Genomic DNA, 144,179 nt, shown 5'->3' with positions numbered 1-144,179 from the left:
TATTAGTGTCTGAAAAGACATACTAATGCTGACATAAGATAGAATGTCAGCAAGTTTATAAAAATAATGAATGGCATGAAATTGTTCCAAATAATTATTTAATAATTATTCTTAAATAATTATTTTTTGGCTCATTTTTTTTTGCTAAATTTCTATCATCTTTTAATATTATTTTAAATAGCATTCACATAGAAGTCATGTAATTTTATAATCTCAAGTGTTAATTTCATGTGCTTTTAGGATACTAATGTTAGTTCATGATTCATTTCTTCAGTATAGCCACTATCAAGGATCTTTGTAGGAGTAAGAATCATTACTTGCTTTTTTGAAAGTCTTTTTTTTTGTCACATCCTGTTGCCTTCGTTGGGGGGAAATGAAGGCAAGTGGTGACCTGGTTAGAGCAGGCCACGGCGAACACACACACACACACTTACTATCCCAGTCGCCGGACAAATCACTCGCTACACTGATGCAGTCGACGGTGAAATGCATTTATTGCTCGGCAAACACGGGCTTAAGTAACTTCGATACAGCTGTGATTGGCCAACGGCATGGAGAGGGCGGGGCCTAACTCCTCGTGCATAACGATGTCTTCTGAGCGAACTTTCTAGCTCACCACACATCCTTTTATAGTTCTTGCTGTAATCCATGAATGCCTTTAATTAGTCAATTCTGTGTATGACACAGTGAAAATAAAACTATGCTGCAAAGGAAAAAAGCAAAAAAGAAACAATGTGTATCTATGTAAGACAGATGAAATAAGGTTATGTTTTAAATTTATATTTCACAACTGATCTACACTAAAGTTTAGAGTATATTTAAGTCTTGAATTTGGTATGTAATTCATTTTGCTTACTTTTTTCTCCACAGTCCTTTGCCTTATAAAATATTCTTACTATAATACCATTTAGTATTTAAGGAATTGGTCTTGCAGCTAAATTTGAACCCAGAGTGCTTCTTACTCTGCAAAGCATTTATGCCTGAATTTGAATATGATAGGTTTGAATCTGTTTTCTAGTTTAGACCAGCTCCATTACATCCAGATTACTTCATATTTCTGCTGTGACATTAAATTCTTTGCTGTAATGGTGCTCATTACTTGAAACAATTTATATAAGTATCTTTTCAGCCACACTGTTTTTAATTTCAGTAATGTATTTTTTTCCTAAAGATGAATGCCAAAGTCTTTATTTCTGTTTGTTTTATTGTCCCTGTGAAGGAAATGAAAGCATTTAGAAAATCATTACAAGTGGCCAGACATTTGTCGTAATAGTGTGAACAGTAAGATTTCCATCGTTTTTTATCTTTCTTAAATATTTAGAAGAGTTTTGGGGAGATAGTAATATTTTTAGCCTAGTGTAGGACATAAATTATATAGGGCTAGTTAGGAAACACAAAATTGAGGTTATAGATCAGTGTGGATGACACTAATAAGATTCATAAAAGTTATTTATTTTCCTACTTTGAGTAAATAAATGGGGGAAAAAAGGTACTATTTTTAGAGGCATAAGCCTATTTCCACATTTTGTAGGTGCTGGAACATGAATACTTCGTACTTCAATTTGGTATGGGTTTTTTATATGTTTTTCCCTGAAAAGTTTGCTTAAAAGGATGTTTCAAATGAGTTACAGTCATTATCACAACTGTTCCTATTGGGAAATTACAGTGGAACCAATTTCATGCAGATCTTGTTTCAATTAAACTTGATTTTTTTTCAGGAATAACTCTGAAGATAAGAAACAGGTGGAAATATCAAAATGGATGGAAATCCATGGACTGATTTAGTTCTGAGAGTCTTATTGCTTGATATACTGAATTATGATTAACAATACCAAAGTTCTGTAGGAACCTGTGATACTTCTTGTTGCCTTCTTGATGGGGAAGGAAATTCCTGTAGTTAGGTGTAATTCAAATTGAGTGAACCCTCCCACCAAACAAGCCACAAGGTCAACAGCTCTCTTAATAAAAATAACTTCATGGGTCTGTTTGATATTTTACTTAGGAAAGCACAATTATTATTTTAAAATAATATAAGGTAGAAGAATGGTCTTTGTGAAATATTCTCTGAAAGATAAGCAGAGCAACTGGAATCCAGAAAATGGATATTTAAAACTCAGAAGTTATTGAACTTATTTGTTCTAAGTTCAGTTTAGAATGGTTTCAAATTAGCTTTTGGTGGGAGATGGCTGTTATCAGAATTTTTTAATGACTTTCTAAAGCAACAAGAATTAAGAGAACAGTGTCATCCTTCTACCTTTCACTTCCCATTATAGCTTTTGAACCCATGAACACTTAGAACCCAAATTCTCAAAGATGTAAAAGTCATAGAATTAACTTCATACAAGTTAGAAAATGAGAAGACAAAAAGGAGAGAGCTTCTGTGACCTCCAGAACAAGACCTGGCTTGTTACTTTGTGTCTGTTGATCGGGAAAAAAAATATGGATATTTTGATAAGAAATGAGTGGAAGAGGTTTTGGAAGAAATATAGAAAAATATAAGTAGGAGGGACAAGGTACCTGCAAAAATGAAGAAGAGAACTAAGAGTAAATTTGTCATCTGTAGGAAATTAATTATTATTAATTATTAATAATTATTATAAATATAATCAATAATTATTAATTATTTAATTATTTCATACGTCCTTGCAACAGCTTCTTTATTGTTAGGAAAAAATGTACTGGAGCTGGTCTGAAAAGTGAAGTCAGTTACAAGAAAGATTTAATAAGACAGGTACCTTCCATTTCATGCGAACCATTTTATGACCCTGGGCATCCGACTATGATTTTCAGCATTGATTACTAATGTTATGATCTTTATTCTAGCCAATACAGGATGTAAAGGACCTAATAGTCAGCAATTACTAAGCAACACAGCCTTTGAAATGTAGGATTTTTTTTATATTTTTTTTTTTATATTTTTTTTACTGAGAGATGATAGGTAGAATGCCTCTTCCTTTCAGGCATTGTTATGAGAAAATTAAAAAGGCTGGTTACTGTCAGATGAACCATGTTGTGCTTTTATGTTCTTTCTACAACTGTCTTGTTTAGTAATAAGGATTCTTTAATTGGCAAAATATTCCCTGGAGACATAGTTATACAGTATACTACCAACATATCTACTTAACAGTTATCTTCCCTATGTTTTCTTATTTGTTTTTAATTTCTATAATAAATAACTTAGTAGTGCTCAGATTGCCAGTGCAAGGACTTAACAGTATAAGCTAGAAGATATAAATTTGAAATGCTGTTTGTAATATTAATGGGATGAGAAAATAAATTACCTGGGATTTCAAGACGAAAATTAACAAAGACTGAAAACCTTACTAGTGTCTTCATATCTAGTCAATTATCTATCAGTCTATAAAGCTGCATCATAACTTTTGTAAATCCCATGAAGGAAAAACACAACAGTCATATCAAAAGTAATACAATATTAAATGAAACGCAGTGCTGTCCTTGTTTCAGCCAGAACAGGGTCAATTTTTTCAGGAAGAAAGCATGACCAGACCCAAACATTATTTAATGCTATCTCATGGGAGGAGATGCAAGGGGCAGGAGATGTAAGGGACTCACTCCAGGTGGGAGAAAGCAGGGTGTGGTGGGAAAGAGACAGTGAGTATTTTGTCACTGTTTTTCTGTGCAAATGGTTTCTTAGTCTTATACTTGTTGTTATTAATACTGTTGCTGTTACTGTTTTTTATCTTCTCTCATTACTGTTTCCAGTAAATTGTTCCTATCTCAATGCCTAATTTTAACATTTTAGAGCCTCCAGTTGTCAACACCGTTTGTAGAGTGGGAAGGTGAAGGAGAATGGGTGGGGAATGTGCAAGAAGCATGTCACTTTTCTTCTTTGAGTGTCAGAAAAAGTTCTCACAAAATTTCAATATTTCTGTAGCCTGAGTTTTGTGTATTATTTTGTATAATATTTCATATGTTATATATGTATATTTTATTTCTGCAAACTTACAGGTTAATGCAGAGAAAATTAAAATACTGTATAAATGGTTATAAAGTGAAATAATTTTTTTAAAAATCATTAACTCTTAGACTGATTGTACTTTTATTAGTTACATAGATTTGATCATATCTATGATGAAGCCAAACTATTCCATATATGTTGTTGAAAAAGGTATACTCATAAGATACTTCAGGATGTTAAGAATGTTTTACTCCTAATCTGGTGATTGTGATTTAAATTTCAAGTAATTTAATTCCAGCATGTCATTGTAGAATACTTGTTGAATGTGTGTAATGGAAAGAAATGTATTTCTAGCAACAATCTGGTTTTGGAAACAATTACAGTAATTTCACGACTATGAGGCGCACCCTTTTGACTAAAATTTTGGCTCAAACCTGGAAGTGCACCTTATAGTCCAGTGCGCCTTATATAATGGACAAAGTTGCGAAATTTGCCAACCCGGAAGTTTGAACCACAATGCGGGGGGCGGTGCTGCAGGAGCGCTGAATTGCGAGGTGGGGCATGAGCGGGCAGCCATGGCCGGCAGGAGCTGCATGGGGAGGGAGGGAGCTGGCACCACCAGCCCAGTGTGAGCCACGTGGGGAAGGAGGGAGCCGCCACTGCCGGTCAGGCGCGAGCTGCGCGGGGAAGGAGGGAGGGAGCTGCTGCCGCTGGCCCAGCACGAGCCACAGGGGGAAGGAGGGAGGGAGCTCCCACCACCAACTTCGGCCTGGCACTGACTGTGCGGGGAAGAAGGGAGCCGCCAGCTCCAGCCCAGTGCAAGCTGCGCGGGGAGGGAGGGAGGCGCTGCCGCTGGTTCCGGCCCGGCGCGAGCTGTACAGGGAAAGAGGAAGGAAGTTACTGGCCCAGTGCGAGCCGCATGGGGAAGGACGGAGGGAGTCGCTGGCCTGGCACGAGCTGCGGCCACCCTGAGCCAACCCAGACCGCGGGCAACCCCGAGCCAACCCGGACCACAGGCAGCCCTGAACCGCCCCGAACCGCCGCGAGCTGCGGCTGCCCTGAGCTGCACCTCTCCAGCCAGCACTGCGGGCAGGCGAGAGTGCCGAGGTCCCCGGCATGGGGAGGGCGCCTGGGACTGCGTTTAAAGGCTATGCCAATCTGTGAAAAATGTTTTCAATTTGAGCACCTGCCAGTAAACCCTTTGATTGCGCAATCCTGTTACTAATTTTTTACTTTGTTGCGCACGGCACAGCTCCTCGCTGCAAAAAAAAAAGTGTGCCTTATAGTCTGGTGCACCTTATATAATGTACAAAGTTGCAAAATTTTCCGGCTCCCAGAGGTGTGCCTTATAATCCGGTGCACCTCATGGTCATGAAATTACTGTACTGGAAAAAAGAGTTATTTTGAAGTATAGATTTTAACAGAAGTTTATCCCCTGAATATAGATCAAGTAAGTGTTTTGCCCAAACTGAGTGAAGAATATGTGCTATTCTTAGGGGATTCCCTCTGTTCCCACCTCTATAAAAGGAATCTTAGAAAGAAACACACGTAGGATGTGTGATGTGGAAATCTGTTTAACAACAAGTCTTGTAATTGTGTACTCACTATTCAGTCATCCATTTTGCCTCTAGAGGTGCTGGAAATGAGTTCCTACACATCCATTCAAGGAAGGATAAGGTTGTCAGGAAGACTCCTGCACTATATGATACTGTATTACCATTTTATACAAAGAAATATTGCAAAATATTTACTTAATTATTAGAAACCTGGAATTGAAATGCTTCTAATCTGTGATAAAATAATAGGCTTTATATAACTGTGAAATGTTTCTCAACATTTTATTTTTGAATTACTCACACTTTATAGCAAGATTTTGTGCAATTGCAATTTTTGTTGCTCTTATTTTCTTCTAATTCATTGCTCTCCATGAGTCTTGTTTTTAAAAGCCGGCTTTCCTTCTTGTGGATTTTTTGTTTTTCCTTTTACAGTAATTTCATGACCATAAGGCGCACCGGACTATAAGGCGCACCCCCCGGGAGTCGGTAAAATTCGCAACTTTGTAGACCATATGAGGCGCACCGGACTATAGGGCACACTTTTATTTTGCAGCAAGGCTCCGCCCCCAACTCCCTCCGCGCGGTTGCTGGCCGAGGCACCGCCTCAACCTGGCAGCCATGGGCCTCCGGGACCACCTGGACCTGGGAGGGGCGGTACTGTGGGCCCCCGGGCCCGCTTTCACCTGGCAGCCATGGGTGCCCTGACCCACCTCCACCCGGCAGGGGCGGTGCTGTGGGACCCTGGGCCTGCCTCCACCCGGCTGCCATGACACTGCTGGTTCCCCCCACGGCTCACAGCTCACACTTCCAGTTTGGCAAATTTCGCAACTTTGTACATCATATAAGGCACACCGGACTATAAGGCGCACTTTCGGGTTTGAGGGAAAATTTTAGTCAAAAAGATGCACCTTATAGTCATGAAATTACTGTAATTTTTATTATTAAAAACCTGGGGTTTTGTGTTTTTGGGGGTTTTTTTTTGTTGTTTTTTTGGTTTTTTTTTAAATTAAAGGCATATTCTATCATACTGCTTTTTTCACAGACAAGAAGTTAGAAGTGTATTTGAGACTGGAGAAAATGTTACATTATTTTCTTATTATTATAAACAAAACATGCATGAAGGAAATTATTTAAAAATTAATAACCTAAACCATCTTGTAGTACAAATATTCAACAACTATACGGATGCTGTATGGCTTTCCTTTATTACACATAATCGCTAACATCTCTACACTGTGCTATATAGTGTTCATTGTAACAGCCTAATATGTAGTCAGAAAAGTTCATACTACCTTTCCATCATTTAAACATCTTCTATATATCTTGTTTAAATGCAGTAACCATTAAAGAAATGTTGTATTTATGTTATTAGTGTTGTGATTATCATTAATATTATTTTTTCTATTAAAGATATACAATTAATATCTTAATAATGAAATATTTAATAAAATATTAATGAAAATATAATAATGAAAATATTTTAATATTTATGAAAAGTGCACAAAGATGCCATTGTAAAATACAGTCCTAGCATCAATTCCTTGCATACATATAATATCTACATATCTTATACACATATTGTATAATTACTGCAATGTAAAAATAAAAATAAAATTTTGGTCCATAAATACACATATTTTTATGTAAAGTGAAGAACAGTTTTAAAGCATTCCTACTATCTAACAAAATCTAAGAGCTCCACATATAAAGATCCATGCTATCCATGCTATATTTAGGTACATATGCTTCACATCTGGATTTTTTCATCAGTGAGAAAATTTCCTGGATTAATAGATTTGTTTAGGTTGGAAAAGATCTTTAAAATCATAATGTTCAACAGTTAAGCCAGTACTGATGTGTCCATCACTAAACCATGTCCCTGAGTGTCACATCTATATATCTTTTAAATGCCTTAGCATCTCCAGTCCCTGCCTTGATGTCCATCTATTCAAGTGGTATGGAAAGAGAGGATGCCAATAATGAGGCAAAAATATTGCTGAGTACCTCAGCCTTCTCCTTGTCCATCGTCTTTGACCTTCATTTTCTGGCTGACATACCTGTAGAATCCATTATTACTATTACTATTACTATTACTATTACTATTATTATTACTATGACTATTGCTATTGCTATTGCTATTGCTATTACTATTACTATTGCTATTGCTATTGCTATTACTATTAGTGTCCTTTCCTGAGCTCTAGCTGTGCCTTGGATTTCCTGGCTTTACTCAGCCATGCCAGTGTCTTGCCTTACTTTTCTGATTTCCTGCACCTGGGCATCAAGACCTCTTGCACATTATGGAAAGGATCCTTAAATATCTGCCATCTCCTGTTGTTCTCCCTAGTCTCTCAGGGCAGTTTCCATGGGAGTACCACTGACTAACTCTTTGAACAGCTATAAGTTTGCTTTGCTAAAATTCAGAGTCCTGACTTTATCCTTTGCCCACCCTGTAACTCACAAGTCTGTGAACTTCACCAGCGCATGATCAATGTAACTCAAGCTCCCTCAAATCTTGATTTCATTGATCAACTCACTCGCATTGGTGACCATCAGCTCCAGTATTGCATCCACTCTTTTAGGGTTGTCTACTACCTGGCATAAGAAATTATCTTCAATTCCCTTCAGGGATCTCTTGGATTGCCTACAACTTTTTGCGCTATTTTCCCAGCAGATGCCAGGATTATTGAAGTTCCTCACCAGGACAAGAGGCTGTGAATGTGATGCCTCCTACAGCTGGAGAAAGCAGACCTCGTTAATAGGCTTTTCTTGACCAGGCAGCCTTTAGAAGTCACAAACAACAATGTTCCCTTTCTTACCTCTGTCTCTAGTTCTTCCTCATAAGCTTTCAACCTGCTAAGGCTGTTCTTCAGAGACAGCTTTTTGTATTTCTGTTTGTTTCTTGATGTAGAGGACAACCCTCCACCTTTCCTTCCTCTCCTGTCTCTTCTGAATAGCCTGTAGCCACTGATACATTCATATCATCAAGTTCCAATTATGGAAACTAGGTTGTAGCTTTCTAGCAGCATGATGGCTTCCAATTCCTGTTTACTGACGAGGTACTTCAGCTGTCACCTTAGAGGAATGCACCTTAATTCCTTCAAGGTATTTCACCAGTATTTCCCTGTTGGTCCCTATTACTCCATGAGCCCCACACTCATCTATGTAAGATGTTAAGTGTGCTCCAGTGTACCCAGCATGACTCAGAGCAGTAGGCTGAGGGCCCTCAGTAGCAACATGTCCCTCTACCCTTTGAGGAAGGTGATTCCCATAATTGGACATGTAATACCCAAAAAATATTTCACAGACATGAAGGAACTGGTAATATCCTGACATTATATAGCATAAAGACCTATTTTTAAATCCTTTCAAGATTTTAAAAATAAAAAGAAACATGAAAGGAAATACGGAATGTGAAAACTGGAATACTGGAATAGAATACATTATTCTATTTGGAAGGAACCTACAATGATCATCTAGTAAAACTACCTGACCACTTCAGGGCTGACCATAAGCTAAAGCATGTTATTGAGAGCAATGTCCGCACGCTTCTTAAGCATTGACAGGCTTGGTGCATCAACCACATCTCTATAAAGTGTTTAAGTGTTTGACTACCCTGATGGTAAAGAAATGCTTTCTAATATCCACTCTCAGTGTCCCCCGGTGCATTTTTTTCTCCTGTTCACCGTATCACTGAATTAGGGTGAAGAGATCAGTACCTTCCTTCCTCTCCACTTTCCCTCATCAGGAAACTGTGAAGAGTGTTGATGTCAGCTTTCATCCTCCTTTTCTCCAAGCTAGGTAAGCCTAAAATATCCAGCAGAGAGAAAACTAGCCAAAATTTTGTTGACTAGTGGCAATTTTTATGGATAAAGTGTCATATTTTGCCAGTTTGGATAGATTTCCAGTGATGCTTAACCAGAAGCCAACGTAACAGGTAACCATCCTGAAACAGCTCCTTTGGCCATGGACAATCCTTCCCCTAGAAGATGGCTGCTAAGAAGACTTTGGCACCTGTTCAGGTGTCATGTAATTTACAAGCATTACTTTAGTAGCTGTTACACATCCGGTACCTTCTGTACAGACAATTTTGCACACGGACTGTCAATTCAAAGAATTTCCTTGATGTAAAGTTTTTCAACATGCACTGAAAGAGGTGGTAAGTGGAAACCTATATTCCATGCAAAGGAAGAAGTAATATTTTGTCCTGTCTTCACACTTTGTACTTCCACAGGTTGATAGAATATAAAGGTGTATTGAAAAGTGCTTACAGGTAATTGAGAACTACATGACAGTACTGGGGAGATTAAGTCAGTGAATATTTGATTTTTAATCTAAAATACCAATTTTTGTAATAATACTAAGGAAACTGTAATCTTCCCACTCATATATACTAATATTCTGATACTGGCAAACTGTGTGAAATATATTTTTGTCAGACAAGGGATAGTGGAGATTCTATGAATGGATAGTTGCAGAAACTGCCTTAGAAGATAATAAATGAATCTAATTTTAAAGAGATCCTGAGATGATCCTAAGTAAGGTACAAGCTTAGCCTACTTTTTCTCTCACATTTTACTTAGAATGCTTTGTGCTAGCTAATCAACTGATATTAATCATTCAGGTACCATGAAATACGTACAAGCCCTAGGGGCAGTACTGCTACATTTATCTTATTGTGACAGAACTGGTGCAGAACTGCCTTAAGATATCTGTATTCCTGCAGTGTGTGTAATGTCACCTGGAGCTACCCCATGAACATGTGGCAGACTAATCAATTCTGTGAGCTTGCTCCTTCTCACTGGTGTAGGCAGTGTAGAACGGAAGCAAAAAAAAGAGGAAAAATTATGACTTTAAAGTAAATGTCTCTGGAAGGATGGAAAAACATGGAGAACTCTCATTTGAGCAAGAACTGTCATATTTCTACCCTATGTCATAGATGAAAAGCTAGGGGCCTGCCTTTCTTTCTTTCTTTCTTTCTTTCTTTCTTTCTTTCTTTCTTTCTTTCTTTCTTTCTTTCTTTCTTTCTTTCTTTCTTTCTTTCTTTCTTTCTTTCTTTCTTTCTTTCTTTCTTTCTTTCTTTCTTTCTTTCTTTCTTTTCTCTCTCTCTCTTGTTCTCTCCTTTTCTCCCTTTCTCTGTTCTGTTGATCATTAAGCAGTTCCTATAAATATTTGCTTCTTTTCATTTTTCCACTTGATGTCTTTTTGTGAACAACAGTCATGAGAGGGGTTATATTTACTCAGTAAGGTTGACAACAAAAGTTTTTCACTACTTGGATAATGCATTTAGTATTTTAATGCATTTTGTTTTTACAGTCTCTTCCTCCCAATATACTGAATGAGTCAAAGTTCATGAACACCATTCCTTAACTACAGTGTATTAAAATGAAAAACCTAGCATGAAATAATACACATGAAAACTCAAATTTTAGTGTTGTTTTGATATTTGGCTTGTTTGGCTGTTTACTCCATTTAATTTTTATTAACAATAAAAAAAGTAAGTATGTGGTATTCCCCAGGCTTTTGCCAGATGGCCTTGTTCATACTAATTCTAGGTCGATATTATTCTGTTTAGAGCCTGACAAAATATTATTTGGTGTGATGTGATCTTCATGGGTTAGAACAGTGTTCTTGTGACTGTCGTGTATTTATTCTGTTCTTCTAGTACAATTTCTTGTTTCTAAATGTGTTTGTTCATAGTCATACAACTTAAAAAACTTGCTGTCTTCTTCAATTCTCGGTAACATTGGGAAACTGAATATGGATTAATCTGGAGTCTGATTTTAACATTCTTTTTCCTTTAAATGGGACTTGAAAACCAAATGACTTGCACCTTCTCTTATTTATTAGTTTGTTGGTCAGAATAATGTGCACTTATTGCAGAAAATTAGAAGTCAAGAGAAATCTTCAGTCTTGTAGTTGTGGAAATTGCTTTGTACAGTGATAGAAAAATCTTGGTGAAGAAGAAAATTCAGGACATAGTTCACAAGAAGGAACCAAGTAGGAAAAACTGAAAGAAACAAGAAACTGATTTCCCTCGCAATAGGTTCATATGACTATTTTGATGCATTTTTTTTTTTCCTATACTCTGGAACTCATAGCTTCAAGCAAGTAAAGATTTGGAAACTAAAGATTCAAATTCTTTTAAAAATTACATAGATTTAATAGGGAAATTGAAATTCCTTCTTATTAAAATAATGTCTAAAAATTACATAGATTTAATATGGAAATTGAAATTCCTTCTTATTAAAATAATGTCTATCAATCACATGAAAATTCAAAACTCTTTAGACTGTTCTAATTACATATACAGTAATTTCACGACCATAAGGTGCACCAGACTATAAGGCACACCCCCTGGGATTCGGCAAATTTCACAACTTTGTAGATCATATAAGGCGCACTGAACTATAAGGCGCACTTTTTTTTTGCCGTGAAGATCCGCACTACGCGCAACAAAGTATCAAATTAGTAACGGAATTCCACGATTGTGGAGTTTACTGGCATGTGCTCAAATTGGAAACATTTTAACAGATTGGTGTAGCCTTTAAACGCAGCCCAAGCACCCTCCCTGTGCGCGGGGCCTGTCACTCCTGCCTGCCCCCAGCTGGTGAGGCGGGGCTCGCGGCTGCCACGGTTCAGGGCGACCACAGCTCACATCTCAGGGTTGCTGCAGTTCAGGGCAGCTCGGGACTGTCCGCGACTCAGGGCGGCATGGCACTGCCCGCTCCCTCTCTCCCTGTGTGGCTCCTGCTGGCTGGGGCTGCCCGCTCCCTCTTTCCTTGTGCGGCTGCCGCTGGCCGGGGGCTGGGCAGTGCCTCTCACCCCGCGCAGCCAGTGGGGGCTGAAACCGGGGGCTGGGCGGTGCCCCTCAGCCTACACAGCCGCCGCTGGTCAGGGGCTGGCCGCTCCTGCCCCCCTCGCGGCTGGGCTCACGGCTCACACTTTTTTTTGCAGAGAGGAGCTGAGTCGCATACAACAAAGTAGTGAATTACTGGCAGCAGATGGCACTTTTTACTTTTTTTTTGCAGCAAGGAGCTGAGCTGCGTGCAACAAAGTAACAAATTACTGGCAGTTTGCAAACATTTTTCACAGACTGGCGTAGCCTTTAAACTCAGCCCCAGGTGCCGTCCCCATGCCAGAGCCGGGGTCGGGGCAGGTCCCTCCCTCCCCGTGCAGCTCCTACCGGCTGCGGCTGCCCGCTGTTGCCTCCGCTCGCGACTTGGCACTCCCGCGGCACCGCCCCCCCATTGTGGCTCACAATTCCGGGTTTGTGAATTTCACAACTTTGTCCATTATATAAGTGCATGGGACTATAAGGTGCACTTCCGGGTTCGGGGAAAAATTTTAGTTAAAAGAGTGTGCCTTATAGTCATAAAATTACTGTACTGTTCCTATTCAGATTAATGCTTCAAGGAAATATTTAGATACTTCTAATTTTAAACTACTGGATTTAAGTGAAAAACGAAAAGTCCTTTTCCATATAATAATCTCATTGCTATTCTTGGATCTACACAGCTTAGGAAGGAGTGGTATGGTTTAACAACGACCTGCAATCAGTGGAGAGGAAAAGAAAGTGCATTAGACCAGAAATAGTAGCCTCTAAAGGCATTTTTCCATCAACACAAAAAGTATAAGTGTTACATACAGTAGAATATTTGAATCCCTCTTGTACATACAAGCATACAAAACCAAAAATATTGTGAATGCACATGTATAAAAACAGTTTAAAAACAGAATATAGCTGTTCATTAGGTGATGCTTAACATAAATTTAATCCAAATTGCTAGCATGTGCTACTTTTCTACATAGCAAAACAAGAGTTGTCCCTGACAGACTTACAATGGGTAATGACTTGTTTTCTAATAGTTTCATGGTTGATGCAGAGGTAGTAACCACTCAAAAATTTCTCTTAATTCTTCTGATGGACCTTGGTCTAAGCCAGAGTATCCTAATCCTGTCTACCACCTTTTCTGTTGTAATTTCAATTTACTTAGTTGCTTCATGCTAAAATATTTTTGCAAAGTTTTGCTTTATCTACATGTGGAAGGAAAAATTAAATTCTCAAAAACATTCATCAAGCTCAAGACTCATTTTGAGATTCTTCTTGAAAAGCCAGCTTCTCCTCCAAATAAGTCTCATTCTATTGCACATTTCAAACATTAACTGGGTATTTTTGCATTGCGTTATAACTTGTGTGAGCTACCAGATCAGGTCCCGAGTTCATGTTAATCTTCATATAACCGTTCTCAGATACAAGCTTACAGCCATTAAAGTTGTCTTCCAAGAAAAGCAAAGCATATTTGCTTCTGATTGTTATGTTGATACTATGATTTTTTTCTGATCCAAATAGAAGAAAAAAAATAAAAAAGGTTTTGCTGGGCTCCTGTGGTTAATTCACTCTCTGTTCCATTCCTCAAGAGCCAGGTTTAAGCGTCAGAGCTAGCATGTAGGAGGTGTCAGAATGTTGCAGAATTTCAGGAAATGCACAAGAGAAGAAAAAAACCTTTGGTTTTGCTGTTAGGAAGCTACTAAATGGACTCACCTGTATTTTTTAGCCATGTTCCATGGCCCTGTTTGCTAGGATCATTTCAATAGTCTTGCATAAATAAACATTTGTGGAGTAGTTCAGACTTCTTGTTTTTATACCTGTGAGTTTAAAAGGGTCTCATAAATACATCTTTGATTTCATCAGACAGAAGAAAACCACACACCAAACAATTCAGTACCTTGCTTGTCTTGATAACACAATGAAAATACTTATATTGACATCTTCCCTTATGTTCATTATCACCGTCATTCTCCTGAAAGGTAAACATCTTCACAAACTCATTAGGACTCATTTAACACACACAAAAAAGCATTTTTCTCTTCCATCTGTGCAATGAAATTAAATCATAATGTACTTCCAATTATGAGGTCTGTGTTAAAAAAAAAAAACCAACAAAACGAAACTCAAAAAAAAAACCCAAAAAAAATGAAACACATTTCCATTGTTTTTCAGAGTTCTGATTTCCATTTGTGTCAGTGAGTCTAAAAACAGTCATGTTACGAGAGTAGGCAGTAGTGAAGGAGAAGGAGGAGTTGAAGTTATCCTGCCCAAAATGCAAACAAGAATATGCTCACAGAGTTCCAGATCATAAGTAAATTTGGGTAGAAGTATTGTTTAAATAAAAGTTGTGTCAAAGGGTTTAAGATAATGTTCTGATTGTGGTAACTGAAGCTGTATGCTTTAATTCACCATCTTAAGGACCTTCTGGTCCAGTTATTCATTTGTTAAAGAGATACACAGAGAATGTACAAAAAAAAAAGTGCTCATCACCTATCATGTACAGCTACCCAATGTAGTTGTTGTCTAGGGTAAAAATAATGTATATATAAATATATATATATATATATACATATACATATAGGAAGTGGAAAAGTAGCCAACAAAATTTTAGGCAGCCCCAGTAGACAAGGTAATAATGCCCGTCATCCACAAGGCTTTGGATTGACATATTATTTCCAAGTTTAAAACATCTATTAATGCTTTATTTCACATTTTTAAGGGTGTTAAGTTGGAATTTGGACAATTTTGAGGATATTTCTTGTATGCCTCTCATTAAGAAGGTAGGTACTTTCCAAGAGTAAACATGTAAAATGATAAAGTTTACAATAGAAGCAATGTATAATAGGCTAAGAAAATTCATAGGGAATGTCGGGATTGTCTCTAGGACCCTTAAGTAAGATTTTGTCAGCTAAAAATGAGCTAAGACAATTCTTCTAATTGCTGAAGAGATACTTCAGAGAGTTGCAAGCTATCGCCATAATTTCTTTTTCAATCTATGCAAAATGCATGCATGAAGTGGCACATGCACATCAACTTGCTATATCTGATGGGAATACCATCACCATATGGCAGTTTTCCATTACTTCTAGCCTTAAATAGGTAAGTACAATTCTGGCAAAAATAAGTTTGGAGGAAACATTTTGTAGTAGCATTTTATTTTTTTCTCCAGGCTAGCATTGTATGTTAGTAGATTCCAGTTGACCACAACTGTCCAACTCTTAACCAAAATCTCTGAAATTACTTGGGGGAAAAGAAAACAGCATGCAGGCAGTCAAGCCCTGCATGACAGCATGCACAGCAGTAGGTGTCTCAGAGAGTCAGAATTCAGGTTTTGACTTTGATGGAGAAGTCCTACCTCACAAGATTATGTCATTCATTTTATAGTGCAAACCCTCTCACAGTCCCTGGCAAATAAAGACCTGTGAAAAATCTGTGAAATAACTAATTATCATGAAAGTAAGGAGCAGTTCAGAAGATATAATCTGCAGAAATAAGGTGTGAAACACTTTTTCTGAAGGGCTAAATGAAATAACAATCTGTGGTTTTCAAACAAAATTACTGGCTATTTCCCCCCTACACTGAGTTTTGCCAACAAAGGATATTAAAAAAAAAAAAAAAAACCACAACAAAACCACTCGATGTTTATCTGAAAAAAAATAAAAACTCGAAGAAATTAATTGAAATGTGCTTTCTTTCCTTCAAAATTTGCATGGAAGCAAATGAGATCAATTTCACTGCTGTAAATGTTATGAAGATAGAAGCTGTGCTGGCTAAATCAGGTGTTTTATTGCCATGTTTTAGAAAGTATTTTAGAAAAGATAAGATACTATAAAAATTATATTTTTTCTCAGCCTGAAAAATGTGTTCCATAGCCTGCAACAGCTGATGTAGCTTCCTTAGAGAAATAATATATCCACCTTTAATACTGCAAGTGCCATAGTAAAGAATGCCTTGCATTTAATGAGAAAGGGATAAGACTTCAGAAAAACTTTGAACACCTTTGCATCTTCATACTTTGTTGTTTTTAAAAAAACAGTACTAATCCTTTACACATTAAGTGAGTATTCTCAAAGGTTTTTCATTAAAAGAATGAATAGGCATAGCCTCTGGCATCAGACATTGGATCTGACTCACCAAGAATGAGAAGCCAAGTCTTGAGCAGGATAACATAACTGGCTGAAAAAGAGCTACAATTGTTCTGAGACTTCAACCCAGAAGAGATGCTAGAGACCCACAATTTTATGGGCATATTTACAATTTACATAAAATATATTGAGAAGTCCCTAATAGACTGTCTCTCAAAGTTGCAGTATGGGGCTGGGACATTTCTATGAAGATAGCGTTATGTAATATGAACAACAACAACAAAAAAACCCCCAAATTAATAGCATTCTAACAGATATTTCTTTAGTATGTAAAATCACTAAACGAACACCTGGATTTGGTTCTTATTCTAATTCTTCCTAGTGTTTTATGTTTTGCATTGATAACATTACTACAGGACACCTAGTCTTGAGTATACTTTAAATAAAAGTCTTGAAATAATAGAGTTGAAACAACAATTATTATGGCAATGTAATCTTTCATGCAGAGTCAGTTAATGCCATCATTATGTGATTGAGTCCAAAACATTATTATGAAAGCAGTTTGGCAGCATTTTTGCATAATATGCCTATGCTTGGAGCATCAGTCCAGCTGAAAAAAGATAATGTTTGAAGGGCGGGCGGGGGAAATGGGGGAGGCAGATGAAAGACATAAAAATCAAAATAGGAGGATTTGAAGCCCATTAAAACAAACAAACAAACGAAAAAAACCCAAAAAACCCAAAAAACCCACCCCAAGCTTTTTATTTCCAAATACAGAGCATCAGCATCAGATTTGGTTGTGATTTTACTTCTTTTCAGTTGGCACATGAGCTATACTGAAAAGGACTAGAAATGTTTCACCATGTAGTGATTCATTATCCTAAAGCAAAACCTCACTAAATTAATAAAACAAACAATACCAGTTTTGAAGATGCTAGTATAAACATATTTTAATTCTCAATGTAACACACTTTTTCCTCAGAATAAAATGTTGAATTAAGTATTATATATGGGAAGTTGTTCACTTGGGCATGAGGCTTAATTGCCATTAATTTAAATAATGGTTAATTTTATATTTGCAAAATGTGTTCCTCTAGAGAAGAGATTTCAAATTCTCTAATTTGTAGTTTGTGAGCGATTTCTTATACATCTCTTAGTGACAGAATACAGTAGTTTCACGAATACAAGCCGCACGGACTATAAGCCGCACCCCCGGTGCCTTGACAATGTTGCTGTCTTTGCCAATAGATAAGCCGCACCCCGAATATTAGCCGCACTTTCGTTCGTAGCGAGAATCCGTGCACAGCTTTCACAAATTGGCCAATTAGTAACAGGATCGCGGCATAGCGGGATTTACTGGCTCGGGGCGGGGCCAGGAAGGCTCGACCCATTCATGGTTGCCGACGGGGCCGGTCGGGTGGTGCTGCAGCCGCCGCCGGGCTCACTGGCCCCCCTCTCCCGTCAGCACCGCCTCGTTGCTGCGTTTACTCACCCTGCCGGCGGGCCAGCCGCCGCCGCCACTGTGAGGCACGTCGACCGCCCCGCCGCTGAGTTTACTCGCCCTGCCGGCGGGCCGACCCCCGCCGCCGCCGCCGCGAGGCACGCTGGCCGCCCTGCCGCTGCGTTTACTCACCCTGCCAGCGGGCCGGCCCCCGCCGCCACTGCGAGGCACGCCGGCCACCCTGCCGCTGCGTTTACTCGCCCTGCCGGCGGGCCGGCCCCCGCCGCCGCTGCGAGGCACGCCGGCCGCCCTGCTGCTGCGTTTACTCGCCCTGCCGGCGGGCCGGCCACCCTGCTGCTGCGTTTACTCGCCCTGCTGGCGGGCCAGCTGCCGCCGCCACTGCCAGGTACGCCGGCCGCCCCGCGCCATGTTTGCTCGCCCGGTCGGCAGGGCTGCCACCGCTGCCAGGCTCTGCTGGTGGGGCGGCCGCCGCCAGGCTCGCCGGCCACCCCCTCCCGTCTGCACCACCGCCGCGTTTCCTCGCCCTGGCCGGCACTGTGGGCCCCCGCACCACCGGGCACCCCCACGCTGCTGGCCCCGATTCTGCTGGGCTTCCCCCGCTGCCAGGCAGCCCCACCCGCCGGCCTTCCTGCTTCTGCCATGCTCCCCTGCATTGCTAGCCCCAGTTCTCCCGGGTTCCCCCGCCCTACTGGCCCGGGCTCTGCCGCCCCCCCTGCCCCACCCTGCTGGCTCAGGCTCTGCCGCCCGCCCCCCACACTGCTGGCCCCGCCTCAGCCGGGGTCGGCCGGGGTCCAGTTTGGCTTGGGGCTGCCGCGGGCTCTCACTTCCGTGTTGGCAGCTTTTAGAATATTGTCCATGTATTAGCCGCCCTCGAATATTAGCCGCACTTCCGGGTTTCCACCAAACTTTTGGTCAAATTGGTGCGGCTTGTATTCGTGAAATTACTGTAATATGTATGTCTTGTGTAGTCAGAAATCTACATGACATGTTTCTTGAACTAGTCCGTCTTTGTGAAATTGATACTTCTAATGATGTGCTGAAATGTGTCAGATATGTTTCAACAGAGAGACATAATCAGAACTCTCTTATCAGTGAGGGATGATATATCTTTATTGTGAAAATGTTATGAAATATACTAATACTAGTGAAAAATTCTTATAATCCTGTACAATTTTAAAATGTGTCTTCCTAAAGCACAATATAGAGTTAACAAGGGAGCCAGGAGTTCAGTTTTATACAAGCTCTTGGAAATATCACAAGAACCTAATTTTAATTTTAAGTAGCTTTTTTTTCCCCCCGTGCTGTAAAAATATCATTGTTGCTTGCTGAATATTTGACTTTCTATTTAAGCATACTCAAGATGATATAACTGAAATATGCTGATATTTGCATATCATCAAGAAAACAGATGATATCTTGCAGAGACATTAGAAATATAGAACTTCTCACTAAAAGTCAGAAATATTTGGTCATATAGATTGTGTTTTAGACAACTGTATCTTGAATCACTCCTGAATGGCTTAGGTGGAATTTTTGAAATGCATACAATTCAGGAGGCGCACCTGAAAAAAGATCAAAAGCAAGCAAATATCAAATAATGGACCAGGTTTGTATAATTCTTGCCGTTCTTCGCAAATCTTCTACCTGTAACCAGATATATCAGAATCAAGTAATATCTGTGCTCTGCTATTAACATATATGATTCTCAAAGTAATTGTGAAATTTTGACAACGGAATTTCCCTGAAATATAGCAATAACAGGAAGAGGTATGGGTGATGTTCAGTCATAGTAATGCCAGGCAGAGATATAATTTTAGGTTTTATTTATCTGAAAGTAGTTTTAAAAAAAATCTTTATATTGCTTCAAGTTGTTTTCATGTATCAGGGAAGGATCACAGACTTTGGACTTGAAATTGTCTTTTCCCTAGTCTCGTTTGGCTCCTTATCTGTCTGAAACGGATGCCTTTAAAGGAAATGAATGGTGTTTTTCTCCAGAACTGCACCAGGCTATAGTATCAAATCTAGTATAGAATCTACTACAGTTTCTTTGTAATGTAATGTAATCCCCCTCATGCTCAGTACACAGCTTAGTTTATGCCCATCTCTAATGAAGAAGAGAGTTAAAAAATTTTTAAAACTCCGTGACTGTTCCTCTTTACTGAAGAACTAATGAGGGAAAGGTAGACTTTCAGAATGAATAAACAAGCTGATTTTACCTTGTACATACTGGTTTCTCAAAACAAATTTATTTTGATAGAAGGTTTTATTTATTCATATGTTTTTATCTTTGCAAGTTCTACTTCCTTGATTGTGCATGACAAACACCACTATAGTTATGAAAGAGATGAAACACTCATAGGTCATAAAGTAAATGGTCCTGACTAACTCAAATTGGATGCTGCTGAAATTACATTGAAGTTGTCTTATGATTTTAGGGTTCTACATTCTTTAACATCAGCAGAGGAATATCAAGGTGCAAAGAGGCATAAGGGTCTAAAAATATTCAGTTAAGCTGTGCTTCTCTGAACTGAACTGAACCTGCTTGCGGTACATCCACTAGAAGAAATAAAGATGAGTTAATGATAGAGGATAACATTGGCCATTTTTTCAAGCAATACCACAATATTTTATTGCTACATTGTTTAAATACTTTTTCCTATAATAACACTGCAAAATAAAAAACCCCAAAACATTCTTCAACTTCCAGTGCTTTTTAAATAAAAAATTAATTTATATTCAACTTCCAGTGGCAGCATGAATTGCTGTTAATTAATTTCACAACATTTGGATACTAGACAAAAATTAGACTGCTCCCCTCTCCTAACGTTTTGCTTTTAAACATGTAATGTTTTCCCTTTAATATGTTATGTAAGATAATCGTTTGTTCATTAAATGGCTTACATATATATAAATAGCTGACAGTGGCCAGGAGTAGTTATTTTCAGAGGGCTTAAAGAGATTTTATCTGTGCATATGAATGTTGATTATTATTGTTTTTACTTACATTAATTAAATTAAGGGATGTAATCACAGAAATATTTTGTTTTCATTGAATTTGCCAGACCTGACAAACACCTACAAAACTGAATCTTAACTGTGCAGATTCTTGTAAGCTCTGCAGGTTGATTTGTTTTTCCTTACACAAAAACTTGGAAAAAGGTTTCCTCTGTTTTTCTTACAGGTCTTCATACTTACTCTCAATATTGGTTTTAGGCACCTTCAATGAAGCTTACTGACATTCATTTTAATGGTGTCAGGGCATTCTTTGTGTGGTTTGTAATATGATGTACTTGGTGCTGAAAGAAATAACACGCTTCTGTAATAATCAGGCAACTTTGTAGCTCTGGAACTACAAAGATTTGAATTTAGAAAGCACGTACACAGGACTGTTTACTTACGGTATTAGTTAAAAACCAGTGTCAGTTTGCAAGCATGCTTACATCTGCAGAAATGTGTGCTGAACCAAATGTACAAGACTAGAACACTTTAGAGAGCAATTTCACATCAGATATTTGATTTTATTCTGACAGTTCTGAGAGTAGGGGTAAAGCTTATGGTATTAGAACCTGCTTGGGATTAAAATGACAGGAATCAGTTATATTCTTATTTGTGAGTTTCTAAATGTGTTATCAGAAAGGAATAAATACTGAAAAGTTGCTAAATCTCTTTTAAGAATATTTATAATTTATTATTCAATAATGATTTTACCCTATGAACTACAATTTTAAGGAAATAGAATTTGCTTTTATGTCTCTGCTGATAACAAGGCCTTTTTTTTCAAGTTTTATAGTTGAAAGTTTGGGGTATTTTTTTCTATTTTCCTATATGACAGATATGAATGCTGAAGTTTTCTAGTATTAATATTACCAGAAGATTCTATTTTTTTTCAGGAAATAATAATCTGGCATGCCCTTATTACGGTAAACAAACAAAAAACCCAAGTTTTTCTTACATTTTAAATAAACTAAAACTAGAAGGAAATCATAGATCAGTCAAGTTTTTAAATTTTATGTATTAAATGTTTCCTTGAATATTACAATGCAGAAATAACTAAATTTGTAAGGAAAAAATCTGATTAACATTATCATATACTAAGACAAATAATACTCAAACTTAATATTAGTTAACAAAATTAAGGTTGTAAAGGCAACTCAGAAAATGCTGCTATTGAGGCTGTACTTATTTATTTTATGTGTGTGTTATACGTGTTTTTTTCGGGGTTTTTTTTCTCTGCTGGCCTGCAGTTCATAAGTAACTTTTGACTCTGTCCAATGGGTAGCCAAATATTTAATTATCTTTATTCTCCTTGAAGGGACTATTAAGTTGTTGTTGTTTTTGTTTTGGGTTTTTTTTGTTTGTTTGTTTGGGTTTTGTTTTGGTTTTTGTTTGCTTTTGTTTTTTTCTGGCCCTCCTGTTGTGCTTGCCACTATAGAAAACCAATGTTTGACAATAAACTGAGCAATAAAAATCCTCATGATCTAAAAGGTTTATTTATATGTCATTTACAAGTAAACCAAACTAAACTAAACTAATAAAATACCTTCTAGCTGAGATACGTAGCCATGAATTCTTGGTTTGAAGGACTGGTGGTTTTGCGGCAAGCTAGGAGCTCAGAAATTCAAAACAATATAGGTTATGGTTTCCAACATTTATTTTATTTTAAGACTCTTCAGTAGAAATAGAAATAGAAAACTGCTACCTTGGGAAGTGGTGTTTTGTTGGAATATTTTTACTACAAATGACAATCTCTGCATGAAATGAGGCAAATCTCTACAGAAAATAGTCGTTATACAGTAGCCTCTAACTATTCCCAAAACAAGTCTACCCAGTGTGGAACTGAGGAAAATAGAGCAAGAAGAACTAAAATAGGGGAGCATAAGAGTTACCATAATACTTGGAGTATATGGAAATTTGCAATAAGATTTTTCTCTCTCTCTCTAAAGCACTAGTATGGAAGAAGGCCAGACTGAGCCCTTAGCAACAAAGGAAAACTTTTTTACAAGAATTGTTTTTCAGATGATACAATTAAAGGTCGGAAGACAACCTTTATGATTTTCCTTTTTCTGTGTCCCAGCATCATTTGTACCAAGGCTGCTCAGGTTACTGTTTTGAGTTGGTGATGCAGGAAGGTTTATAGATCTTTGGTATAATTGTGCATAGCAGTTTCCTAAAGTTTCTCTGCTGGGAGTGTCATCCAGAAAGGTTACTGTGACATTTCCAAAATTGTGTCTTATTAATAGGAATGAAGCATGTTTGTTCCACTTTCAATGCATCAATGTTGTGTACACATTTATCTATATTGTGATATGTTTATCTAGAATATGCATACATACTTGTATATATGCATGGAATATTGATGTTAGTATTTTCTTTGGATTATATTTTGCTTTGAATGTAATATAAAGTGTAGTAAATAAAACTACTTCTCAAACATGAATAATTTGGAGGAGAGAAAAATTGGGCAACAGTTTCCTTCCAATAATAATTTTCAGCCTCCTCTGAGTTATGAACAAGTTTTCCCAACTTCCACTACTAAATAAAGTGATGCTTATGGTAGCTAAATTAACTATAATATCCTTGACTATGTCTGATGGACTTCCATGTAGAAATATTTTAAATTGCAATTTATATACCATCTCATTAAACCTAGTGTTTGCTAGCTGTTATGCCAACCATCTTAGAAAAGCACCCACTGAATTTTCTTAGAATACATTTATATTTTATATTAAAGCGCAACTTTAGTGAAAGGAAGGGGAATTTAACTGAGTAAAACAGAGCTTTTCTGTCAATACCATCTAGAATTTTCCTGGTCTGCTTCTCTTCTGAATATTGTTAAAACATTTTCTGGCATACCAATTTAGCAGCAGTTAGAGATATATTGAAAGAATGTCAAGGTTTTTTGATCCATTTGCATTGAGAATTATATGGTGGGATTTGTTTCTGGGGGCAGAGGGAAGGTCATAAAAATGAGAATGTATTAACCATTGTAACAGAAATCTAAATATCTAGATCATCAAAGCCTGTCTTTGATGGTGGCTAGCTGTGGGTGGTTAGGAAAAGAGAAAACATGAAGTAAGGATGTAGTGATAATTATATATAGAAGATTCTTCTATAATCACAGGCAATGTAAAGTTGTGTGGCTTCTTGATTGATTATTACTTACATGGAAGGGCTTTTGAAACATTTCTTTCGACAATTAGGCAATCCATTTAAGCAATTGGCATCTACAAAATCTTGCATCAAGGAACTCCACCGTCTTAAGTGTGTTTTGTATCTGAAAAATAACCTCTTTTTCTTTTTGAACCTGTTTTTTTTTTTTTTTTATTATAAGATTTCTGTTTTGTTATTGAAAACCAGTGAATATTAGATCCTGCATATAATTAATGTTTTTATAGACTTCTATCTCCTATCAGCTAGAAAATTCCAGTCTGCCTTGTTCCTCTTTATAAAGAAAACCTTCAATATAAGGAGAGTCAGTAGCATAACATTTTTTTCTTCTTTTCTTCTTTTCCTAATAATCATTAATATATTATGTCCTTTATTTACTTAGTACTGAACTAAGACTTTCCCACAATTGGCTATTATAACTACAAGATCTCATTTGTGAATAACCATGTTGTACCACTTCATCAGTTCACATTCTGTTGAAAGGCCTTTTTATTTACTGGTCTTAGTAACAATCTCAAATAAGCTCTCATTCATCTCCTTTGCCAGATCAAAAGATCAGATGTAGAATTCCACTTTTGCTCATCCTCTATTAGGATTCTGAATATTTACTTTAATTGATTTTTCTGTATTTTGTGAGGAGAAGATTTTCTAGCTTAATTTCTTTAGGAATGTTGATTATAGACCTTGTCAAGAACCTTTTGGAAAGCTAAGCAGACTATAAAATCTGAAGTTCCCTCCTCTATATGTAAGAAGTGTGACTGCCTTGAGTCATAGCATGCAAATGAAATTCCTGTTGGTTACCAAATCTTAATTTCTGTTCTTGTGAACAAGCAGGTTATCACACTATCCAGAAACCAGCCAAAATTAAGAAAGTTCATTGATTCTGTAATTTTTATAATTCTGAAATTAGTAGGATGAGATACATAATAGCAACATGCAATATGATGGAGATATTTCTTATGAACCTATGTTCAATACAACAAAGTTCCTCTGTAAATTAAAGTTTTTCAACAGTGTCATGACTTCCAAATCTTTTCAGGTGTTACTGATTAATGAATTTGTATTTGCTGTACTTTCTGTGACTATAAAGTTGCAAATTCTGCTACCTATTTGGAACATAAAAAATACTTTCTAGATTCAGCTGCTGATTTTTCTTTGACCATTTAATGAATATATGTTCTGCTTCCCTCAAAAAGTTTTGCTAGTATTTTCCAAACACGGTGCCTAGGCATGGGTGCAAAAATATTTATAAAATGGTTATCTTCCAAAACATAATCAATAAACAAAATACCATTTTGCAAACATTAATGGAAATGTACAAATTTATTTTGCCAAATATATGTTAAAAATTTAAATGATTTCTTGTTTTTAATCAAAAAACAAAGGAATATTTCATATTTATTTTCAAATTTTTTTTTTCCTTGTTGGCTAGGGTTTACATTAATTTAAAGAAAATTAATTTTTTTCAAAAATTAAATGTTTGTTTTGATTTTTGGGGGGGACAATGAAAAAAAAAAACGAGAGAAGCTGACATTCAGAAAAAATATTGGTTTAAAAACTGTTATTTTAATTTCTTGGTTGACTATATTCTTTTAAAATGGAAACAAAAATAGCTGTAAAGGAAAGAAAACAACAGAATTTTTTTAATTCTGTCTGGCCTATTGTATTTGTGAATTCCTGTGTTATTAGTTCTATCTTCTGTCATGTAGAAAGTGACTTTTCATCCAGCTTAACCATATTAGAATAGAGTTTAAATAAGCCTCTGAAGAGCTGGAGAGACAATAGAGAAGCCCAGAATACTTCGTTGGAAAAATAAAAGTTGTATTTATATGTCTCCTTACATTTCCAATTATCTCCTTATGTTTACTATTTATAGGATGGTTTTGAACATAATAGATAACACTGTTACAAATAAGTGAAATTGTTTTAGCTTGAACATCTATTTGTGCATCTTGCTATGAACAGATTACAGCTGAGTGATTTCTGTGCTGTTCAAGTGAGCCTGATAAAGATAACACAGTGTTTGAAGGCTTCTGGTAACTTTTATTGTCCATTCTCTAGTTCAACTTATTTGACAAAAAGTAAGGAAACCTAAACTCTTTATATTCTTATAAAAGACATGTGTTACTAACTAGTTTTCTGAAAGGTAAATTGTTTTGTTGGCTTTTTTTTGTTTGTTTTTCATTTGAGTAGTTAGGGATGGACCAAAACTAAGTATTTGCTTTATACTCACTATTAGATAAATTTAGAGGAAGACTCAAAAATTTTAATTCTGATAGAATAAGGGCAAACCAGTCTGAAGCAACCTGGAGAAATGACTGCATTCAATTTTCTCCACCACTCATAATGATTCTTGTGGGTCTCTTCCAACTTAGAATATTCTGTGATTACTACAAACAGCAGCTCTAAAGCCATTGACAAATGTTTTGTAGTTAACCCAGCAGGAGCAAATTATAGTAACAGCTTTGAAGGGAAATAATGTAGAAAATTTGGTCTCTTTCTTCCAACTTTGAGAGACAGGTAGCACAGGAAGTATTTAAGAAGTCGTAGGAACACATGATTCAGAGGCAACAGAGTCACACTGGACAATGAGTGAGAGGAATGAAGGGAAACGTCTTAACAGACAGTAATGCAATTCATAAATGGTTTGACCTGGGAATAGTATTACATATGATTGAAGGAGAAATTATGCAAATATGATATGTTACGAATGAGTGAAAAACATCTGCTTATATAGAGATGGAAGCCGGTGGATACTGACCTGATTATTTGCAACATGACGATTTTGTTGTTTAAGTGCTTGTTTTGTTCTCTGATTTTTCTTTTTACTGTCCTTGGTCTGTTCCTCCCATCAACCGCTTTCCTGAAGGCCCTATGAAATACTACTCTTTACATTGTTGTCACTAACATAAGATCTTGTGCACATGTACTTCCATAAAATCCCTCTAAATATATTCTTTTGCAACAGACTCTAAGAAATCACTGTCTACTGCATGTCCAGTGGCTGCAATATGCTTCTGACTTTTTAAACATTCATAAGGTGTCTTGTTGTAAATAACTTACAAGTTCCAACTGAAAGGCAATATTAATGTAATTTCTTTGTTTCTGTGGTCCTGTGGCATTTTTTTTCTTAAGAACAAATAGAAAATTCATTCAGACTAAACAATATCATGATTTTGTTTTCTACATGTTGGTATGTTTTGTTAATTTTTATTCAATTCCATGTGGCTAAGCTTAGGAGGTAGTACTTGAGAAGTAGGTATCCTGTTTTACATTTTTTTCCACTGTGTTGTCTAGGACTTTCACTTTCCAAGTCTTCACTATTTTAAGACTGCAAGAAGATATTGCAATAGTGACCTTGATTCCTAAAATTTCCTAAAATGTACTAAGAAATAAATGTCCAAGGATATGGCAACAAATATAAAAAAAAATATATACTATTTATATAATAATATTAGCAATATGTTTACAAATGGTTATATACTTTCACAATGTATACTAATATTTTATTTAATAATACGTACAAGATTAAATTTTAAACATCAGATTCAGATTCTGCTGAACAGTTGTAATGTAACTTCCTTCCACACAGTGATAGAAAAGTATTTCTTTATAGTTGTTACTTGCAAATTAGTATTGTAATGCAAATCAAAGTCATGGAGTCTTATTTTATGTTTGCAGATATAGATGAATAGTAAGGGAGATGTGTGTATTTTTTTTTTTTCCTTCTGGAATCAAACCAGAGATTTTTACTGAGTTGTATGTAAAAGTGTTAGCTGGACCGTTTAACCAAATTTTTTTTTTTTTGGTCAGAAAAAATGTAAAAACCCAGATGTTTTACAGCCTATTTTATCTTCTGTCCTAGTACCTATTCAGTTAAATACCAGTGTCACTGTAGGGTCACTGATCTAAGTGTTGCTGCAGACTAAATTAGTTTTGGAAGAGGGCCTTTTGCCTATTTATGTATTTAATGGATGGATATTATTTGTTTGTTTCTTCTTATAGCATACTGTTGAAGAACAAATAGGGATTTGGAAGAAAAAAATTAGGTCCTGTTCATTAGGTGATTATTAAGAAGATCTACTGTTTGCATTACCTGTATCACTTTTAAAAAGCTTTGTAATGCTGATTATGTAAGACATTTCTTCATATTCTCAGATTCACATCCTATTAAGGAATATATAAAAAATTCTTAGTTAATGAAAGTATTATTGATTGAAATGAAGAAAAATCCATAATAGTCACAGTCTCTTAGTAGATCAAATAATTTAACTTGATATTAAATGAATAAAAATTTGGTCTCCATTGCACCAAAATAGATTGCTTAATAGTAGTGTATTTGGCTTTCAGCTTCACTGGGTCTTATCAGCCCATTAAGGAGAAGAAATATCCAACTAAAAGAGAATGCAGTATTCCACTTTTCAAAGGACTAATGTATTTCCAATATCTCTTCATTTTATGCCAATAATGAGCTAAGAGAAAAAGAGGAGGAATAAACCTTCAGGTGTGTTTCTCCCACAGTAGCTAATACAGCCCTTGTAACATACTGCTCTGGCTCTGAAATTATTTAATCTCAGCAACATTTCGAAATTGCAGTGTTTGTCTAGTACAAAACTTTTGTAACCTAAAGATTAAATGAAGAGACATTTCAAAATGTTTTTGGATATCTATTATGTTTTGTGATAGCTGAAGTATATTTTTGGTTACAATTGACTAGTTGTTCAGGTTTCTTTTTTATTAGACTTGAGAAAACTCCGTAAATTGAGGGGAGAGGATGCTAGTTTTTGTGACACTTTCTCAGTCTTCAGATTGGCAGCTTTAAAGGTTGAAAAACTATGTAGTGTTTGTCAGCGAATTATTTGTCTTTGGAAAAATAGAGCTTAAAAATGATTGAGCATCTTTTTACTTTTTATCTGTTGTACTTATAGATCCCTTCTGATGGTGTAAGTAGGATTCAAAATGGAGAACTATAGAACAAATAAACTGAGATTTTGAAACTGATGTTATGTGTTAGGACAGATAAATTGTGCCAACATGTTATTAGAATAAGGCTGTTTGAGTTGACACAAGATAGTGATTCATCTTTCTACACTAGATAATGATTAGTTTAGTTAAAAAAAAAAACAAAAAAATTCTCTTAAACACTGAACTGTAGAAAGTAGATCTTTGAGCAAACAAGTGTATAACTTCTTCCCGTCTCAGTGAGCACAAGCACTTTAGACTGTATTGTATGTATGGAGAATACATCAACACAGAAGTACTAATAGTTGGTTGTGATGTCACTGGAGAAATTCCATGTTTTCTTCAAGTTTGAAACTCATGTCCAGAACAGGCAGGCAGGCATTAACATAGTTGTAAAAACTGGTTTATTTTTTAAAAATAAATACAAAAATATAAATATAAAACATTGGCAGATAGAATTTGATGAAGTGAAGTTGCACAAACTTTTTTTTTAAACCAGCTGCATATTACACTTATTAACACCACGTGTACATTTTGTTTTATTTTAATGTACAGAACAGGACATACTGGATTTTTTTCTTCTTTGCCATCTGAAAAGCTGAACTTGCAGGAATAGGACATGTACCTAACAGAAGCGGCTTGTACATGAGGTTGCTTAAGGGATTATCACCCCGTTCAAATTTCTGAAGATGAGATATTTTTAATTTTACTTACTAAAATGTACAACACTGAATTTCCATAGCTTTGGCTCTTGGAAGTTGATTAAATAAAATACTGTATATATTCCAAGTGGCATCCTACTAGAAAGAATGAATGACATTAATGGACAAATTTAAAACAAATTTTAAAAGGAAACCATTGTGCTGAGTGGCAGGAAAATTTTCCTGAATGTTAAATACTGTTGAGTGCAGAAGGTGTCTGTAAAATTACTTCCGCTCAAAGGAAAAGAAAAAAGTAGCCTACTGTAGGTTAAGAAGTGTCTTTGTCACTTTCTCCTCCACCGTACATCTCAGCTAGCTTATTAAACCGAGGCCCCCACTCTCGGAGGTAATCATAGTTTTGGTCTCCTTCGGTAGTACCTGACTCCAAGGAGCTCAAAGATTCAGCTATGGAATCATTTCCTTCATAGGCATAGGTCGCAAGCGAGTCATATGGTGGCGCAGAGGGGTCAGTGTCATGCTCTTTTAGCCTTTGGTTAATGAAATCTCGGACATCTGTGTTGTCTGGTGCCGAAGGAGTCCTCCGGGGCACAAATAATGTTTCAGGGATAATGTCTCGTCGAAGCTTCTTATCTTCGATAGCTGCAGGATTCCTCAGTGTGCCGATATCAAAGGCTTGGGTGTCCTCCTCTCCACCGCCTTCATCATTGTAACTCACAATGTTGTCTCTGATGTCCTCTTTAGAGAGGATCAAAGGCTCCTTCTTTCGTTGCCTCTTCAGAGCAGCAAATAGCACCACTATAACTTAAAGAGGAAAACAAAGAATGGGTAAAGAGCTCTATTTAACAATTTCGTAGCAGCAAATCCACCAGGTACAAGATCTAAATTTCAGCTACATTTCACAAACTCATTTTTTTGATAACTGAATAAACACCCCTATCTGTTTAATGGTAGCACAATAAAGTCCATATCAAAAACCTATTTGTGTGCTCTGCTTTACAGGACCATGAGATTGTCTGCATGCTCCTTCTGTAGTTGTAATGAGCTTTAAAATACCCAGGTCTATGCTGAAGATATTTTTCCTTTTCCAAGCTCAAAGGATATTGTTAAAAAGTGAGTTTGAGTTGAATTATAGGTCATTAAGTGTTATTCTGAAAACCTCAAAATGGAGGTTTTACAAAATTTTCTTTTTTTTTCTTTTATTAAGGCACTGAAACTACTGGATAGACAGGGCTTTGATGTAGTAAAATTACTGCTTACTGTTACATTATATGTGAAATATATACTGCATATTGATTTTTAGTAGTTATTTAAATGAAAAAGAGACTTTTCTTTAAAAACAATCTAAAATTAAAGACATGAAAGAAATTTTTGATTATACTCTTCATCCTCTCTGAACTTTCTTTTTTTGGACAATTTAGTGAAAGAACATAAATGAGCTTCTGGTTGCACAGTGATAGTTTTAACAGTTGGTGACGTGAATTCTTATTTACAGCATTAAATTAGCAGATAACCAGGGTTTGTCTTTGTTTTTTCCCTTTTATTTTAAGCTGCAGTTATATTCTTCCTGCAAAATCCTGGATCATTAGTTCTATCAAACTGCATAATTTTTTGAAATGAGTCAGGTCTTAAATATTTGTTCCTGGGTAGGAGAAGGTGCGTTTCTCTCCTTACCTAGCAGGATAATGATGCAGAGAAGAATGGCCACCAGAGCCCCCGTGCTGAGACCGGCAGGGAGGAGCAGGGCCTCGGCACTGCAGGACTGCATGTTCCCCCGGCTGTCACAGGCACACACCCGGATGGTCAGCGTGCCTGTGCTGCTCTGGATCGGGTAGTCGTTGTCCGATATCACCACCGGGAGCAGGTAAGTACTTATTTCGTGCCGACTAAAGCCATTCCTTCTCGTCAAAATCCTGGCAGTGTTATCTAGATCGATTAAAAGACACTGTTGTAGGCTATATGAACTGAAGCCATATCACTTATAGTAGACGTAAATCATCATATTTTATATGACTTAAAAACAGTTTGTTTCATCAAAGTGATATCTCTGTTTTTCTAACAACATTCCCATTTGATCAGAAAGCTATTTATAAGTTTGTAGGTACATCTGACCTGCTTCTCTGAGCCTCTGCACCACTTTTGCGTGTAATTTGAAAAAGAGGATTTCTCAAAGCTTAAAAATGTTTTATAGATTAATGCATGCAGTGTGTGACACAGTTACAGTTCAGGGCTGAAACCCTGAAATGCAGCGACCAATTGAGGAAAAATCACCTTCCACTATGTGGAGTTCAACAAGCACTCCATTGTGGAAGATTCTTTCTATGGATCATCTGTGACACCACTCACAGGAATGCTGTTAACTCAGTATGAGATTTGCTATACCAAGTCACTTTCAACACACTGTAGAACAATGAATTATGTACCTTAGAAAATGAGGTAGGGCTTTTTTTTTTTTGTTTTATTTTGTTTTGTTTTGATAGAAATTGTCTTAGGAATTCAGAAAACGTAAAAGATGGTAGGTATTCCTACACATTTCTGAGACCTGAACTTACTAAACTGTATCTCTGGCAGACAAATGTTAGTTGTGTGCAGGATACTTCAAGCATCAAAAGCTGTCCACTGAGTGACCAGAGAGAAGGGAAGAGAGAGAAAGAATGATTAACATGGAGAGATTATTTCTTCTGCTGTTAGAGCTACAACACTAGAGAGTGGCAGCCAACACCAGAGTTGATAACTTCTTAGTCCAAAAGAGAGAAAATACAGGCTTAGTGTACACTAAAAGGAAAATTTAATTTTCATCTTATTTGTGGATTGCTTGAGCTATGTGGTTAGCTATTCTCACAGACAACTTCAGGCACAGCAAAAATAACCCATGTGCAAAAAGGAAGAAAATTAGAGATAGCAAAGAAATATCAAGATCTATACCTCTCTGTACTCAAGACCTAGTCACCAAGATATAACCTTTGTTTAACTTTAATCATGCATTTATTTCATAGACTTCAAGATGTGAAAAACTTTGGTTTGGGAATTTGGGAAATTGGCAATATGGGGAAATTGGCAATTTTGGGAAATTGCTTCTCTCCACTGGTTTTGTGCATTTTAACACTATTTGCTTTCACTCAACATCAAAAATTGCATGTCTTATGGATCTTTAAATACCTCTTCTGCAAGGGATTTTATAAGGTACCCAAATGATTTGATTTAATTGCTTTCCCTACTGTTAGAAATTTTTTTTTGCTGTTGCTTTTGTCTACTACATCCTGAACTATCCATTAGAAACCAAGGATTATTCCCATTGCTTTTATGCTTTTGACACATTTGAAGGCTGATACCATGTCCCCTCTCATTTATTTCTTCTGTAATCTAGACTCCTTTCAATTAGTCATACTAATAATGAAGGCCAAAATTAATAGTTTCACTTCCCCAACAGAAGCTTCTGAAAATTTTCTCTGATAAAGACAAATTGAGAAAGGATGAAAAGAAAAACCAAAGTGGCTCTCAGAATCATCATTTTTATTAATGGTCAGAAAGAAGCAAAACAGGGGAATCAGAACTATGTGACAAAAAGCTAAAGTGAAAAACTTCAACTTGTCAGCTGAAGGCATTTTTGAAAGGTTTTTTTCAAGTATTTTTTCAAGTCAAGTATTTCATCTGTCTATTATTCCAAGCTAACACTTTTCTGATTTTCTTTCTAATTTTTTTTCAATCACATTTTTGCCTCACTTACACAGAAGTTGATAAATGTAGAAGTCCTAAACCTCAGTCAGGTAAAGTATTCTTGATAGTAGCAACCTTCACAGCTTCTCTACATATTGATAGACATCAAAAGCAAATATATTTCAGGAATGTAGCCAGATAGAAAAGATAAAACTCCTTCCTTGGAACAGGCATGAATTTTACCTTCATTATCCTGAACAGTGAAGTTAGGGTTAACGGCAGCTAAACTGAAGAAAAATTTTTGTCCACCAAGAGGGTCATCTTTGTCTACTGCACTTATGGTTTGAATAAGCTGCAGGAAAAAAGCAAGCAAACAAACAACAACAAAAAATGCAAATACACCTAGGTTTTTGATAGAGCTGTCTGATCACAGAATATGAAAAGCATTAAAATAACTTAGCATTCACACATATTGACTTAATATTTATTCTGTAAAATATAAAAACTAAACATATGTTCAACAAATGTCTTATATAAGTTTTTCTGAACATCTCTATTTTTCATGTGGTAGTACATGTGCACATATATTTTTGTAGCTATACTTGCCAAAAATAATTTTAGCTGTCACAGGTAGTTTTTATCTTTGGTTCATTGTTTTAAATTCAAATCAACACCTAAGACAGTAATTCATATGAAGTTTTCTATTTTTTGTGATGAAAATGGCATTTTATCAAACAGATATTTTTGAAAGGGAAGTTAACATTTCAAATTATATTTCAACATTAAAGAATTTTTTTCTTAAATATGCTTTTTCTATTTATTAGTATAGCAGAACACACCAACATGATTCCTGCGATGAAAAATGCCAGTTAGTTTTTATACATATTTCTACTCTTGTAAAACACTGTAACACACCCTAGAGATGAACAACTTTAGAGTGGGATGTGATCCTGGTGCCATAATTCTCAGAATAAGCTGCACCAGAGCAGTTACATATTCAGACACAGATCTTCCTGCAATGCCTACAAAAAAAATTTGGGCATTTTTGGAGAAGGTAATGGTAAGCCCTTTATCAGAACTTATTTTCCTGACAGGTAAATGAATATGTAGCTTTCTCACTAAAATTTCACTACCTAAGAGTGGCAAAATATTGTTTCCCAAGCAAAATTAGTTTTTTGACTTTTACTTTATTGCCTAATTTCCAACTGGGGTTTGTTTTATACCATGGCATATAAACTGGATTTAAGTCTGAATTTTTGTGCAAGCATGCTTGAAGGTTCAGTTATGTGCATAAGTTTAACTTCCAAATACAGATTAATCTTTAGTTCATAGATAATTTCTATTCTTCATTTCTTATCCATCATTTTAAATTGTACTGCTCTTTCAACCATGGAATTGCACCTAATTTTTAACACTATTCCTTCCGTGTGGTGTACTTGTTAAACCCTGCTTGTTTTTTCCTCTTCCAGTTCCTCCAAATACAGCCATTTCTCTTCACATTGCAGCTTTTGTCAAGTCTGATCATCTTTAACATCCATCAACAACTGCATTGCACTCCTGTTTGCCTTAAAAAACACATGACTAACTCCCAAGTTCTGTCTTGTCCATCCAGAAAATAGCAGTAAATTTCTTTTAATATAGGAGTTTCCTTGCTTTTTCAAAAGTTTTGTGTTTCTCTAAATCTGTTTTCTTGTATAATCCTCACATAACTTTCTAAATGAGTAAACTGATAATGCAAGTATAGAATATAATTTGTTTTTAAAGAATGAATATTTTAATTACAGTAGTTTCACCATTACAAGCTGCACCATTTTGACTAAAATTTTGGTCTGAACCCGGAAGTGCGGCTTATAATCACATGCAGCCAATATATTGATGAGGTTCAGAAATTTGCCAACCCAGCAGTGTGAGGCCGCACGACCCCGAGCCGAGCCAGAGACCGCACAGCCCCGGTGGGGGAAAAGCGGGGCTGATCTGAGCCTACACGGCTCCGGCAGGGGAAAAGCGGGGCCAATCCAAGCCCGCCTGGCCCCGGCAGGGAAAAGCGGGACCGATCCGAGCCCGCATGGCCCCAGGAGGTGAAAAGTGGGACCGATCCAAGCCTGCATGGCCCCAAGCTGTCAGTAAACCCTGCGATCCCACGATTCTGTTACTAATTGGTAACTTTGTGAAAGTTGTACAAGGATCCTTGCTGCGAACAAAAGTGTGGCTTAAAATCAGATGCAGTTTATATATGGATGAAGACCTAAACGTTGCCAACACCCAGACGTGTGGCAAATAATCAGGTGCAGCTTATAATTGTGAAATTGCTGTATTTAATGAGCAATTAGCATATTAATTTTCACAGGTACTTACAAAATGAAGTAAAAAAACCCACTAGCTTATTTCACTTCACAACTAGAGACCATGAATATGGTCAGTTCTCGGTGTTAGGCTGATGAAAATCAGCTGATTTGCTGAGTGTTCATACTCATAGTTTAAAAAAAGCATGTAGAACTGAAATAATTATATTCCAGTTTGAAAACTGTTTCCTGATAATATTGATTGCTATTTTAACGTGATAAATCCTGTCTTAGATGTGGTGTCAAAAAGTTGTTTTCCTCTTAGACCTGCCAACCATGGGAAACCCCAATTACCTTGTAAATAGGGGTATAACACTCTTAGTTGCTTCTTTCAAGAAATGCCACAAAGAGTTACTGCAGGGAAGACAAGAATATTACTCTGTTTGATAACAGGAAATTAAGGGCCCAGCAGCAGTCCTGAGGGTCATTAGCCACTAAAAAACTGATAAACCAGTGGAAACAAGTTTGTTGTATAGTCTGCTTATTCCAGCAAAATTCATCTTTCTGCTTGGTAGAACCTCTGCAAGCATCAGTTCTATCAACTGTGTATGTAGATATTTTCTTCTAAAATAGACTACACATTTGCTTTTAAATTTATGACAAAGAAAGAAAATATAATGCGCTATTAAGAAAAAAGAAAGCAGAACTCTTTAGAAACCCTACATCAATTTGTAGTTCAAAACCTTCTTCTTGCCCAAGTGAAAAAAATTAAGCTTTTGAGAGTTTTTGAGGTAAGGCAAAGAAAAATTTCTGATACTTGTAAAACCAGTGGAAGATACAAGATCTATGGCTGTATAGTGAAGAAAAGCAAGAATGAATCAGGGGAACTGGGAAAGAAAGAAAAGACAATTTCAAGTACAGTAATTTCATGAGTATAAACCGCACCCTTTTGATAAAAGTTTTGGTCCCAACCCGGAAGTGCGGCTTATACTCCGGAGCATCCAATATATGGGCAAAGTTCTGAAATTTGCCAACCCAGAAGTGCAAGCTGCAGGTCGAGCCGAACCCAGGAATTGAGCACCTGCCAGTAAAACTCGCGATTGCGTGATTGTAACAAATTGGTTACTCTGTTGCACGACGGGGAGACCAGAGTCCTGCCGGTGACGCGGCGTGGGGGCAAGCTGGGGCTCCCGCCAGCGGTACAGCACGGGGACAAACCAGGGCTCCCACCGGCACTGCGGGGGGAGTGGAGATTGTGAATTGAACACCTGCCAGTAAAACCCATGATCGCATGATTGTTACAAATTGGTTACTTTGTTGTGCAAGCATCCTCGCTGCGAACGAAAGTGTGGCTTATAATCCAGTGTGGTTTATATGTGGATAAAGAACGAAAAGCTGCCGACAGCCAGAAGTGCAGTTTACAATCAGGTGTGGCTTATACTCATGAAATTACTGTAAAGTGATCACAAATTGTCATTGTTTTGAAAGAAACAAAAGAGATGCAATAAACAAAGATAAAATAACATTTCAGGATTAATGGATTTAAGAAATTTTTATAGAAATATCTGAAAATAGGAAGGGAAAATGGGATGCTAGAAAAAGCTTCAAGGATTCTAGTTTTTCAATAGATACGAATTTTAGTTATTTTTAGAAAGACACTTGGTGAATATAATAAGGAAATCTTGTATGAAGATCCCAAAAGCCATGTTTAAAAAAGATTATGGTGATAAAAGCATCCCTGATAAGCATTGTTATATGGGTCAAATGAGCTGATAACATGAGAAGCAGTATAAAAAGAATTGGTTCAAGAAACCTAGTTTGTTTATATAATCTATACTGAATTAAGTTATTGAAAAAAGGAAAATAGACACCATCATTTATATTTTAAAATGTCTCTGAAAGAGAATCCGTTATGAGCTAGACCTATTTACATATCATTTGGCCACATGAAAAGGGAGTGGGCACGTATGGATTTGATAAAATGACGGCTAGTAACAACAAGATAGTAGCAAACCATTTAAACATCATGGTGTACTTGGGTCAGGTGAAGGTGTCCCAGTGCTGGCGCTGCAGCTGTACCGGGGCTGTGCTGGGTCAGTACTGGGGCAGTACCAGAGCTGTACCAGGGCAGTACTGGGTGAGTACTGGGTTAGTACAGGGGCAGTACCAGGTCAGTACCGGGACAGTACAGGGGCACTACCGAATCAGTACCAGGGCAGTACCAGGGCAGTGGTGGGGATGGGCCAGGCTGCAGGCGGTGCCCGCGGCTGCAGTGGCCCCAGCACAGGGCCTGGCCGAGCCCCTCAGCCCCATGGAAAGCTTGGGCAAGGGAGGGCAAAACGCTGCCCGGCAGGCAGGGCTGAACCAGGGAACCAAGCGAGAAGCAGCCCTGCGAGCCCCGAGGGGACAGCGGGAGCAGGGACGGGGCAAGAGAGAGCCAGCAGGGATGGGCTTGCGAGCCCCGAGGGGACAACTGGAGCAGGGACGGGGCAGGAGAGAGCCAGCATGGATGGACCTGCGGCCAGGAGAGACTCCAACGGGACACAGCTTTCCCTGAGGCCCTGAGGGCGATCCCATGTTGCAGCAGATTTATCCTGAAGGAATGCAGTCCATGGGGAATGCTCACAATGGGGCAGGAAAAAGTGTGAGGAGAAAGGGGTGTTCAAGAAAAGAAAGTCAATAGTGAAGGGGTGAAGGTGAACCTGGGAAGAAGGGGAGCATTAATGGAAGTTGTTTTAGTTCTTTCTTCCTCACTATCCTACTCCATGTTTAACAGATAGCATATTAAAATAATTTTCCTCAAATTGAGTCTGTTTCGCCAGTTTGTCTTTGTCAGTTTGTAAGTTTGTCTTTGCCTCAATCTTTCCTCCCTCTATACTGTTGAGGGGGGAGGAAGTGGCTGAGTGGGCAGCTGGCTGCTGACCAAGGTCAACTCCTGCCTTCTTTGTTTTAGCAGATCATTTACAAATAGAGAAGGGCCTCTCTTCTGACATCTACTATAGGGAAAATTAATATATAAAAAAGTTATACCCAGCTTCCATGCAAGATCTATCGAAGGCAGAACTGACTTCTGCTTTCTAAACTCATTCTTATCTTTTGCATTAGAAGATCTTTGGAGGCTGGCAGCTGAGCTGCCAGACATGTGACAGCTGGGAGCTGACAAAACCAGTGGGACTCCATCTGTCCAGATGCCCAGCTCCTGGCTCTTCTCACCTGGGGGCGGAGGACAGCTGAACTTCTCTGGTTGCAGGGCTGCAGCAGTCTGAGCATTTTCCCCTGTTGAGTCAGCCTTGTGTAGGTCACATGAATGCCTGTGACCTCTTTATGCCATCACACCAAGACTGTCCTCATTTTTGGGAGGGGGTCGAAAAAACAGTAATCACCAAAATAGCATTCTGCCAGAGGTGCTGCTTGTGTATAGCTTGAGTTTTTTGAGATAGGGTATTTGCATCGTTTGTTCACAGTACGGGGTGGCATCAGCAGTAACAGCAAGCAGGAAAACAATCAGAGGCCCTTTGAGTCGTTCAGACTACAAAAGTCACATTTCTCTCTCCCTATATATTTGCATATATGTGTATATTTGTATACATGGATTTATGAGCACCTCCCTAGGTATCACATATAATATGCGTGTGTCTACATATACATGTATGTATGAAATATAGGCTTCTGTACAAAGTAAGTAAATGGAAAAGTGTAATATTCATTACAATATCTGTCTTTAGTAGATGGGAAATACTTAAATGAATAACACAGAATCTGTGACTGATGAAGCGTCATTAGTTTCAGTGACCTAATAGAAGATATAAATTTAATGGATCAGATGTAATTATGAAAGGGAAGAAAAATAGCAGAAATGTGGGAGGAATCAAGCTCAGAGAACCATGTTCAGTTGGACTGATTAGATTCTCTCAAGACAGATTGAATTTGAAAAATAAAAAGTCTTATTTATGAGCTGCCAGTAAACAAGAAGAGTATAATTACATTCAAATAGATTATTCATGTTATCCTGCATTACATTTATTCTCTTCCTGCAAAATGCATTCTTTAAGCAATCATCTGCAACTCAGATTTCTTAAAAAATACTTCTATTTATGGCCCTCTCAATAACTTTGTCAGTTTTTTTCTGATAAAGACACTATTTAGCTCTATAAGAATTTAAATAAGGATTTGTGGAGGTGTAAACTTATTTAGCGTCTCAATCATTATTTATAAGTGTTTAATGCTATTTTATTCAACTTTTTAACTGACAGTTGATTCTGATTGTAAGCAATAGAACAATGCAATGTAGAAATAACTTTTATATTTACAGTAATTTCACAATTATAAGCTGCACCGAGTATAAGCCGCACTTCCAGGTGCCAGCAACTTTTCATTCTTTGTCCATATATAAGCCGCACCTGATCATAAACTGCACATTACAATACAGAGTGTGATAAAACGTATCTATTCAACCATCTGTTGAGGGTGCGGGCAGTGATCCTTATCTCTGTGGGAGATATTCTGCTAATGGGCCATCCATTGAAACCAGGCGGGGAATTGTTCTTTACCTTTTCACAACCCATCCTACCTCCAGCGAGTCATTTTCTGCTAATGGCCCATTGAGTCCCACTGTGTGACTGATAAAATTACTGCATCCCATTGGAAGTTGCTCCAGCCAGGGGGAAGAGCCTAGCATTTCTCACCAAGATAAAAACAGAGGTTTTGGGACACTAAGGTTGCCCCTTTCTCCACTGGATTGAAGAGGAAAAAAATGAGATTTCTCCACATCACCACTGGACCTATGGAGGGAAACTGCACCTTCTACAGGAGCACTGCTTCAACTGAATCACATTGTCACTGCAAGAGGATGCAGCCATCATTTAATGGGACTGCTATCAACACCCAGCCTGACGGGGTGTCAGGTTGTCCTCTGACTTTGTCAGGGTTTGGAATTTGTTTCTTTGTAGTACTGTATTTCTATTTTAATTTCCCTAGTAAAGAACTGTTATTTCTAATTCACATATTTTTACCTGAAAGCCCCTTGATTTCAAAATGATAATAATTTGGAGGGAGGGGGTTTACATTCTCCATTTCAAAGAGAAGCTCCTGCCTTTCTCAGCAGATACCTGTCCTCCAAACTAAAACAGTAACTTTTCGTTCTTTGTCCATATATAAGCCGCACCTGATTATAAGCCACACTTTGGGTTCAGACGAAAATTTTAGTCAAAATGGTGCGGCTTATAATTGTGAAATTACTGTACAGTAATTTCACGAATACAAGCCACAGCAGTTTGACAAAAATTTTGGTGGAAGTGCGGCTAATACTCGGGGGCGGCTAATATGTGAATAATTTTCTGACATTTACAACCCCAGACGTGCCAACCAGGGTACCAAGCCAAGCACCTGCCAGTAAAAGCCGGCATTTCGCGATTGTTACAAAGTGTTACTCTGTTGCCCTGGCTGCCTGCAGGCAACACAGGGGGTGGGGAGAGAGGCAGGAGAGCTCTCTTCTTCCCTCCTCTACCGCAGCCCGGGGGAGAGACGGGGGGACCACGCGCCGCCATTGCCGCGGCTCGGGGAGCCGACGGGGGCCCCGCACTGCCATTGCCGTGGTCCGGGGAGGAGGGGAGGAGCCCACGCCGCCATTGTCGCGGCTCAAGGTGGGGGGAACCTGTGCCGCCATTGCTGCGGCTCGGGGAGGAGGGGGGGTTCTCTGCCCCCACCCTCCGCCGCCGCGGCATGAGCAGGGCACGCTCTCCGTGCCCGGCCGGCACCGCGGTGGGAGCGGGGCGTGCTCTCCGTGCCTGGCCGGCGCCGCGGCGGGAGCGGGGCCAGGGCGAGCAAACCCAGAGGCGGCGGCCAGCCCTGAGCCGCACCACCGAGCTGGGCCACCTGGCCCCGTCAGCAGCCCCTAGCGGGCCGAGCCTGCACAGCCTTAGTTGAGCCAGTAAACCCCCCGCCATGTCGCGGTTCTGTTAGTATTTGGTAACTTTGTTGCACGCAGGTCCTCGCTGCGAACGACAGAGAGGCTTATATTCAGGTGCAGCTTATTTATGGACAAAGAACGAAATATTTGCCAACACCCAGAGATGCAGCTTATACTCAGTGCGGCTTGTATTTGTGAATTTACTGTGCTTTTAAATTATACTGACTTCAATAGTTTAGATAGCGCAGAAGAAGCTGTTCCTCAAAATACATTTACATTGAAATTTAACTGTCCTATTAACATTTCCTGTATGCTCTAGAACTAGTAACCTGCATAGAAAAAATTCTGAAACCTCCGATGAGTAGAACTTGTGGATTCATGCATTAACATATTTTTTAAAAACAGGATTTTTTTTGTGAAACTGGAAGAGGAAAATTCAATGTTCTTCTTTTAGGGTTCCTAATCTATGCTGAAAATGATTAAAATATTATTTTAGCATTTATAAAACACACTTCAACTGTCCAAAATTCTACATTTTCAACCAGTGATTTGTCTTTACCTAACAGGTTGAATTCTCTTGTGATTGTCACAGCAGACAAATGCACTTGCTCAGTACCTTTAGATATTTCATGCATTATAAATTTGGGCCTCAAATTCTTTGTTCTAAGTTCAAATTGATGTCACTTTGGAAGGAAGAATGGCAATCTGAATGCGAAATTTGCAATATAACCTGAATGCTATACCTGTGGGACTCCAGCAGCTAAGACAAGCTGACACTTCCACAACATTCTATTCAAACGTACTGAAAGGGTTACACTGAGGTCCTACTGCTACCATTTTAAAGGGTTTATTATTGGCTAATTATGCTCTGGGACATTTAATAGGAAAACATTTTTTAAAGTGTTATAATAAGCAACTGCCTATTGGGAATTTGGTATTAAGTAGTACTTAATTTCACTTATCTTCACTATACTTTATTTCACTTAAATTGAAATACACATTGTATAGCCGCTAAGAAGCAAAAGAAAATATTGTGGTACCATGTAAAAAATGTATGCTTTCTTTTCAGAAATTTTTTGGTGTGATAATGAAAGATGAATCTCTCAACTGAAAAAAAACGGTGACAGATATTTTTGTTTGCAATCACCGTCAGCATGGGTTGAAATAGATCTGAACTTTGCTATTGGAGAATTATTGAAAATATAGATCAAACTTTTTAGTTCATATAGTGATCTGCTTTATGAAATTAAGGGCAAAGTGAATCATGATCATGTAATGGACATATCTTGTCAGCATTTAACAGTAGTACAAGGTTAGGTAAGGAAAAGTGGTGATTGAAACACTGATGTACTTGCAGCATACTGAGATTTCAATCTAAGCTTCACTTACAGAGTTTCTTTACTTTCATTTTTAACATTTCAAAAGCCAATTTTGATATGATTTTCCCTAAGCAATAGGCAAGAATGATCTACAATTGAGTGCTGTAACAAAACTGGATAGTCGGAAGAGTTTATCAAAGGCATACCTGTCCAGCTCTTGCATTTTCACAGACAAAAGTGTCGTAGAATACAGCAAACTGTGGGGCATTGTCATTAACATCCAAAATTCTTACATAGACAGGAACACGAGTAGTATCTTTGGGGTTGTCTGACAGCAGAAGAGAGAAAAAACCTGAGATTGTTTTCATATTAAGAGTTTTCTGTTTTCTTCCAAATTTCGTGAGCAATACACATGCAAGATGAAGTTTGAATCTGGCCAATATTTTGTGTACAAACCAGTAACAAGTCAGAATCAGACCTTCTAAAAAATAAGGAAATTATTTATGCAGAGTGAGAAAAAAATGAAGTATTGGGATCTAGTGAGCAGTTAAGTTTTTCATGAAGATAGGGGGCTGAAAATGTTAATAACATCTTCAAATAATATATATGAAATGTATACCCACTACTTCTATAACAAATTTGATCCCTTGGTGAGCTCAAGGTTTTATAAGTGTTTGATCTTTAATTTTAAAATTCTTTGTGATCTAGTTCATTTTACAGAGCAAAGGCATAATTGACTTTGGGCATTATGTTGGTTTTGGCTGGGACAGAGTTTACTTACTCTATGACATGCATATGTATTTTGAAAAATTCTCAAATGTGACTTTCCTTTCTTGCCCCTCTGTCTTGCGTTACAATACAGGATGTGATCAAAAGTATCTATTCTGTCACGATCTGTTGAGCGTGGGGGCAGTAATCCTTATCTCCGCGGGAGATATTCTGCTAATGGGCCATCCATTGAAACCATGATGGGAATTGTTCTTTATCTTTTCACAACTCATCCTTCCTCCAGCGAGTCATTTTCTGCTAATGGCCCATTGAGTCCCACTGTGGGACTGATAAAATTACTTCATCCCATTAGAAGTTGCTCCAGCCAGGGGGAAGAGCCCAACATGTCTTACCAAGATAAAAACAAAGACTTTAGGACACTAAAGCAGCCCTTTCTCCACTGAACTTCCAAAAGAAAACCAAACATCTCCACATCAACACTGAGGGAAACTGCACCCTTCTGCAGGATCACTGCTTCAACTGAATCACATTTGTCACTGAAAGAGGACTGTAGCCACCATTTAATAGAACTGCTATCAACACTCTGACTGACGGGTTGTCAAGTTGTACTCTGACTCTGTCAGGGTTTGGAGTTTGTTTCTTTGTAGTACTCTATTTCTACTTTAATTTTCCTAGTAAGGAACTGTTATTCCTAATTCCCATTTATTTGCCTGAGAGTCCCTTAACTTCAAAATTATAATAATTTAAGGAAAGGGGGTTTACATTCTCCATTTCAAAGAAAAGCTCCTGCCTTTCTCAGCAAACACCTATCCTCTAAACCAAGACATCCTCGAAGAAATTCCTACAAAACAAATAAAAGTATCCTTCCAAAATCTGGTAAATAATTTATTACAAGGGGGTCTTTTTTATGTTTAAATTACCTTTAAAAATATGAATGTAGATTTTCAGACCTTAGGTTCAGAAACAAGAATAATCTCCCCTCTGCCAAATGCCAAGATCCTACTATTATTTAGAGTGCCCTTTTGTTAGCATTAGTTAATTCAGGAATAAGAGTGTTCCTGTTCTCACTTGCTGATCTTGTTGCCATACCAAAAATATTAAATAATGCCTGAGTGTAAAAAAGTGCAGCTGTTTCTACTGGAATTCTACGGCATGGTAGCCAAGCACTATGTGATTTTTCAGCATTAATGGAATTGGATAAGTAACAACAGTAACAGATTGTTCCAAATTACTGATTCCCCCACCCTCCCCTTTTCTTCTGTTTCAAATAAAACAAAAAGATATTTTGGAGCAGCTGGAATTACATTGGCTTGTTATTAGTAATACCTTTGCTAAGGAGCGTGATATGGATCTTTTTTTACATCCTGAATTGTTTAAATTTCCAGGTTTAGGACACAGTTTTTCACAGTTTTCTGTATGTTTGTACTAACTTTACAAATAATTTCTAACACTACTTTCCCATTCTGTCATGCTTCACAGGGAACATTTTAAAATATTTAAACATCTAAATCTCCCTCTTCATTTCTTTCTCCAAAATTAATATATCTCTGTGGAGAATGCTAGCTACTCCAGATATGTCCACGATGTACATTTACTCTAAGTTTCCTGACAAGGAGCTAAGTTTAGCACTAAGATCTAGTCATACAAGGAGGCTAAATTTCATCATAATATAACTCTGAAAATATTTTGTACATTGGACAGCACTTGGAATGTTTGCAAGCTCAGGACAAAGCGTCACAAGAAAAAAATAAAAAGGTTTTTGAAAAAAAACCTACAGGGTTTTTTATTGTTGTGGGGTTTTTTGGGGGGTTTTTTTGGGGTTTTTTTGTTCTTTTGTTTTGTTTTAGTTTTGTTTACACAGAATGCTTAGTTGGCAGGACACAATGTTCTATCTAGTCCTCTGTGGTGTAGCTCTTGCAGCCACGTTTCACAGTTGATCATTACTTTTTCCTTTTTTTTTTTTTTTTTTTGACTGCTACAGAACTAACCCTAAAAAAATAAGTGACTTTGAGAGGAAGTGACTCTTAGTTGCTCATTTCAAAGATGAGACCTTTGTCCATTAGAAATTTTTCTGTCCATTGATTAAAGTTATTCTCAATAACATAGTAGGTTTAGGAGGATATCTGCTCTTCTGTTTATGCTCTTAACATGAGAATATCTACAGAGACATGTTTTAAATGGTCCAAGAAATGCTACAGCTTTGGGATCAAGCTGAATGGAACCTTTATGATATATTGATTCTAAGAGCTGTAGGTGTAGATTCCATAGGAAGAGATAATGAAAGTATTTCTAAGGAAACAAAGAAAATAATAGACACAAAAACATAGATTACTATGCTAAACTCAGCTATTTTAGCAGCAAAATCATTTTATTGTCCTCCAAGAAAAGGAACAAAAATAATCACTTCTGTCTTAATATTTAATTGGCTAACATTTCAGAAGTAACTTGGACATTAAAGGTCAGTGATGGATGTAGGTGAGGAAAAGAGCAATGAGGAGACAACTGCTGTTAGCTACTCCACAATTCACTTTCCCAGAACATCTAGTAGAAAGGGGCAGAGAGCAAACAAAGGAGGGGTGTTTTCACCACAAAGTTGCAGCTGTAATTTTACAGGCTAAGGAAAACTGAAAGGAAAAAGAAGAAACAAATTAGCTTACTAATCTCAGCAGCTATAACACTAAGATTGTGCCATTGGGATATCTCACGGTCAAGTGGCTTAGAAGTATAGATGGACCCATTTCCCGAATGGATGTTAAAGATCCTGTCAAGGTCAGTGTGACGATCCAGAGAAAACCTAAATACAGTAATGAAACAAAAAGTATCATCAAAATTATAGAAAGTTAAAGAAAACATATATTTCACAAGGCAAGTACAGGTTTTATGTTCTACATTACAAAGGTTAGTTCTGAAAATGCATATATTTAGTTTCTACAAATACTTCTGAAAATTCTGAAGGTAAGCTTCATAGAATAAGGAATTAAATTTGAATTTTAAAAACATGATACAATAGTGTCTAATGTCTGAAAATTGGAGCTATTGCAAAAATAGAGGAGAATTATTTTAGAAAAATCCCAATTTCAATATATTAATTAAATAATTAATTTAATCCTGAAAGGAGAATGGTCTTTGACATAATGTTTCTTCAGACTGAGACTGACAGCTAGTTTACAAGCTTTTTAAAAGTATTGCTATAAACTCAGCTTGTACTATTTAGGATGTATTAACTCACTAGAGATTAAGATAAAAACCTGTAGGAAAATAAGTCCACATGCAGAACTTTCACTTTCATACATAGATGTTAAAGGACCTTCTATATTTCTGTTGTTGCTATACTTCTGACAGGGAAGATGTCCGCTAACATGATATGGTGGTGTCAAACTAGTATCAGAAAATTTATCTTTCTTCCTTTTTTTTTTTGTTTTCTAATAGTTAACATTGCCTTCAAATTAGAATTGAACTTTTGATGTGGAATTGAATGTAGGATTTTGCCAAACACAGAACAATTATCAGAATATGTGTCAGAATTGGGTCAATTTTTTTTTTAAAATTATATAGTACACTTGGATAGTACAACAGAAACAAATGTTTATGTTTCTATGAAAATTTATGAGTAATCTATACTCTTCATCAAGTGCATCTGATTTTACTTACAATACTTAACTAAATTGAGTTGAATAAAATAATTCTGTTATATGACAGTAGTACTGTCATATAGCTACTGTAGTAGCTGTTGTTTGGTAGCTGTTGTTTGCTCACTCCATCACACATAATTGCAGTAAATATGAAACACAAACAAATAAAACCCCAACAAACAAACCAACAACACAATTAGTGTAGAAACAACAAAAAAAGTAAGTTAGAACAGCCAATGAAAACTTCAATGATAGTGCAATAAAGACATACTCAATTTTTTTTATTATTACCTACTTACACTAATAACTCAACTAGCTAGCTCTAAAAACTTTTTTTTAATAATGTCTTAACTAGAATAAAACAAAAACCTGCTCTTTTCTAGAGAAACTATTTTTAAGCCTACTCAGCTTATATGATGAGCATTTAATTTTATTTCATGCATGATGTTAGTTTTATTGAAGATGAGAACTTGTTTCATGAGCACTCTAAAAGCTTTTCACAGTATGAAGCAAGAGGCAATCCTGATGGGCCTACTTGAAATCAAGTTTTCTATGACTTGAGGCACTGGAAGATATTTTGCGTGTCTCTTGTGTGCAAGAAAATTGCTGTTGCTTGCATGTTTGTAGGTTTACAGATAGCACCATTCTCAATTCAATCTATCTCTGGGACAGTAAAAAATAATAGAAAAAATTTCTATGTGAAATTAATGTTCTATTACTATTTATCTTAATTTCTTTAACAAATAATGTTTACAGATGCTGAAGTATTACCTTATTGGACTTGAGGCGGAATCAGGATCCCGTGCCATTACTGTTCCTATTATTGTCCCCAACTCAATATCTTCATGCACCTCAAAAAGGTAAGAAGACCTGCTGAAAACAGGAGGTTCATCTACATCTTCTACAGAGATTTTCACAATAATTGTGTCTTTGAAAGGCCCGAGGTAATAGAAACGGGGATCCACATGAGTATTTTCAGCTTCTACTTTCAAAGTATAAAGTCGTCTTGTCTCATAGTCCAGTGGCTAAAAATGAAAATTGTGATAAATTTTATTAAATTAGATTTTCATATTAAGAGATGTTTCTTATATACATAATGGAACCTAAAGAGGGCTCAAGCCGTATTAGATTCTGCCCTGCATTGTGGGAAGACCAACACAACTTATATTTTCCTCACCACAGGAGTCACTTTGTCTAATAAGAAATTACCACTGTTTTAAGAAGAAGTATCTTTTCCTAAATATTAGCCAAATTATCTCAGCATGAATGACAAAAAGATTTTCAGTGCAAATTAACCAATTATTCAGGGAATTTTGCAGCTGTTTAACAAGAATATAGATTTGAAAGTCATATAACCATTTAAAAGGCTTGAGTTACTGACTGGAAATAGAAACATTTCAGAAGAAGTTATTCAACACTAATATTCCAAAGGAAATTCTGTAAACTCCTGGATAATCAAAATGACCAGAGTATTCTTATTGTCAAGGCCTTAAATATCAGGAATGGTTTAGGTGTCTTGTGAGGAAGATATGTGTGTCAAAGCTCTCTGTATCTAGAGAAACTGTAGAGTTTAATCTTCTTCTTTTTCATTTAATTTAATGAATCCAACATCAGAAGGGGTTTTTAAAAAATATATATTTGACATTTTTGTCAGCAGTTCCTTTTTAAAATTGAAGGAGTAGCAGTTCACAGTTATAATTAGAAATAATTTTGGATAGAAAAGAATTCTTTTCCTTCAAATTTTTCTAACTGTCGTAGATGAAAAGTGTTAGCTAATTAATGATTCTAAGGAAATGAGCAAGCTGAAAACCTACCTTTCTGACACAAAGAAGACTTTATTAACTCTCACAGATTCTCAGAGAGATATAGAAATGGTGATTTTCATTCATCAAAATGGATGGTTGATGACTTGTTTTTTTTGCCTAGTAGCTTTAAAATACTAATTAATGTTCACTAAAGATGCCAAAGTGACAGGTTAGATATTTAAATCCACTATTCAAAAGCAGAAAGATGCAGTCCAGCGAAAGAATGAGTTTCCCCACTGCCCCAGACTTGTTTCAAAAAAAGTATGGAGAGCAGATGGGAGAATATCTACTAATACAATCGAGAAAACCAACTATATATAATCTAGATCTAAGGCTATTACTGTGTCTGTAAAGTGTATCATTCAGTTGTTGAGAGATGCTGACTTCAATCCGAAAAGCAAAGAAGACATGCTAGTCCTGATTTATTCTAATTGGTTTAATCTGGCAGAATATGCACCATGAATATGTAAACTGGCTACTATAACATTCACATCCAATTTGGACATCTTGGATATGAAACCTGTAGATTATACAGACATTTCAGCACACCAACAGTAATGAAAAAAACTCTTGCCCAAATATATGAAATTGTAGAAAATCAATTATTTTGTCTGTGAGAAATTGCATAGAAAAATTTGTATAGAAAAAGTTCTTTTACAACACATAATAAGTTCAAACTTAATAACTTACAGATTTTGTAAAGGAACACAAGCTATTTGTAGTTATTCATCACTGAAAACAAAAATTACAATCCAAATGGATAAATAATAATAAAAAAGAGACTATTTTAATGAATCAATGAACTGAGCATTCTCATCTCCTTCCTTGCTTGTTAGTGCTGTTGTCTGTGGTATTGAATAAACTACTTATTCATGACTGCGAAAGCATCCTGAAAAATGCAAATTCTGTCAGACTGTTAATGACAAAATCAGAAGATCTTGTTCATTAGTATTTATTGACATTTTTGAAACTGCTCTATTATAATTTAGGAAATTTCTTGTGCTTGATTCAGCTACTAGACTTTTTTTCAATATGCTATTGATTTAACATCTATGTGAAAATCTGAAGCAAGAAAGAAAAGAGCATCTCAAAAGAAGCCTTCACAAACTAGGGAAAGGAAAAATATAAGACCTCAAACTTTTTTATTTTTTTTCATTTTTTCCCAAATAAACAACTACTCTGACTACAAACACAATAAAACACAGAAATTAAAAAGGAACACTCTTTTCAGAACTTCTCCCTTGGTTGCCATTATCAAGAGATTTGGAGGTATCTCTTATGATGCTGTTTATTTCATTATTTTGTGCTAAAGGACGTTTGTTTGGAAAGCTAATATTGACAGCGCTTTATCTTTAAAATGGTGCCTGAACTCTTTGTAGTTCATCTCAAAATCCCAGAGACAAGGAACAAGGGACTTCCTTAAAGGAAATTTTTGAGGAGTAGGAGAGTGGCATTTCTACTTGTGAGATCTTAGACTTAGAAGACAAACATCTGAAAATTGCTCTGACAATGCAAGACAGAGCAGAACTAAAGTTAGCTCTGGAACAGGAACACCTTCATTACATACATAGTAATGATGTTGATGCCTTAAATTTTAGCTTTTATATTTTTCAGATTCTGTACTGCATTGCTGTGTGACTCTAAACTTCACATAAAGTGTTAGCAAGTTCTCGTCACGGTTTAGTTAGACAAAACATTCCTTTTCCAGTCTGAGAACCAAATACACAGTTGCAGCATCAGCCCAAAAAGTATAAACAACAGTGAATTGAGGAGAGCAATCTGGGAGGATGGGTCTTTATAACCTGAAACTGTAATTGGAAAATTAACCCCAATATGTAAAAGGGTCAAAACTTACAAAAGCATGAAAATATGTGACCCATCGTCCATCTTGGGTGGAGCCATGGCCGGGCTCTTGTACTGCCCAAGGTGTCTTGAATTCCTTGGAAGGTCATTTAGTAATTAAGTAATTTAAGTATTTTAATCAATACCTACTTTATTCCTTTAACACTGTCTAACCTCTGTTCCAGGTAGCCTTCCTAGGTATCAATGTGGCAGCCCTCTCATACATTGGAAACAGGAAGAAAACCATACAACTTGAAACTCATGTCTGCGTTCTCACATACAGATGTCATCTCACCCAAACAGATGAGAATCTCAAAGAGAAGGAAAATCTATGTCTCTCATTAGTGAGTGAGCTGCTGATTGCTTGCTGAAGAAAACAGGTTACAGAAACACCTAAGAAATCTGCATTTGAAATCACAGAGATAATTAGTGTTAACACATTGGGGTTGGTCCACTTTTTCATACTTTACTGGTGACAATGCTTTAAACCAATGTTGCATCTTAGATATAGTCACCACCTTTTATTTTCCAGTCACAGATGGGGTATGCTTGCAAATGTTAAGCAGTTAGCATGTGTTATCACAGGATGTAAGCAATGAACATTTGTGACATTGACATCAAACTCATTTAGTGAATGCTGTTAATAGACACCTTTCGCACAGTGATGATGCCTTCCTGTGTGTCCTTCTGTGTCACAATATCAAACATATCGGTCCCATCGCCATCTATAATTCTGTACTCTACTTCTGCATTTTTTCCAGTATCCGCATCTGTGGCTTTAACGCTGCCAATGGCTGTCCCAACTGGGGAGGACTCAGGAATGCGGAGATGGATGGTACCTGTCAAAGAGACAAAGAGCCATTCAGGACCCCCACAAGCTGGTACATGTGCATGAACTAACACGGTGTGACACAATAGGTGGTAACATAATTTTACGTATTTTTATATTCTAGAGAGCTTGAGGCAGACAACTAGCCAGAAGAAAGCTTTATATAGAAGACTAAAAACAAAATTGTAGAAAAAAACATTCATAGAAAAGTAGGATTGAGAAAAACCTTTATTCTATCTCAGAGAAGAATCAACTATATCTTCACTCTTCTTGCCTTTCTTTTTCTTGTAATTTTCTTGTCCTCATTTTCCTTTCATTACTGAAATATCCAGAAAGACTGCTTTGTGTTCTTGCCAGGTTTCACTCTTCTTTTTTATCCCTTAATATCTAAGGGCAATCTTTGTGATACATTTTACATGCATTTTATCATGGAAGCAATAAAAGAATAGAATTCCTTGATTTTGCTGGCCAATTCTATGCAACAGCTTTCAAAGCTAGATAGTAAGATATCATATTAAATAAATTTGAATAACACATTAATGGACGGGGAGTTGTTTTAAAAATCTACAAGCAGAAATTGTGCCTACACTTGTTAAAGCTGTTAATTCATACTTAAATAGCCTTATGAATATTGCAATTCTTGGTTTGTGCTGCTTTTCTTATCTCAGGTATATCCCTTTTTGGTAGTGTCATACAGCTGATAAAATACATAGGAATAAAACTGTCATCATTCAGACATGCTGCAGTAAATTGAAATAAGTATCTGACCATATATTTTAGCCTTCTATATCCTAGCCTTAGTGTGAAAACTGTAAATAACGGTTGAGATATTTGATCCAATCTGTGGGAAGATATGCTAGAAATACACATGGGGGACATAATGCTGAATTATGATGAAGAATTCTCAGAAAAAAATATTTTAAAATTAATGCATCTACAGTTGTCATTCCAAAGACGAAAGTGAACTCATCAAATCTCTCTTGGAAAAGAGAGATTTTCTTCTGCGGCCTTAGTTAAGTTTTCTAAGATTTTTTTTTGTTCTACATAGAGACTACCTAAGTAAAAGGAGTTAGAAGAATGCTTGAAATAACACAAAAGTGGAAATGGTAAAAGACAACGACCACAACAGTAAGAAGTTGAACAGGCTACACAAAAAGCAACACATTGCCACAAATAATGGAGTATTAGTTTTGTGCAATCAAGAAGAATCATGGGGAGAGACTGGCAGGGCTTTATGGGAAGGTCACTGGCAACATGATTTTATCATATCTCAGGAAAGCATGAGTCATTTGAGGATTATTGGTGTATTACAAGCCAGCTACAGAGTGACACTCACTACAAAAATAAAGCCCTATTATTTATTGGGTCGTTTGAGATTTTTTTTCTGCTTCTACAGAGTTATTTTTTTTCTGTTCTATTACATTACTATGTTCCCATTTGAAAAACCTAAAAAAAACCCAAAATAAAAAAAAAACTTAAATGAATTCACATTTAGTTTGCAATTAAATGTTGAATGAAAAATATTGAAACAATTCAATTCCTTCACATAATTTTACTTAAATATGTCTTGATATAAAACTGACATATAGCAACAGAATGAATACTTTATGGCCATGTACACCCCACATTCTATTTATATGTTTTTATTTTTACTCAGTCACATTTTGATGTCCAAATGAGTACTGTATCCTGCATTTTCTTTAACATTTCCATTATGTTTATGTAATATCTAAATCTGTTTACTTCATTAGTACATAATCTCTCTGTAATCATCTAATGGTTAAAAAAGCAAAACTTTTGACAGTTTAGTACTTAGGCAGTACTGCAGGAGACTATGTTAAAGACTGGGTTTTTTTTAAATCCCCAATTAATGTTTATATGTTATAATTATTTTTATGAGGTGTCAGCTACTCCCCACATTTTTTATCCTCAGCCCTTAAAACTACATCCCTAAGCTATGCATTTTGGACACTACTTTGACTCCCAGTGCAATACCAAAGTCATCAATTTAGTCTACAAGGTGGCAAGAGCTCATATCATTAATTGCTAATAAGGTAGTGAAAACAGAGAGGAAAAATAATCAGAAGCTTATCACCTAAAAGGTAATTTGTAGTCTAATCTATCAATTTCTAGAAATCTCTACCATAGTATGAGACACTTAATTTTATTATTTTTGTCAGTGAAGACATTAAATGCATTGAGTAAGTACGGGATGCAGTGCAGTTTTAGACACTGCATCAAAATACAAAGTACACAAAAGTAGAACCATCCTTGCAAAATTCTGCTGTCAATCTTATTTTCACTCTTCTCAAGGAAAGTAGTTTACTCTCTGCATTTACTCCAGTGAATGATGTCCTTTCATTTGTCTGTCAGGAAAAGAAATGGGAGGATCAAGGAAAGGAATACTTTTCCATATACTAAGGAAAGCAGAAATCAGCTCCAGGATTAAACTCTACACACTTGGGATTGCAAATACTTTAGTCAGTCATAAAGAATGAAAAACCAATCTTATTTTTCCATTTATTCTTCTTTCCATTCACTCTTGAATAGGCATATAATATAAAGGTAAATATTTTAAAGTACTACAGGCTATAGTCTCACAGGAGACATGGGCTGCCATAATTCAGGTGCACTGAGTTTAATTCAGACTTAGACTTCTAAGTCCATAAATTGCATTTTCTGTTTATCACTGATCAACTCTATCTCCTTACTTCTGAGAACACTCGGAAATATTGTAGCTGAGACAGAGATCCAATGTCTGAAATTTTTGAAGACTTTTGTAGCACCTTGAAAAAGTCTTCAATCTCATCACCACAGTTATCTATGTGGGTTTTAGTATATTTTTGAGAAAAATATTCTGAAGAATCCTTGATTCATAATGTAAACAACAGAGGTATTAAGGATTCTTCTTTATATATTTTTTTTTTAGAAAGTATGATACAATACATTATGTCAAATTTTCCACAATTTTACTATGAGTTTCTTGTGGGAGAAACTTAAGCTGACATTAACATTTTATTGAAACATATAGCTGTAATATGCTGAGTCCTATGGAAGCATAATGGGCATTCTAATACTTAGCCTGGTAATTTATAAATCTGATATGAATATTATTGTTTCATTAACCTAATAAATATGGGGTTTTTATTAATGGAATAGAATAAGAATAATTTAACTTAATCGGTTTCAATTCCAGCAGTCTCATTGAACTCTGTTAAAATCATGAACCATTATAATGTGTATTTCCATTTTTTTTTAAAGTCAATAGCTATTTTTACTTTCATATATCTAGTAAAATGTGTCATCTTTATAAATGTTTTAGTTTTCATCTTCAATGAAACATGCATTTATATCTAACAAAGAAATCGGTGGAGAGAAAGTAGAGATAAAAATCAAATAACGAAAACTCATGAGAGTAAAATTAAGTTTCTTTAAAGCAAATGACATATCTGATTTAAACTGACATTAAAGAAAAATGCAGAGATGGTACATTAAATCCTTCTCTCCCTCAAATGTTCTGTTGGACCCCCAGATAAGTCTTGTAAAAATGGTCTAGCAAGTTGATTCCATCATTCTAACTTCTAATTTAACACATTGTTTAAGAAAAAAGAAAAAAGAGAAAAAGAAACACTTTTGAAGCTTTTATGCTGTCTTACATTTACTGTTGTTTTTTTTTTCTCCCTGTAAGGCTATGAACGTGACACGTCTTTGAACAGTCTTCTTCAGTGTGTCCACAGAGAAGTAATATAGCATTCCTCTCCTACACAACAATGGAAATACCCTAATCTTCTAGATATAAATGCTACAATAAAAATAATAAATAAAAATTTGTGGGGAAAAAAAAGGAAAATAAAATGATAAATTAACAAGAAATTCAGAATATGAACTTTGTGAAAGTTCACAAATTCTACTTACTCAATGGTCTTCATTATTTCAAGTGTGTATATGAAATTTCATGCTGATACATATCTGAGCTAAACACATACATATTAACTGCAATATTAAATTGAACATAATTATGTACTCCAGTTGTGCCATAAAGAGCGTAATTTGAAGCTCATTCTGTTATTTTGATCAAGAAGAGTGTATCAGTAACTACTGGATTAAGTAGAATTATAGAGTGTATAAAACGTGTGGTGAGGATACTCTAAATCCCTCATGTATTAAGTAAATCTAAATCATCCTGTAAATATTGCAACTTCAATTTATGCAAAAGACTTCAAATACTTTTAAAATGCTTAACTCTTGCAGGTTCGATGTTACATAGTTTAATAATTCCAAATCAGATAGAGACCAAGACCATTCTTTACATTTTGGTTTGAGGATACAAAGTATTGACAGCTGTATTATCAAAAGGCAAAAAGCATTATAAAAACCTTCACTGAAGCTGTAAAAACCCTAAAAAAGTTAAATATCATTTACTTTAATTTGGGAAATTTTCTATGTTGTTTTGTACGTCTATAGCTGAAAAAGTACAAATCTGTCTGATTCCCTTTAGTAATTTCTTTTCCACATTCTTGATGATTAAATATTTAAGCAAATACTTCAATTCAAATATTTCTGCATATCTAGAATAACAACATGCTTTATTCTCCAGTGGGAGAGAATGTAGGATTTAAGCAATAGGTAAGGAAAGCAAAAACATTGTTCTAATGCTCTTATGAGTCCACCTACTATTGCTCCCCATATTACTGGGAGGAATTCCAGATTTACTGCAGTTATATTTGATCATGTAACTGTTTTCTAACAATAAAAGGCTGTAACATTTAATATACTGCTTTAATAATAATAATCAGCACATAAGCCTTTTGTTTATGTGTGCCACATAATCTAGATTTACTCTAAATTAAATCAGATGGTGATTGCTTAACTCTTACAGCACAAGTCAACTATTAAATGCAGCTTACTCTGGGGGAAGCGAGGTGGATTGTCATTGACATCAGTCAGTGTGATGTTCACAGTGGTGGTGCCTGATAATCCACCCATCTGGCCTCCCATGTCCTTTGCCTGGATGACCACTTGGTATTGCTCCCTGTTTTCTCTGTTCATGTTCGGCAATGCAGTCCTGATGATGCCTAAAAGAAAAAAAAATTGGAAAACAAAATCGCTAATGATGTATTAGATGCTTATGTGCAGAAATCTGCTGCATCTTTTTTTTTATACTAGTCTTCAAATAAATCTCTAAAATATTCATTTAATGTTTCAAAGTACAAATTTCTGTCCATAAGTTTTATTGTAGTCTTATACTTGTTCTACACCACAGGTCCCTTTCCAGTTTCATGCTAAAAATGATTCAAGATATTTATGCGCAAGTTATAGGAGAAAGAACATCTTCTGTTAAAAAAGAACAATATTTTCTAAGAAAGAACCCTTTATTCTCGTCTTTATAAAAAATGTTGTTATTTAAATCCTAAGCTATTATACAGTACCATTGTAAAATTATTTATATTTCATAATTTCAGATGTCTTGAGTTTTTAAATGTATTATAAAAGTTATAAATCATGAGAAAAAACCAAGAAATGCTCTTTCATTTCAGTCAGTTTTTATTTTTCTTTTTTTAGGTGATCTAAGGTCTTTTAAATGAAATCAAAAATTTAAAGGTTATGGTAGATGAAAATAATGAAAATTTTCATTACCTGTTTCTGGTTCCACAGAGAAATATGGTTGGCCTTGAAGTATGCTGTAAATTATTCTGGCACTGTTTCCATATGAAGGGTCATCAGCATCAGTAGCTGTTACTTGGACCACAGAAGTACCTGAAACATCCAAAGCCAACTTAGTTGTACATGACATCATGTGGAGGTCTCAGAGCATCAATTTCCGTTCCAATAGACACCGAAGAGAATTTCAGCTAATATCAACTGGATTTTCCAAATATATTTGTGATCTCAGAGTCAGCATTAAGTACATTGTTCCTTATTTCAGGTCTCCTTCTACATGAATTGAAAGTAAACTTCCCTAATCCCCACCTATCTACAATAATTTCATGTATTCACATCCTCTTTGCAGAAGACTTTTTTATTATTATTATTACAATAAATACCTGCTTTCCATTTTCTAGACTGGGTTTGGGGTATTTTGCTGTTTGTTTTTATTTCTTTTATTTTCTTTTGTTCAATGATATTAGGATGATATGAACCTACATATGCAGAAACATGACAGAAAAAGATTATTAAACAGATCATTGGAACTTGTGAAAAACAAGTCATCAGTTCTCCCTGCTTTCTAAGTGCTACTATAGATAGATACTACCAGAACAAACATTGTCAAAAAAACTTTGAAATCTGATGATTATTTAGATTACAGAAAATTTCCTAATCTTAAAGACCTTCTCTCAATTTTAGTAGAATATACCAGTCCTTCAAAACATTGTTTGCCATTACCTGAATTAAAATATTTTCTCTATTCTGTTCAATTCTTCCATTACAGAAATAAAGTATGAACAAGGACCTCCCCTACTGTGCATCCATAAAGTGCAGGTACTATTTCAAGTATATAGCAAAGAATTGAAAAAAAAAAAAAGTAAAAACAATCAGCATATGCACATGACTACCTAGTCATGGGTTAATCTGAGGCTCAGAAGACTTTAAAACTTGTTTCTCTTTTTATCCTAATTCTTTCAAAATTCTTTTCCCCACCAAATACTGTCAAATATGAAAAAAACCTCAGTTGCAAATCCAAAACCCTTGGCACAATATTTACTCCCTCACATTATCTGTCTGCACTACATATTTATTCTAACATTCATAGAAAGACAAGTGAAAGTAAATACTATTTCTCCATTTATTTGGGATTTCATGACATGATGAAAAATCTACTTTTTACAAGTAATCATAGTACCAATATCAAGGGAATGAGCATGTGCCTAATTTTTGAAACAGAGATGAGTTCTCAGAAATGTTCAGTTTTCAGCTACTAGAGAACAGAAATACTTGTTTCAGTAAGTTCCTGAAAGTACTGGAATCTCATAAAGAAGGCAAAATGGTCATATAGTAAAATGGAGTAAATCATTAATTTAATATACAAGAGACCCAAACACAAAATAAATTTTTAAAAGATAAAATTGCTACACAGGTATAAAGGCATTAAGATCAAATAACTTTGTATTGTATTAAAGATTACTTTAGGAACCATCTAGAAAATGGCTGAATCTGAAAACTCTGAACTTTTTTTAAGAAATAGGTATATGGGGATGATAGGTCTGTTCCAAAAGCTCTGCCTCTTTATGATTCACAAATGTCTCATGTCTTCAGCCACACTGAACTCCATGTGTAGATATAAGTCTATACAACTATTCTATAAAAAGGTGAATAGGTCTTTCTGTTTAATATATTTAAATTCTGAAGAGTGTTGTCTTGATTCAAAATGCACTTTTGGATTATCCCACTATAGAGAAACTGCAGTGATAGAATGTATACTTGTTCCTAAAGAACACCTTCTCTCAAATAGCATTTGTGTAAAGGAAGGATAAGACAAATCATGTTCAGTAACTGAAGTGCTGCAAGGTAACAAAAAAAGACAAAAAACCCACAAGCCACTGAGTACACTGAACAACATGGTATTGTACAAGTAACGTTTACAACTCCTCCATTTCACATCCATAAAAACAGAGAACAGTCATAATCAAGGCATCTTTTGCAACAACATGATGTATTAATCAGAAACTTCTACATTGTAAATCCATGGAAGTAATTACTTTGTCTCTATTACATGTAACTGAGTAATTTCTTTTTTCTAGTTTTTGTGTTTCCCTCATTTGTGAAATTAAACGTATCTATTAATAGGTCAATTGTATGAGACTTTTATTTCCTTTTACTTTTAAAATATATGGAGAATCAACTTTGAAGATCAATTTGGAAGGAAACGGAAGAACATGTTTAATAACTTAAAAAAATATTAAAACAATTTAGTTTTAAATGTAATAATATGTGTGTAACAGTTACTTATTTGAGTGTCATAATGAATATATATTAATAAATACTATTCCAGTGCACATGCACATGAAACAGAGCAAATTATATAATCTGTGCTTCTCTGCAGCTGGAATGAACATGGTTGCATATATACATCCCCCAAAAAAACTATCAGAAACTTCTGAAAACTGTAAATTGATACCTATTCCTTTTGTAGTATGTGGAAAGAGACTTGTGTTCCTTGATTTCACCACTATCACCCAGTGCAATTGATGGGCTATGATCAGGACAATGTACTCTCCACTGCCCAAATGCTGTAAGGATGAACTTTACTTTTTAACATTATTTCAGCCCTTTGGCTTTTATGGGTCAGGTACCTGGCAGGAGAAGTGCAAGGGCTCTACTACACTTCCAAGTGCCCTTCAGGATGCAGAACTCCCCTTTGATCTCTAGGTTTCCACACAGGGATCAGCAATTCCTATTAAAAAACCTGACAGAAGTCATGTCAAGAAGTGAACAGGAGTAGTGCTATCAGTGTATCTGTTACACCAGCTAGTTTTACTTTGCTTCAGTACACTGAAGACCACTGATGTTCAATAAAACAAATGTATTGTTTGTTCTGGTTTGAAACCTAGACCAAAAATCCAAAGGCAATGAAAATGATCAGTTGTGCCAAGGCTTAAAAGCTACAGTATAGGGATCACTTAGTGATCATCACTTGATCTAGGTCTTTCTCTATCTTTGACATAGTCACAGGTTGCTTCTGATGAAGTTTGTCTTCGACCTTTAGAATTTAAAGCCTAATCTGCACTCTATAAGAGTGCATAAAGGAGACAGTGACAACATACCGGAGAGATGGAGATGGTTATTTCATAAGGGCATGTAGTGATAGGACAAAGGGGAATGGCTTCAAACTGAAAGACACCAGGTTTAGATTAGATATAAAGAAAATTCTTTATTGTGAGGGTGATGAAGTGCTGGGCCAGGTTTCCCAGAGAAGCTGTAGACGTCCCATCCTTGGCAGTGTTGAAGACCTGGTTATATGGAGTTCTGAGCAGTGTGACAAGTGGGTGGCATCCCTGCCACAGCAAGGGGATTGAAGCTAGAAGATCATCAAGGTTTCCTCCAACTCAAACTATTCTATGAATCTATGAATATGGCATCATCTATGTCTTCAATAAGACACCAGCGAATTCTGTTATTTTCTGCTTGCATAATTGCCTATTTTACTATACCATGAACCAGAATTCAACAGTGGTAAACCTGGCACAGAGACAGTCTTTTGTCAGATTTTTGTAGTTCTCAGAAGGTATATTTTAACATAACTTCTATTATAGTGTTTGACTCTCCCTAGGGTGTAAGATTATAACAGTAATTAATATATTTGGCCCTTGTTGATGTTTTCTGCAAACATCTTCAAACACAGTGCAAGTATTAAGGATTTCGACCTCATTATTCGTTTATGATGCATACATATTAGATGAAAATCACTGGAAATAATTATATAGGAAATGGAATCCACAAAATAGCCACTGTAGAGTTGGACTCTAAACTTGGATTTTGTTTTCTTTATTCCCAGCTGAGTGATGTGATATTTAACTAGAGCAAATACCCTTCACACGAAAATTATCCATACAAATAACAAACCAAATTAATAGAAATTTTCTGCTCTTTCTAGTGGAAAATACAGGAAATAATGTCACCCATTTCCCCCAGAAATAATGACACGTTTCCCTCTGAAATAATCAATTTCAAGCTGCAGAATACAGAAAAGAACTGAACTGCATGTTCACAGAACTCAGTGTCAGAAAGATCTTTGACTACATGGTAATCCTGTAACTTAGAAAACAGTAAGTTGTAAAGAAGCACAGGAATGGATAATTTCAATTCTTTTAAGATGTCCTTTTTAAGGAAAAATAATGTTTTATCATGGGGGGGGGGCAGTTGTTTTGTTTTTTGGAGTTTTTTTTAAAACTTTTTGTTCCATCTTATGGCAGGATTTGTGTGCAGAGTACAATCAAACTTTAAAAAAAAATCCAAAAAATCATAATTTAGGTTTTTGAAATGTTCTAAGTCAGAAGATGCAAAAGGGTTTGTTAGGAGAACTTTATATGAAAAAAAGATTTAAAAATATCTTTCTTAGTAGGAAACAAGAAGGAAGTAGTGTTGTAAGATGAATTCCATGGCAGAGAGGACCAAGCATTGGGCATTGGTGAACAGCATTAATGAGGGAGTATATAAGAAGCCAAGGTAGGAAGTTAGGCAGCTCTAACTGCTCTCTAAAAAGAAAGAAAAACACATAAGAGGTAGAGATGACAGGTCAAAAGGGCACACTGTACATCATATGTAAAGCCAGAAGGAGGTTGCATCTTCTGAAGTATATATTGATATCCCCAATTAAGAAGCAAAAAAATTACAAGATGCAATAATGATAAGGAATGATTAGAGAATATATGAGCTGAGAAGATATAAAAATATATACAAAGATGTCTAAATATAAAGTTCTGAGAACTTTTCTAAAATACACTAATAGGCAAAATCCACAGAAAAATCTATCTAGAGGAAAATAGACTATCTGCAGTTCTGAAAAGAAATCTCCAAATGAGCAGAAAGAGGTAGGTAAAAAATATGACGGACAGAGCAGAAGACTGTAGTCAAAACTATAAGAATATTCTGGGTCATAAACTCTGAAAGTGAGGAGAGTAAAAAGTGAAAGAAGATGAAACATCCAGTAATCAGTACAAAGACTTCAGGAGAATGAGTTGTCTTCTAGGATATCGATCCAGCTGCAAGATCCTGAACTTGGCCCATTTGTGTCTGCCTTTTCTATGTTTAATGAGCAGCAGAAGAAAGATGAACAAGACAACAAAGAATTTATGGGCCTTTGTCAAGACACTCTATTTGATAATAAAAATAGCCATATTCTCAGATGTTCATCTGGTTAGTTCCACAGCTGAAATCAAGCTATTTGGAGTCTGGAAGAGGCTGGTGTATGGCTACATCGTGATTTGGTGTCTTATGGATGGAGGCATATAGAGTAGATAAAAACTAAATAGTGTTTTTCTGATTTCCTGATCAGCTTATTGTTCCTTCTAGTACAGAGAACTTCAGGATGTATCAAATCCTGTACTCCAAGAGTGCACAGATTTCAATAACTTCAAGTTTTTGGTACACAAGAATTTAATTCTTTCCTTTGTATTACGTGATATCATGTTTGTCTTCTTCCTGGTATTCAGATAAGTGCATAAAAGGTTCATATGAACACCTCACCATTGTAGCTGCAGTACAGATGTGTAGAAATAGACAACACAATGACAAAACTTCAGAATAGTTGACCTTTTGGGCTTTTTTTGGCACTTCTGAAAGTAGAGGTAAGATTTAAGTCCATTTGAAACATTGATATTCAGTACCAGGACCGAGAAAGAAGTCACCAGACCAAGGTTTTGAGAATGCAGTCATAGCATAGCATAAAAACAAGGCACACATACAAGTTGTACATTAGAAGTCATATTAAAGACTGATATGGTTTTAAAAATATGACAAAGAAAAAAAAGAATAAATATTTATTATCTATAAAAAATAAATTGTGTGGTGAAAATGCATATAAAAGATGATGACAACCTCCACAGGAATTGGAAAACAATGAACAAAGAGAATTGTTCCAGTGTTGTGTCCTTCTAAGAGGCATCACATCTGATCTCTGCTACCATCTCTCTGCATCAGGACCTCTTTCACCTGTGATAGTGAAAGTGGTATGTCTTTTATTTTTCTTTTCACCCCATTTTACTATTGCCACTCACCAACCCTAAATATATATAAAATTATCTTTCTGTATGTAGTTGGTTTGAATAAACTGAATTTTTAAAAAAGCACTCTTTGGGTAAGTTTATGTGTGTGTGTAGTTGTCCAGCCTTCACACCTCATTGACAGTAAACGATCAAACTTGAATGTGCTAATTGCAGCAGGAGTGCAAGGGGTTCTATAAAAATATTGATGCATTTTTAGTGGATAATTCTATCATAGAATCATATAATATGCTGGAGACCCATAAGGATAATCAAGTCCAACTTCCTACTTCTCAGAGGACTATCTAAAACTAAACCATATAATTAAGAGAAGCATTGAGAATACTCTGACACTTTCCTGGGGAACCTGTTCCAGTGACTGACCAATCTCTCACTGAAGAACGTTTTCCTAATGTCTAATCTGAGCTTCCCTTTACACAGTTGCATTCCATTTTCTTGTGTCCTATTGCAAATCAGCAGATAGAGGAGATCAGCACTTCCCCTGCCTGTTATGCAAGTCATGGAACAGATGAACCTGCACAACTGGACAGGAATTTGTCACCATTCTCCCCTGTCCCTTAAGTCACTGCATTCAGAGAAGTGGAGGATAGGGAATCCTTTCCATGATTTTCTGTCTGATTGGCAGGGTATGGTTCCAGCAATATCTCTCTTTCTCAGACTCCAAATAAATAGCATAATGCTACACAATTTTGACTATGCTGGATTAGATAATAAAAATATCACAGTTCTGATAGTACAATACCTTTTATAGAACCATATAACTCATCTCTACTCAGGTAAGGGCCGTAGCAATTTAGCTTTTTAATTTCTTTTCCTTGTGCCTATCACTGAGAAAATATTTATATTATAAACTTCTCTTAATGTTTGCATACATTTTTAGAAAGATTAACTGTTTCTACATTCTCACAGAAGTGAGTACTACAGAGGACATTCAAAAGAACACTGCAATTGCATCCAAGATTTTAATTTCTATCTCCATTCCTTACATCAAGCCTGACAATTTCATAACCCATGGCCAACAATACTGGGCAAAAAATAGGCTACTTACAATACTACAACTCAAAAATAAGAAAAATAATCCAGAGAGAGAAAAATACAGAAATGTAGAAATTTCTTCCTATTTTCCTTTGGGGAAGTGAAACATTCCTCATAAAAAAATATAAATAATAAACAATATAATTGTTCCTTTTTTCATAAAGCTCTGATGTAAGTTGCTGTACTAAAAATACTTAAATTGCATGATGTCAGAAAAAATATTGCTTTAAAAATATTTCATAATAATGATGTGATAATCTATTATCATTGCATCCAAGTGTGGAGAATTTTAACATAATGACTTCATAATTTCTGGTTAATTCTACTTTTCTCAAAAGTTTTCCACAGCTTATTATTTTAGAAGATTTCTCCCCTTCTTCATTTGGCCTTCAGTTTTCAAGTTACTGAGTAGATTTTTTAAATTGGAGAATTAAATTAGCATTATGAAGAAATGAATCAACTTTGATAAATACTTTATAAAATCATATCAGTCTCTCATGGACCACAGATGAATATATACCTCTAGGGATCAGCCATAAAACTAAAAGAAATAAAGCTAAAAGAAAATGCTACCTATCAGGTAGTCAGTCAGTCACTCTAGCAGCTGGATGGCTGCATTTATAAAACCCAGGAACATGACAGATTTGAACTGAGTTATAATTATCTTAATTATTCTGATTTTATTGACAAAATAAAGTCCATTTTTTTCAGCACAGATATTTATGCAAAATACGCAATTAACACGCTAAATACGCTCAAGTTGGTTTATTTGTTGATCTTGTTTTTTCTACAAATTATTTCTTTCTAAACATTTTTTCTTATAATCTTGTCTCATTTTTTGTCATTTTAATGCTGACATTTAACAGTTTCAAAATTTATGATCTATGTACAGCTGTACAGATACACTGGAACCTTGCAATCTGAATACTTTAGAAACACTGAAATAATGCTATGAATGTTTGAGAACAATTAAAGAAAAAGATGTTATTTATGGAATTGAGACTGATAAAATGAAGAATTAATAGCTTATAACTTAATATTATATAATAGCATAATATTATATGAAAACACTGAGTAATTTTCTTATACCCTTCCAATCATGTTTTAAACAATGCATTTTGGAATTCATAGAAAGAACATGAGAAATAAAATGGAAACTCTGAGACATACTTTTTCAGCCCTACTGTAATCTTGCCATATACTTCTCTAGAAAATGCAACAATGTTCTTTCTGGATGCATTTACAAGATGCTCTGCCTAAAGCTATGTATGTTTATGGAAACTTAGAAAACTGACCACTACATTAGTACAGTGGTATTATATTTTGTTAGATTTTGGAAAAGTAAAGGTGGAAGACTTTTCAGTTCTCCTCTTTACGTGGGCTGATTTGATGAGATTTCAGTACAGGCCTACACAAGCACCTGTCAGATTTCTTTATCTTTCTTTTTAATTTTTTTTTCCTTTATAATAACAACCACTTTCTGAATGCTGAAGATTTAAAAACTGATTCAATCACAAACTGAAAGTAGATTGAAATATGAAGAATAAAAAAACTATTACTATTATGCTTCCATACATCGCTGCACAGATTTGCGGAGGTCATTCTCTTTCAATAATTACAGTAATTTCACGAATACTAGCCGCACCAATTTGACTAAGATTTTGCCCCTAAACCAGAAATGCGGCTAATACTCAGGAGTGGCTAATATGTGAATAATTTTCTGACATTTACAACCTCAGAAGTGCCAGTCAGAGTGCCAAACCGAGTAGTTGCAAAGTTGGCATTTTGCGATTGTTACAAATTGCTACTCTGTTGCACCGCGGGTGGAGCCTGGCTGCCTGCAGGCAGCACGGGGGGCAGGGAGAGAGGAGGGAGAGCTCCCTCCTTCCCTCCTCCGTTGCAGCCCCGGGGAGAGATGGGGGGGCCCCGCGCCGCCCCTGCCGCGGCTCGGGGAGGCGCAGGGGGGCTCCGTCCCTGCCTGTCACCACGGGGCAGCGCCGGGCCGTGGTGACCGAGCCCAGTGGCAGCGGCGGCTGGCGCCCAGTGGCCCCGCCGAGCAGCAGCGCCGGGCTGGGCTACCTGGCCCTGTCAGCAGCCCCTAGCAGGCCGAGCCTGCACAACCTTAGCTGAGCCAGCAAACACCGCCCTGACGCCATTCTGTTACTATTTGGCAACTTTGTTGCACGCGGGTCCTCGCTGTGAACAACAGAGCAGCTTATATTCATGTGCGGCTTATTTATGGACAAAAAACGAAATATTTGCCAACACCCAGAGATGCGACTTATACTCAGTGCAGCTTGTATTCGTAAATTTACTGTATGTGTTTGTTTTTTTTGTTTGTTTGTTGGTTTTGTTTTTTTTTGTTTGTTTGTTGGTTTTGTTTTTTTTTTTTTTTTGGGAGGGGGTTGTTTTTTTGGTGTTTTTTTTTCTTTTCACATTTTCCAAGGCCCAGGAATGTTAGTACTAAATCATCAATACCTGTATATGCAAAACATCTTAAAAACTTATCATCTCAACAGGCTAATTTAGTTATCTAAAACAACTCTTTCACCTATTCAGGCAGTGGAAGTGATCAAAATTATAATAATAGCCAAAAATTATATTGAATTTATTGTTTATTTCCTGCATTTTTAGAATTTAATAATATAGTAGCTACCATTATACTTTGAATAAATTATTATTATTTCTTAAAAGAAGCCAAATATATATTTAAGTTTTCCAAAATTATTCCTAATGAATTGTATGCACTAATATCAATAATGGTTCATAGTCCAAAATGTTGTTGTTTATAACATTCACCAGTTGGCATGATCCAGGTCACAACTTTGTGGTTAAGATAGGAACTGAAAATACATTGCAAAAAGAAGAAATATTAACTCAAACAGCTGTTTAATATTCATGAAGGTGTCATTCATGGATGGAGTTAAGGGGGGAAATGAAAGCACAAGAGGGTTTGTCTATATAGTAAAAAAGTGACAGAAAAGAAAATAAAGAGGGTGTCTACCTTCAGATAGTGCATCAACAATACATGAGTCAATATATAATTGCCCTCACCCACAGAGAGTGGAGACAGCTCTTCATTCAGTGCTTATAACCACTGGGTACTTCCAGACAAAATGAAAGAAAAAAAAAAGGACCATTCAACAAACTGATTTAGTCATCTTATTCCAAAAGTTCCTAAGGAGGAGGATGATTCACCATTACCTACTATCTAAAATATTTATATTCCTAAGAACTGTAAAGCCAAAAATTTAGGTATTCTAAGTAAAAATAGATGTCAGATCTTAAAATCTGGTTCTTAACACCATTGCAATATTTGAAGAAATATGTCAAAATGAAAAATACTTAACTCATCAGGTAGAATTCTGCATACAACTGACATTAGAGAAGATGGAGAAATAATTTGTCAAGTAATGAAGAAAAGGCATTTGTGCCTCAGTATAGACAACTCACCTACTACTGACATTTCAGGAACACTAGCAGTGTAAATTTCTTCTGGAAATGTTGGTTCATTGTCATTGATGTCATGGATCTTGATGACAAACTCAGATTCAGGTTCCACTGGCCTCAGAGTTCTTCTATTGATAGCTTGGGCACGCAGGGTATAAAAGGCTTTCTCTTCCCTGTCGATTCTCCGAGTTGCATGAATATCTCCTGTTTTCTCATCAATTATAAAAAGAGTACCAGCCCCATCTCCTGACAAAATGTATTTGAGGGAACCATCTCCCTTATCCTGGTCAGAATGAAGCTGAAATAGAAGAAGACAGTATTTTGTTCAGAAAAAATGAAAAGAATGGAGGTCTTTAAACATCATTATTATATTTTACGTTATTATATATGCAACAAATGTGGTTGATAGCATTAAGAAAACAATTTTTATTCACCACTGAGTGACAGGTAGTTTCCTAACTTAGCTCCAAGAATCTTTCAACTTGACTGTTTCTGGAAGATTTTGCTTTTGCAGCAACACCTGTTCTCTGCTAAGAAACCTCTGCATCACATTCTTAAAGAAGATTTTTATGTTAATACTGGCCTTTTCTTTCCTTGAAGAGATCCTATTAAAAATTCACAACTGCTGTGCTAGTTGTAAATTCACTAAGCAGATAAAGAACATGGCTAAACACAAGACAATTAAGGAAAACAGAACTACTGGTTTAATGAAATCATATCTATTTTTAAAATTTAATTTAATATTACTTATATTTCTCCAAAATTGGAGAACATTTCATGTTAAGTCATTATCACTTGCACTCAATCAGCTGATGTAAATAGACTAAAGGAAAACCAGCCAAAATTATTACGCATTCAGTATTGATTTAACACCAATTATTTAAGTTGTATAAAGATTAACTTCACTTATATTACTTGCAGTCCTGACAGCCTTTATATGAAAAATTATTCAATTATGTTTTATTGTTCAATACAGTAGCATGGATGATGGCTCATTTGATCTTTTGGATACATTTAGCATAATTTCTCTCAATACCTTGTTGGAAAGGTCTTTCCAATCTCATTGTTTCCATAATTACTGAAGGAATCTGGAACTCTGATTAATTTTCGTCATTAAATATATTCTTTTTTGTAAACTTACTTTTGAGTTCAGCAGAAGGATCAAATAAAGTAGCTCTTATCACAAAAATAGTGTGTAAATATATATTTTTTTTAAATCGCAGCCCAGAAATATCAGAATATTGCAGTTTAAGAACTAGTACATTTTTTCTTTCTAAAAATAGTTATCTGCACACATAATAACAGAATCGATTGAATCTGCAGTAAGATTATATTCAGTCATGTGAAAAGATTTCGTCAATCTGAGATTACATTTCAGTTCATGAAAAATGTTATACATGTAGCAGAGTATAAATATCCTTCTTGCTATGCAGCCATGAAAATATTTCTCTTTTTCATCTATGATGCCCTCATATTATCTTCCATAGCATATATTTTCAATATTAGAAATAAAAATATTTTATTATTATGGCTTTGAATGTGTCTTTCCTTGTCTTTTGTGCTGAAACCAAAGATAGAGAGTGTACTGGTAGGATAAGACAAAGTCAAACAGTAAACTTTTATGTTGTGAAAAATTTTTGAACACTGAGTATTTCCCACAGTTTATATATGTGTAACAGAGAGAGCTCACCAGACATCTTGGATCAAAGCCTTCATGGCAGAAATTTGAATACTATCATGTTCTGATCTTTGCTTTTCTACATAAAAGTATTTAGTCCTGTTAAACTTTGTTTACACTACACACATACAGGTTTACAAAGCGAGTATTTTCTTACTGTTTCTTTTCATTCTATGATAAATAAAAAAAAATAGGAGACTCCAACATGCTTACAGAGTAGGAAGGTAGATGTTAAGAAAAATCCTTTGCAAATAAATATTTCTTCTTTTTCTCTTAATGACTTCAAACTTAAGATTTCAAGCCATTCTCACACCTCTTTTGAGGAATGAATTTTTAAAATTAAGGTCAATCCCTCATGCTCCTCCCTTGATGGCCCACAAAAATTGTGACCTTTCATGCCTCCAATTTACCCTTTCACCTTTCTTTTTAAGGGACTCGACAGTATCTTCCAAACTGTATTCCATTTTAAAATGTCATTTAGTGTAGGTAGTCTTTGAGTGTTTTCTCCATGTCTTCCTAGAATATAATTTCACTTCAAAAATATTTTCATCCTAGGAACTCACTGCTGGTCCATGACCACTCTATGAAATATTTTCACAGCAAAATGACAAAGAGCATGGTAAGAGGTTGCTCTTCCTCAGACCTGTGACAGAAATATAAAATAAGGTCCTGTTTGAGAGGGATCTTTAAATGGGCATGTTGCACTTTTCCCAGACACTTTCCATACCCAGCTCTGGTATTATTAATCCTCACAAAAGTTGACAATAGTGTATTGGTGCTGCAGTGCCTGTTCGTTGACTCAGAAACTAGTAAGCAACCTGGTAAAATCCATTCTAATACATTATCTCCAAAGCAGCACAACTCCATGCAAACCGTTCCCAACAAGAGTGTCTGGACAAATTTAACATACAAATGATGCATGGAAATTGTTTTTGGAGGGTGATATTTAGCAAAGTCATGCCAGGAATTTGTAAAATAATTTAGCAATCCAAATAATCATATTCTGGTTTCTTAAAATATTGCCAGGCTCTAGAAGCCTGAACAATGTGGTGAAGAGAACTAAATCAGAAAACTAAGAAAATCCCTGCACTAAACAATATGAACAACTACGCTTAGATCCAATTTAGCATGTAAAGACCTTTTAACATAGTTATTTGTCTAATATGCAAGGTACTATCATTGTTGATGGTTTTTCATTGCCTCTCCTGTAGTTATGTGTAAATCTTAGTAAAGTGATTTGAAAGTGGTCTTTATGCCTACTTTATTACCTCTGCCAAGTTCAAACTTTCTACTTGTGCTGGTTTTTTTTTTTTTTTGTTTGTGTAGTTTGTGGATATTTTGTTTGTTTTTTTTCCCCATACATATATCAGCCAAAAGTCTGGAAAGGGAGCTGAATATAAGACTTTGAGATATCCAAATAAAGACTTCTAGGGAGTTGAGAGCTGCACTTCACAGTAACATGTTTAAAAGGAATAACAATTTACAGAGTTAGAAGAACACTTTAAGCTGTAACACTATGTTCTCCTAAAAAATGTTAAAAATGTCTTTGGTTTGATAATCCAATTTAAATAATATGCATATGCATAAGAGTCCAAAGTGATTGTAGAAACCCTTCCAGTTCAGAGTAACTTTCAGGTCTTTTTGGATTATCAGGAAACACACAGCTATAAATAACATGAGCAAGTCTTCCAGACATAATTCAAGGGGTGAAAATGTGTACTATATATAAACACTAAAGTGAATACATCTCATTTTGGTTTTTTTAGCTCTTAATTCAACCCAGATGTTACTAGAGGAATCAAGGTGACAAAGGACTGCCCAAGGTGGTTCACAGTCCTGTATGGTGAATCATTACTCAACTCTGAAATGCATGAGCAGTTTGTCAATCAGTGCTGCAGAGTTTTTTTTCATTTTACTCAAGTACAAAAAAAAATATTCTGTGAAATATTTCTCTGCTACTTTTAGTATAAAGTGTTTCCTATAGTTATTTTAGCTAATGGGCATCTGTGATTCATGTCAGCCAAGCTGAGAAATGGAAAGACATCTGTTTCATTTAGCAGTTTCATTGCACAAAATGATCAGCTGTAAAGATGTGGTTTTGTTTTCATATCTGTCACTGATATTTTGCAAACTCCTCTTTCAGTGAATTTCCTGCTGCTCTTCCACAGAAATACTTCCATTTTCATCTGTGCTGGTATATGTACTTTATGTATTTTTTTTCTCACTTCACAGGAAATCAGAACATCAGTTGGTATTATTTTATATAGCCTGTTTCATCATACAGTAATTACAATTACCATGAAATAAATTTTTTCATATCATCTATCTAAATTAGTTGAACAAACTTTTTTAATCCAAAAGGATTTAAATATATAAATAAAAAATGAAGGTGTTGTTAAACAGAAGATAATATTTACAGATGGGTATGAAATGGACTGCTATGTGAATACTTAAAAATGAAACTGAATTACCAACTACCGAGCCAAGACAGAGACAAAAACAGGTTTTAAGAGACTTTTTCTTCAGTTGTGGGAAAAAACCCACAGTTAGTTAACATATTTATTACATCCTTCTTTAGGGTACAAGCAACCATAAATAAAATGAGTTCATTAAAAGATGCCCTAATCAAATTCAGATTAATAACATTTTAGATCTGTAAAAGACCTTTTCAAAAATGCTTTAGAAGACTTTAGTTGAAAAACATAATAATTCTGCTCTGAAAATAACAATACAGAAAATCCATGTTAATAAACATCCAATGATTCAAATCAAACCTGTCCACTCAGGATTGTGGGATTTCTCCAGACCTTTCCCCATAAAATCTATTCAATTCTGAAAGCTCTCAAAATGAGTATAAAGTAAGTGGACTTTATTTTTTTCTAATAGCATACAAAGTGTTAATCCTATTTTCACCAAGAAGCGACAGCGACAAGACTACTGTTAAAAACAGAGAGAGAGAGAGAGAGAGAAGATTGGGCTAGTCAGATCTATTTTATCATACAAGCTATTTCTGGAATTCAAAATTATTTATGACAATGCCAGATAAAGACTTTAAGTCTTGTCACAGCTATTTCTATTTGAATTTCAGATTCAGTGGTCCCTCTATGATTTTTCAGTGATTGGTATTCAAATAACTAGACACCAGACATGACTGCATTAAGGAATTTCCTTCTAGTTGGAAAACCTACTGTGGGCCTTAATACAGTTCAAGTTATTTTTAATCTTAATTTAATATACTATAAGGTATAGGACACTTTACAATACAGTTTAAAGTTTTTGCGGTCTTTGCAAAATGACAGACTATTTTAATATTAATTGACTAAATGGACTCGTATTCTCTTACATTATAGTAGTCATTTTTAATTGCATAATGCATAATTTTTTTCTACTTTATTCAGCAATGTGTCAATATGTCAATTTAATCCTAGTATCATAGTAACAATGAGACCTTTAGTACTGTCTTGAATTACTCCATCTTTTAGATCTTACACAAATTAGTCCTGAGTGTGTCCTAATTCTGAGGATGAATTTCAGGGCAAATTGCAACCTCTTAGCTTTTTTCTAAGTAATTGCATCAGCAGTGTGGAGCCAAAACACACCATAGGAGCATCTGCCATTTAATTCGGTGTTCTAGTGCACATTTAGTATAAGCAACCTGACTGGATACTTAGTTGAATAATACTGTGTCTCTAAATATAATCACAGTGGTGGGCAGATTTGACATGAAGTCAGCAAAAAATAATTGATATAGAATTCCCACATTGGAGATATTTATTTTTAACATCGTGAACTGAACTATTAAATTAAGCAGTTGTTTAACATTAGCTGCACTTACTGTCAAAGATTTTCAGACCAGTTCATATCCTTTGCAGTATTCTCACAGTTGACAGATTTAACAGTCATGGTTTCGATCCACATTTCACACACTATTTAAATTTATCCAGAAGGTAACATTTTAAGCAACTCATTTTAGTGATTCTGTAATTTGCGCTAAGTTTTATTCAGACATGTTGCACATTAAATTTTCTCACTCCGTCATATTGTCAGTTTGCTAGGGCTGTGCTATTGTGTATTATTTAACAGGAGATGGGCAGAAAGGAAAAATTATTTCAAAAATAATGCTTTGTGAGACTGGGAAAGATAAGGGGTGAGCAAACTAAAGTGGAAGCACAACAAAAAATGTAAGATGAAGAGTACTCTAAAATTCATTTGCAAGAAACAGAAACGAAAAATTCCAGTTGCAGTACAGACTGGTTTCAGACTGTATTTGCTTAACCTGATTCATTATCAAAACAAAAGATACAAATATTTGCCACCATTTTTATTGATAAAGATCACAGTAGTTCCTTGATGTTGCCAATTTTTGTTTGTTCTTACCAATGCTTTAAAATGGGAAGACATAAATTAAAATTAATATACTTTTTCAGCATTTTTTCCACATTCCTGAGTGAAATAATATCTATCACATAAATAGAATTATAATTTTCACAGCTCCCTGCAATTTTCACTACATATAATCTTGATATAATCTTGAAGATTCTCAGTTTCCAGAAACTAACTACACAATAAATTTATATTTTCATCACTAGATTTGCATCTTTTTCCTCTTACTGTAGATTATTCTGAAGGGAAGAATCACAGTCCAGAGAAGGTAAATGGTCTTGTCACTGACAAAATATTCTAGTATTACAGGTGAGAAAAGCAGGATTTCTTTTTTTTAAGACACATCATATGAGCAGTAGCAAAAGGTCTTTCATAGATGCACTAAGTCAATGTGCCAATACCCAATCTCCCTCCTCAAGCCAAGGTCTTTAGCTGATGTTCAGAGAGTTAGAACAAAAAAGTTTCAGCTTTATATAGATTGTTGTAGCTTCCAGTCCAGAAGACACAGAAGCATTGAGCTAAGATCAGAGACTAATTGAATTTCATACACCAAAAAGTTCTTGCATAAGCCAATGTGCATATTGTCATCCAATTTTCATGTAATAAATACAGTCTGTACATCAAGTAAAGACAGAAAGCAGAGAAGTGCCAGAAGATCTGAAATGCCCTTACTTGGCACCTCCAATACATGTCTGGGTATGAGTAAGCAGAAGGGAATTCTTGTGTTAAGGAGAAAAAAAGTCCTGACCCATGGCAGTTGTTCAGGTCCCCATTCATTAAAATGCTGGACGGAACAAAGGAACATTGTTTGGCTCTTCTCCTACTGAAATCAATATGGCACAAACCTACATTTCTGCTTCTATGAGTAGTCTCTGTGCACTATCCTACGATCTCAGAATGAAAATATATCTGATAAGATTTTCCTCAGACTTGGTTGGAGGTTTTTTAATATTCATGTTTTTTTATGTGCTATGTTTTTTGGCTGTTTTTTGACTAAAATAAAAATCTGTACTAAATATTGTATAAAGGATTAAGTAGTTCCCAGAGCAATATCCCTATTCCACCAAGGAACAGCCTAGGAAGGTAAATATGCTAAAAAAGCACATACTTTTCTTTCACTGAATTAATAATAACTTAATGTATTTGAAAACTTAAGGATTTGTCTGTTTAGTTTGAGGGGGTTTTTTAAGGAAAAATCACCACTTACTCCTGCTCTCTGCATTAATCACAAAAAAGTGGTTGTAAGAACTAATTGTAGGTTTGGGGTACATTATGTAAACAATAATTATTTTGTTATATATATATACTCATATATGTTTTCCTAAAGTAGTCTAGTTATTAACAAATCAACCCTTAAAACAGTTACTTTTTATATATTCTAATGCACAATTTGCATCATAAAGTACTGATTTTTTTAAACAAAAGCAGAACACATTTAAAATGTTGATGATTGGGGTTTTTTTGTCTACTGCTGGAGGCCATTTAAAACATGTTACACAAGATTGTCTTTGTTTCTGTCTGAAATCATTCTAACACGTCAATGGGTAAGGGTTTTAAATGCTTTCTACCTTTGTGATATGTGTATTTCCTTCTCATGTATACTCTATATTTATCACACAGAAATTAATGACAATGTTTGTCAACTAATGAAGTGGAAAATGGCAACTTAGGTGGAAGTTGTATATCAGAATTAAGGAATAAAAACCATTTTAATAATCTCTGAGACAGTGATATCCATGATAATAGAATATTATTGTTAAATTCAGTCCAAGGGAAGGGAAGAGATAGAGAGAGCTGACATTCTTTCATATATTTCAGGAGCGTTCTGATGAGTTTGAGTTGATACTATAATCATAGCAATTAAAAACAATGAGGAAAAAACATGTCTTGTATCAATCTTGACCTCATTTATATCATAGTGAAATCAGTGGGACTACATATATGAAAGAGAAATCTTATAACCCTAAACCGGTATGTAAGGCTTTAAATGAAGGTCAGTGATAGAAGAGAGGTGAAATGTGTATAAACTATTAAATGCAATTAATATTTTAATTTTTCCATCAAGTTTTTCTCTTCCTTTGGTAAATTATGAAATCTTTTGTTCTAGGGAATATTATTCTCAAGAAAAATCCTATCTATATACCAGTTACTAAATAAAGAATTTGCAATTTTAATAATTTAATAAAATTATATTGCAGAATGATTGTGCCAGTGCAGTTACCCTCACAGGACAGAAGTGTCTCCTGATATGCAGAAGAACCTCTGACTTTTTGGTTTTCCCCATTGCCTCTGGTCCTGTCATTGAGCATCTCAGAAAGGAGCCTGGCTCAGTTCTCTTTGCACCTTCCCCTAGGGTGTTTGTAGTCATTGAAAAGATCTTCCTGAGCCTTCTCTCCTCTGGTGCAAAAAGCTGCAGTTCTCTCAGCCTTTCTTAATGTGTGAGATGCTGTACCCTCTCCAGTGTTTCTATTTTTTGTGTTGGGATGCCTAGAACTGGACACGGCATTCCAGGCATGGCTTTGCCAGTGTTGAGCAGAGACGAAGGATCTCCTCTCTCTTGGCCTGCTGTGAATGTGAGGTCACTTCCATCTGGCTCTAGAGAGCCTCATCCACTTTTTCTTGGTCAAGTGGCCTATAGCAAGCACCCTTTATAATGTCACCTCTGCCTGTCCTCACTTTAATCCTAATCCACAAACTACCCATTGGCTCCTCTCCCATCCCCAAGCAGAGTTCCATGTACTCTAGCTGCTCTCTCACATAAAGGGCAACTCCCTCTCTGTCTTCCCATCCTTTCCAAAGGGTCTGCATCACTCCATTGAAGCACTTCAGTCAAGGAAGTCATTCCACCAAATATCCATAATCCCAACAAAATCGGAGTATTGCAGCTGTATGCAGGTCTTTAACTCACTGTATTTATTACCCACACTGTATGCTTTACTATAGAGGCATTTAAGAGTGGAATCCCAACATGCCAAGTTCCTGGAGCCAGTTTGGGGATTTATCCACAATGATGCCTTGTATACATCTTCTGGGTACTTCAACAACATAGGGAATTACAATCTCATAATGAAATTTAATTGACTTTAATCATGTTTCTATTAATACTATGCATATACACCTATAATTACAATTTAAAATTTTCCTACCAAAGCAGCATATTTTATTCCACAGTACAAAATACCAAAATAACTAGATTTAGATATAAATCTTGGCACAAATGATACAGAGAATTTCATGTTATGGTGTATACAAAAAGACAGCCCCATTGAACTCTGTTCCTCAAATACTTTTACTGGGGACAAAAAAACCCATCCTGATCTTGAGTGATGCAAATTAAGAATGGTATTCCATAGTAATTTTTCTCCCTTGTAATGTTAACTGCTAATTTCAAAAAATGTGTTCTATGGACTACATCACTGATGAAAAATTATTTCTAGCTTATGTGAACTCTGGTAATCAGCTGATAGGCCTAGCCAGTATTTCCACAAAGCTTCTGTGATATTTGCTGACATTTGTACAACATCAAAAGCACTCTTTACTTAATCTCCCTTTTCCTAATTACCAATAAGGTATGCTATATTTGTTTTGGTGCTGGTGTTTCATTTTCTATGTGTGGAGTTTTAAGTTTTGTCTATAGAACAAAAGAAATCCTTTACATTTCCCACCCCCCCCCCCCCCCCCGAATTAGTTCATTTCCATGTAGGTTTAGTTCTTCCCTTGTATATTATTTGCTCCTACTTTCTTCTTTCAATATTAAAAAAATTCTAAACTATCCCTAGAAAACTTCCTAATTCTCTTTCATGATACACAGACTTTTACATGGCACTTGAAATAGTATTCCTTATTCCTTTAATGACTTTGTTTTCTATAGCATGTCATTATCCTTTCCTAGGAAATACATCAGTGTTGTTGAAATCTCTTCCATTATTCTTAAACTATAAGCCTTGATTAATCCTGCGCAGCTCTTTCCAGTGTCACAGCCATCAGCAGTCCTCTAGCTATTTCATTTATTTTTCTTGGCTTTTAGTAGAGAATATGCTACTCCTGACACATAGAGAATGGTCTGTCACATAACCTGACCTAACTAAATAGATAATTAAGCAGTTTCCTCGCATTCCAACTGTATTATTTATATAGCAGTTTCATTATCCTTTTTGAATGATCTAAGAAATTCTGCTGATTGCTAGTGGTATTTCTAAGTCCTCTGTCATCTTCAGTAGCAATAATATGCAAAAATGTGGCTGTATTTCTGCACAGTAGTTCTTACAAGGGATAGTTACATTTTAAATGTACAAGAGGAATGCAGTGTTCTGTAAAAGATTTAATTTAAATTATTTTTATTTATTTAAAAAAGTTCTGTTTTTTCTGTCTCCTCATAGATGCATTTATTTGCTGTACAACTATACCAAAGTGGCCTCTTCGGAAACTCATATATTCTACTTGCCACATTAATTTCACTTTTTACAAGTAATTTCACTTCATTAAAACTTTCTTAAATTTTAGTAACATGGTTTGGAATTCTGCCTTACCCTATCTATCTTTCTTGTTTCCTTTCTCAAAATGGATTTTCCTGACATTTCTTTAAATTCCTACTCGTTAAAACAAAATTTGAAAAATAGAACTCTTGTTTTCTCTCCCCCATTTACTTCACCTCTTGCAGAGTTGCATTAATCAATCTTCTCACTGCCAAAACTTAAAATATCAATGTAATTTTAATAATTTAGTACTAAAAGAGATAATTTCTATCCAAGATTGCCTAGGTAGTAATAGTTGTTAATTATTTTATTCACTCTAAAATAATATTCCTTAATTATTCCTAATTCCTAAAGATACCATTTATAATGGAATTTACAATCATCAGCATGGAGACTTAGAAATCTGAATTTATGCATACTTCACAACAAATGTCATATATCAAAATGGATATGCAAATGTTGCCATTAGAAGATAAAGTTATTAATACAGAAAGAAGAAATCTATATTACTACTTATTATATTTATTCTATTAATGTCTATATAGTGTAATATATGTACTTCTAAATTACATACAATTACTAAGAAAACTATTAAAACATTTTAGGAATAAAACCATGAAAAGCATTTCTATTACTTAAACCAGTTTCTAAACCAAATGATTGGAAAGAGTAGTTCCATCTGTTCTAAGTTGTCCTTGAGTGTGGAAGAGACAAATTATACCATATGATCATCTCTAATGTACTATGCAGTCTTCCAAAGTTTTCTGTAAAGTACAGTAGTTTCACGAATACAAGCCGCACGGATTATAAGCCGCACCCCCGGTGCCTCGACAATGTTGCTGTCTTTGTCAATAGATAAGCCGCACCCCGAATATTAGCCGCACTTTCGTTCGTCGCGAGAATCCGTGCGCAGCTTTCACAAATGGGCCAATTAGTAACAGGATCGCGGCATAGCGGGCTTTACTGGCTCGGGGCGGGGCCAGGAAGGCTCGGCCTGCTCATGGTTGCTGAAGGGGCCGGCCGGGTGGTGCTGCAGCCACCGCCGGGCTCACTGGCCCCCCTCTCCCGTCAGCACCGCGTCGCCGCTGCGTTTACGTACTCGCCCTGCCGGCGGGCCAGCCACTGCCGCCGCTGGCAGGCATGCCGGCCACCTCGCCGCTGCGTTCACGTACCCGCCCTGCCGGCGGGCCAGCCACTGCCGCCGCTGGCAGGCATGCCGGCCACCTCGCCGCTGCGTTCACGTACTCGCCCTGCCGGCGGGCCAGCCACTGCCGCCGCTGCCAGGCTCGCCGGCCGCCCCCTCCCATCTGCACCGCCGCCGCGTTTCCTCGCCCTGGCCGGCACTGCAGGCCCCCGCACCGCCGGGCTCCCCCACGCTACTGGCCCCGATTCTGCTGGGCTTCCCCCGCTGCCAGGCAGCCCCACCCGTTGGCCTTCCTGCTTCTGCCATGCTCCCCTGCACTGCTAGCCCCAGTTCTCCCAGGCTCCCCCGCCCTGCTGGCCCGGGCTCTGCCGCCCCCCCTGCCCCACCCTGCTGGCTCAGGCTCTGCCGCCCGCCCCCACACTGCTGACCCCGCCTCTGCCAGGCTTTCCCACCTCTGCCGGGCCCGGCCGGGCTCCAGCTTGGCTTGGGGCTGCCGCGGGCTCTCACTTCCGTGTTGGCAGCTTTTAGAATTTTGTTAATGTATTAGCCGCCCCGGAATATTGGCCGCACTTGCGGGTTTCCACCAAAATTTTGGTCAAATTGGTGCGGCTTGTATTCGTGAAATTACTGTAGGTTATTTTTTGGAGGTTTTTGTTTGTTTGCCTTTGGTTTCTTTTTGACACCAGTTTCACCCAGAAGTATTCCAAATCATCGTGTCCAACCTCTGTTTCTGTTGTGTTAATAAATGTCATCTGCTTGAGAATTATTAAGAAAGGACAAATATTCTCAATAACAAAAAAAGTCCCAACCAGAACCTAAAAAAACCCTCTGATCATCAAAACACTGCCAGTGTTATGATTACTCCTAACTGCAAACCAAGAAAAGGTTAATTTACTTATGTCTTCCCCTCCCAACTGCTTTGAGATACAATGCTTAGGCAAGTTGAAGGGAAAGGCATGGTTGAAGGGATACAATTTCAGAGGCAGGAAGAGCATCTACACTACTGCCTAAATAAAAATACCACCAGAACTGTTTATTTGGTATAGGTCTGCATTGTGTGCAAGACAATAATTCTAAATCCAGACAGCATAACTGGACTGAAGACCACAGATCTAGGAAACAGAAGGAAGGTACAGTCAATATGAAGAAACAAGAGCTTTTCTACAACCTTGGTAAGGGGAACAGAAGAGATGAACAGAATTGCTGTTGTGCACCAAGGTTTTTTTCAGCTGCTAGATGTTCTTACAAGTATGCAGAATCTCTTCAGATTTTGCATGCCCAGTCATCTGAGTCTACAGTGCACACAGGATTCTTTGCAACTTCTTAGTTTTAAAAATTACAACACCATGTATATCCCAGAACATCATCTTTGTTCAACACAAATTTTCCATCTAGCTCTTTCCATAAATCTGTTTATTTGTGGCTTTTTAGTATACCAAGCCTCCTAACTATTCACTAATAATTTTCTAAGCTCTGAAGTGTGTTCACATGTGTAAGGTACCTTTGTACCTGCCTTCAAGCATTTGGATGGTCTGTGAATTCAATCTTTGAAACAAAACCAAGACAACTTCTGTTCTCAGGCTTGAAGAGATGAGGAACTCATCTAGGGTTACATATTTAAAATTGCTAAAGACCAATGCATTATAATATTAAAGGAATTTATTTTCCCTCAGTGACCTTTTAATGCTCTGAAGTAAATAAATATTGAAAAAACTCAGGAAACAGAAATAATTGTTGAGAAAGTACTAACACTGATGAGTTGGACAATGATGTTTGTTTACTCCTGGAAGCAAATTGTATTCTGTCTTCAGAGACTTCAGACACTGCCTCGAAACAAAAGGTATTAGAGACTTTGGAAGAACTTACCATTACAGTCTTTTTGTTTCAGTTTATTTTAATTATCTTCAAAGACAAAACCAGTCTTATAAATATGAGGCAAACCTTTCAGCAGGAAGACATTTTAAAAGGGTAAACATCAACTTTTGACTTCTTAGAACTCTTTCCCTCATGGGTATTTTGTTGCAAGTCACCAATTTTTCCACAGTATTACTCCCACACATTCCTTGCTATCTGTGTGTACAGGAGATGTAAAAGGTCATCTGCATCTGATTTAATAAAAAAAAAAAAAATCAAGGAAAGGGAAAAAAAAAAACCCCTAAGGAGAACCAGCCTTTGAATTACTGCTGCAACTATTGGCTATTTACACATTTATAATTTCAAATAAGGTATAGGTCAAACATTTATAAAGCTCTCTTTTATATTATGCCTTTTAATTCCTTGAGTGAATGAATGTACTGTGATGAAGCAGACTCTACTTTTCTTGAGTTGTGGCTTTGAATATAAATCATTTCAGTTTTATCAGTTCTTTCCCTTTTGGACTATCTTTTTGTGACAAGCAGATAGAATTTTAAAACCAAAAGATAAATTGAACTGAAAGGAACTAGAGAGTTCAGATTAAACTATTTCCCAGTTTCTTATACTATTTTGAAGTATGATGTTGTTTTAAGTACAATGCATAATCAGATACAAACTCGAAATGAAAAACACCCAAGAGAGCAATAGCTATTCTTCATAAATGCAACAAAATGTATTCTGTTGGTGATTTTGCACCTGCTGGAAGTATGCCCTTATTTTAGACTATCTTCCTTCTAAATATTCCTGGCAACTGATAGATCTTACTTCATTTTGTGCTTACAGAGATGAGAATTATCTATTTTAGAAATTGTTTTCAAAATGGCAGACTACTGCTACTGGGATTGCTAGGAAAAAAATAATTAAAATCTACCATTTAAACATAGTTTCCTCAGATACTGAAAAAAGCAGAGGCAGGAAACCTATTTCCGTGACTAGCAGAACAGTATTGACCCCTCAGTCTCATTTACCGCTTCTCATCAAATTGATAAATGGCTTGGACTCAAGTATGTGCAAAAGAAAAATGGATAAGTCAAACAGTATTATTCACTCTTCCACCAAAACAATAGATAGTTTCCATTAAATTATTTAGGTAAAGCTAGTCTGCCAGAATTCAAGAAGCACTGGACAGTGCTCTCAGGGATATAGTGTGATTCTTGGGGTTTTTCTGTGCAGGGACAGGAGTTGAACTCAATCCTTGAAGGTCCTTTCCAGCTCAGGAGATTCTGTGGTTTTATGATTCATACATTCTGTGATTCATAAAGTTTTTCATTCACCATGCTATCTCAAAGCACTCAATACCATTAGACGTGTAGCTTCCATTTACTTGACAGAAAAGGAAGAAACAATATTCAGCTACTTGTCCGTACTCATGTTTGCATTAGTTTATGAGTAGACTTGCAAAGTATTTGCATAAGGGTAAAGCACTTGAAAGCAATTAGATGGATGGACTTGGAAATACATGAAGTGAAACCCCTGCACTGCTTTGAAAGTAGTATTTATGAAGTATTCATAGCAGATTAAGTATGAATATAGCATGTAATTCTACAATGCTGAGAACTACTGAGACATGGACAAGGAAATAATAAAAAACCTGTTTTAATATATGTGAGCTAAGCATGTTATCATATGTAGACCAGGTGCCTGGATAGTGGAAGTGCTGGGGGCTCGGTTGGGTGTGGAGTGGCCGGGGCTGTGCCAGGTCAGTATGGGGACAGTACTGGGGTGGTACTGGGGCACTACCAGATCAGTACTGGGGCAGTACCGCAGCTGTACAGGGGCAGTACTGGGGCAGTATCAGGTCAGTACCAGGTCAGTACCAGTGCTGTACCAGATCAGTACAAGGGCAGTACAAGTGCTGCTGGGCCCAGCCCCAGGCGGTGCCTGCAGCTGCAGGGGAAAGCCTGGGCAAGGGAGGGCAAAATGCTGCCCCTGATATATGACAGTAAATAGGAAATACTTTTTAGCGTTTTACCTCAGAAGTTCAACATACCAGTTTAGTATGCAAAAGCTGTGCTCGAAACAGAAAGCTTTAAAATGCCTGCAAAGGGTCATTGTGATCAGGAAGAACAATTAAGTGCATTTAATTTTCAAGTGACTCATATCTTTGTTCAGCAGAACCTAAAATTTCTATTAGTATCTCCTCTGCTTTGCTCTTCCTACATTCAGTTTTAGTTTGTTTTCCTTGGGGGGAAAAAATTTAAACCGCCTCATTTGTGTAAAGATCTATTGCAGATTCTAATTAAAGACCATTAAAAGTGTTCAGCTTGATACTTATGGTCCTACAGAGGCCAGGGTGATATAAATACATATTATAAAATTAGTATTTGTTTGTAAGCTGAGTAAATATAATTTTAGAGATGATATCTCACTTCTTTGACTGTAACTCCTTCAGTTACCATGATCTTTAAAACTGTGCAAAATATGCCTAAAACCACCTACGAAAGTGAAAAAAGTTCCTCTACTATGCTTAGTGTTTAACTTAGTGATATTGTATATAGGCACATTTACGTGTGTCTACCTGAGCTATAGATATGTCTACCTAAGCAATTTAGTGTCTTACTGTTCTTTTTCTATGTATTTTGCATTGCTTCTCTTTTTGGAATTGAAAGGAGTTAAAGAGTACAGTTTCCTGTCGGGAACACAGAAGGACTTTGCCATGAGACAAGCACAGAATGGACCAACAGGAAGGCGTGAACTCCAGAGCCAGAGATCTGGCCTCACAGAGATCTGGTTAGCTCATCCTTGTTAATGCATCTAGGCAAAAATTCTCCCTATGGCAAACTGCTGTAAGGAAACAACAGCTTGTACACATATCACTGGTCAAACAAAGACCACCACAAGTTATGGGACAGATGGCATCTGTGGCCACCAGAGAACACCTAGGCCCACCCAAACATCCTTTCATGGATACCCAGACCTTGGACTGTAATAAAGGCCCCCACAGCAGGAACTTGGGATAAGATAAAGGTTGTACGGTTTTCCAGGTGTTACCTCAGATGCAGGAGGAAGTTAAACTGAAAGAGAACACATCACTGACATTGAACACAAAGAATACAGAATTATGGATTACAAGGAAAGTCAAAGCAGTAGTTGCCTTGAATCAGCTCTGATTGGGTAAGAGGTAATTATGGCAGGGGGAGATCATGACCCACCAACTCAAAAAACTCACTGACTCAAAAGATAGGAAAGACTGAGCATGTGGACTAAATATCATTAGAAGCGAGGGAATCACTTAAGCAACAGAAAAAGAGAACTGTGCTGCCAATGAGCATTAATTCATTTACTTGTTAACATGTAAAGATATTGAAAAATATTTAACAACCTTGGGACCCCATCACCAAGAAGCCATGGGGGAAGAAGGACCAAGAGGATGCCACTGAATCCATGGATGATGACTATTTTCTTCTTGATTTATCTCTCTTTCTCTCTCTCTCTCTCCCTCTCCCCTTCCTTCTTCTATTTTATTACATCTTTCTACCTTACATTATATAGTTAAATAAGATCCATACTGTTAACTTAGGCATATGGTCTATTTGCACCTTAATTTGACTAGAGGTATCTCTCAATAATTGGATTGTAACAGGAGCCTTGGAAGCTCAGAGCATGGTTTACATCTTGGGATCATGGTTCACTTTATTTACCAATGAATCATTTACCACAAGTGTGACACAATGTCCTCTGGCAATTATCTGTATATGGATATGTGATGTGAGCCTGAAACTGGCACAAGCTTCATTGCCTATGAAGATTTGATGCAGCTACAACATGAACCCACAGAACTTTTCTCATGGTACCAGTTGGTAAAAAAGACATTTCTGTTTGATTAGAACTAGATTAACACTGTTAGCCAGAAACTCTTTTCCCTATTGGTTACCCATACCAGTACTGGCATGCTCTGAGGTCTTTCCCTTGTGTCCCAGTCATATAGTATAAAAATATAGGATATACTGCCTTTCAGTTCTGTCAAACCAAACCTTCTCTGCTGTAATAGAGATTAAATGACATCAGTGTTAGTAAGGCTATTGTTTCAGCTTTTTAGTCCTTTTCATTCTAATTTTGGTGTATTTGCCTATATCCTTCCTTCCTTCCTTCCTTCCTTCCTTCCTTCCTTCCTTCCTTCCTTCCTTCCTTCCTTCCTTCCTTCCTTCCTTCCTTCCTTCCTTCCTTCCTTCCTTCCTTCCTTCCTTCCTTCCTTCCTTCCTTCCTTCCTTCCTTCCTTCCTTCCTTCCTTCCTTCCTTCCTTCCTTCCTTCCTTCCTTCCTTCCTTCCTTCCTTCCTTCCTTCCTTCCTTCCTTCCTTCCTTCCTTCCTTCCCTCCCTCCCTCCCTCCCTCCCTCCAATTCTTCTGCCCCACACAAGTTTTTTGACACATGGCTCTTGTGATGCTAGCTGTGCCTACTGACTTCACCATTTTAGAGAAAAAGCACACTCCAATTAATCTGGCTGTTAGATTTTAAGGACAAATTTGATGCAGAGAGCCATTCAACATATTCAGCATTTCTCACTGAGAGAACAAATACTGACACTGGACTCCCCCAAAAGGGCAAAATTGCTTTGTAATATCCACCTTCAGCCCTGTTGGATTTGGGCTGCACACATGAAACAAAGTCTAAAATGACAATAATCCATTCCAGTACTATTTCACTCTGAAACACTGGAGTTTCATTGCAGCTCTCTGTGCTTTCTCACGCTTTCCAAAATATTACGAGTCTCAAGAGGCAACTGGGAGTGTTCACTTAGGTCTTTCACTTAAAGTGTGGGGCACATTTGAGCAAAAATATAATCAGATAATTTGGACACCGGGAATCATCCCCTTAAGCAGTTGGGTTAAATATGTCCTCAGTATGCCTTACTCAAGTGACTTAACCTCTCTTTCTTTCTGAGAAGACAACACTTTAAAGAAGCTAATACACACAGACATCTGTCCAAGGCTGTGAAACCACAATCTTTGAACAAATATATCTGGCTTCAAATTCAGGCAAACAACTGTGGCCCTTTTGGTCATCACTAAAAGACTTACAGACACTACAAAGCCATTGTATTCTTCAACAACTGTCAATTCCATTCTGTGTCATCCAGCAAATCTCAGTGTCTTGTAAGGATACATTCAGAAGAGTAGCTAACAAATAATTCATTATTTATGAGAATAAAACCTTAGTGTTCAGCCTGGTTAGCTCTTTGCCACCAGTACCTTCTGCTGTTGTTTCCCGAAGCAAGAAATCAGAGCCTCCAGCATACACTGAAATTTCTAAAGGAATAGTCCTTTTGTCAACAGAAAATATCAACCCTTAACAATTTAGACTAAGTGATGAATCTAAGCAGTTGTAGTAATAAACTTCTACTAAGCTGAGTCCCAACAGACTTTGAGAATGAATCTTTCTCAGCACTCACTGAAAATCGATCAGCCTCCAGGACAAACCTATAGGAAGCTTTTCATGTCTCTGATATTACGGGAAAACAATATTTTACTCTGACACTGTTCATCTGCTCTTAAATATCTAGGAAGCCACATATGTACCTCCAAAAGCAATCCTTCATATGCTTGAAATGAATTGGTGCCTTAAATAACCCTCTTCTCTGTCTGTGTTTTAAGTCTTGCTGAGAAGGAAATAAATTTCCAAATGCTGTTGTATCTCAAATGTCAATTCCATCACAGTATAGTATTTTCAATAAGATAAGATTTTTGAAGATAAACAGCTGTGAATAACTTGGGGTTTGCTTCAGGTAGAGTTAGCCCAAAAACACCTCACATGGAAACTGTTAAAGGACTAGCTGCCCTCATTCACCTTGACAGATCACTATTCATTTATTCAGTTTGCAGAATATCTTCCATCCCTTTCCATTCTTTTTTATTGATCTCTGTCATAAGAATCTGCTCTAGCTGAAAATTCAACCTCTACAGAATTTCAGTGCCACAGAGCTGATTACCGTCACCTGAAAGGAAAGGTATTTTTTATCTCTCAGATCTTCACATCAAATATTAAGCCTCACATTAGCAATTGCAATTCAAAACCCTACTCTTTAGTCTTTCATAGTAGCAAAGGTCTTTACAAAAGAAAGAACTATGGAAGAAACCCTCTTCAGAAAACAAAATGCAGAGATTTTTTTAAAGGGTTTGGTACGTCTTCATCTTACCACTACAATAGCATCCCTTCATTGGGGCCTCTTATTGTATGTGTCACACCTGATGATGAATCCTTTGAAATTGAAACATGATATTTTGTACTACGCTCTCCAAAACCAGTACTTTTGGTAGTTGATTCATCAGAAAGAAAAATACAAGCAATATCTGAGGCTTCACTGTCTTACATCTTAATGACTGCTACATGGTACATCATCCACAGTGTCAATAGACAGTTACTAAAACTGCAACTGCTGTTCTTGAAAATGTGTCATGCATGGACAGATTGCTAAGTCTTTTCCTCAGAATCATCTCTGTGTTGGGACTCTTGAAGTGAAAGGAACAAAGTGAGGTTGGCATGTGTTGCTCTTTACACCATCAAAGATAATGACTACACTTACAAGCATGTGATAGTGAATACTGCCAGGATAATCCTTCCTGGTAACAGTTCTAATATGACACACACAAATGTTATATACATTTATGTGCAAATATATGATAAATTATCCCTTGAGATATTAAAATACACTGTAGTGTTACTAAGAACTTCAGTCTCTCAAAGGGCTGAAATATTTGTGTCAGTTGATCCTTTATGCAATATAACAGCTGAAATGGAAATTGTTAGAAAAAGTCAATATCTATCTCAGAAAGCTAAGTTGGGCAAATACCTGCAAAACTAAACAATCGACAGGATCTGTTGAGACAATAAGAGGGGAGTTGAATTTTAATGTGAATAAAGATTTTATTTGTAAATTTATTTTTGAATGACTACACTAAGATATTGTTGGTTCACAGTAGTGCTTCCTTTAGGTGACAACTACTAGAAAATAAAGCTTAGATTTAAAAGATTTTTTTTTCTTGGATATACTGAAAGTAAATTGAAGTTTTTCAGAACAGGTTTGAAAATGTATAATGTTTTATAATTTCAGCACTTGATTTGAAAAATAATAAATGGACCTTGAAATTGTAAGAAAATTAATAAAAATTATAAATCAACTTTCCATAATGTTAATAGAGTTTTCTGACATGAGGTTTACATTTATTTTAGAACATTCCTGCATTGTTTAGTTGAAACTGGGAGGACCACTTTTACTCAGATTTTCTTTTAGTAGAGTTTTACCTTTTGTAGAGGTACATCAAACACAAATTGTACTATATATATATATGCATATATAGGTTTGGTTTTTCACATGGCTCTTGTTTATTACTTCAACCTTTAGTAGAAATAAAGTTGGAATTAGTATTTGAGGTTCTGAATATACAAAAATCACTTACATAATTTTGATTTCTGTTCTAAGGATGCTGTATATTACATGAAGGAAAGCATGACCATCATCTCTCTTGTGCTAATAATGAATGCTGATCTAAAGAAACCTGGGAATATCCATAACCAGTCAGTATGTACTCTGCCACCATTTCACACAGAGAGTTGACTTAAAGAAGGAATGCTTCAGTTGTCATGGGATTATGTATCTCATTAATTCATTGAACCCCTTTTCCATCATATTATTCTAGTTGAACATTCTCAAGATGACATAAACAGTGAATAAATGAGTGCATAAACTGCATTGTGAATTGTAGACACTGCTTTCATGAGTATTGTGATATTCAGTTATTAAGTTTCCAGTTATTAGGTTTCTCTGGCAGATGTTTAGATGCACGTTAACAAACGAGAAAAATTATATCAGTTATGAGATCAGAAAGCAAAGGATTTAAAGCATAAACCCAGATGAATCAGCTTTGGAAGCTCTGTTGATTTTTCCACTGGCTTTGCACAAAAATTCTCTGTTAGTTCTTGGCCATGAATCATTGAGCTCTAACTTCTGCTCTTAACTCCCAAGATTTCCCAACACCACCTCCAAACACATTGCAGTAAAATTAACAGGAAAGTGGTATTTTATGTCATCCACCTATCGAAATAATTTTGTCTCTGGATAAAATCAGGTAAAAGGAAACATCCAGAAATGTTTTGAGTATAAAACTGAGATGGCCATTAGAAAGGCAAGTGCAAAAACAAGGGAAAGGACAGAGATACTATAAAATTTATGCAGAAAAAATTTAATCAGCAATTATTTATTTACCTAATAATTTCAGATGTTGGACTATCAGAATAAATAATTAATAAATGTAGCAATCAATTTTTTATTCCATATATAATTATATCTCTTTCTATTAGTTTCCTTTGTGTAAAACTCCCGCTGCACAAATGCCATCTATAATACTCTTCATTCTATGTGTTTTCCATCCTTTTCCCAAACCTGTCAGAAAATTACTACTGGGCAATTTTATATACTGTTTAATTTTAATTTTGCTTTCTCAAATTAACAACTCTCTTATTTTAAGCAGAGCAAACTAGATTAAAGGGCTGTCTTAACTGCTCATCAAATTTCTTCTCAGTGCTGTACTTTAAGCTGTCATTTTACTTATCTTTACTAATCACTTCACATTTGCAAACACTTATTTTCTCTCAGCCAAGGTAGTTCAATGTTTACCAACAGTTCTCTTTTTCCAATGCAGGTAAGTTAGTCTAAAAAATGTTAACCCTTTCCTCTCTAAAGAGTCTTCCTTCACTTATTTATGACTGGAAGAAAATTTTTAAGTTAACACCACTCCCACTTCATGATTTAAAATCATAAATATTAAAAAAAATAATACAATAGGAAAAAATAATCAGCATGTTTCTGAAGGTTCTTAAATAATATGAAGTTCTGGGCGGCCTGGAAAGCTATTTATTTCCTAGGACTGTTGTAAGCAATATACTTCCAATACAATAATATAGTGTTTTGATACAGTGACCCTTCTTATTTTGTGGGGAAGGCTGATTTTCATAAGCTATCAACCTGACTCAGACTGAGGAACTGGCTTACTTACTTCAGAACACTAGGACTCATGACTTCACACTTGAGAACTACAGGAAATAAATACAGGGACAATTTACATGACTAAACATGCTATGGAAATGGTTGTATTATTTAAATTATACTGCTAATATTACAGACTCATAGCTACAAATAAAAAACGGCTTATTAATTTCTAAGCTTGCACTCTTCAGTTTTTACTTAATGTTTAAATTCCTTAAGTTTTAATAAGCATTTCCTTTCACAAATCCTCCAGTGTCCTTAATTCTTTCAAGAAATGTTTTATAATATAATACTCCTATACACCAGTACATGCTGGGGCCCAGCTGGCTGGATAGCAGTTTTCCAGAGTGACATTGGGATCCTTCTGAGCAGCAAGCTGACCAGGAGCCAGAAACGTACCCTTTCAGCAAAGGTTACCAGCACCCTGGGCTCCACTTGGAAGGGGATCACCTAGTGATCAAGAGAGATGATCCTTCCTCTCTGCCTCGGTGAGATACTTCTGTATCAAGGTCCAGGCTCACCATGTGAAGAGAGGTACAGAACTACTGGAGGGAGTCCAGGAAATAGCCAGAAAGCTGAGTGAGGAATTAGGGCATTTTTCATACGAGGAGATGCTGAGAGAGCTGAGATTGTTCAGCCTGGAGAAGAGAAACCTCAGCATAGATCTTATTAATGTATATAAATACTTGCTGAGAAGAAGTGAGTGAGCCAGACCCAGTTTCTTTTCAGTGACTGAAACAACAGGCATAATGTGATACACAAGAAATTTCCTTTAAATATAGGAACAAATCTTTTACTGAGTGGTGATCAAACACTTGAACAGTTTGTCTAGTGAGACTGTGGAGTCTCTACCTTTAGTTATTTAAAATCTGACAGGACATAGTCCTGAGGAAGATCAAGATTACCCTGCTTTGAGCACGGGGTTTGGACTAGATGGTTTCCAAACTTGCCCTACAATCTTTGCTGCTCTGTGATTCCATGATTTTCAAAAAATCCGTATTTCACTGTGGTGTTTTTCAGGTTCAAAACCACACAAATACTGAAAATCTGCTTTATAGAAAATTTAATTTCTTTGTTTAGAAACAACCATTAGTGCTAAGTTGCAACCATTTCTGCTGACACAAAATTTCTTTTTCAGGAAAATTGCCATTTTGAATTAACATTTTGTGCCATTTGAATATTATTGTGGCATTATACATTATCTATTTTTCAATTAATTACATAGAAAACCTAAACATCAACAGAAAATGATTTAAAGGACACTTCCAGTGTCGTTTACGTCTACCTCTAGTAAGCTACACAGTCACATGTAGCATTCTGCTGCCTTCCATTGCAGTTCACTTCCTAATCATCTGATTTCTACCACATGGCTTCAAAACGAACCTTGCTCCCTGCAGTTAACTGAGTTTTCAGGGAGAGGTAAAGAGGAATAATAATTTTTCTTCAAAATAGGTTGAGTTCCTGAAACATGAGCATAGAAAAAGAATGCAATATCTTGTATGAAAGACGAAATATTCAGAGACAGAGTCAAAAAATTATTTTATAATGATTTATAGAATATTATGCTTTGATAATGAAGACATATTGAGTGGGTTGCTGGTAGGTATGTTTGCTGAAACAAAAAAAATCTGTCAAAAATATTTTCATTTGTTTCTTTTCAGTATGTATCAGTAGCTCTAACTAGTAACATTAAGTTAGTGATTCTAGTAGGAGAAACAGCGTATCTGTTTCTTGGAAATCTTCTTACACATTAGAATAAAACATAGAAAGTAAGACTGTGGAAAGATAAGAGCGCTTGAAAATTGTACAGAAAACCCTATAAGAAGCCTACCTTGCCCACATACTGATAATCAGATCCTGTATATTCCTCTAAAAGAAAAAACTGATTCCACATCCAGCCTCTCTTCTGGCGGTGAATTGCTTTCCCATCATTCCCTAAAGCACGTCCTCCAAAGCTTTTGGGTCTGAGATCAGGAGTCCTTCTGAAGAGCATTTCTGTATGGCAGGGATGTGGCAGCCACATCCAGAGCAGCAGAAGTAATAGGACTTGCTGTATTGTCATAGTTCTCCACTGCTGATGCTCTTTAAGCCAGTCAGCAGTGGAGCATAAAGTTTTGCTTTTCTTGGCTTGTTTTTTATGTATCTAGTTTCTGATGCAGCCAAGCAGTTTCCAGCAGCTCATATCTGAACTGTGTACAATAAGCAAATCCTGAAAGAAAACAGAGAAGAGACAATGTAAGTTGAAATGCATTCACTCCCTAATGTCCAACATCACTGCTACTGTACCATTCATATACAAAACATAAGGACATAGAAAGCAACCTGGTCAGAAATATAAACATTATCCATATGGGTAGAACACTGAATATATCATGTAGCTGCTGTAAGAATACTTCCTTAAAAAAAAGTAAGAATGCCATTAAAAAAAATTTCAATTTAGTAATTTCTAAGAGTGCTCTTTATTTAGACTGTAGGATTAATGTTGCTGAAACTTACACATTAAATACTGCTGCCTTTGCTTCAAATGTTTTCCACCCAATTTCATTTACAAGAATCCCAGTGTTTTATTAATCTTCGTATCAAGAGACACTAAACTCTAACAGAAAGTAGTTTTAGAAATTACAAATGGTAAAACACCAGTTCTCCAAGGTATTTTAAATGGTAAAAGGGAATATCATATGCATCAGAAGAACTACAACATGACAAGAAGCAAACTTTTAAACAGAAAAAGTTCTTGCAACATGGAGTGATGTAAGCTTAACCTTAAACTGTAGGAAACATTTTAAAAAATATGAAGGTCTGTTTTCCAAGTATCCTGAAATACTGAATTTAATCTTATTGTGGGAAATGATATTGCAGGGAGAAGGCAAGCCTCTCCCAGCACACCATCTTTTTATCTTCACTTTTTGCTTTGCTTCATTTTATTTCTTTCTTCATCTAACAGAGCCATGAGACATTATTTCAGCAAGAGAAATTTAGTCAAGTTCTCTTCACTTTACTTCTATGTCAGCATTTAAAGAATAGCAGTTTTTGTTAGTGAGACCATTTGGTAATTGTCTCCTCTAGTAAACTATAAAAACCTTTGATTTGTCATCTTAATAGAGTGTAGTTTCTGCAAACTTTAATCAGGATGGTTTTGCTATTCTTCCTAGTATATCCATAAAAAACATAGACGGTTGTTACATTTCCTTTAATATTCTTCCACATGTGGCAAAAAACGCAAGTAGTAATAAGTTTGGGTTGTTTTTTTCTGCTCTTTGCTGATTTTAATAGGTAAGTAATGTGCTTTTCTTTCAATAACTTTATACTATATTTCACTATCATCTTACATATTTTTATTTTTTCAAAGAAGAGCTATGCAAAATTTCAGAAATTCTTCCTGTACTTCAGTTTGATATTGTGTTACTGTAATTTGATATGTGTTACTCAAACTATTTCCAGTAAGCCTGTGTTGACTAAAAGAGCTTATAATAAAATGTCAAGATTTTTAAGTGGGCACACTTTGAAATGTAGTGACATAGTTTGAAAACTGTGTGCCTGTGTGCAGGCATGTCAATAACTGAACAGATTCTTTTCAGGAAGCCGTTATTGTCTTCAAGTTCTATTCACTAAGGAGAACATTTTCTCCTCTCTCCCAGCACTTGAGAGGGAGAGGAAACAACTACTCAAAGCCACTGCTATTAAGGATTTTGGCCCCAACTCTCTTCTCAGTAACTCACAGATACCCATTTCCATTGGTCTAAACATATACCAAATTATGTATTGCTTCATTTACCCTTTTTCCCTTTCTCCTAAAATTTTGATATTTACTTCATTTGTGAACTTTGATTAAACACAGAACAATCTGTTCTAGTATAAGCTACTAATGCTGAATATGCTATATGCTGAAATATGTCATCATGTACAAACTGGAGAAGTGGTCCATCACTGTGGAAATTATTTATTACAACTCATACTCGTGTTCTTTTGAGACAAATATATCCTAAGTGAGAAAAGAGGGCTAAGATTTATTCTAAGATAATTAGAAATGTTTCTTCTCAAATACCATAAGAAATTCTCGCTCTCTCAATTTCCCTAAAATTTGGAAAACTATTGGGTTTTTTTGAAAATTTTCTTCTCTCACTCTCTTTTTGTGTGGATGTGGGAGGAGGGGGGAGAGTTTCTTTTTTTCACTTTCTTGTTGCCATCAGTATATGTATTCCATTATCCACACATTATTATTTGATGTAGAAGTGTTGTTAAGTGCCTCTTGGGAAATAATGCTTCAATATTAGAGGTTGTTATTGAATTTCCTTCTTGTTAAATTAGGTCAGCAGAATGAAAGCTCAGATGAAATTTGTTAAACTCACAAAAGTAGCTAATGTACGTGGACTTGGCAAGCAGAGCTGCTTAATGGATGTACATACCAGCAAGGCCTTTTCCCTCCTTTGAGACTCCTGTTGGAGTTCAGTTTCCTGCTTCAAATGTGATGAGTTTGATAGTAATCTACTCTAAAGGAATAACATTTACCTATAAAAATGAGCTAGCAAAAAAGAAAAAAAAGTAGACCAAACTAATAAAAAGCATTGCATAAAGGAAAAGTTTGAAGAGAATTGGATGAAGGAAATCTTGTAATACATAACTAAGAAAGTAAACAGAAATCTGAATTCTGTATTAGATTGCATATCTGGATTCTGTGTGGAAGAAACATTTTTCATCTGTTTACTTTTTGGGTGTTTGGGGTTTTTTGGTGTTTTTGTTTGTTGGTTGTTTGATCCGTTTTTTTGTTTCTTTATAATTCCCTAGGAAACTAGTTGGAAAACTGTCAAACTTTTGGCAAAAAAAATTATCTTAGTGGGGGTTTGAGAACTCAGAAGAGTTTTGATAGCTTTATTGGCTTCAAATATTTATTTTAAAAATAATTTAAAGAGTTTAAAATAGCTTTACATAGTTTTAAATGAAACTATTGCACCAAGCTTTCTCATCAAATATCTCTCTACCTCTTCTTCCAGAAGATCACTTCTTGAATTTTTGTCACAATAGAAAAGAAACAAGGGAAAAAATAAAAGCTTTTTAAAAATGCATCACATATATTCAATTTCTGTGTAGTATCTTCCTTTGTAATGCCCATATTTCTGTGTAATATCTTCTAAATTACAATAAAATTACTAGAGAAGAACATTGTGCCCAACTGTACTCTTGTTTATATAGGTTTTTGATTTTGTAGTATTTTTTAATGAGTTTTCTTGGAAAATTTATAGCATGCAAGAGATGGATCAATCATTACTGAAACTGTTAAATGACCATTAGATTTCAGGTAACAGTTTTAAAACCATTAGGCAATACTTTTCACAGTTTGATCACTTCTATATCTCTCAAAACTTAAAAGAAAATGTTTTATTGCTGCTCAAAATGTATTAATGTGATTTTTAACTTCTAGCAACATTTGAAAAAATACCATATATTTATTCTTATTCATGCAATCCCTCTTTCCAATACTAAAAAACCCTTCATGCCATTTGAAACACACAAGATTGAACATGAACCTGATATAAGATGGGGCATGAATGTTTTTAACTGATGTTCGTGTCAAAGTTCCACTTACTGGTTCAGGAGACAGAAATTTTACACCAGAGATGTTATTTGTATATTAAATTATGTCCTCTTTTTGTCTGTTTTTCGGCATTCATGTATAGTTGCTTTTGAAATTTAGAAGAACCAAATTTAAAATACAAATTTCAATACTGATCAAAAGACTCTGTTATTTTAATTGTTTTTAATAAAGAAATTTTAGTAAATTTCTCTTATGAAGAGCAAATTTGAACAGCAAAAAATTCAGTTGAGATAGCTGCCATGTAAGAATTTTGTTCTGTATTTGACCTTGGTCAGACTTAAATTGTATTTTAATCGTGTGACATTTCAAAAAGCTTGTTTAAGGAAAGATATTTATGCAATGCCAGTCCTGTTTTCTTCATTTCTCTTTCAGCTGGGAGCCATTCACAGTTTTCATCTTGTTTTTTCAATCCTTTTTGCTATGTTTGTACAAAAGAAAGATATCTTTGGAACTGAAGACGCTTTCTGAAATATTAGATTAAACTGTATTGAAATCTCATGAGGAGAAAAAAAATATTACACTGGAAATAAGGAGGGCATATTTTGCTCTTGTTTTGTTCATGCTCTGCAGAGTTGATGCCACTCTAGTGCTATTCTTATATACAGCCACAGTGAGAAAATTTTCTGACTTTCTGCCTGACTTCCAAATTTCTGGACCCTTTCCAACCATTGGTATAAAGTTATCACCACATTTTGCAGACCTTCTATCATAGTTCCTACAGCCTTCAGCCTACAACCAAAATTCCTGTGGCCATCAGCCATGAGACATAATTCCCACCATTTTGGTTCTTCCTTGAATTAGGCAACTTGCTAAGGTGCCTCTGTTTCATTAGAACTCTGTTTCCTGGTTATGATATTAGAAATGAAATTCAAACCTCTGGCTAGGATTTAAAATAGTAGGGACTATTTAGCAAGCTAGTAAAAGTAGAAGTAGCAGGACAGCTAAATACAGGAAAAGCTGTGTTTTCACTGAGCCTCAGAAAAGCCTTCAGCTCAGATGGTTTAGTTTTGTTAATTTATTTGCCATCTCTATTGAAAAGAGAAGTTCTAATGCTTTAGAGCATAGTGAAATGAAGCAAGTACATTAAAAAGACAACTTTGCAAGAGCCTGTAACTTAAAACAAAGCAAATCTTTTTCTCTGTATATGTAACCTATAGGTGTAAGATATCCCTTAAGGGAAAGGAATAAATTTTTAAGAAGAATTTTAAGAGCACTTGAAACAGACAAATTAGGTCTGTCAAATGATCAATTCATAAAGGATTCTAATCTCATCACTCCTTGTATTATAGATTTATGTTCTTTGCTTTATGCATGATATCCCAATGAAATCAACTGAAGTAATTCATAATTTAATTGCTTGATTCTGAACTAAGAAGATAATTGGTAAATTGTCAATAAGCTGCTTATTTCATAGCCTGCAGCAGAACCCTTGTACACCACAGTGACCACACTTCAAGTTATTAAATTATAACAGGAATTTGCAAAGTAGTCAATTATACCATTGAACTTCATAATTCAGTCTTCTTTATGAAGTCCTTCAACCATTAATCTCCCTAAGAATTTGAGTTGAATGTACATTGTTCAATGCTATACTAAAAAAAACCAACAACTAACATTTCAGGTATTAGGTACTATAATTTGTAATACTAATAGTATTTCCAAATTATCAAAATTACTTCATTCAAAGGAGTGCTTTCTCTTATTTTCACAATTCATGGGAAGAAAGGTAGTGAAAAACAAGCAGAGAAAACAAAGAAAAAGAAAATATTGAACATTACAACTTTTTCTAGAGAAGTTGATTTTTTGGGCTATAGGAGATTATACATAACCATATCTTATGTCTTATTTTTAAGTATATCTATGTACTTTAAATCCTAACTGTTGTTAAAAAAAAAAACAAACAATAAGTAAACATGCACTATACTACATTCAAAGTGGAAGGTTAAGGATGCAATCTGCGTTCCACTACTGGTAGGTTAGTAATTGGATATCCATAACTGTACCTAAGCAAATGGAAACCCAAAAAATGGAAAATATAACTCCAAGCTGATGTTAAACTGAAGAGGGAAAAGGTATCAAAACTCTAGTTCCCCTGCTGTGAAGAATAGTTCTCCACCCTCTAAAATATCTGTGGATGCCTCACCAAAAGTTCTCCCTTGTCTTATTAAGGGTGTGAAACTCTCAGGTTTAAGACAGAGCGGGACATTCAAAAGGTGAGCAGAAGACTAGAGAAAAGGCAAAAGTTACTGTGACACCTAAAAGCAGGCCTGAAAGCTTCACAGACACCAGAACTTTGACTTTGACTAGATCAGCCTGTCCCATGAGAATCTACATGTCCCATGAGAATCAACCATCGCTCATGAAAACTATCTGATACTGTGAAAATAAGAAGCCTGTACCCCTGAGAATCCGTGAAGAAAAAATGTAAACATCTGCAAAGAAGAAAGACATAAGCATGTTCACAAACAAACAGCTACTAACCAATGAGCTGAGTGCAAAAAGGTTACCAACCAATCAGAGTTAAACTTTTAAAAAAACCATATAACCTGTGTACATTAAAGTCTGGCTATTGCTGCATGAACTTTGAAGTGTTGTGCCCGTAAGCAGTAAGATATTAGTAATTTATCTAGAATAACAATTTTGACTGTTTATTAATGAGGATTTTGTGTGTTAATTAGATTACCTGGATAGTTAACAATAATTCTTAGCTCTCTACGTACACTGAATACACCTTTTCTCATAGTAAGACACTGATAGTACCAAACTATTATAGCAGTTTTCTACATAGTTAAACTTATCACTGTCGCTAAAAATTTGTGGGAGAAGTTACACATGCGGTAGTGACGTGTGAACATGCAAAATTTATTAAATCTTAATAATTTCTGTACCTTGAGAGGTACCCATATTTCATTACATATGGCGCCCTGCTCTGTCTTCTAGACGACTCTTTCCCATCTGATTATACATAGAGTTAAAGTTCCACAGCTACCCAATATTTTTCTATATGATAAAGATGAGCAAGAATATAGTTAATTTATTAAATGTATAGACTGTATAAGCCTTCCCTGCTTAACTCCAGAAAAAAATCAAAGTATTAAAAAACCCCAAAAAAACTAAACACATGATCTGAAATTTGGAGAATGTAGCAAAAAAGTGGAAAGATCATATTAAGTTGAACAACGTAACAATAAACTACTGTGTTGAGTTGATACAGGCAGGTAGCCAGAAAAACCACAAACCCATGTCTGAAATGCAAAGAATAAAATTATTTCATTACTCACTAACCAGAGGATCCTGAAGCAACACTGGGCGGAGACAGTCAAAAGGGAACACAGGCACCATCAGGCTCAGTCCATCCTGGTGGACAGCGGTCCTGCTGTTTGCACACATTTTTCAAGGGCCTGTAGTTTATATGTAGTTTAGCTCTGATCTCCTCTGTGATTTTTATCATCTTTGCTTTGATCGCTCTCCCAAAGCAGGGAGTTCAAGCATGTCTGTGAGACTGCCTCCAAATCTCTCAAAACACTGACATCATCTCCACACAGAAATTCTACTTGACAAAACAGACAGAAGACCAACAGCAGTAGGTATAATAAACTGGGTTTCCCACACTGGTATTCTACAGGTCTTGGCATTCCCAGATGCAAGGTCAACTGAGAGAATCTACTCCCCCACCATTTAGTCCTCTACTTACACCCCGCTTTTAACCTTATACTCCCAACAGTTACCTAGGCACAGTTTTGAAGAAAATAATGGAGAAGTATAATAGTTCTGAACAATCTCAATATAGTGGATTTTTTGTCACTTATCTTAAAAAAAAAAAAAATTAAAAAAGAAATATGAAAAAGCCCTTTCCATTCAGCCTCATTGTAAATTCAGTGCTCGGATTTGAGCCCACGTCTAATTATTTATAACATGTAAATTATTAGACATCAAGCTAGCAACAAAACATTTAGGAAAAAAATATATTTTTGAGGAAAGAACATCTACATCTAGTTACCCAGTCTAGAGAAAGAAAACAAGAGGAAAAAAGGGCTATGGATGTAGTTTTTAGAACCACTTAGTAAAATTAAGAAATTATTTTCAATGCACACCACAGATAGTCTAAGCAATTTACTTCTTTAACAACCATGGTGATTTAGGTTAAGCATTAACAAAAATTTCCTATATATTTGCAGGGATAGTTGGCAGCTGAAATGAGATGTGACTTAATGACTGTAAGAACAGTCTGAGCAAACTTCTTTCCAAAAAGAGCTCCCTACAATTGGTATGACCAGAATATTTCTCAAGATGTTTTCAAGCTCCATCCCATTGACCTCTATCCCTTCTTTTTCCATGTCATTGTTTCTTTCCATTGTATCTTTCTATATCTGGTCCACTGCTACCAGTGACCACTGTTACCACTGGTCACCCTATTCTCCTGTATGAGTATGGATTGTTCATTCCAGATCAACCACATCCTTTTCCATTTATCTGATTTAATCTCAAAAGTGGCTTTAGATTGGCTTTTGTGGGTTGAAAGAAACTGAAATTCTCTTGCTTGCCAGTCAGCACAACATGCTTTTCCACATCAAATTATACAGTCCTAGACACATGGTTCCCTCCCATTTAGAGAAGGTCTTGCTAGTCCTCTGAGTTTCCCTCCATAAGATTTTGTAGTTGCATTTGTCCCATAAATTGTCTTCTATACTTCCCAGATAGTGAATTTAGCTCTTTCTTCCTCCAACATGAATTCCTAATTTATTATCTCTTTCTGTTTAGCCTATAGCCATGCTGTCTTCTAAAACATCCATATTTATTATTAGTAGTCTTTTTTCTTTTACAAAGAGGGTAGTCCTCTTCTTCATATATTATAAAACCTAACTGAAATCCCAACCCAGTTATAGCTTTATAGTGTTCGATTATTCCTTCCTTCCTTCCTTCCTTCCTTCCTTCCTTCCTTCCTTCCTTCCTTCCTTCCTTCCTTCCTTCCTTCCTTCCTTCCTTCCTTCCTTCCTTCCTTCCTTCCTTCCTTCCTTCCTTCCTTCCTTCCTTCCTTCCTTCCTTCCTTCCTTCCTTCCTTCCTTCCTTCCTTCCTTCCTTCCTTCCTTCCTTCCTTCCTTCCTTCCTTCCTTCCTTCCTTCCTTCCTTCCTTCCTTCCTTCCTTTCCTTCTCCCTGCCCCTGCCTCTACCCCTACCCCTATCCCTACTCCTACCCCTACTCCTAGCCCTATCCCTGTTTTCTTTTTCTCATTCCTTACATTTCATCTCTGACAGACCATGGATTTTCTGGAAATAAAATACCAAAAAATTCCATATGATTTTTGCCAAGAATGCAACCGAAGAGAGCATTGAATATCTAGACCTGGTAACTATTCCTTCTCCCTATGCTGAAATGTTTGCCTGAGCAGGGAGAATTATAATGAATAATGCTGAACAGTTAAGAAAAAGACATTATTTTCCTTCAGGGCAGGTGGAATTTTAAATCTCCTAGCCTTTGCTACCCAATGCTTTCACCTGCCAGCAAACTTTAAGCCTTATTAGGGAAATAGAATAAGCACAGAAGCGTGCCAAATATCTAAAAACTCACTCTAATCTCATCAGGAGTTTGTATCTTCAGCTCAGGCTGAAACCTTACAGCTTCAGAGAGCAGAGGCAGTTCACTAAAGCGTAAAGAATTGGGGCATTGAGAGACTGTGCCTGCTTAGAAAACTGTGTAATTTAATAAAGTGTTCATTGATGTCTACACAGTGGCTCCTCAAACTTGTGTTAGTGCCTGTGCCTGCAGCATGGATAGTCACATTCCTGCTAATTAGATGATAGCAGAAGGATTACATTCTTTCTTAGCAGTCAGGAAAAAATGGAAGCAACTATTTCTCACAAAAAATCACAGTTGAAATTAACAAAAGGGTCAAATTTTAAGGAAGTTTGTTAAATATATGACTTTATTTCTCATATTTATTTGAATAAAAGTGTAAGTATTGCAAAATTCATTTAATTACTGACAAAATTCATAAAACTCACGTGGAAGAATAAAATATCTTGATTTGCAAGAAGGTACATTTACAATGCATTTGAATTTTTCCTATAAATAATTCTTAGCGTGCCTGAAGTTTCACCTTGTGCTCAATTACAGTAAATTCATGAATACAAGCCGCACTGAGTATAAGCCGCATCTCTGGGTGTTGGCAAATATTTTGTTCTTTGTCCATAAATAAACCGCACCTGAATATAACCCACTCTGTCGTTTGCAGTGAGGACCCGCGTGCAACAAAGTTGCCAAATGCTAACAGAACCGCGGCATGGCGGGGGGTTTACTGGCTCAACTAAGGCTGTGCAGGCTCGGCCTGCTAGGGGCTGCTGACGGGGCCAGATGGCCCAGCTCGGTGATGCCGCTCGGGGTTGGTCGCCGCCTCTGGGCTCGCTCACCCCGGCCCCGCTCCCGCCGCGGCGCCAGCCGGGCATGGAGAGAGCGCCCCGCTCACACCGCGGCGCCGGTCGGGCACGGAGCACCCCCTGTTCCCCCCCTCCTCCCCGAGCCACGGCAATGACGGTGCGGGGTCCCCCCGTCTCTCCCCCGGGCTGCAGCAGAGGAGGGAAGAAGAGAGCTCTCCTGCCTCTCTCCCGTGCTGCCTGCAGGGAACCAGGGCAACAGAGTAACACTTTGTAACAATCGCGAAATGCCGGCTTTTAGTGGCAGGTGCTTGGCTTGTCTAGTATAGTAAAAGGATATCTTCTCTTAAGTAGCACATGAGCATGAGCATGATAAACTGATGACAGACATGGGTCCATTAGAAACCTTGAAGGCAAAGAAATTTTCACTTAAAAATGTTTCTGTGTACTGTAAAACTATACTATAGTTACACTGACATTCAAGAGTGCTTTTCATGCTCAGAAAACATAATTTATACATATGCTAATACTGCTGTATGAGAAAAGAGAGGTAGACATTGATAAGATAAATTAAATTATGCATAGTCTGACCCGGGGTTCCACACTTGGATCAAGTGTGTTCTGAATGCCTTCTGCAGTATCTGTAGATTTCTATGCTTTATACAATCTCTGTTTGTGTCTCAGCCTTCAAGGTATGAGAGGTCAGGCCAATGCAATAGATTCTTTTGGAACACCAAGCTGAGCTGGAAAAGCCAGTTAAACCTATGGATTTCAGAAATATCCAATGGACAAATCTGTTGATATTTAAAAACATATTTGCCTTGTACAACTTCTTTTGACACATATTTCATGTTTGATAGTTATACAGAGATATATATGTTGGTTTTCTGGCCTTCTACAAGTTGTCGGTTTTTGACGTTGACCATAGCATCTGAGGAAACAGTAATAATATTGGAGAGATAGCCTAAAGAGAGTCACTGAATTTGTGATAAAAACCAAATAAGGACATGTCAAATTTTTCATGTCCAGGTATCATCTATGTAGAATACTACCTAGAAAAAACCCAAATACTTAAAAATTATTTCAGGAAAAAAAATCAACATGCTGAAAAACACTTGTAATATCCACTTCAATAATGTGAGGAGAAATTCTTCCCAACACAAAACACTCCTCTGGAGAACTAAATCACTGAATTCTAATTTTTTTTTTTCCTCCCTATAATGCAACATATTTCACACTCTTTAGTGTGTGTTGTTCTGAGAAATACATGAATGGAAAATAGCAATCACTTTGCACTAGAAATGACCTTGCATGGGTAATTGGTAAGGGCTACATCCAGCTGCCACTAGAGACATTTTATTCAAAAAGTTATTTCATCTCTGAGCTTTCTCTCCTGGTTTTCAAGGGTAACCAACAAAACACCTTTCAAAGATAAACCCAGAACAGAACTTCAAAACTCATCCAGAAGGCAAAAAACAATGAACTCAAATGAATTTATCTTTTTACTGTGCATCATATTCTCTCTCCCTTCCCTTTTAACCTCTGTCTTCAGGTTATGAACTAACTAAATCTCTCTTTCCCTTCAGAGATAAGTATCTCTTGCTATTCTCTACAACACTATTTTCATACCAGTCTATTTCATTGGCACCTAATATATATGTATATACATTTTTTCTTTACAGAATTAATGCAATTGATAGCTATGTACAGTAATTTCACGATTATAAGCCGCACCATTTTGACTAAAATTTTGGTCCGAACCCAAAGTGCGGCTTATAATCAGGTGCGGCTTATACATAGACAAAGAACAAAAAGTTGCTGTTTTAGTTTGGAGGACAGGTGTCTGCTGAGAAAGGCAGGAATTTCTCTTTGAAATGGAGAATGCAAACCCCCTCTCTCCAAATTATTATAATTTGGAAATCAAGGGGCTTTCAGGCAAAGATATGGGAATTAGGAATAACAGTTCTTTTCTAGGGAAATCAAAATAGAAATACAGTACTACAAAGAAACAAACTGCAAACCCTGACAAAGTCAGAGTAAAACCTGACACCCCGTCAGGCAGGGTGTTGGCAGCAGTCCCATTAAATGGTGGCTGCATCCTCCTGCAATGACAGATGTGGCTCAGTTGGAGCAGTGCTCCTGTACAAGGTGCAGTTTCCCTCTGGAGGTCCAGTGGTGATGTGGAGAAATCCGGTTTTCCACTGGAGTCCAGTGGAGAAAGGGGTTCCCTTAGTGTCCCAAAGCCTCTGTTTTTATCTTGGTAAGAAATGTTGGGCTCTTCCCCCTGGCTGGAGCAACTTTCAGTGGGATGCAGTAATTTTATCAGTCCCACAGTGGGACTCAATGGGCCATTAGCAGACAATGACTCACTGGAGGAAGGATGGGGTGTGAAAAGATAAAGAACAATGCCCAACCTGGTTTCAATGGATGGCCCATTAGCAGATTATCTGCTATTGAGATAAGGATCACTGTCCCCACCCTCAACAGATGGTGATAGAACAGATACCTTGTATCACACTCTGTATTGTAACATGCGGCTTATAATCAGGTGCGGCTTATGTATGGACAAAGAACGAAAAGTTGCTGAAACCCAGAAGTGCGGCTTATACTCAGTGCGGCTTATAATCGTGAAATTACTGTAATTAAAATTTCTTCCAACTTCTGTATAAACTCCACTTTTTCTATTTCAGATAGAAAGGTTTTCTATGCCTGAAAGAATATTTTGGATTATGGTTTCCTTTATTCCAAATATATCCAGATAGGCTAGCAAAATATTTTGACATTATTAGAAGAGTTATACCTCATCTGCAACATCTCAGATCATTACAGTTACCGTGACACTAGTAATCTTTATGGTATTCATTCCAGCTTCATCTATGATACAGAAAAGGAATATACTCTTTCCTATTGACTCTACAGAAAACAACAATAAAATATTATTCTGTTATTCTAGATTAGTTGAGATTGCAGAGAAAGTATGTGACAGGCAAGAAGGCAAATAGGACCTTTTGAAATCTCAGCATAAAATACTGAGCGGCCTTTCATTTAACTTTTTCAGACAGGCTTTTATTCTGTATCCTGTACTTGTGTACCCTGTTCCAAGCCTGCTTGATGAGGTCATTAATATATGACTAACAATATATTACTAGATTTACTATTAGTCAAGTGAAATCATTTGCCTTCTCAGTAAAGAGGACGTGTGGTAGACAAGAAAACAATAGTAATCTCCTACCTGTTGGATGAAGCTATGCTCTGGAGAGCTATAAATACACTGAAGTTATTATAGCTGCATAACTCAAGTGATAGAACATTGATATAATTGAGTGTGGACTAATGAGCAACTACAAAACGGAATAACAAGCAAAATCTCCTTAGTCCATAGGGAAAGATCTACTTTGCTGCACCAAATGAAGAAACCTATGTGCCAGATGGAGCATTGAGTGAAGTTACATGGGCAAGAATAAGCAGCCCTTTTTTTCAAAACATGTGAGAAATAAGGCAAAATCAGGAGGACATTTGTAACTTCTGCATGAGGGCTTGCGTCTTGAAGATTTGTTTCACAGTTTCAGTGTCTGGAGAATCAATAGTTTAACAGTGCACATAATGACAAACAGGACAAAATTGAGAGTAAGAAGAAAAAAATCAAAACTGTAGAGAATCAGCACCGTGCAACTCCTTTCCTTCACTCAAATCTTGGTTAGCAGAAAGTAATGAAGTAGCAGCATCCATAGCGTAAGGCATGAAGATATTTCAAAGTAATGACTTTTGCAAAGAGAGGGATCAAGCAGCAAGCAAAATAGCCTAACTCATTATATAAATTAAAAGGAATGATTAACCCATAGTGGTGTGTGTGCATATATATTTGCTTGATCTAGGAAACTAGAGATAACTGAAAATGAATGGGCACAATGATTTACTTAAGAAATAAGTCAAAGACAATCCCATGTGATTATGAACAAACTTGTTCTTAAAAGAGCTCTAAAGGGAAGAAAATGTGAGAATGGTTGGGAAACTACCCAGACCTTGGCATTCATCTGAGATGTTTTCCTGTGGTATGCAGAGATTGCCTTAAGGATTATAGATGACAGAACAACAATAAAAGTAACTTTCTACTATTTTTGGTTTGGTGGGGTTTATTGTGTTTTGTTTGGTATGGTTTGTTGTTGTTTTTGTTTGGTTGGTTGATTGGTTTTGGAATTGGTATTCATAAAACAATGTTTTGGAGATGAGAAGTGATATAAGGTTTACTTTCACTACATGTTATTTTTTTGAAACATTACAGTTTTAGGCCAATCAGTTTTCTAAGTTGGAACACTGGAATAGAGTGAATTGGAAATCGGCAGGCAATATACAGCACCTACAGTGCCAGCTGGTGTATTATTTAAAACAAGCATCGAACAGACAGTTTTCATCCTTTTCAGCCAAGAGAAATGAGAAATTCTGCTTTTGGATGAAATTGAAGTGTGGATGAAAAAGAAGTAAATAGTCATACCAGCAAATGAATGGTCTGCAATTATTTGTTAAAAGAATCTGGAACTAGGAGTAACAGACTATCAAGATCTTTAAAAAAAAAAAAAAAGTTTCAAGAGTAGTATGGAGAGAATTAGAATTAGACTTTTTGATAAGATTTTTAGTGTAGCTGAATTCTGTGAATGACTTTGGAATTGGGATTACAATACTGAAGTTCTTTAGATGGTAAAGGCTTTATTGTGAAAACCATCTGAGAGGTAATTGGGCAGTGATAAAGTTTAAAGCTTCCAGTTCCGGGTACAGTTGCTTTTTCATTTTGTTTCTGTGTATGCATTGTGTATGTATGTGTACATGTATAAATTTTGCAGCTATAGGGATTCTTATTCAGCAAAGTATATATTAGCAGGACTATTATATGAAGATAGAAAAAAAATACAGTAAATTCACGAATACAAGCCGCACTGAGTATAAGCCGCATCTCTGGGTGTTGGTAAATATTTCGTTCTTTGTCCATAAATAAGCTGCACCTGAGTATAAGCCGCATTTCCGGTTTGGGAGCAAAATCTTAGTCAAAATGGTGGGGTTTGTATTTGTGAAATTACTGTATGCTGAAGAGAAACCAAGTGAAAACTAACAAAACTGAAAACTTTTCTTTGCTTTTAATTTCTATTTTATTGTTCATTCTTTTCAATATTGTGTTTCAAGGAAACTCACTTCTGTTTCTCTGTCCCTTCCAAACAACTCTGCTAGTTTTTCTCTGGTTTTTTTTCCTTTCTTTTTTTCTTTAATTTTTTTCCCCTCAATCACTTACATATTCCTTTTACATGGCCACTGGATATTCATAAAGTAGCAACCAATACTACCTGTTCAACCAATATTGACTAACCCTGAATGTCCCATGTAACATCAAGCAAGACTTTTTTTTTTTTTTTTGGTCTAACAGCTCTTTTTAGTCCAAACTGAAAATACAAACCTGCAAGGGGCTCTGCTCGGCAGAGTCTTTGCCTGTGCACACCACACCCAAAGTGACAATGACTCTTGACATTTTGCTCAAAAGATTCTCCAACTGCACCCACAACAAAAACAAAAATCCAGAAAACAAAATCCAAACAGTGCATATATTGTCACATTTAGCTAGCAAGCTCACAAAAGGCTGCCTTACAGTTTAGGAATACTGTGTTACAATAGCAAGGTAACTGTTCTAGTCAAAGAGAAAAACAGATTCATACTTCATAGGTTTATCCAATTATTTCCTTTGTTAAACACCAAACAGTCCTAATTAAAATTATACATTTCCACAAATACAGTTAGCTAGAAAATCAATATTTTTTTCCTAACAGATTCTTGTAGGATTACATTTACCCAAGTAAAACTTAATGATTTATAGCAATATCACTGATGTACTGTGAATTTTGTGGTTTTAGATAGGTAATTGATGCATTTTCTAACTATCTCTTTTCTTTTTTTTTTTTTTTTGGATCTTAGATTAATAAAATACTTTAGTAATTGGAAACCAAATGTTTACAGTTTAATTGCAATTTGAAGTCAATTAGAATTCAAAACATATTTCTGTATGAAAAAAATCCTTTTTATTTGTATTTAATGTGTCTGAAAAAAATTGTACAAGAGAAATACAAGGAATTTAGTATATAGGAATGTATATGCCTGTCAATTACCATCTGGTCTCTGAGTTTTGTGGTTTTTTTTAGAGCAAGACACCGTTTCACTAAAATATGGACAGCTAATAATTTAATTTTTGTTTTTTGTTTTTATTTTTATTTTTTGCAACAGTCTTTTCTTAAACTGAAAGGAATTACAAGTGACTAATGATATATTGATCTTTGAAGCTAAAGACCTTTAAAAATGTTACAATTTTTACAGAGACTTATTCCTACCTTGTGCTATATTATATGCAGTATTTTGGTATAATTTCTGAATGAGTGACACCATCCTAGGTAGTATCTGCACATTTTTCTTTACAAATATCCTTCTGTAAATTTACCAGATCTCTAGACCAGCAAGTGAAATCTCCCTTGCAGAGATCACAAATAAGTAACATCAAGAGGAATGAAAAAAAAAAAAAGATAATTCCAATCTTTAGAATGAAATATGTTCTCAAAGTGTCTGTTCAATTCTAAATATACTTCCATTCCAGCCTCATAAAGTAAAAGATAATTATGTATATACCACCCAGATACCTAAGAAAACTGTCTGGGAAAAAAACTATTCTTCTTAGGACAACAGAAATTTGATAATTATGTGTATTTGAAGGCAAACCCTTTCAAATCAGAATGTTTGAAACATATAGAGATATATGCAACATATACCTGAGATATTTTTACATATTGCCTTGACACTATAAAGTAATAGTTTGGACAGACATAAAGTATTTTTGTAAAATAATAAATACTTTAAAATTTTATTCAACTACAGCAAAAAGCAAACTCACCATTTGATCCCACAAGGTGCATAACATACTAGAATACCTGAATTCATTTCCTCATTGGACTGATTGTACTGTCATTGTTTCCTCATTGTACTGTCTATGACAGAGTTAATTTTCTTTACAGTACCTTTTATTGTGCTGGGTTTGGGATTTCTGTTGGGAGCAGTATGGATACCACAGGGATGCTTTCCTTATTGCCAAGCAGCACTTGCAGAGTGTCCTGGCTTTTTTTTGGTCCTTACCCCATCCCTCCAGTGAGGAGGCTGGGGCTGCACAAGGAGATAGGAGTGGGACACAACCAGGACAGGGTACCCTGACTAATCAGAGGGATGTCCCATGTCGTGTGGCATCACGCTCATCAATAAATCTGGGGGAGGAAAAAAGGAAGTGGGGGACATCAAGAGCAACGTTGTTTGTCTTCTCACATCGCCATTGGCACATGCGATGGAACCATGCTTTCCTGGCAATGGATGAACACCTGCCTGCCCATGGGAAATGTTGAATTAATATCCTTCATTTGTTTTGCTTTTGTGAGCAGCTTTTGCTTTCCCTATTAAACAGTCTTTATGAGTTTTCTCACTTTTATCCTTCCCTTTCTCACCTTTATCCCACAGGAGAGGGAGTGACAGTGCAGCTGTGTGGTGCTTACTCCCTACCAGGTTTAAGCTGGAAAATCCATCCCTTTTTTTTCCCCCTCACAGAAAGTTATCTTCAATAAAGTTACTCTTTTTGGATATCAAGAACCATTTTTATCAACAGATTTCTTCAAAGCACTTGCAGGGAGGAATGCCATAGAAGATCACAAAATGTGATAGACATGTCTATATGTGATAAACTCTCCTTACAATTCTTGGGTTACAAAGTCATCAGAAAAATCTGAATCTCCCATCTTCTATTAACACTAATGTCTAAAAGCTGCCTAAGAAATAAAACCATGAAGATACTGCTGCAAGGGTACACATGCAACACTGCTACAAGGTTACACATAAAATATATTCAGACATTTTCTGCACAACAAAATTCTGGGAACTGTCAATATAGGAAATGTTGACCATCTGTTACCAAAATCACTCCAGGGGAAGCAAATCCATTTCCATCCAATGCATACCATGACTTAACTAGTAGATAAAGAATTACAGTAATTTCACGAATACAAGCCACACCAATTTGACTAAGATTTTGCTCCTAAACCGGAAACGTGGTTAATACTCAGGAGCGGCTAATATGTGAATAATATTCTGACATTTACAACCTCAGAAGTGCCAGTCAGAGTGTCGAGCCGAGTTGCTGCAAAGTCGGCATTTTGCGATTGCTAGAAATTGCTACTCTGTTGCACCGCGGGTGGAGCCTGGCTGCCTGCAAGCAGCACAGGGGGCGGGGAGAGAGGCGGGAGAGGTCTTTCCTTCCCTCCTCTGCCACAGCCCGGGGGAGAGACGGAGGGGCCCCGCGCCGCCATTGCCGTGGCTCTGGAAGGTGGCGGGGGACCCGGGCCGCCCCTGCCGCGGCTCTGGGAGGCAGTGGGGGACCCGGGCCACCACTGCCGCGGCTCTGGGAGGCGGCGGGGGACCCGGGCCGCCACTGCTGCGGCTCTGGGAGGCGGCGGGGGACCCGGGCCGCCACTGCCGTGGCTCTGGGAGGCGGCGGGGGGCTCCATCCCTGCCTGCCACCACAGGGCAGCGCTGGGTCGTGGTGACCGAGCCCAGTGGCAGCGGCGGCTGGCCCCCAGTGGCCCCGCCGAGTGGTAGCGCTGGTCTGGGCTACCTGGCCCCGTCAGCAGCCCCTAGCAGGCCGAGCCTGCACAGCCTTAGCTGAGCCAGTAAACCCCGCCCTGCCACCGTTCTGTTACTATTTGGCAACTTTGTTGCACGCGAGTCCTCGCTGCGAACGACAGAGCGGCTTATATTCAGGTGCGGCTTATTTATGGACAAAGAACAAAATATTTGCCAACACCCAGAGATGCGGCTTATACTCAGTGTGGCTTGTATTCGTGAATTTACTGTACTATTTTACCCAATCTGCCTTGATAGTTTTTATAGGGTGGTATCCAGCTTTTCACTTCTGAAAAGTCTATTTCAGACTGGATCTCTGTTATATTGCTACAAACATCATTTGTTTTACCTGCCAAGAAAAAACCACAATGATCCAATGCTAGTGTGAGTATGGGAAAAAGCAGTGCTGAACATTTTATTTTCTATTTCTATTTATAGTTTACTTTACCGTAAAGAAATCAATTACAAGAAGTTTAGGATTTTAGACAAATATAGGAGGAAGGTTACTAGACCATTTATTATATTTTATTATTATATATCAATGTATTAAGATCCAATGGATAAATGGCTTCATATGCAAAGCAAAAATGATTCTTAGGAGGCTGTAAAGGTCACATAAATTATACCATTGAATGTTTTTATTCTTATGACTCATTGTGTTCACTTTTCCAATTTCCATCCAGTGTCACTCACGAGTTACTTGGTCTAGCCAATATTTTGAAAATGGATTTTCCTTGGCATGTTGAAAACTAGTCTTTCTTTTCCCCACAGTTTCTATTTTATCTCTGGTGTTTCTTTTACTCCTCTTTCAAACACCTGTTTGAGAAAGGCAGACTAGCATAAGAATCTAATGTCAGTGACAGTGTTATCCTTATGTTACTACAAGAACGTCAAGGATTTGTTCTCAGTTTTAGCAACAAAAAGCCAGCTACTTCAGCGACTGAAGTGTACTTGCTAAAGATATTCTCTGATGATACTCAGAGGAAAATGTGATAAGTATATTACTAAAGGAACTATGGGGATTTTTTCCTCAGTGTTGAGAAGCACAGAACTACAATATTATGATATATACATGGTACATACACATTAGCAAAACTTAGTGAAAATGAAAAGCAATTATTTTCTCCCTCTTCTTAAAACATTATTTTAGACTAAACAGATATCTTATCTCTAAGAACTGCTATATGAGTGAGGATTGAAGCACTCAAGTGCCCATAAACAAACCTTCCAGTTTGCAATCCTTCCTTCATGTAACTCAGTGGAACTGACATACAGCTCTAATGACAGTGAAGAAAATATATATCAAATCTACAAAAAGTATGTCAGTTTTGAGAGAGAAATTTTTTTTAAAAATGTCCATCATTGAATATGATGGAAAGTCCCTCACACTGTTGAAAATGTTGCAACTTTCTGGCAACAAGTGAGGTAAGATGCCAAACACCATTGGGAGACAATGAGGTCAGCAAGACTTGAGATCTGGTCAGAGCAACCAGTTCAGTAGCAGTACTGCTGCTGTCATTTCTATCCTCAGCCCTCACAGGTGCTGTATTGTTAAGTCCCTTCTGCTCTGCAACTGGACAGCAGCTACCTCAATATATCCGTGCCTCGGGGCTTTTCCAAACCCTATCCCATAATCTTTTCCAGTTTAATTTCCCCTCCAAAAGCTTGCTTTATGCAAATCACTGAAGTCTGCTACAAATGCACATCCATTAGAAGGTTTCCAAGCTTTTTCCACAGTATCAACATCTGTAAAAACACCTTACTCTTTTCATTAACAAACTCTTTTTATTCATTACCTTATAGAGAACCTTCTCAAAAACCGCCAGTTCCATAGAATAATAATCTGCAAATAAATCTGTGGCTGAATGTGTTACCTGGAATTCTTTGCCTTCCTCACTTAGGGGAAATTTTTCACTGAGTTATTAAATAAAGATTATTTTTTTCTTAGGGGACATGGAGTGGAATAAGGAAGCAAAAATGTACTAGCTTAGTAAAAAGGATTCTAGAGATGAACATGGGTATGCTAAAACAAACATGTTAGCTAGGTATGGATATGAAAAAATAACACAGGATAGAATAAATAAGAGTCAAGGGGCAAGAAGGATAAAAAGAACAGGTGATAGCAAATCAGGGTAAAGAAGGTACTGCATTAGGCATCTAATCAGATGTCTTTGACATCTGTACACTAATACAAGAGCACAGTGAGCAAACCTAGAAAATCACACCATTATTTGTTTTGAAAGTTCAAAACCACATAATAGGTTTCTTAGAGACCTGGTGCTGTATCCCAAAGGGCTGGAAAATTATGATAATATTATGTGCAGGAAAGGCAAGAGGACCAAAGGAGGAGTAATTTTGGGAGGAAACTATATGTCATGAACAAAAGCTTTCGTAGTGCAAAAGTACAATAGAAGATGCAGTAAAGTACAGACTTTGGTTAAGACACCATAATTTCATTCAAAAGATGGTGAAACAAACACCTCAAAAATATAAAATACATTGTATTGTCAAATATGAGTATAAAGGAATAATAGGGAAAGAAGGAGGTAAAAAAGACAAAGTCAAGGCACAAAAAAGAAAAGTCAGAGATATCTAGGATTAATTAATTCTGTAAGAGCATTAGGAAGAGAAACAAGATTGAAAATTTTGATTCAGTGGAGGAACAGTGTTTTACACATAAATTAAACAAAGTTGGAGAATGCAGTGTGTTATCACAGCAGCATTCTTTTTACAAATATATGTAGTACAGATAGCTAATACAGCTCTAATTATATATATATATATATGTATAAATACGGTTTATATTGGCAACAAGATGTTACGATGTCTGCATTAAACAGGAAAGATTAATTAAAGGATTTAGATGTGAATGGTCACCTTTTGCAATCCCATTATCTGTGTTACAATATGTTTCACAACCAAAAGACATAAGATACTGAAGAAATCCATAAACAATTTCTAGGTGAGAAGTGATGCAAACTCCCCCTGAAGGGAGTGGAACAACACTGGACAAGGTGTGCAGCTGTAAGCAAGGCAACTGTTAAGTTATGGGATGACTCAGTGATAAGACATTTAGAAAACCCAGCAACCCAGCAGCAGCACATTCACATGTTGATAAAATAAAACCAGCTCAGCATGAGAATCAGGCATTCTCAAGGACCACACACTGTTCACTGCAATTTACAGGTTTTCAAAGCATGGGTCTAATGAATTTACTACTAGTACAGAACATGAATTGGCTGAAGCAGCTTCAGAATAATTAGTCATTCCCTGATTAAAAGTATACATTTTCCACTCCAGCTCCTCTCTTAATTCTTCCTATGATTGAATAATTATCATGCCTGGTGGACAGAGAAAAATTACTAAATGTCAACCATCTTAATGCTTGTGAGGCAAAGATCACTGAATATGATTTAACGGCAGGCATCATACAGATTAAAAAAAAAAAAGAAATTGATATATAAGAAGGATCATTACCTACAAGAAAAATACAGTATATTTACTCAAGCAACAATGAGAAAGGCTCAGCTAAAACAATAAATTCATCTTGAACACCACATTTTAAAAGAGGTGTGGAGGAGAGGAACTCTCATGACTGTCATGGACAAATGAACAAACTGGTGCTGCTACATTATAGAAAAAAAAGCATGTGAGGGGGGAGAACAATTTACAACTTAGAAATATGAAAGACTTGGACAGGGGCTAATCTGTTATCCATATCTACTGAACATGCAGGAAGTAATGCTTGAAATTATTTATAGCTGAGAAGAAGAAAACAAAACAAAACAAAACACAAGTCCCAGCTCAGTGAATATTTTTTTTGTAATTTTTATGATAATCACATCTGCAGACAGAACTAGCACACATTAACATAGTACAATTAATCTCTTAAGACTGTCTTGGAGATTAACTTTGTTTTCCACCTCTATCCATCCTTAATCTTGTAAGTGCTATACCCAGTAGACCAGCCCTGAACTTCATTTTATTTAGACTGAAAAAAGTAACAAAAGGCTATTACATAATGTATACTTTCAGATAAGCTTCACATCCACAAAATAACTGAACATAGAGAAACCAGTTTTTTGAGCCAATCTTAATCATACTGCCCCTTTTTTGCGAAATCAAAAATAATAAAGTGTTCCACTAATGTAGAGTCAATGCAAAATAGATAATATTTGTAGGCTGGCTTTCACAGCTGTTAAGGGATTAAACATAATTTGAAAAATGAAATCCTGGCTTGTATTTTGTTTACTAGTATTTCGCCTTATGTTTGCTTTTTTACAGTTGTCCCTTTAGACTACTGGATTTTCAGAAGTACTTTATAACCTCACTTGAAACAGGAAACAGCCCAAGGGCCCAAACACAAAATGGTTAATGCTTATGTACCCACTGTGTCTTCAAGGAAAGAAAGATGTAATGACTCTAAGCATGCAGAAGAAATATTGTCTGAAAGAGGAAAAATCCTATGAAAATTATAATCACATTGCTATTAAGAATGACCTGTCTCCAACATAACACTTTATTCTTTTAGATATATCTGCTGTTTCAAATCACAGTAAGTTCTAATTGATATGTCATTTGGCATAAAACATAAGATGTCATGTTTCCAAAGAGACTGTGGTGGAAAGAAGCAGAGAAAATAAATCAAGACTGTTTATAGAAAACTTCTTAAAAAAAAAAAATCAACATTTTATTAAATTTGCAAACTACTTCATCAGACTTCAAAATTCCCAGATTTATTTTATTATATATTGTTATATTATATATGTTATTTTACTTAAGTGCACAAATACCATACATAGCCAATGGACAGTGATGAACCTCAGTTAGAACAAGTTATTTACAAACTCTGTGAGCAATTCCCCAGCTTTGGTTTTAAAAAGATAATATCTTTGTGACAGTGTCTAACAGGCCACAATATTTCCATACAAAGAATTCCACAGAAAGATTTCCAAAAGTACAAGAAAATCCAAGCATTTAAACTTGGTAGTTTACATAGATCTTGCTTAGTGCTGGAAACCCAACATCAACACACTACAGAAAGATTTTGTTTGCTTTTCACTTCTGTGTAGTGTTAAATGGGTAAAGCTGTACATCTTCAGAGAACTGAGCATCATATGCATCCTGGGTTATGTGTTTCACCTCCTGATACACAGCTCAGACATCCTGGCTCTTCTCTCCCCCACGAACATGTTTTTTTCTCAATGTTTCTACAAGCATTATTCCTTAAGGAAATGGAAGGCCTTTGAAGAGGTTAAGCAAATCCCATCGGGATGTGTTTGCAAAGAAAAAGCCCCAGAGATTATATGCAAAGTAACCCAATTATTAGGAAAACTTCCCAAGATTAAACTGATATATAATGCTGTTTTCAACACCTATACACTCATAACTGTATTCCATAATTTTTCATAATCCCAAATAAGTAAGACGATTTGATTTTAAGTTTTATTTGTTATACAATGATAATTGCGGTGCTCTCTCTCTAGGCTAAATGCTGATTGTTAGTTTTGTTTGAGTTCAGAACAAAAAAAAGCCCCAGTTGTGGAATTACTATTTAATTTGTATTTCACTAAATAATCTTCATGGGCGGCCCAAGCATCCACATAACACACATTTCTAGGAGGTAATAGGACTACAGACTAAGCACAGTGGATATAGTCTGGGGGTGGTGGTTGCTATATTCTTTATTTATAATACATTAAATGGACAAAAACCAGCCTAAAGCTCTTCAGCAATTCTGAAACTGTTTGCAATCAGCCTTTGCTGTTTTGCAAACAACCAGGCAGTGCACAAGTAGATAGATAGGAGGCCAATGCCTATGCACAAACACTGTTGCAGACAATAACCCCCATTACCTCACATACCTTTTAGTAGCTAATAACTGATACATGATAAAACCTGACTTTTCTTTATTGTTAATTAAATCTTCATAAATACTAGCCTTTATACACTGAAAATTATCTAGAAACTGTAGCTGTACATCATGAACACCCTTGATAGTATTAAATATTCTTAAAACCACTAAAGTACACCATAAAATCAATGTTTAAAAACTAGCAAAAGGCTAAAGAAACATTAGAAAAAATATATTTGTAAGCATATGCGAAGTATCATAGTGTCTCCAAGGATAATCTGTATGTGTGTATGGATACCTTATGGATAGATGTAAAGGAACTTATCACATGATTGTTGATGTCTGAACAATTTCTTAATGTTTCTCCTTGCTGCTGTACCATATGGTCTCTTACATGGTTTCAGGGCATTGGTGCACCAATGAGGTCTGCTCAAGTTTAATCAATTTTTGTGGATCCTGGTGATACAGCCCAGGAAAGGTACCTGAAAGAGGTATGACATTACTTAGAAGCCCACTACAGCAGTTTTGTATGCCCAAATTAATATGTTTTGATGTTAAAAAACAAATGTTCTATGTTTTAACTACATAATATAGTTTCTCACAGAAGACTCCAGACTCCTTTTAGCCTGTCACAGTAAACCATTTGTTCCAAAGTAACAATTGTTTCAAAGTACTCAATTGTTAATTGAATTTGAAAACATTCAGTTGTTAATTTGTTATATTACATCATAGAGGAAAGATAAAAGTCTGTGATGACAGGAAATGTGAAATGAGAAGTAATGAACATAAGACAGATTTCCTAAGCAAAGAACATGCCGCCTAAAAGAAACTTCAAAATACCAGTACCCACACGCCACAGAAAGAAAGTCAGTGATCAAGAATTGAGTAAGAGCTGGGATATTGGAATAAAAGTAACATTACAAAAACATTGCTTATAATTTTTGAAATTTTATGAACAGAAACACATAAAGGATAATGTAACTATCTTTAAAATTCCAGGAGTAAAATATGTGTACCTAAAATGATTGTAATTTGATTTCCCTAATAATTTTATATAATAGTCCTATGTGGAAGATTTAATAATTCTAAAATCTTTGGCAGTGTTTGACTTACAACACTGTAGTATTTCAGTGAGGTAGTTTATTAGTATTCTATTAAATATATAATTCTGTATATTGCTTTGGATGTGAAAATTTCTGCTCAATGTTCCCTGAAGCAAAAGTGCAATTAAGCACTTCCTAGGCAATAAGAATGTTCAGCTCAGCGCAAGTTCTCATTTTGCACTTCTCTTCCAGGACAAGCTCTGATCATGCGAATTCCCTATAAAATTTAATCATTCCAACTGTCCTCTCCATTTCATTACTAAAGCAGTCTGCTCATTGTGGTCCTTAAATCAAATAAATAAAGTTCTCGACAAATACTTATTGGACATCATTGAAGGGCAATGAAAAAAGTCACTGCCTTCTAAGAATTATGTGAGCAATTAAAATTACCCTTTTATTAAAATTAAGGTGGGAACCAATGAAGTGTCTGAAAAATTATAAGTTCTGAGCAGAGTACTACTAAGCACTAGTTGAGACCAATATGTAAGGGTGAGGGTCAACTGGAAGTTAGAAAAAGTTAATCTCAGAAATAGAGTAGTTTAATTCTTATTTTCTGCTAGAAACTCTGTCTCAGAAAAAGGTACAACTTTCTTTAAGGATGAAGTTGCCCAAAACAACACAGGTGTGTACATATCTGGACAAAGTTTAAAAAAAAAAAAAAAAAAGTGCTGAACTTAGTATATCTGATCAAATTCTCTCAACAATAATGGAAATTTTACACAAGCTTAAATAATTACATAACCTGGCTCTCAAACTTCTGTGGTTTTCTGCATACAAACTCCAGGTTTGCAATACCTAGTAGCAAGTGACTTTCAGTCCTTCCTGGAGGCAAATTCCTTCTCTGTTATTACAAAGAGGGCATCAGAAATCCACTGACAATGAGGAGCTTCTGCAGTGCTGTCCAGCCCTGAGTCTCCTGGTTCTTCATAGGCATGACTCTTCTGCATGAACAAGCACCCAGCACTTCAAGCATGGCCTAATTGACAAGAACACCTGACTGCTGCTGTTAACCAAAATGCCTTTCAGAAAAGTACCAAAATACACAGAAAGAGGCAGATTAACTCCTATTTAATCTCCTTCAGGATTTCTTTTTTTTTTTTTTTTTTTTTTTTTTTATGAGTGACAAGACATACTGTGGACTGCTATCCACAGTCCTTGAGGATAGCAATGTGGACTAAAAAAAACAGAAGCAGGGGAGCCTTGTCACCGTTCCTTTCCCATGGAAATCAGATGTCACAAACTCCTTAGGAGCTAGAAAAGAGCAGTAACCTGGTGTAAAGCTATCATAAAGACTACTGGAATATCTGGAGATAAAGATGTATCTTTCCTTTGGCTAAGGAGAACTTAATTGAATGCTATTAGAGAGACACTTCAGAGACATAAAGGTTTAGTTTCTCCAAAAATGCTTCAATCCTGCACAAGACGTTGTAAGTTTTCTAAAACTTATAGTTAAATCATAACCATCATGGGAAAAATATGTTTTAAAATTTATTAAGGCTGGAAATTTCTGTCCCATTTTTAAGGAACTACAATTTCTTTTGCCTTTTTCTTCCTGATTTCTCTTAACGATACTAAAAAGTGACAGTTATCCGCATGCCAGTCTGTCTTAATGCTTTACATCAGCGTGGATGGATATAAATCCACTGTAGGAAAACACATTTTTATTTCATCACATCAGTATAATAAGAGATAATTTTATTTTTGTTCTATTTCTATATTCATACCTAAGACAGTTTAAATTATTTCTGCACTGTAAAAGGTAGGGAAGGAAAAAGTGTTTTATTTGCACATAATATATATCTAATTTTCTCTGTTTATCTTCACAAGAAAACAACCAAGTTTACTTTGGCAAAGGTAAGTTTAACCTAATGCCAAAAATTGCATGTCAGTGCCACTACTTTTAATCTTGCAGTTTTCTTTTCTATTTTAATAGTCCTTCCCAGTTTTTCCTAAGAATTGTGATCTCCGAAGGACAAATAGCTACAAACTCATTCAGACTGTTTCTGCAGGAGTCTGAAAAGATGGCACAGCTACCTTGTGCATGTAAGAACAGAACATGTGATTGTCAGGAACCTGTGCTTTTGTGACCTTTATGTCTTGTTTAAAATTTCTGTAGGTTTATGGGCCATGAAACATGTCAGTTACTTGCTATTGCAGTTGTACAGCAAGATGAATTCTTTTTCTTTCACTGCAGCAGCTTAGGTATGTGTTGCTTAGACTAACTGGTCGTCACAGTAGATGTAAATAATTTTGACAGTCAGAAGAACACACTAAACACACAAGTTCCACAGATCAGCAATCAACCTTATCTGACAGACTAACCCCAGAAACAGTTTTAAAAAGCATTTTTTCCTTTTGATCATCTAGACAAGTGCAACGACAGACACTTTTCAGTCTTCTCTTTATATACAGGATCCAACAGTTTCCAGCATAAATAATGTATTTACCTTATTTAACTAAATTATGCACATTGGGATTGAAAGAGCAAAATCTACTGTTCAACAGGTGCAATTTGAAGAAAGGGAATACAAGGAATTTTAAAACAGAGATGAGGAGATTCTAGAAATTTTTTTTAAAAAATGTATTCTGAAATTGTGCTATACATATATCCAGGCTTTTCTGAAGATAATCACAAAATCATTAACTTTTCACCTCCAGAATCTCCACAAAAAGGAAGAATCACTTCAATTGACCATGTTTGCTCTTCCCTACCTAACTTCAAAGAAGATGTTGATTGAATTATTTCATCTTTCTAATACATTTGCCTAACTATCTATATATTCTTTTTATCCCTTAAACTAGTTTTACTTCCCTCTTATACACACAAGACTGTCTGCAAATTTTTCTTAATCTCCTCTCATTGGAGACTTTATCTTTGGTGACGCATAACATGCTGCATCATCTGTCTGTACCTGTGCTTGCTTTTTTGCCCATCTCATTCCATGCTTCAGCTGAACCATACTGCTTGCCTTAGCTGAAGTTTTTAGAAAAAAACACATTTTAGAAATGTCTCTAACCAAAAGTAGAAAGAAACCCTCCAAAACATATAACAGAATTCTAGTTTCCTCCTCTTTAATATTCGGTAAAATATTCTGTAGTAAGTTTGTACTAAATGAAACAGAAAGAAAGTTACTCTGACATACATAAAAAAAGGGATATTAATCCAGAATAAGAAGTTAAGAAGATTTAATTTTGGTAAACATCTTTCTAGAAAACTTTTTAAGATTTTGTTTGTGAGGCCTTAAGCTTCACACTTTTCTGCCTGTGTTTTCTAGCAAAACTATGACACATATTTAGATTTGTCTTTCTTATAAGAGAATTCACATCTTGTCAATTCAACAGAATGAACAATTGAAATTCTTTGTTTTGTTAAGTCACTTACCACTTTAATATTGTATTCTATTACAGAAGGCAGATAAAGAAAGAGAGAGAAGTACTCAATACTTAACTGTTAAGAGAGTTTTACTGGGATGAGGAGGAAATAATTGCATCACATACCTGTATAAAACTGATGAAATTCTATATCTTATTAATTAATGTTATGATTCTTCTCTTCATTCTAGCTGATAGACAAGGGAGTTTTAAGTCTAGCTAATCTTAATCAGAGAAATCACACAATCTCTAACCAGCAAAAATGAATACTTCACCTGTTGACTGACTTATCATAGTACACTGAACTTATCACAGTGGGACCTCAGTTAGCGATTGCATATTAAAAATCAAATTCTAGTGAGTAACATTTTGATATTTACCATATAGTTGCTAAAAAATATAAATCTTGAATTTTTATCCTTCTGCTACTTTTATTTTCTGTACAAATATAGGAAGCATATTGTACATACAGTATTGGTCATGTGTACAGAAAGTAATGGAATCATCTGGCCTTAAAAGAAAAGGTGAGATCTTAAAACAGTGTTCTCATTTGGTGTTAATTTTGATTGATAGTATTTTCTCCTTCAGGGAGAATGCTATAATAACTCACAAAATAATAATCTGACATTGATTTTTAACAACTACAGTATTTGGATGTTATTTGAAAAAGACTATAGTTTTATAGATATATATTTTTTAAGAATAAAAACATCCTTACTTTTGAAAGAATGAGAAACCCCACCTTAGGTAAAAGCAGGGCAGACATCTCGATTCTCTTTCCAGCTCTTTACAGAGAATAGTATATTTGCATCTAGAAGCTTTCATCAGACTGGAAGTTAGAGATAAGTAAGCAAATATGGACTATTTTAAAGAAAACTCCTTCAGAAACTGATCAAGAATATGATCTATACTGATTGCAGATACCTGCAAGCATTATCTTTAAAACCCCCAGGAATTAAGCTAATATTTATTTAGCACAGAACAAAAACTAAAAACTACTCATTTTTATGAATCCCAATGAAAATACCAGGAAAATATACAGCATTCGTGCTGTTCTTGCTCTTTTCTTGGATGAAGGCTGGAATGAATTTTCCCATGCCAAAACCAGAATATAAAATGAAAAACAAGAATGCTATCAGAGACCCTGGTTTTCTGTTAAACATTACAGGATGCTGAAGTGAATATTGCCTTGAGCTAGCTAAGTATTAAAGTATTCTACAGAGATGTAGTGCACTACAACAATAAAAATATATTGACAATTGCCTTGAACCAGTTAAGTAGGCTACAGAGATCTAATACAGCAGACTAAAAATCTATTTCTATGTGGTAATGACAGTCAATTTTTGTGAGATTTCTCAAATCGATACTTATAGGCTCTTAAAAAGGAAGAAAACCAAAAACCAAAGATAATTCTGTCCTATGCATGAATTGGTTTGTTATTTTACAGTCACTATTAAAATTCTTACATACATCTTTATCACCAAAGCAAGGTACATTTTTGCTGAGCTTAGAAAATACGTGCTGAAAAGACTACCTCTTTGTTTCATATAATTATCTTCTTGCCACGAGATGGCACCAAAAGATTAAAAATATCCCCATTCCTAAGGTTCCCATCTGAAAAAAGGAACACTTTTCAGGGAATTGCACAAGAAATGTCTTCAATATTTGACTTCCAATTAGTTTAGCAAGTTATGAATATCATTTGGCTTACTTTGACAAACTACTGAGATGTAGAGACTTACCATAGAGTTAATGGAGAAAAAAAATTTTATAATAAAGCTTAAGTTTCCTACAAATTGCAAAGGACTAGCTGTGAACATTTACAACTGTATATTTCTTCTATAGGATGGGGAAGTAAAAATATATCCAGAATATTAATAAAAACTGAACAGACACATGAAAAAATAACTCCAAAGCCATCAACAATGTATAGTTTCCCCTAAAGAAAATTTATGAAACTGCAGCTTCTTATGCATTATGAATTATTCCTTTACTCCACTCAATTTTCCCTCCCAAATGCAATTAAAAAACAAAAAACAAAAAAACCCAAACAAATCAAATCAAACCAAACAAAAAAAAAATTCTGTTTCTAGCTTGTAGGAGTCATATTGTCAAATGAATGCTTTTTTTATTCCCACAGCAAAACCTCATCCCATATGAAGAGTATTACTATATGACATGAACAGTTTGGAGTGGACTAACTGCATAAAACCAAACTGAAACCAAACCCCATATTCTCATGCAGGACAAAAAAATTCAAACCAAAATCACTTCATTGGCAATTATTTAATGCAACACATTTATCTATTAAAATTCCAGCAAAACTACTATTAAAAAAGCTTCATAACCTCCACCCATAAAGAAACCCAGCATCTCAGAAAATAAAACTATAAATTCCACTGCAAATTTCAAGTCACTATAGATTTTTCCTTTTAAAGAAAAAATTTTAAGATTATAAAAGAAATATATTTGTTTCTGTATTCCTCTGATCTTCATCGCCAGTATTTCTGATTGTACAGAAATATATTAAGCTACCTTCAAACATTTTTTCTGCACATGACTTTATTTTGTGCTCATATATTTTAAAGCACTAATGGATTACCCTTGAGAAGTCAGTGCTTGATTAAACATTAGAATCATTGAGATTAATTCTGTTTACTTACATAGAACTGAATACTTTAAAGTATTCTTTTTGTTTCTGTCATCATGCCATTATGACATCACTTTTTTTTTTTCATTTTATTTTCCTCATAACTAACACCGCAGTTTTAACCCACTATAATGATAACTAAATAGTTTCTAAATGTGTCCAGGAATTAATTTTTTAGTGCCAGGGTATCATGATTTGGTTTTGTGGTGTTCTTTTTTTGTTTCTTTGGTGGGGGGACAGGAAAAGGATTTTAATATGCTAGAGGAAGAAATGGACTCCAACCAGCATACCCAGAGTAACAAGGAACCAGTCACATCACTAAAACGACCCAATAGTCATGGATACCTCTAAGGCAAAATCGCCTGGGTGCTTTTCCAGAAATTCAGCCAGAACCATTTAACTGGCATCTGTGGGACTGTTCCACCTAGGCTGCTTTTATTCCATTAACCCTGACTTTCACAGCCTGTCCAAGTGGCAAAACAACCTCAGACTCCACATGCACAAGCATTTACTGGTTGGATTTTGATGACTGCAGCCATGGAGAAAGGAAATGGCAGGTATTTTCTCTCCTGAATGTACATAACCTGAAATTTAACAAGAACTCACTGTTCTGTTAACATAGGGGGTTTGGTCCTGTAATTTAGAAGGCTGAACTACTTTCAGCTTTACCATTGGTTTTTAACTCCAGATAAGTGGTTGTTGTTAGCAGTGAAAACTTAAAGCTCATTTGTAAGTTTTGTTCTAAAGCACAATGTAGCAAATGCAATTTAAATCCCTGAAAGCAGTTAAATTTATTTATACTGGTATTAGAAAAAAACAAAAACAAAACCAAAACCCTTCTGATTTCATAGCTTAAATAATTGGTTTCTCCTTCCTTGTCACAAAATTTTAGGCATCCAGCTCAGAATACCTCAAGCCTAGTGACCTTTTTTAGCCACATTATAGAATCTCAAATTCTCTAGAAGATTTATGCTCATCAAAACTTTAATGGGATTATTAATATAATGCACTATGTCTTAGTTCTTTTTTCCTTTTCTAGTTATAATTATTCTGACCTCAAATAAACAGCTGGAGATAACTAAACACAGTAGGGATATATTCACAAATAGAATGTGTGTCTCAGAGTGATGCCTTGTTAGTCAAAGATAGAAAGAAGAAATGCATGATTTTGTCTTAATTTTCCATCCTGAACAAATATTCCACACATGTGCTTAAATTTTAGAGAAGAAATAAGTTTATTCTGGTGATCAGAATTATTAAAGACTCTCTAGATAATATAAACTAATAAACAAACAAACAAACAAACAAAAATTAATATATTTCCGCACTAAGAAATATTTTCTCAAATTAATTGGATGAATCAGGACATTATTTGGTTTGAAATCCCTTAAGAAGGGAAATTTTAAGAAATAGTATAAGCAATTTGATAAAAGAGTACAATTAGAGAGAAAAAATCATCTATCTCTGTATGTTCACATTCCATTCAGTTGTGACTATCAAAAAAGAAAGAAGTTCCAATAACACATAACACAATTGCTTTTAACTTCTTAATCAGAAACTTTATAAAATGCCCCCAAGTCTTGGAGAGAACCAAATGTACCTAAGATGTTGGGACTCTGTTCACCCATTTTAATCAAGATGCCAGCTTCAGTGCTATCTTCACCATGAGCACCATACTCTCACTCAAGGGAAAGGGAACATCTCAGCATGCTCATGTCAGAAAATAACCTTTGTCCAACGGAGGGGAAAAAAATCACTTCCCTAAAATGGTTCTCACTACATTTTTCTAAATCCCACTCTTTTACTGACACTAGAAATTTCTGCCAAAAGACTGCAGACTATATCCCTGAGAGAAATAGAATTAAAAGACAAAAATACTATTTAAAACTTGGCCATGGGAAGTTGGAAGCAGAAGTACATTTAGGAAGCCTGGATGTAATATGCTTAAGTAGATCTTAAAACATGTTTAATGTCATAATGAAATGTAATACTTCTGCAATCTTGGAAGCAAAGATATTTTTTTTATTTGGCTGTAAAGTAATTAGGTGTACCCCATTAACCCATTCATAAATTGAAGTCTACACTATTACTTACCACATCATACTATTCTGACTATTCTAATTAACTGTGTTTTTGGGTTTTTTTTTAGCAGAAAGTCAGGAGAGCAGGCTAGTAACTTTGCATATCTTATGCCACAGAATCATAATTATAACGCATGAAAAAGTAATATAGCATGCAACAGTACCGACATGTGAAAAACTTCTCCCATACTAAATGAAAGAAACCAAAAAATTAGAAGGTATCTGTACTCATAATGAAAATATGACCTATAGCATGATGTAAACTTTTTGTAAAAGATCATTTGCATAATTTGTTAATTAAATTTATTCTTACAGTTGGAAAGGAAGTAAGAACTGAAATATTGTCATTTGCTTGCTTCAATTAATCAAGTTTGTGGATTTTTTATGTTAAACATTTTTTTTTTCTTTCTATCCTTTCTATTTTTCTTGGGATTTTTTTTTGCAATTATTTCTAAAAACTGAAAGTCCAGATAATCTTCTGAATTATCTCAACATTTCAAAAGCCAACAAGCAAATATACACCCAACATTACCTTAGGAATTAAATCTTATCAATCCAATTAAGTCACGTAAACATTTAGTAAATCTATTACCTATGATGTTCATGTACAGAATCACTGACATTTTATCATAGAGTCATATGAAGGGTGGGATTGGAAGGGACCTTAAAGTTCTTCAACATCATGCAATTCCAAGCCCATCCTACCATGAGCAGCAATGCCACCCACTAGTGTGGATAGGATACCCACAGCTTCACGGGGCAGCTTGTTCCACTGCCTCACTACCTCACGAATTTCTACCTAATATACAATCCAAATTTCTACTTTTAACTACTTTTCTGGTGACACAGAGTTAAAATGGATGTACATTTATGATTCCCAGTTCCACGCAATATGGAAAAGGCATCAGGGAAATGACAGGTCCCTACTTCAAAAAGAAAGAATTTATACATTACGGGATAATTTTTCTTGGCATTCTTAGGATCAGAATAAACTTAACCATCCTCTCTCTAGTCTCAGTATTAACTCCAAATAATAACACATCCTTTGGGTTCTTGTATCTTTTCTCACTCTCATTAAAAACTCATAGATTTACTCCATGTATTTTGCCTTTTGTGTAAGATATGAAATGTTCAAAACTCTTTGGGATAAAGTCTGTGAAACTTAGAGGAACTAATAACAGAATGCACAGCTTCTAAGTTTCCTAGACACAGGTATATCTCTGTTTCATTTGTGTTTGCTATTAGGACAAATGTATGACAATTAGTAAGATTTTTTTTTTTGCATATATTAAACAGATGGAAATATTTGAAATACTTAAGTGTGGTATATACATGCAATAAAAAGTTCAGTTATACATATTTATTTTATATTAGGTTGGGGGAGAAAAATTATCAGTCCTCTAGGACAATGCATTTTGAGTCTTGCTAATAGTACTGCAAATTACATTGGTAGACATTCTTCATGTTCAAAAAATCTGGATATTATAGCATTGCAGAGTTCATGAGGATTGAGGTCATCTTTTAGGATCATGCTCTGGTCTGGATAAGTGCTGGTATGCCATATTCTTTATGTTATAAAGCAAAACATTGCAATAAGGTGATAAAATAAACCCAATCTGTAATGAGGTAGGTGATGGAATATTGTTGCTTTTCATTATTTCCAATTAAATTCCTAAATCTTTGTATTTCGCTGATGCAGCCTGTTGGTACATGGTACACACTTCCAGACTTGAGCTTATATCCCAGAGTAGATGTCCTGTGACAAGCTAGGAAGTAGCTCTGAGATACTACTGGAGTTTTATGCCTCCTACTGGACATACTTCTTCAGCAAAAAAAAAATTACAATCATCATCTATTTGATCTAAATAAAGACAAGAAACCAAAGTGGGACTTGCAGAAAAAGTCAAGTAATAAAAGGCTGAATTAAATTAAGGAAGAAACTTTGCAGCATTCTGCTTCCTAGAATGCAAGCCCTGTTTCAGATAAAGGTTGTCCCTGATTTACCTCTACTGCAAACACACACACATTTGAGGTAATTGTCTCTGACATTCAATAACCAGGAAGGTTGCATGCATGCAAAAAAAAACATATGTATAAGGCTTCAACTAGTAATTTTTTGCCAGATCACCCACACATTAAAAAACAGACTGATAGACCAGTAGAGAGAACATATAAGCTCAATAGCCTTTGGTTGAGTGGTGTTCTGGATTCCCATACAGAGCAAAAGAAAAAAAGTGCTCATGTAAAAGTGCACAGGTTCAACCCATACTTTTTTTTTTTTTTTTTTTTTTCCCTGTATGCAGTGGTAAGTATTATTTGCACAGGTCCCAGAGATGGTGATCTTTTTTTTTAATTGTTCTCTTGTAGAGTCATTAAGCTGCAGAAATGGGGAAATGGGCATGTTAGGGAAGTCACCATGCCAAGGTTTCAAAGTTGAAGAGATGTAAATCCAGGGAGCAGAAAACAAGCCACTTTTGGTGTAGGAGTTCCTCTTGCCTAAAGAGAGATATGGGGAATATATAGAGCTTAGAATACCATCGTTGTTTCTTCCCCTTTTTTTTTTTGCTTTTAAGTTTTTCCAGAAGTTAGACAGTGAAGGATTTTTTTTCCTTTCTCAAAAAGCAAGTGTTCACATTAGTGGATTTGAAAGTGCAGGATGTACAGCATGTGTGCTTTTTAATCACCTAATGTTTCAGTGAAGTGTACCTTTAGTTTCAATGACCTTTCATTGCTAGTTACATACTATTCAGAGCAAATGAAAGTGTGTTACGGTGTGGCATTCTTATGTGCAGTGAAGTCACCTTTCATATTTTACTCAGGCATATTTAAACTGCTCATGAGAAGATGGTTTTTACTTTTCTAATTTCAGTTTTCTTCCTTTACAGTAAATGATGTATCAAATAATATGATAGTGAAAAGCCCATAGCAAATTCAGTGGTAATGCAGAACGAATATTCATGTGGTTCTCTGAATTCACTCACAAAATGTTCCTTACACCCTTAAATTCTTCCCAAATAATCAGTAATTTTCTTCTATTTCTCTCAGTCATATAATTAATTATAATGCCAAAGAATTAACCATAGAGTAGGTTTTTTCAAATCTATAAAGGACACATTGTGAAGTCCAGTTAAAACACCTTGGTGTTCACAACTATGATTTCAGGTTATGCTAATGAATGAATGAAAAATAATATTATCATAACCCCATATTCACCATTATTACTACTCAACAATAATAGTTCAATCTTACTTTGACCCCCCCTGTACCAGTGCTGCAACCTAGTGGTATGCCAGGGTATAAAATTATACTCCTTTTCAATCAGCCTGTAAGTATGGTTAGCAGACCTAAAAAAAAAAAAAAAATCACTTGCACAGAATTATCCAGATGAAACAGGTTCTATTTCATTCATTTCTTTCCTTAAGAAATCACGTTGAGATCAGGAAATTACTCTCTTAGATTCAGAGGCAGATATTATCTTCAAATTAACATTTTCTGACTTTTAATTATTTAACAAGGAAAATAACTTACATTACTTAGATGAAATTTGTATACTTCTTTGTATGTCTAGATGTGCATTTTATAAATCTCTCTCTACATTAAATTAATTCTATGATTATTTGCCTTCATATATAACATTATTTTTCTGCATTTTCCAACTACTGTTAAGCACAGAAAAGAACAGTAGTCACAGTGTCTACTGTGAGCACATTTCAGTATTTCATCATTCTTCACAGATCCTTTGTCTATTGAGAACATGGAAGTGTGAAGTTTTAGTGTATCTATACTCATTTATTCTAATGCAAAGCCAGAAAGATAATTTAGGCATATATAAGATACTACATATAGTGTTTTTAAGATGTATTTTGCTATTTCCTTTTTCATAAACTCATTTAAAGTATTATAAATATAAACGGTTGGCAAGGCAAGTAGCCAAGACCTATTTTCCAATGCTACCCAAAGTAACAAAAAAATCAAATAATCAGGATCAGTTTTCAGCTTAAATATATGCATTATAGTGAACACTCTTCACATATTTCAATGCTCTTATATAAGTATACAACATTGTCTTAACACCACACATAAAAAAACACAGACATACATTTAAACTGAAATTAGTAGAAACTGCTGTAGAAATGATTACCTATTCATTCAAACTTTTATGTAACAAAGTATATAAAAATATGAGAAGACTCCCTCAGGCCCAAACTAGATTAAGATTTGATAGTCCAAGAAGTATTCCTCTCTTGACATAAATCCATACTGACTCTAAATAGATGGTTTTCAACTCTTGAGGAAGATAACCTGTTTCCTTTTTGCTTTCCTTATTTCCCTAAGTTCCTTTCTTCATTTCCTCCTCAAAAAGAGCACAGACTGCTATTACATTCATAACATAGGCAATTAATATAAAAGTTGTAAAAATCTCAATAAATCCTAGTACCAGACTCATAATATTCCTAGTAAATGGCATATGTGAAAAGGATTTAGAGATTCAGAAGTGTGTTCCAGTCTCCCACTCTCTGCTTTTCCCCTCCAGTAATATCACCATGTAAAATTACAGCCTGCTACCTTTAAAAGAAAAAAAAAAAAAAAAAAAAAAAAAGACACTGTTTTTTACAGACCTGCTTACACACTGTGCACATACACACTCATACACATCCACACATACATGCACAACAAGTTGTATATTTAAAAAAATACCTTCAAAGCAACGGGAGTGCTGTTGGGATAATACAGAGGCTTTTACTGAAATGAAAGATGAAGATTATAGGCAACAGCTCCATTTGTGTGGAAGCAACAGAGATGATAGGTCCATTTTAAAATGCTGGTTGCTATTTGTCACTGATTGCACGTGTAGACGCATTCTCCTAAGCTGAAGGGCTGTTAGATTTTCACAGCTGCAACTAGCATCATGTACAGTATGAGCCTATTGAAAATTTCTTATGCGGCTGACAATGCCACCAATAGTTAGTAGTTGGGAGCATGGATTTAGGTTTGCATTGTGCTGAATTAATTTAACACCACATCAAATATGGATTTTATTGCAGCAGTGACAATAAATGCTCAAACAGGTGCAGACTGAATTTTTCCTCCCTCCACCTTTTCCCTTCTATCCCCTGGTTTTCCCTTCTTCTTCCACTCTCCTTGTACTGAAATGTCAAACCAGGCAATCCATGTGCATATAGCTCTTTACAGATATTTGAAATATTGCTAGTATCCACTTTGCTATCCCTCCCCACAGGGATTTCCTTCATAAGAAGCATTTTCTGTGAGTGTAGATAATTATTCTGAAATTCAATGCAGGGCAGAACGATTAACAGTGAAAGCTGCAACAGACTTGCACAGGTATACAGAAAGTGAGAGCACATATGTGTATGCTTCATGCTATGCTCATAACTGTTACACCATGAAGCACATGAAACATTGTGCTTTTTTCAATTCAATTAGACTTGCTCCCCCCATACTGAATTTGCAAGAACTGACTATAGATGGAAACTGCTGCTCAAGAGACAGCCTGCTTACTAGGAGAAAAAAAAAATTTAAAAATGCTTAGTGTTTCAATCCTGAATGCATATGATGATATCGGTTTACTTTGAGGAGAGAATGCACAGCAGTTGTTTCCTATCCCTCCTCTCATTGCTCCTGACGCATATTTATAAAATGCAAAAAGTTGCATACAGTAGAACAAATATACGAATTGCATTAAACAACATACTGTAATAATAATAACTGTAATAATATCAACAGAAAGAAAATTAGAAAGGTTCCTACCTTTTATTCTGCTGAGAAAGTGAAGTAGTGTCCACCTCAACCAAACTGAAAAACGAGCTACTTAGAGTCCTTTTTCCGGTCAGTTTTCTCCTGTTATTTTTTAAGACTGATCCTACTTGGATCTAACTCAGGCTTTTTCCCCCAGCATCACTTAACTCTGGACAGTCCGGAACCAAAGCTAAGGGGGAGCTCTCTCCTCTCCGACTGGCTTTCATTCAGAGCTTCTGATTCTGATTTACCAAAAAAAAAAAAAAAAAAACAAAAAAAACAAAAAAACAAACCCACCACCACCAAACCAAGAGGCAGCACTGAAACACACACGCAGGCAGCACGCACACACACACACAGCTCTCGCTGTCCCTGCTCAGAGGGGAGCGGGAGAGGCGCTGCTGCTGGAGCCGCAGCACTTACCCTGGGAAGCTCGGAGCCCGGGAAGCGCAGCCTTCCCGAGCACACAGTGATTTGCAAGTGAATGCGGTGGGAGGGTACAGCAAGCGGAAAGCTTTTTTTTGTGAAAGCCTGTCGTCCTCCCCTCGCTGCCAGAATGGTTCTCTGATTCTGAAGTCTAAGCCTCATCTGTTTAGCTTGTGGAAATCAGGAATACTGAAAACACCTCCACTTTTTGCGGTGTGTTTTTCTTCATTAAATGTAGCCACTTCATTGTATCACCAGCGGTCAGTGTCTATGAAAGATATATCCGTTTAAAAAATAGCATGCTGCCAAGTTAAAGAAAGACCTTTCAGGGCTGGGATAAAACCAGAGAGTAATTATTTTCTTCACTGAGCCGCTTTTTCTATTAGATTAGTAACATTTTTCTTTACACCTCACTATTTTGCCTTAGGAGTAATACAAAACAAGACAGCTTGAAAATTAGGTATTTTCACATTTCCAGAGGTTCTAAAAAAAATTCAGCATCACTACTAATTCCCCATTAATCTTTTCCCCCATTTGGTACTTGGGATACCCGGTTTTATTTTAATCATTATATTTGGACTTCACATTTTGCAGTGTGTTTCTTTTCATCGAGTAATCTGTGTGGGTTTCATGTTTCTAATACAGCAAATTGGACTTAGCACAATCCTCCTTGGATCATATCAAATTCAATCCTTTCATTGTGACACTCTAGAGAGTTATGTGTACATTAGTTAGAAGAGATTTAACAAATAGTCACATAAGATTAAACCAATGGATGTCAGTATTGCTCTATTTAAGAAGTGTCATAAGAGGTTTTCTCTGGTTGCAAAAAAAAACTCTTCAAAAAAATAGGGAAAGCCAAATTATCTTAAAACAGGAGTTGAAAAATGCATTTGGGAGTGAGGAAGAAAGTAAGAATGAGAACTATTTAATTATTAGGAAATTTAATAAAGAAATATGTTGTTTACTGTGTGTTGTTAGGCTACTCAGTGTTAACTGTTCTGCTTGTTTTTATCTGCTTTCAGGAGAAAGGAAAATTAAAAAAAAAAAAAAAGGCAAGATCCTTAACAAAACTGGTATAATTTCCTAATGTAACTACCTGCTGTTGCTTCCCCTTATTTGTAATCATCAGTAGGAACAGAAATGACCCATCACCTAAGCACAACCTTTTGGCAGATGAGCAAGTCAGCATTTCAGTAACGTGCTATACTAGCATGTGAAGACATCATCTGGAGACAAAAACAAGTAAAGCAGCAAAATGCCAAGTGGTGGGGGCAGAGGGAATATCTTTTTACTGCCATTTATGAAATGATTTTGTTTTGAAAAATTCATCTACCCTGCCAGATTTTTAATCTTTTGAGGAAAGCAATTAAATTCAGTGACTTTCATTGTACTTGGGCTCATAAATACACAGTGTCAGGTATAAAATATCTGTAGGAAAAAGAAAATACTTTCCTTCTCCATTTCCCATTCTTTCATCACTATAAAAATCAGAACTGCCGTGTACCCGCTCCTGGTTTCCAGACTTTCATTCTTGGTCCTTTGACAGGAAAAGAGAGGACTGGAGGATCTAACTCAAGCTTCCTAGTCTCTACCACCATTTGACACTATACTATGTAAAAATACATTCACAGCTCCCAGTAATTCATGGGGAACTGGTGATATTATTGAGGCACCTGTGCTGTCTTCCAAGTTTGCTCGCTTGTTTGTACAAAACTGGAAGCACAAGATTCTTTTATTTTAGGCAAATCCTCTCATATCAATCAGAGGGTAAAGTCCATCGAACTTCCTTTTTGGACTACACCAACTGTACTTCTGTCTCCTAACATATTAGATTTAGGCTTTGATCCCATAGTAGAATGCTGATTATATTAGAATAAAAGTTGCACTTTCAGTTTAGTAATACTAGCAAATTAAATTATGATGAAGATACAGATATGCTCAAATGTATATACATGGCTGCAAAAAAAACTTTTTAAAGCTGGACTACTTTTTGGATGATGAACAGAATATGAAGACTTGAATATTAAGGTTGAAGCCTCATCTCTTTTTACAATTTTTCTCATTCGCAACCATGAAGTTGACAATAAATGACAATTTCTGTATATGCACAAAAATCTATTCTACATATGCACACACACATACGCACAGAGAACTATGCCAAATTTTGAATTTAAGAAAATAAATTGAATAATTCAGGTAAAAGGAGGTCAGAGGCCCTGACTATGTGCTTACTCTCTTTTTTGAGAAGTATTTTGGTACATTTCTTCTAGGATTTTATTCAGCTGAAGTGAACCTATTCTATCCTAGAGAGATATTAATTTATTCAGGCATAGTTACTGCAAGTCACACTTGTACCGTTAAACTGGACTGACTTAGGGAGTTAAAGTTTAAATCTAGAAAAGCCATGCTTTGTCACAAACTATGGTTTCTGTTGGTATGGCCAGCTGCTTAAAATTCAGTGTCTATGAATACTGATAGCATATGGACATCTAAGGAAAAACATTTTTTCAACCATATACTTATTCATACACATGACAGTAACTTTAAAACAAGGTGGCATCATAACCTACTTTTAACACTGCCTAATATTTCCCATTAGAACAGTCAATTTTTAGATATTTATACATTTACCAAACAAACTATTTAGGATTAAATTTTCTATGCTGTTGGTCTGCCTTGGGCAGAAATAACTTTAAAATATTTCAGCCAAGTTAATACCGAAATTTCAGAGAATCAGGAAAAATTATGCTGCTGAAATTTCTCACAGGAGTGAAACGACCCTCATGTTTCAAAGGCAGAATGTGAAACTCCACAGGGTACAGCTGGCCTTTGAGTCACAGAAGCTTACCAGTGGGGACAGATTAGCTCAAGGAATATGAAAATAAGGGCTGGTAGAAGCAGGAGTGGAGGCTGGGGGACTGATTCTTCTTTGCCAGCAAACAGAAGAAAAAACCAAAATGTCTGTCCTACCTACTGGAATTCTCTCCAATCGCTGTTGGCCCACATGGAGCATGACAGAACATTAAAAGCCTCATGAGCGCTTGAAATATTGATCAGTGTGGTGCTTGTAAAGACTCCAAACCTAGCAATGTCTGTATGGAACTTAATCATCCTATTTCTCCATGGTTTTATTCCACATTTGATTTTTTTTTTATCTCTCTAAAATTGTACTCAGAAACCTTACAATAAAAGTCAAGTGCTCCAAAATTAACAAAGGCCAGAATTGTTTATTATAAATAAAGAAAATGAAACTTAAATATTGTAGTCCATATATTTAATATATTGCATACATGTAATCCTGAAAGTACCCTTCCTCAATTCACAAGTTGGGTTGGTTTATGGGTGAATCACAGTCTGGCAACAGCTATCTAGAAAGCATTGTCTCTTATGTTGGCCAGAAACCTTGTAGGGACCAGAGCTGAATGGAAGGGAAAATAGAAGTTTTCACAATGAAAACATTCTTCTTTGAATGTGACCATATCTAATCCTCTGCCGCTTATACCTGCTTGATGCTTGATGTTACTTGAACAAGATATCTTTTATGGCTACTTTCCTCTTGTCTTATTATTTTGAAGTTTCTGATTGAAGTGCTAGGTCTGATATAAAGAAGTGCTGAACACTCAGATTCATGTGCTGAAGTAACAGCAAAAATTGCAAAAGTGAAGTCTGATTCTCTGTGAGTTTTCACTAAGTCAGCCAGTACTTCTGATCATGGTCTCTCTCTATGTCTTAAATTATGTGTTTTGGAAAAGGGTAAATATCATGGCCCCGAGTCAGACACTTAGTAAGAAGAAAAGCTAATGTTTGGAAAGCATTAATGTTAGAACTACAGAAGTCCTTAAGAAAAAAGTAGGATTTGAAAAATTTGTCCCAAACAACATCATACACATACATTGAATAATCACAATGAAGCAGATTTTTTTTTAAAGAATATGTGCCTTTGAGACAATAATCTAGGAAAATATAATGATTGCTATGCACCACATTGCAGTTACAGGACAAGTAAATAATTTTAATATTTCCCAAAGTTCTGTAAGCATGAATCTAAAGCCTTAGCTGTTTTCTTCTACAATGACTTCATGCACATTTGTAATGTTGACTATTTATTCATGAAATGCCCATGAATGTACAGGGTGCTTGGGTATGGAGTCTAGTTGGACGCCACTTGTTAGCAGTATATCCCAAGCATGAGGATCAGGGACAATACTGTCAAATATTGTAATTATCAGGATGATAGGGCAGAGTGTATCCTCAGAGAGTTTGTTGCTGACACCAAACTGGGAGGAGTGGTTGATGGGCCATACTGCCATTCCAGAGGCGCCTAAACAGGCTGGAGAAATGATGAAAATGAGAAATAATGGGAACCTCCTGAAGTTCACCAAGGTGAAGTGCAAAGTTCTCCACTTGGGGAGGAACAATTCCATGCACCACTATATTCCAGAAACTGGCCAACCAGAAAGCAGCTTGGCAGAAAAGGATCTGGTGGTTCTACTGGGCACCAGGCTGAACATAAGCCAGCAACGTTCCCTTTCTGCAAAGCAGGTTGATGGCTGCATTAGGCAAAACACTGCCATCAGGTCAAGGGAAGGGATCCTTCCTCCCTGCTCAACACTGACAAGGCCATGTCTGGTGTCCTTTGTCCAGTTCTAGGCATGCCAGTACAAAAGAGATATGGACATCCTGAAGAGAATCCAGCAAAGATCACCTCACATATGAGGAAGGGCTGAGAGAGCTGCAGCTCTTTGCACCAGAGAAAAGGCTTGGGGAGATCTTATTAATGTGCATGCGCACCTGAGGGCAGAGCAGAAAGAGAACAGAGCCAGGCTCTTTTCTTAGTTGCCCATTTACAGGACCAGAGGCAATGGGCACAAACCAAAAAAGCAAGAGGTTCTTCTGAACATCAGGAAACACTTTTATCCTGTGGGGGTGACAGCACTGGTGCAGGTTGTCCAGATGGTTGTGGAGTCTCTATCCTTGGACATATTCAAAAACTGTCTAGGCATGGTCCTGGGCTACCAGATCTAGATGGCCTTTTGTGGGAAGGGCTGGGTTGGACAAGAGAACCTCCAGAGGTCTCTTAAAACCACAAAAGTATAACAATAAATAGTGGAGAGAGGCAACAGTAATAAAGGAGTAGAGGATCCTGCGTCAAACAGTCTAAGTACTGTGGAGGAACTCATTGGTAGTACTATGAACAAAAGGAAGAAGGAGCAAAATACTACACGGTGCATGCATTAAGAAAAGAAATCCAACACAACAGTATCCAATTGTGTTCATACCAGCTGCTGCTCTGACAATGCCACCATTTCCTTTAACTCTCCAAGCAGTCTCAGCAACGTCTTACAATGCCCTGACTTCTGTTATAAATCCTCCTTGATCTATTGTTACAGGAAAAAAAAAACAGAGAAAAAAAAAAGTTGTTTGGCTCCTTCATTTTATTTCAATTAAAACACGGGGGTTTTTGCAATTTTTGAAAGCTAAATTTAAGTAGCTGGCTCCAAAGAATCAGTCCAACATCTAGTCTTTTAATCATTGCAGTTATTCCAGAACCTATCTGTACATCCTGGTATCTGTTAAAACTCTTTTTAAAAGACTTTGTAAACTGCTTTTATAAATCAGCTGCATTCCTACTCCTCTATCTTAGAGTGCAGATGCTCTGATGCTGCAAGTGAATTTTAGCACAATAAACTAAAAAAGTTTATACTTACTTGGAAGACATCTACAAAAATGGAAATATGTGCCATTTATAAATGAAGCATAATTCATACAGAAGTATACACACAGAAAAGATTAAATTATGTACTAAGAAAGTTCTCCAAACAGTCTATATTGTGTAAAGATTTGTCTTGGTTTTACTTAATAATTATGGAAAAAAAATTATAGCAATCAGAGAGGTAAATCTTTATGGATTATCAGTAGCAGTCTTCAAATAGTCTAGCCTTTCTTCAGCAGTTAAAATAGACAATGCTTTTATAAAATCATGCTTTATTAATACAAGCAAGCAGAAGACTTTCAATAGAACAACTGTCCTCTGATTTGGGCAAAAATATTTCTGTATAATACCATGAAAATAAATACAAAAAAAAGACATCTTTACTTGACTTCATTAAAATTACTCTGTGGGTTTCCCCACAGAGTCAGCTAGTCAGTTGTTCTTTTTTTGTTTTGTTTTGTTTTTTGTTAATACTAGTTCAAGCTTTGTTAAAGTTAATTTGCAGATATAAGATATGACACAGTGTAAAAAACCCACTGCACTGCAAAATGTCCTTAGTGATAGATATGTGAAGGTTGCCAGATTTCTCTTTTCCTTGAGCTTTTAATTTCTTAGTTTTCATTCAGTGATAACTGCACCAGAAATGTTACAAACAATTACAAAAACTTGTTCTTTGATTTCCTCCTAGCATTAATACATCTCTCTGCATTCCTAAGTAAATGAGATTTTTTATACTTCAGGCTTATTGACATGTTTGCTTTAGATGCATGGTTTTGATTTAATATCATATACCAGTGCTGTTACACATAAATCTGTCTCTGCAGGTTTATAAGGAGGTTTAGTGTCATTCCATTACAGTTAAATAAGAATGTGCATGTAAATGCAATTGCAAATAAATTAACAAATGCACAAGAAATCCTTCTTCCCTTGATAACATATCTGGAAGAACACTGATTAAATGTATCAATTTTGCATTTGTCAAGTGTGATGGTGATGCATTAAGAACAGCTAAAACTGCTAACCATCTTTAGATCAATTGCTCACAATTGAAAGAAACTACATTCCCTCAGAGAACAAAATCAAATTCAACATACATTTTCAGCCTAAATAATACCAGGAATTATATTTATAGACAAAAGCAGACAGTAAATCATAACCCTGCTCAGTAGAAAAGACAAAAAACCAAAAAAATGTTACATTTCAACATCTGTAATGTTGTTGCTATATTACATTTGAATTCAGAGACTTAGAGACATTTTAAGCTCCTTAGTCATTTAACAGTTCATATGACTCTTGACTCTCCTCAGCTTTAACAGGTTATGAAAAGTGCTAGTCTTGTGCTATCATCTACTTGAGAGGTACACCTTCAACTCAGTCTAGCATATAAGAAGTGAAATTAAGAAATGAAATAAAGGAATTTATTTCTTATGTTGTCCCTGCTATGGTTCAAGCTTCCAATGTACAAAGCAGCACACCTAAGGAATTTTTTTTCCAAAGAACCTATCTTACAGGGAATGACATATAGAGGGCACAAGTCAGACAAATAAAAAACATTTAAAAACAATACAAAACAAAACAAAAACCCAAAAAACAAACAAAAAATCCCCCAGTTGTTTCTTAGCAGATTTAAGGTGATTTGCAAGTCAAGCTGCAGTTTGCAGGTCTGGAAGTCCCATTAGTAGTCTTTCCTATTCCTTCTAAATTTTCACTTATAGATTCTCCTACAGGAATTAGTTGCATGCTTGTACCCATCTTTACTTTGAAACACCTCCTTAGGAGTGATTTTACTAGGGGCTGGATGAGAATTCGTGTTCTGACTGAGAATACAAAACTATAACAGCAGAGATTGTAAAATATTTTATATTTTCTTATTAGAATTGGTTCAGATATCTGTTCTTTTACAGGTACTATTCATGAGAGCATGTAGTGACAGGACAAGGGGGAATGACTTCAAACTGAATGAGGGCAGGTTTATATTAGATATTAAGACAAAATTCTTTACTGTGAGGATGGTGAGGCACTGGAACAGGTTGTCCAGAGAGGTTGTGGATTATACATCCCTGTAAGTGTACATTTCCAGGATGGATGGAGTTCTTTGCAACCTGGTCTAGTGGAAGGTGTCCCTGCCCATGGCACGGGGTTGGAACAAGATGATGTTTTAGGTCCCTTCAAACCTAAATTTTTCTATGACTCTATGATTCTTGATTAGCAACCATATTCAGTCTCTTCTATGTATAATTGGACAAGGTTAAACTCATTTGTTAGAGAGAGGAAAGTTGTCTAACAACTGAAAAGTGATGTGGCATTGAATGTTTCACATCCTACCAAAAATAATGGCAATGATAAATCTCCTATTAAATCTCAACTTGGTGTCTTCCAAATAGTTCATTTATTCTATTCCAGATCGAATAATATTTTGAACTATTCCTAATAGTTCAATTTATTTCTATTGCAGATAGATTAATAATCCAATCTACCCTTGAGAATAGGTAGAAGGAGACTTCTCTGTAATTTCTTACTCAGTACCAAAACTCAGATAGAAAACCAGGAGTTTCAGTTTATATGCTTAAAATACATGCATTTAAATACTACAGAAGTGATAAGAACCTAGGATCTTTACCAATTAGATTAAACATATGCAAATCAAATACTTCCAGGTTCTGGTTATAGCTGTTTCATCAACTAATCTCCACATATAAAATACTTTACATATATGAACTGATCAAGAGATAGTCCAATATCCAGACGTAAGAAGAGAGGTTCAGTGTTACTGGCATATTTTTGTCTAGAAGTAAAGGAAAACAAAAGGTGAGAAAAAATGAAGGTGGTTTTTTTAAAACAAAAAAAAGTAACTTTTATATGTGGATGTTAAAACATGTATATCAAGCAGCAGAAGACAGTCATATTATTCATTTAACAAAGGAACAAGACATTGAAATAACAAACGTTAGCACCTTTTCTTAATGTCAGAGTTTACCCTAAACTCCTAATCACAAAGTTGAATATCTTAGCTGTATGTTTTCCTTTGAATTAAGAGGGGAAAGCCCCAAAACAGGCTCCCATGAAATAGAAGGAGTACACTTTGAAACAAACAAACACACATAAAGCTGATAACTGACTGAAACTCTGTACCTGTGCCTAAACAATGTAGCTGTTGCATAATATTGCACATGGCATATTTTGCAGTTTTTTTACCCCTCCCAGTAATATGCCTAACTTTCTTTCTTAATAGCAGTAGCTTTCTCTAAGGAGGAAGTAAAATTGCAAGGAGTAGAAACACAAGGAATAAAAATTTACAAGGAGTGAAAATACAAGGAGTAAAAATACGAGGCCAAACAACTAGTTTGCAAAACTATGATCAACATCTGCAAGCAGAACTGTTTGCTTTTTAACCTCTGGATTCATGTGTTACAGATTTTTTTTTTTTCTGGAAAATTTAATGAAATCATCAACTTCTGTATTCCAAATATAATGACAGCGACATACGAAGTAGGAGACTTGTAGGGATTAAAGTCTTAAGTAGCACCCTTGGTTAGAATTCTTGCTCTTCATATTTCAATGGGGTGCCAAACAGACATAGAACTCACTGCAGACACAGAACTCTCTCAGAACTGCAGAAAAAAACCTGTCCTCATCTGACAGGAAAGACTTCAGAGAGCAGAGGGCTCAACTCTATCACCAGGGGCAAGTTACCTGAAGTCAACAAATGTTCCTATCCATGTTTGCATGACACAGTTGTTCCTCCTTGAACCTCGATCTGATCTTTCTGTGTTGAATCCTACTGAAGTGTCACTGAAAGAATATCTCATTTTCAATGCAGTCTGTCCTTTACTGATTCCTGCAAAAATATCAGCTCTTACATTGTGTGCAGAACTATCATCATTAAACTTTCTGAAAAAGAGACATGTTAATTATCAAAAGGAAAATTTTAGCCAAATAACAACGTACTAAATTGCAATTCAAAATCATGTGGTAGTTACAGGCAAGTGTCCTTTTAGAAATGGATATTTCCAGAATAGGCAAATACATAACTAAGGACATGACTATGAACATACCCTGTTTGAAAATTTAGTCTGTAGTTAATATAAGAAGTCGTCATCATTTAATATCCAGTTAGTGGTTTAAATAAAATCACTTTATTGCTTGGACAACCGCCCAACAAATAAGGACCCATATCATAAATATGCACACATAAAAATCTCCGTCAGTACTCATTAGAGTAGCTACCTTGTTGGCAGACTCAATAAAAATGGAAAGGAGATTTGCTTATGTGACAGCATAACATCTGATGCCAAAATAAAAATGGCTGAACAAACACAGAAAACACAAAGAAAACTGCCTATGAAATCAGATGAGTTTAAAATCTATCCATCCATCAATCAATCAATCAATCAATCAATCACATTTGATTGAATCAAAATCAAGCCACAGCTAATACACAGAATGTGTCGCTTTTTTGTCAGTTTTCATGGTTTAGTCAAGGCAAGGGAAAATTCTTGCAAATACTATAACCGAACACAGTTAAACCAATACATACCAGACACTGTATATTACTCCTGTGTATAGCTTTATGATTCTTTCTGTAATATTGCACACTTTCTGGCATAAAGAAGAATTAAAGTGTTATTTTTGTGGGTTTTTTAGATATTTTAATAGCAACAGATATGATTTTCTTCACTACGTGAAATTTAGAAATTCTTATATTTATATTACTCCAAATGTAAATGTAAAACTGTTCTGAAGGTTTATACAAACATTTGTTACCACAATAATACTACCAACTGTTTCTTATCTTCTGAAAAATACACTGATACATAAAGGGAATATACTGGATAAAGTTAAATAGATACTATTCAGGAAAAATATTCCTCTGTGACAAGATATTTTGATGCAGGAGTCAGGAAGTGACCTAAAAGTTACTGGAAAGCAATTTACCTTCAAACTCTGAATCTTCATCATTTTAGCTAAATATGGCCATTAGTAGCATAGAAACACAATAATAAAATAAACCTCTAAACAATGATTCACTATTCAGTCATTTAATACTTTCTCTTTTTGTTCAAAAAATGTCACAACACAGCAGAAAATTAATTTCCTATATAGCTTTCTAAAAGACTATAATATTATAGCCTCAGGACAATAGCATTACAAAGGAAAAAAATAATTATAAAACCTGAACCAAACTAACCAACAAAAAAAGAAACTCAGTCAAGGAGGACCCAAATGAGCCAACACTCTTTTATAGCTTATCTTCAAACTGAACATCAGACAAGATGCCTTGGTATGCTCTCTCGTTAAGTCATTTATTGTGCTACATTTTGATCCCAAAAAAAGTGAGTAGTGAAGAGTTCTGGCATCTGGCATTTTTAAATTATGCTTCTGTGCAGTATAACATAAAGTTATAAGGTATAGTGAAGGCCTACAGGACACTATTAGCACAGGTTTTTTTCAGACCTAGCAAATAATTTTTAATATTTATTTTGTCATAAATGCCATTTGCAGAATTAGTAATTAAGAGATGCAGACAAAAAAACAGAACCCCGAAAACCAGGCTATCATTGCTTAATATTTTTCACTTAATATTGCCCTTGTTTTTAAGTAGAAACAGTAAATAAAAATTTCTTTAAAAGTTAACTGGTCTTAGGTCTCAGGAGAGTTAAATTGTATAGAAAATATAATGCACAGTGCACCCGCAGAGAACACCATGACAGCCTCCTAGGTTTCATCATGAAGAAGAGAACGTTCCTGAATTTCTGAAAAATTGACATAACTTACATAAATAAAAAAATGTAAAATTTAACACTAAACTGTGAAAGCTCTAAGATGATGCATGGAACATAACTCACTATTAATGGGTACTAGGAAGAAGATGATAACTGCAGAAAATCCCTTCTATAAGTATTGTAAAATAGCTTATAAACTATAAAGGCTGTCTAGTCTAACTGTAACGACACATGACACGTTCTAGAGATAATAACTTCTGTTCCATCTTTGTCATAAATGCTTTTTGTGAATTTTGACCAATCACTTATCTGTGTTCATCACTACAGTGAAGATATTAATTACAGAATGAATATATTTCACCTTCTATTTGCAAATTGTTCATGCAAAGCTTACAGTTTCCTTGTATTTCTTCCATATAAT

The 144,179-nt window shown here is 36.0% G+C and overlaps 1 protein-coding gene across 3 annotated transcripts; it reads right to left on the bottom strand.

Moving 5' to 3' along the window:
* Window positions 1-29,371: 29,371 nt before the first annotated feature.
* On the bottom strand, window positions 29,372-132,407 carry LOC116995757 (cadherin-10). 3 transcript variants are annotated; one of them, XM_033058713.2, is made up of 12 exons: window positions 132,317-132,407; window positions 92,258-92,635; window positions 67,855-68,149; window positions 57,284-57,403; window positions 56,554-56,721; window positions 51,469-51,656; window positions 47,942-48,195; window positions 46,196-46,332; window positions 43,016-43,137; window positions 33,544-33,652; window positions 31,318-31,569; window positions 29,372-30,447 (listed from the first exon to the last, which is right to left on the bottom strand). In XM_033058713.2, exons 2-12 carry the CDS (start codon window positions 92,486-92,488, stop codon window positions 29,954-29,956), a joined length of 2,370 nt encoding a protein of 789 aa, XP_032914604.1. In that variant the 5' UTR covers window positions 92,489-92,635; window positions 132,317-132,407; the 3' UTR covers window positions 29,372-29,953. The 3 variants fall into 3 exon arrangements, with proteins under 3 accessions (XP_032914604.1, XP_032914596.1, XP_032914613.1); XM_033058705.2 differs by lacking the exon at window positions 132,317-132,407 and adding an exon at window positions 131,906-132,289; XM_033058722.2 differs by lacking the exon at window positions 132,317-132,407 and adding an exon at window positions 130,835-130,852.
* Window positions 132,408-144,179: the final 11,772 nt, after the last annotated feature.

Source organism: Catharus ustulatus, chromosome 1, assembly GCF_009819885.2.
Source record: "Catharus ustulatus isolate bCatUst1 chromosome 1, bCatUst1.pri.v2, whole genome shotgun sequence".
Classification (NCBI taxonomy): Eukaryota; Metazoa; Chordata; class Aves; order Passeriformes; family Turdidae; genus Catharus; species Catharus ustulatus.
This window is presented reverse-complemented; position numbering and strand designations above follow the sequence as displayed.

Coding starts and splice junctions, on each gene's coding strand:
- LOC116995757 (XM_033058713.2), bottom strand. CDS start 92,488: ATGACAATACAGCAAGTCCTATTACTTCTGCTGCTCTGGATGTGGCTG. Junction 56,722..57,283: donor CTCTGTGGAACCAGAAACAG/GTAATGAAAATT, acceptor TTTTTCTTTTAG/GCATCATCAGGACTGCATTG. Junction 43,138..46,195: donor TGTTATAGCTGCTGAGATTA/GTAAGCTAATTT, acceptor TTCTGCTGTCAG/ACAACCCCAAAGATACTACT.